Source organism: Equus caballus, chromosome 10 (genome assembly GCF_041296265.1).
Source record: "Equus caballus isolate H_3958 breed thoroughbred chromosome 10, TB-T2T, whole genome shotgun sequence".
Lineage (NCBI taxonomy): Eukaryota > Metazoa > Chordata > Mammalia > Perissodactyla > Equidae > Equus > Equus caballus.
The window spans coordinates 72837229-72981407 of record NC_091693.1 but is presented as its reverse complement, the minus strand read 5'-3'; the positions used below and the strand labels follow the sequence as shown (position 1 = coordinate 72981407).

The window sequence follows — 144179 nt, the reverse complement described above, 5'->3', positions numbered from 1 at the left end:
ATCTTTTGAATAACAGCTCAAATCTCAGATCAGTTCTTTTATTCTTATCTGGAGTCTATCCCATGCGTGTGTGATTCAAGGGTCACCTAGAGAATTGGGCAGAGTTTATAGACAGAATTTGGGGCACTCCCTCTCTGGATGTCTCCTTTATGGGGTTTCTTTCTCATTTTCGAGTGGCTGTGATGGCCCTGAACTTTGTCCTCTGGTTCCTTAGACTAAAAAGACTACGGTTTTTCTCTCGGAGTTTCAGCTACTCACAGAACATTAAATTTGGTCTATTTGTAGACTTCTTTCTTTTCTGCATTTTACATGCTCTGTCATTTATCTTTACTTGAACAACACTTTTTAGTATTCATTTAGAGAGGTTCTGTTGCTAATAAATTCTCTGTTTTTGTTTGTCTGAAATGTCTTTATTTCACTTTCACTTTTTTAAGGACAATTTTGCTTTATGATGGCAGGGTTTTTTCTTACAACAAACTGAGGACATTATCCCTTTTCTTCTGATTTCTGTTACTTCAGGAAAAAAGTTAATTGTGGTGGGTATTCTTTTTTGGGGAAGTGATTTTCTCTGTTTTTTGATATTGTGTTTTTCTTTGATTTTTCAGAGATTCTATTATAAAATGCCTAGATGTGACTTTCTTTGTGCTTTTCTTGCTGGAGGTTTATAAGTTTTCTGGAATTTATGACTTTTTCAGTTTTGGAAAATTCTTGGCCATAATGGCTTCAGATATTGTGTCTGTGCTATTCTCTATCTCCTCCTCTTCTGGGACCTCAACTACATGTATGTTTTTCCTTTTCTCTATGTCCCACATGTTTCTTACGATCTTTTCTGTATTTTCCATTCTTTTTCCCCCCATAATTTAGTCTGGGTATTTTCTATTGATCTATTTTCATGATCATAAATATTCTTCAGCTGCGTCCAATCTGCTGTTTTACTCACCTTTTGCTTTCTTAACTCAGTTTTGGCTTATTCAATTTAGAGTTTCCATTTGATGTTTTCCTCTGGACGCCAGTTCTTTAATGAAATTGTCCTTCTTCCTGTCTATTTTCTTGGAGATAGTCATAACAGACATAAAAATTTCTAATACTTGGATCATTTATCAGTCTGTTTCTATTGTCTTTTTTCCCTCTTCTCTTGCTCTTGTCTGTTGGTTTGCCTGGTAAATTTTTTATTAAACCTCAGACATTGTGCATGAAAAATCCTAGAATCTCTAAATGGTATTTAGGTTTTCCTCCATAACGGATTTTAAAATTTTCTGGCAGGCAGTTAGTGTAGGTACATGTTACCTTAATCTAATCAAAGATTGAGCCAATTTAAGACTGACTTCCAGTTTTGGTAAGGTCTTGTCTATCTTTCCTGTTACTGCTAGAGAGTAGTACTTTAGGGCTCCCAATTGAAAGCTTTGGGCGTTTACCAAGGCTCCCCTTCCTTGATAGGCCCTGAAGTCCAATTTTTATCTCCCCAACACTTGATATTTCCAGTAGCTGAGTATGGATTCTCAGCACCCTGAGAGTTGCTTTATGCTTTGCTTCTCAAACTCTCAGTCTGCATTGCTTTTGATTTCAATGAGTGCTTCAATGGATAAAGAGGCTCAGATTATTTGGTTTACTTGTCTCTTCTCCCCTTGTCTCTTGTATCTTGTATTCTCTCCAGATCCATCATTCCTAATGATTCCCTTTGAATTTTACCTTCCAGACAAACTTACTTCTTCCCATTGCCTAAACATGCCCCTCACATCTTTTTTTATTTGACTCTCATGGCTCTCCCTGCTGAGATAACTCCTATGCCAATATGTTAGCCTGATTGTTAAACATGTAGCACTTGATTTTTAAGGAGAGTAACTGGGGGGAGAATCTAACCCCAAATTGTTATCCTCTTTGAACTGTCCTTACACCCAGTACATATTTCTTTTATAGCAATTCATATTGATAGATAGATAGGTATATATAGATATAGAAATAGACATAGATATTCCTCTACCAGGGACTTTACTAATCTGCAAAGTCTTTGAGGAAAGGAATGTCTTCATCTTTTTATCCCCAGTACCTTAGTATATTGCATGGCTTATAATGGAAGATCAATAAATATTCTTTGAATAAATTAACAAATTTCCATTGATATTTTTATTCCAACTTAGTAAGTTGTTTCTGCTGATTTTCATAGCTCTGTGCTAGTCACTTGAGGATTTGTAGACTCAGAATGCTCCTTAACTAGATTTACTAATTCTGCTCAGTATAGTTAATCTAGATAACCCACCAAAATTCAAAAGCATCTTGCTTCTAAAAAACTAAGTCTAGACCCATAAATCTAGCACGCTATATGAGATACAGGAGGCTTTATACACAACTCTTTTGCTCTTGATAATTGTTGTGGCCTATTTCACCTAATTAGTAAGATTATTGGGAACAAGTTAAAATTTTTTGCAGTATTTGTCATGCAACACTACCTCCTTAGATAGGAGCCATGTGTTGGTTGAGTTTAATGGATTCACTTATTTTAGGGCTCCTTCAAAGCCCTTTTCCTAATATTTTTATAATAAATTAGTACAAATATGCTCTTGAGGAACAACTTCTGATCCTAGAACCTGAAAATCCAAGCCAGATATACTCAATTCCTCCAGTGCCTAAGAAGAGTAAAAATTATGTTTGCTATATTCCCTAGTGAGTTCCCAAAACTTTTAACAGAGCTTGGCACATAGTAAATTCACAATATACTTTTGTTGAATTAACAAATAAATCAATGATAAAGTATTGGATACAAGTCCTCTAGTCATTAACACAGTGGAGGTAAGAATCTTCCTCTAATCTGTCAGCATTACAGGATTATCAAGAGCCCTGAAGTGACAACTGAACATGATAAACAATTACTTTCAGAAACAAGATTTTAATATGAAGTATATGAAAATCCAAATCATTGTGTTAAGCAGATAAAATTTAGGATTTTTACCTACAATTTCAAGCAACTTTATTTAACATGCTATTTCATCTTTTAACCATATTCCTGTTCAAAATTAAGCTGTTTGCGGGAAGCTTACCAAAGTTTTCATAGTAGAGTTAGTTGATTGGTTACTTTAGCTATCAACGTTTTCCAGGCCAAGGTCAACCGTTCTATGCTTTCTGCTATATAACTTTGGGATTTCAACAGAATATTTGCTGAAATATTTGAGGAGCTCTCTAAAGAAATATTCCTTAGGAAATTTTTGACCCATTCTGTAACAAAGATATAAATGAAATTAGTTTATTTTCATAACAAAATTTCAACTTTTCCTCTTATTCATCTGGAATCTAAAATCTTTAGATATCTGTTTAGTGAATAGCAGAACACCTTTCTTGTAAGCACTTCACCATCTCAAACTGTCAAGGGCATGGCAAACCCTACTGATGGATGTCACGAGTGATCAGAAGCTGGGTGTCACACTCTTGCAGTATTATATCGATATAGATTCTCAAGCTTCATCTGCTGAGATTCTGATTAAGAATCCCACAAATTTTTATATATTTAAAGCACTTTTCTAAGACAGAGATTTATAAAATAATAAAATCAAAGTGCTGAAGAGGACTTCACTGAACTCTAACTCATCTCAATTTTCAAATAGAACAGCAACTAAGCCATGAGAGAGAGGTAAATCTCTTTCCCTTTTGTAAATCCTATAGAAACCCATTAACTAATTTCTCTTCACAGTATATCTTATGGTATATCGCCCACTTTAAGTTTAACATCTTATACTTGTATACTATATATTACATATTTTCAGATGAGGACAGAATATTTGAAATTAGAAGATAAAAAAATCTTTTTTTCTGATATATTTAGTCCATGTTTGTGGAAAGGGCAAGTTCTGACCATTTTAGAAGGTTTACCCAAGAATATCCTCAAACATGTATCAGCTGAGGAAGTACGGATTTGCAAAGAGCTTTTCCTCTGCTGTTACCAGTAGTTGTTATTGTCCAACACAAACCTGTGAAAGCATCTTCACTTTAGTTTATTTATCATGCATTCTCAGTGCCTGCAAACGCAAACAGACAGATTAGGAAAACAGGCAGCCATTCCTTTTAGCAGGGCTTGTAAGAACCACACAAATTGCACCGCAAATGCCTTCAGGTGTGGAAAGAACTGCATCTCCTTTTGTGTAATTGTGAGGCCAATAATCAGCTTCAAGCCAAAGGGGGACTAGCAAGACTTCCTCTCTGATCAGACAAAGAGATAAGAGTGAAACACTACCTGACAGTTTGTCGATGGCCCTCAGACAAAACGACAATTTTAATGGACTATGGTAAGCTCATTTACCTTAGAGGTGAAGAAAAATCCTTCACAATGAAACATTCCTAAGAACCAGGGAATTTAAAGCAAGTGTCAGAACACATATTTATTTCACCTGTTGAATGAAAGGGAAATGGGTAGATAAGGGCCAACGAGCCAGTACTGATACATAACAAAAAGGAATTATTTTTTCTATGTTTGAGACACAGAGAGAGAGGAAAGCCAGAATCTAGTTATGGTTGAACAGGGTACATTGGAAAAGGAGTGTGGAGGATGTACACAAACTGCATCTTCTGCCTTCCTTCACTGCAGCGTGTCTACAGGCAACATCTGAAACTTGCATTTGAGGAGAGGCTGTCTTGAAGCTTATGTCAGATACCTAAAAAGGCGGCTCAAATGGCCATCATCCCAGATTGCATTGGGGATGCCTTGTTGAAGCGCTATGTCACTAAAGAGTAGCTTGGCATCAATAGCTTTCTTGATCTCACACTCAAAAACCTACAGTGGAAATAGAATACCTCTGCTCTTTTACTGTGCAAGTGAAAGGAACAGAAGAATAGGAGCATTCTGATACTTTAAAAAGAGCTCCCAAGCACTTTACTGTCTTTTGAAAACCCTGTGAAGTTTCCTCCTGACACACATGTCTGAGTCGCATTCGCTGCTGTGCATTAACTCAGCGCTTGCTCTGAACTTCGCCAGCTGCCAGGTTGCAATGTCCACCTTTGCCAGTCCTTTACGCCAGGAGCCCCATTCTTCAGCCTGGCAGCAGCATGTCGATAGGGCCAACTGAAGCTGGCACTTACTGTGGATTGACAATAGATTGGTAGGCAGGTGGTCTTGGTTCTATTCCTTGCCTCTCCATAAATAGATTTTGTCCCAAGAAAGTCACTTTGCCTCCTTGGACCTCTGCTTCTATATCTGTAAATCAAGGATGTTGAACTGGTTGACTTTTAAGGTGCATTCCTTCTCTGTAATTTTAGATTTCTATATGGCAAAATAGTATCAGTAGGCAATATTTATATTTGAAACCCTCCCTTCTTCCTTTTGCCAGCCATTTTACATCACAAGAAGATGTTTCCATGTGTTATTTTATTTTTTTAAAAGACTCAAACAGATTCTCTTCATGTGTAATTTTAACATTGCGTTAACATTTTAATTGTGTACAACTTGGCCTTCACGTATTCCCAAGAATTTAGCAGCGACTTAGCAAAGCCTCCTCCAGCTCAAACCAGCTCTGAGTTGACTTCTGGCATTGTTCACACCGGTCAGAATACTTGGATCAAAAATGTAGATGACAGTTTTGAATAGAGATTTAAAGTATGTTTTTTGTCACCCACACCGTGAGAGACGGTGGCTGAGCTGTTTTCGGGAAGCAAATCTTTCCTGTATTCCTGCAAGGTGTTCTCCATTGTTTAGTCTGCTCTAGTGAGATTTAGATGGAGGGGAGATCAGCATTTCAGCTAAATCACCAGGCTGGCCAAGCACAGAGTGGAGGGATGGTGTGTTGAATAAAGGGTTCAATGCGGGTGACTGTTATCTTTTTACCTGAGCCAGTTCTCTGGATGGGTTCTTTAGCTTTTCATTTTATTTCAAATTTTTATTTTCATCAAAGTTATTTATATGATTAGTTTGAAAGATCCGATTGCCCTGGAAGACTTGCTACAATAAATTGTATAGCGGCTTCTGGTCTCCCTTCTCCTGCTGCTGACTCCAAGTCCGTAGGCCAGCTGCCTTCAACTCTGCTTATTCTCCTGCCTTCTACCTTCATATTGCCATCTCAGCTTTTATGGCTGTAACTAAAATTAGTTGGATCTGAAAACTCAGACATCTTTGGCTCCTCCTTCTCTCCAACTCTCCATGTCCAGAAATGAAGGTTCCTCTCTACCCTATCTTTTTTGCATTCGATGTCACCTTTCCATTTTCACTGCAACCTTTAAGTTTTGTTCAACCTCTTGTTACAGTTCAGCTGGATTTGTGAGCCCTAACACAAAAGCTAGAGTGATTTCATCTGTAGGAACTGAATGATGGACTGAAAGTGGCATTCTCTTAATTAAATTTGTATCTTCCTAATTTTATCTTCCTAAATTTTTCCTTTCCTAATTGAGAAAGAAGTTCAGAGGTAGGCAGTTGCTGGATCAGTTAGGAGCTCAATGACGTCATCAAGGACCCACAGGCTCTTGCTACCTTTGTGCTCTGCCATTCTCAGTATGTCAGTAATATCTCCCTAGTAGTCACAAAATGGCTGCTGCAGTGAATTTTCCCAGTCCTCTGGCTCCAATTTGACTTATCCCTGCTCTGTGTTCAGAGGACTAACTACATTCTTCCTTCTGTTACATTTTATAGTAGTCATAGTTACTCTTTAGGATCATGAGTTTCTTAATGGCAGCAACTTATACTTGTATGTACCCCTACAGTGTCTTGCTTATAGGAGGTGTTCAATAAATGTGCATTGAGTTAAATTAATTTCAGTTAAATTGTTAAACTCAAGGTCCTTGAAAAGAACGCTAACTCTAGACATTCCTTCAACCTTTAAAGTGTCCTAATGAACTTATCTCTCACTAAAATGAGCTAATCTCATTCTTCTTGGAGGGATTTTACTCTGTGAATGGTGTATTGCTGTTTGGTTGGAATGCAATTTACAGATTTGGAATTCCAAGAAGTTCAAAGTAAACAGAATACAACAATTGAAGCTATTGAAAACAAACAACATTCTAGACGTGCTCACATTCTGAACAAAGTCAAGTGCTGAGGGAACTCTTACGGAAGATGTTGATATCTTCTCATTCTTCTCATCCTTGGATAGCTTTAAAAGCTGAAAAATAAAGATTTTTCTTTTATGTTACCTTATTTTTATTACATCATTCAGTTAATTTAATCATTCATTCAAAGGTATGCACTAAGCACACACTAAGGAAAAACAATTTATAATTTTTAGTATAGTCACATGCAGACAAGTATAATAATAGCTATAACAAGTGCATCAGTAGCTATAACTTAAGTTTATTTCTCCAGCTACTTGAGAAGGGTAGGTATAAGGGAAAGCCAACGAAAGACAGCCGTGGAACGCTTCTTCAGTACGGGGGCTCTTGTGCCAGTAGCAAGATCTCAGTTTCCTCCTGAGCTGCCTCTATGCACAATGGATCTTCCTATATGAAAAAATTAAGCCCCACGCCTCCACAGGAGTTAGGTCTTTTTGTTTGGTTGTCGATATTTCCCACCACTGACTTTTGACTTTCCTGAGTTAAAGAAAAAACTGTTGTCTGCTTCCTTGAAGACCTCTTCATGGGATTTTAATAAGATTTCCCTGATCTACCATTGCTGATTGCATTCATTAGAAGTAATTGCTTAATTTGCAACCTCTGTCTAGTTATAAACACATCTACTCTATGAGATCATAAGCTTGTTTGTCTTAATTCCTAGCTACTGATCATTTACAACAATTATTTTCTGATTAAATGTTACTTAACAGGGAAGATCTTTTCATTCAATGTTCTTTTATTACAATGTTCTCTATGCCTCAGATTCCTCCCCTGTAAAATGGGAGTAATAACTGTGCTTAGCATAGGGTTATTGATAAATTAATATATGTGAACCATTAGGAAACTTCCCTACTGTAGATGGCACACACTCAATACAAGCTGGCTAGTACTAGCGATTTAAAATTATAACAAACATCTGTTTTTTTTACATACCTAATTGCCTATTAAAATTAAAGTTAAGCGTCACCGAACTAATGGAAGCTACTGCCTGAATTCTGTATCTCTGTCCCATTTGAAGATTTAGACTGACGTTATTAAAAACTTGGAAAATAAGTAGGCATTTCCAAAACTTTTTCCTCTCTAAAATTTTCAAGGTCCTTTTGGCCTTGCATCATGGAGGAAGCAAATATATGTTATTACTGTATTTTTTTTTAAAGATTTTATTTTTTTCCTTTTTCTCCCAAAGCCCCCCGGTACATAGTTGTATATTCTTCGTTGTGGGTCCTTCTAGTTGTGGCATGTGGGATGCTGCCTCAGCATGACTTGATGAGCAGTGCCATGTCCGTGCCCAGGACTCGAACCAACGAAACACTGGGCCGCCTGCAGCAGAGCCCGAGAACCTAACCACTTGGCCACGGAGCCAGCCCCTATTACTGTATTTTTAAAGCACTAATGGCATTTTCACTTTAAAAATAACTGTTAGCATTTTTTATGTAGAAGATCTTATGTCAATTGATATGTGTGCTACCAACAACGTAGTCAAATTTGGCTAACTTTGTTTAAACAATTAAATTTATTTTTCAAAAGAACACTAAACTTAGTTGTCAAAGATGTTAAATATGGATTTGGTTATTGTTAATAATTTTCATTTGATTCCTAGTATGACTACTACATAAACTATTGGAATTCTGTAGTCTGGATTTTTTACAATAATTTCCGTATTAGGAATTAACAGTAGACTTTTACATTGCAAGGGTCTCAAGTTTTGACATTTCTAATTTCACTCCTGAGCTCTCTGCATTTTGGGTTTTTGTCATTTTAACAGAAATTCTTATGACCGAAGAAAAATTATCAAGGTTGTTCATTAAAAAGGAAGATGTCAACTTGAAGTCAAACGGAAATCTTGAGAATGAATTTTGTTCACTTAAGGTAGAGAAGGGGTGTTTAGTCTTGAAAATTTGAAAGAACAGGATTATCTTTCTCGCTATTCGCATTCTTGTAAAATAGCCACTTTTGGAAACAGAAACATCAGGGTTGTTTGGTTTTCTGTGAAGCAGCATGCTTGGTAAACAAATGGAGAGAATGGGAACATTTTTCAGCTTCCTGCAAATCCTTTAGATGCATGACTGCACATCATCGCTCCAAACAGAAAATACAAATGAGAACGACAATGTAAAATCTGCACAAACACACACGTTTGTTTGAAACACAAAAATTACGGAAAAGATCTCCTGCTACTACGAATTATTATCACTCATTAGATTTTGAATTTATTTTAAAGGGTAGATTTTTTTTTTTAGCTGTTTTAGAGCTTATTCAGTGTACTAGCAAGAAAATTAAAGTTTAAAATTAATTTTTCTGATTTACAATTTAAGATGATGTCTGGGTGGCAGTCTCCCAACTTTTCAACAAAACACTATGAATATACAGAGAAAGATAAAAAAGCATATCAACACCGAAAATTAAGGTTGATAATCAACCAGAAGATGGTCAGAAATTTTACTTCCTTCCTTAAGGGGGAAGACACAGGATTAGGGAAAACGGTTGGCAGCTCACTCATGCTTCACCCGTTAAAAAGAGTCACCTGCAGATGAACGTAGGCATGGAGGCGTTCATAAAACTCCCAGACTATTGGGACCTGCACTAATACTGTAGGCACCAGCCACAGGCAATTATTGAGCACTTTTTTCTTTTTTCTTTTCTTTTTTTGGCAAGGAAGTTTGGCCCTGAGCTAACGTCTGTTGCCAATCTTCCTCTTTTTGCTTTGAAGAATATTATCCTTGAGTTAGCATCTGTGCCAATCTCCCACTGCCTTGTATGTGGGACCCTGCCACAGCATGGCTTGATGAACTGTGTGCACGTCTGGGCCCAGGATCTGAACCTGTGAATCCCAGGCTTCCAAAGTGGAGTGTATGAACACAACACAACCACTATTCCACTGGGCCAGCCCCTTGAGCACTTTTTAAACACGGCTACTAGAAAACTTAAAAATTACGTATGTGGCTTCCATTTGTGGCTCTCATTGTATATAGACAGGTGGGTCTATGGTAGACCCAGGATATCATGGTTCAGGTAGGCATGGACTGTACTGACTATAAAACTGGACAGCCATATTTTCACTTATTGGAGCTTCTGTTTGAAGTGGCTAGAGTAGTTTCCTTCCTCACTGCCTATCTTTATATCCATGTAGTGACTTGGTCACAGAAAACAAGGCAGAAATCGGAGGTGGAGTGGGGTTGGTGATTAACTGTTGATGGTTTACTACATCAGGAAGTTTGTGGAAAGGGATGATAAGGAAAATGTCTGATAGCAGTGAATATGTTGAAAATGGCAGTTTTTCATTTATAGCATCACTGCAGCATGTTAGAGAACAAGATAGGGTGATAGGATCAGAGAACACTGCTGTTCAATGGGAAGCGAAGCCAGAGCTATGCTTTTCAGCCTACCTTTTAACAGTAGACCTGAGAAGTGGGTTTATCAGCTCCCACATGAAGAGTAAGAACTAAGGACAATCCATGTACTCTGTTGGAAAATTCCAGGTCCAGATAGATTTCTCCTCATTCAAAATTCATTAAAGAGTAGAGAAAAGAGAAAAGAAAAGAAAGAAACCACTTGGACCAATAGAAAAAAAAAATAACTATAGAGCAAAGGAATAGAAACACCATACTGAAGGATGGGTGGAGGAGCATAATTTGGAAAAAAATTACAAGTTTTCAAATTCACTTAAAATACTTAAAATTGCACTGGAGAGCTTCAGGAAAAAATGGCTATGTAAGGACTTTAAATTTTGAGCTGAAAACGAGGTTAAAAAAAACTGGAAATTTTCTACATTGGCCATCAATAAGCCCATTCCTTCTTATAGCCACACAGCTGATGTTACTGTAAATCAAAGTCTGATCCTGAAGTTGATGAGTTACCTGGTTGATTGATGTTACAGCTTTGTCAGGTCTCGTGTAAAAATAAAGGCTTTCGTGGGAAAGAATGAAACACTGAGATTCAAAATGGCTAAATTTTAGAGGATTTGGATAGCTTGGAGTGCCTCAGATCCCCAAATCCCTCTGAGCTCCCTATACCAATAGAAGTAGTCTCTGTTGAGAGGCTGGTCTTGCCTTGCATGGGGACTCATAACTTCACCAAGGTGGGGAGTTTGGGAGAGGATGCCATGTTTCCACATGATTCAACTTTATTACCAGTATCTTCAGATCAATAGTTAGAGCTAGATAGCAGCATATTCCAATGGGTCAATTATAAACCAACTCAGGGGAAAAGGCTTACATTCTAAGAGAACTGTAATATTTTTCTAACTTATTTTGAATAAGACCTGGTGAGTATATATGAATGGCTTCTGAGGGTTCTGAGGATTCTAGACCAGATGGGTTAGAGCACAGTTTTAGAGTTTATTGACATAGTTGCAAGTATCAGAGATTTTAGACTTAAGGTTCTAGCTTGAGGAGCTTGAAATGATCTTAATTGCTTTCTCAGTTGGTAAACTAAAACTGGACTCAACAGTGGCTTAAGCGCAATAAACTTGAAATACCAGACATTATTTGCCTTAATGTAGAAGACAAAAATACAAATAATTAGGGATATAAGGATGGATATAAGGTGGATTTATCATGTATAACCAGTTCCCCCTCCAACCATGTCCCCTGAGAGGACTTAGAAGACACACCCTTCATTAAGACAAGCACACATACATTAGATGAGGGGAGTGCCTGTTCCCTAGGGAAGTGCTGTAGTCTTGCCCTTTGAGGTTGGAATGAAGGGAGGTACTGCCTTCAATACATTCCCTGATTTCGGTGGGAATAATGAGATCCTCGGGTGGCAGAAGCCAGGAAAATCAACACTTAACCTCAAGGTTAAGGATCAAATGGGTATGATTACCATAATAGGCAGCAGGCCTTAGATTTTTGTGGTGGCTAGTTGGTCACTAAGACTGAAATAGATGGATAGCCCTCCAAGGTCTAAATTAGTCCGCATAATCAAAAGAATTCTAGGTCTGATGAACCAAGGCCTGACTCGGGGCTCATATCTGTGGAAGTCAGTTCTGGAGAGAAAGGAGCTAGAGCTCAGGATTAGTTTCCTGCACTCCTCCTGGGGCTGGATTCAACTGTTCCTGGAGTTTGGCTGAATAATTTCTTGCTGTTTTAACATCTGCGAGTCCAGGTCTAGGATGGATTAAAGATTTAAATATAAAACATGGCACTTTCAGCACTCATAAAAGCAGGAGAATATATCGGAAAGTATTTAACTGATCTCAGAATTGGCAAGGAATTTAAAACCGTAAAAGCAACGCAAGAAACAAGAAAAGACATATTTGACTGCAGACATGTTTCATATTTCTAAACATCAAAAACAAACCTCAAAACAAAATTGAAAATTGGTATAATATATTAATTGCAAATAGGGCAGAAAAATGTCCTTTATAATAATAATGATCATATGGAATAAGAAAAACTTTATAGGGAAAAAAGGGAACTAAATCAATAATTAAATATTCCATCACAAGAAGATAGCTGCATGACAAATATATGTATTTTAAAGTAAATCTCACTCATAAGAAAAGAAATGTGATTAAGACATTCAGATTCTATTTTTAACTTATTAATTCAAGATGTAAAGTAATTCTCACTGCTGGCCAGGTTGCGGTGAAACAGACAATCTTTTTTGTGGTTGGCAGAAGTGTAAATTGGTTCAGTTTTTCTGGAAAGCAGCTAGTCAATGTGCTTCAAGAACCTTAAACCTAGATATTCGACCTAGTTATTTTATTTCTAGGAATCTAGCCCAAGGACATAATTATAAACATGGACAAATATTTGAGTACAAGGTTATCCACTGCAGAATTTTTACTGGGGAAATTCTAAACGACTCAAATAGTAAACTATAGGAAAATTGTTTAATAAATTACAATCTATGTGATACAAAAATATATGAGGCTACTAAAAACTTACATCTTAAATAACATCAGTGCATAGTTTGAATATGCTCAGAATAAAATGCTAAATAAAAAAATCAGTAAATATTCTATACATATACAATTTTGATTATGTAATATAGATATATATAAAGTTTGACATGAAACTACATTTATAAAAGTTAGCATCATTTATATTAGATGATGGTGTGCTGTGGGTAATTTAATTTTTCTTCTTTATATTTCTCACATTTTTTAACACAATAAACATACGTTATGGTTATTACCAGTAAACTACATGAATTTTGAAATCACATGGCCTGTTTTATTCATTGTTGTGATGTTCTTTATTCCTACCCTTTCCAATATTTTAGCCTAGTTTGGATAATAACTAAGGAATGAATGAATACAAAGTCCTTTGAAATGTCTTTGGAAAAATCATTGGTGATTTATCTGCTTTTGAAACTTTTTAAGTTTCAAAATAGTCATACTATTTTGGCCTTTGCAATCTTTCTATTATTTGGTATTTATTTTAAAAATGTGTAGCAGCTTCTTTCCTAAACTGATTTAAGAAAGTTTACAATACAGAATACGCACAGTAATATAAAAAGTAAAAGGAGATGCTGGCTAGTGGTGTAGTGGTTAAATTCGTGTGCTCTGCTTTGACAGGGTGGGGTTTGCTGGTTTGGATCCTGAGCGCAGACCTATGCACTGCTTGTCAAGCCATGCTGAGGCGGCATCCCATATAGAAGAACTAGAAGGATCTACAACTAGGATATACAGCTATGTACTGGGGCTTTGGGGAGAAAAAAAAAAAGAGCAAGATTAGCAAGAGATGTTAGCTCAGGGCCAATCTTCCTCACCGAAATACATATACACAAAAGTAAATGGAAAATCAAGGCTAGGAAAGAAAAGGAAGAAGCAAATAAGCTATTGATAGGGATTGCCATAAATTATGTGGTTGAGCATTAGACTTGACTTGCATGTCTGTGGCTAGCACAAAGGAAAATCATTGAATGTGTCATAGGTCTTATGATCAGGAAGTAAACGGCATGCCTCGGGAAGGGGCTAGGAGTGTAGGGGGAAAGGATTATTAGAATGTCTGGGGGGTGGAGCACATGTAGCTTGAAGTCCTCCTTCTGAAGATGATTGTGGTTAATACTCGTCTGCCAGATGTTCTCTCATAATTAACGTCTGACCGTTAGAAGTGGGTGTTGGGAAAAAAACTCTTTATGGGTCTCTGATGTTTCTGCATGTCCTCTGACTAGAGGTACTGATTACATTCATCTTTACAGGGATGTTTGTGTAGCAAACAGCCTTGGAAGATAGAGACAGTGTCTCTCTCCAGAGCAGAGAGCAGCTTTGCCTCACATCCAATGTGTTAAAGATAATTTCTCCCTTTGGAGCAAAAGTCACACAGGTTTGCTTACTGTTCATCATAAAAGATTAGGATTCTCTTACTTGGGGTTCTTCAGCTGTGATTCAAATTTGCTGTATGTGCAGCGTCCACCTGCATGTCACCTCTGTGGGCCTTGGGAGGCAAAGAAAACCTTGGCAAACAAGATGCTTCTGCTGCCTGCTGTGCCACCAGTAACTCCGGTCTTGAGCACTGACCTAGGACTTGTGTCTTCAGTTGCCATCCATGGAACTGTGGCCGGCTAACTTATTAGCTTGAAAATAGGGTAAAATTGCAGACTCTTTACAGTTTTTGACAATGGTTTGGAAGAGGGAACTTTTCTTGAAGGCTCAAGAGTTGCTAAGCTTGAGCAAGGCTGTGTCTTTGAATGGATGCATCAAGAGACAAATGAAAGTAAGAGAAAGGAGGAAATCACTGATAGCTGGTGAAACTCAACAATGGATTTATTTAAGGGAAACTAATTACAGTGACCAGTATATGAATTAATCAAATAGATAAAAAAGACAGGTAGTAACAAACCCTAGCAATTCCCGAAGATCACTTACTATTAGATATTAGTTAATTGCCGAGGCAGTGGCTCAAAAAATTAACTATTTTTCAATATCTTCTTTTTCATACTGAAGAAATCAAGCTAAAAAGATGTCTTCTCTTTGTATAACATTTGTACATAATGACATCAATGCAAGACATGCTTAAGTCTTCACACTTCAAAGAAATGACCTTTAAGCCACACTTAGGGAAAGTAAGCTAAAATCAGTGGGGCATTCCAGTTGCCAAGGACACTTGTAATCATTTCCTTAATTGTCCTTGACAATCTTATCATTAAAGATGTGGGACATTAATTAATGATGGAACATCTATTCCTGGAAAAATAGGCCTTGGAGGCACAATAGAGAGCTTATTCTCTGAACATTCTTTGTGAACGCTGTTTCTACAGTGTGGGTCATCCATGTTGCAAGCGTTGCCTGGATGGCATGTAAACATTTGGAGCACTCGATTGTATGAGAATTGGATTGAATAAAATCAATGCTGATAATGCTGAAAATATGTTCAAAACCAATGTTCCCTAAAGAAGCTTTTATGCCTAGATTAGTATCAGTGTTTAATTGACAGCCTCTTCACTTGGTTAATTACTTGGTCTATTGTGGCAGGGAGAGGGAGAACAGGACAAAAGCATTTGTGTTATGAATAGTTGCCAATAAGGGAATCAAATGAGAGAAAGCTCAACACCCTGCCACAGAATGCTATCTTACACAAAGTCTTCCTTGTACACCACATGATTTTTTTTGAATGACTGTCCTTAGAAAAATGGAAATTGTTGAAATAGAGCTTGTCTTTTAAAACACAAGTTAGAATGCTTGTGTTTTTAAGCTACCATGGAAGACAAACTCTGAGGTGAACTTATTGCCTTTGTAGACATTTTGTTGTAAATAAAAGGGTACAGAAACTAAGATGAGAAAACGCATATTGAGGATTTATTCTTTTTACCTTTGAACTTCAGTATAATTTAAACCTTTTCACAAAAGGAACCAGAAATTGGGATAATGTGAAAACACATGCACACACTTATTCTTTATGCCTTTGATTTATAACACTATCATTTATAACAGCTATTTCTTTTCTAGATTTTTCTGGAAGAATGTTATGGCAATCCCTATTTATTCTGCAATAGCACCATGATGTTCAAAGACATTTAAAATATAAATGGATTCAGAAAAGGAGTTAGTCTTTGGTCATCTCCTTTTCTGATAAATCCTCATCAGTCTGATCTCTATATTTTGTTGCTCCCAAGATTGAATCTAAGGTTCTGTCCTTGGTCCTCTGCTCTTTTCTTTCTGTATGTACTTTTTTGGTGATCTCATTCAGCCTCATAACTTTAAACGTCATCTATATGCTGATGACACCCATGATGGTATTTCCAGTCTGTACCTCTTACCTGAACACCACTTGGATGTCTACTGGGCATCTGAAACTTAACATGTTCAAAACTAAAGCCGTCTTGGTTCCCTTCTGTTCTCCTCCTCCCATAGTCCTCCTGTGTATTGCTCTATTTTCTCTCAACCACCCTGTCACTCCTTTAACTGAAGTATAGCCCAGAAACATGGTGGGTTTTTTTTTACTCTCTCACCACTGCTATTGTTACCTGTTTATTATTTCTTACCTGTACATAATTCTAGTCCCCTAAATGAGACCACTTCCCCATTCTCTTCTCCTATTTCATAGTATCTTTAGTTAACTTTCTTTAAAATCTAAACACTTTACATAGGTTACCTTATTTTAATCCTTATAAAAACATTCTGGCATGGGCATTATACCATTTTATATGTGAAGAACCTGAGCACCAGAGAGGTTAAGGCTTCTATAAGGACTAGAGCCAGACTTTAGGTCCAGCCTTTCTGATTCCTGAGCTTATTCTTTCTATTAAACCACAACATATACTATATTCAGGATTTTAAACACCTGTTAATTTAATGAAAACATTCATCAGATGAGTCATTTTGTCACCAAAGAGACTGATGGACTGAGTGCTTCATTTTCGAGCATTGATTTTATTAGAAACAAACTCTCATCTAGACTTCAGCAAGCCTTTATCTCTATGTGAGTTGGAAGCCAAGCAAGTCACTGTCCTTTGTGGGGAGAGCAACAGGAACATCCGAGAGTGAGCCAAGGAAAAGCAGAGGGAAAGAGTATGACTTGGCTCTACCATTCAAAACCTGATCTGTGCCATGGATACTCATTCAAATGAATTTATGGGGCTTTTTAAAAAGATCATCATTAGTGCCAAAAATCAAAGCCAAAGACTCATGCCATGTTGACTGATATGAGGGACACTATGAAACTAAACGGTCAGGCAAGTCCTACAGTTTTATTTCAATGTGCATCATAGTTAGATTAACATTATTTAGGCAAGACATAGATGTTTATCTTTTTATTTCAGTTGGGAAAAGGAATAGGTCTCACAAGTCATCTAATTTGTCCTCTTTAATTTAGGCCTAGATTGATATGTGTCTAAATGAATGAGTAACTTCTGTGTGGCTAAAGATTTCTAGACCAGAATTACCCGCATTGTCATATTCCACCTGAATGGCAGGGATCATTACCCTGACCATGTGCTGATTTTTGTACATAAATATGATGTGACCAGCCTACGAAAGTTGAGATTAGGAAACATCCACTGAGCACTTACTACACACAAAGTAGGCATTATTTTCTCAGTTTACAGATGAGAAAATTGAGACTCAGAACGGTTAAATGAGTTCCTAAAATCACGACACTAGTTAGTTGCAAACATTCTCTCTGGGCTCCACATCTGCAGCTTAGTGTTCTTTTCATCTGCGATTTATAAAAATGAAAATCTAACCCAACAACAAAAAAAGTGAACACCTTGCATTCTAATAATGATGTTTTATTAATATAGAAATCTAAAAATTCTACTTTTGTGAACACAGGACTTACACAGTTGACATCACATTGTAATGCTGCTTCTATGGAATCATGTCCGTGGCTTTATCCATAGATAAAATATGATTCAGATGAAATAATAATTGAAGATAATATGTTTAATTTATTTATTTTCTGTGTGTCCCACTCAGAACATTCTTTTTAATCCCTAAAAATGACTTTATTATTACTGAAAGTGGAGTTTCATATCCATCATGCTTAAAGTTCCGTTTAAGAATTTGAGCCACAAGCCAGTTTAATAATACGTACATAGCAGAATGTTAAAGAACTAGCTGATTGTCTAACGAAAATGTTGGTACCATAAGATACTTTCTTAAAACTGATAGATGCAAACAAAATTGTTTACCTAATTTGTTTATAACACCTGTGTAATATATTATAATTTGACTCTGGGATATACTTGGATTTAAGATTTACTATGCCAAGATTGCAGTGAGATTTCCTAGATACTTATTACCAATGAGAGAAATGCCTGTAATGTCTATCCCAGAAATTCCCATACAGAATTACAGTAACCTGTTGCTCATTACAGGTTAAGAGACATGTGCCTGTGGAATTCAATGCTTCAGTGATGGTCAAGACTGTAATTTGACAGACGTCACTGTGTTCCTGCCAGAGGCATAGGTCTCTACTTCAAAGCATGCAAAAATGAGAAAGTTAAAAAAAAAAAAAAGACGTAAGAAAGAATCAAATGAAAAATAATTGATAATGTTCATTGAGTAATGTTTGTTGGGGAACAAAACCAATCACACACCAGTTCTATAATTATTCCAAGTTGCAATTTAAGTTTCCTAGTGGGTATCAGATTAATTTGACTATAATTGTCTACATTACTCATTTTGGACCTTAATTACTTAAAATCTAGAATTTTATTTAATTCCTATGCACACACATATACATATAACAATTAAATTGACAAAATTCTAGACTTTAAGTCTTGAATTCTCACTTCCTATTCACTCTCCAATGCTTATAAATGAGCTTATTTTCCCATCTGACGAACAGAAACTGCTTATGTCAAGATCACCAATGTTGTCCTTGTTGACAAATCCAATTGACACGTCCTTGTCCTCATCTTTATTTATTAACAGCATTCAACATAGCTGACTATTCCTTCTTTTCTCAAACACTTTCTTCTGTTGACTCCTGTAAAACCATATGCTTCTGGTTCCAGAGATATTGTATGACAAGGCAATTTAACTTTGGTGCCAGGCTGCCTAGGTTTGAATCCCAGCTCATACACTTACAGACTCCATAACCCCGAACAAATTAGTTTTAATTTATCAATAACTCACATTCCTCATATGCAAAATGGGTTGATAACAGTGTCTATCTGATAGAGTTGTTATAAGGATTAAATAAGTGAATATTCATAAAACATTTAGAAAAGTGCCTGGCATATATTAAGCACTATAAAAACACTCATATTTATCCACGTCACTGTGTGTATCAAAAGTTTGTTATTTTATTGTGGAGAAGTATTTGTTGCATGGATATACCATAATTTGATTCTCCATTCACCTGTTGATGGGCATGTGTGTAGTTTCCAATTTTTGGCAAATAAATTTGCAATTTTTGACAAAGCTCCTATCTTCATACGGTCCTAAGTTTTCATTTCTCTTGGATAAATACCTAGGAGTGGAATGGTTGGTTTCTATGGTAGACGATTATTCAACTTTTAAAGAAACAGACAAACTTTTCCAAACATTCCTACTAGCGTGTGAGGTTTCTAGTTCTTCGACATCCTCACCAACACTTTTGATGATCAGTCTTTTTAATATTAGATGTTTTAATAAGTGTGCAGGAGCATCTCATGGCAATTTCAGTTGGCATTTTCTTTGAATCCATAGGTCTCTCTTCATATACTGCAGCTCTAAATAAAATAGTTCAGCTGGCAATTTAAAGCTACATGATAAAGGATAAATATGGAACTGCTTCAGTTGAACTAAGGGCTGGAAATAGAGTCTAGGGCAAATGGTTACAATTAAGTCATAAAAAATTGGTCACCCTGTCTGGTTATCTAATTCTTGAGATATTAGGGATTGTCTTGGAACTCTCTTCTTTCTCAGATATTCTGATATGAAAAATCACGATGAAGAAAAACTGGAAACTCCCTCTTTGCAGACACTGCTAACTTTGGCTTTAGCATATTGAAAAGATACATGGTGGGAAGGTTTTGAAAGTTGTCAGTGCATGTGAAATTGTTTACGACCTTTCTACAGTTTGTGTATCAAGCTTTGTCCTTCATACAATTAAGATATTGTCTAGGATGGGAAAGGACAAGTACGATGAATCTAAGCTTTGTGAAATTTCCTCAAGCTTTAGGATATGACACTAAGCGGCATCTTATTAGTGGAAATGAAGCCTTGCTGTTTCAAACAGCGAACACTTTTAAATCAACTCTTTCATTAACCTTTCACTCCTTTTAGTCCCTTCAAACTTCCCTCAAGGATAAACATTTTCACAGAGCCATAAAATATTAAATACATGTTCACATATTTACTTTGCATGGTGATTTATGACCAATGGGGTTGTAAATGTTCAATAAGCCTGCTCTATCATGAGTGTTTTTCCTTTATTTCTTGCAGATTTCGACTGATTTCACTTTCACTTACTCTAATAATAAATTATACAGTTCAAATATATAAATTTTGTGCTTGCTTTGTGCCAGACACTATGGTGAGCAATTGGAATGTACTTTTTAATCTTCACAAAAATCCTCTAAATAGATCTTATTATTTTAAAAATTATTTTTATTATTATTATAGAGGTTATTAGTACCAATATTAACAAAACGTTGAAGAAAAAACTACGTCCACCTTAAATCACCTTTATTAGTGGATATATATGCATATAACTCATTTTAATATTCTATGGTGCTTTTCCGTATTGTTTTCTCTTATCCTAGCTTCTAGGAATTTACTTTTACTTTCTCTCTTGATAATCTCATCTTTAGGATTATATCCTCCTATGTTCCACTGAAAATAGAAGTCTTTCAGGTTCAGACCTGTGCCTTTTCTATTTGCATTCATTTCTAGTGGTGTCTCCACACTCCATAATTCAATTTTTTAAATTCCTCAATGTCTTGGTTTTTCTGTATCAAATGAGAGACAATTTTACATGATCTGACCCTCAATTTCTGTGCTACAACCCACTCTCAAGTATGTCCTATTAGCTATCTTGAATGAACTTTTTCTACTCTAAGGTACAGAAATATTTCTCTTTGTCTTTCTTTCAAACTCTTTTTATCAGATTCACTACCTTTATTTTAATCTGGTTTTATGGGTCTTAAAGTTTATACAATTTGGGTGGAGGGGCTCTTTAAGAGAGTATGCAAACTTATGAATGTAAATTAGGCAAATATTCAGAATGAGAAAAGCAATCATAGCAAATTACAAATTTTAAAAAGCCGCTGAATACCATGAACACTACTAAAAATCAAGAAAAACAACCTCTTATTTTCTATTACTTTCCTTAATGTACCTCTACAATAGTGTTTCTCCCACTTTTTTGTCTGCCTACTTTTTGATCACCTAATTACGTGGTAAGAAATTTTTAAACATTTCTTATAGACAGAATAGAAAGGTAACTCACTCTTTCTTCTAACGTGAATGATAGAAATTTGTTTTTTATTACCGATAATTGGGAAACATAAAATATGTGAATTCACACACAGACATGCTCACTATCTGTCATTTTGACAAAAGCTTATGCCCTACCAATATAACAATTTTGGTAAATTCTATTTCATGAGATCCCTATTGAAAAGGAAAAAAATATGTGGTGAATTTGCAATACTCTGCACTGCCTCACTGAGCACATTCTCCAGGGGGATAACTTCTTTTTCAGGTAGGTATTGATGAAAACTGAAAACTTGGCTTATAATTTTACACATCAGATAAGAGGAAAAGTTTTCCATAAACGGGCTTCTACCTCCAAACAATTTGAATCTTATTTCTCCTCTACTACACATTCCTTGAGTACCGGTATTGTAGGACATAGTCACAGAATTGTCCCTGACAGCAGGGTATTTTGTTTGATATTTCCTCCATCCCTGGCCCTTTGTGTTGCAACACCAGGTGAATCGTCACAGCAGGCAGAAAGAGTATTCCTAAGACTTAGCCATACTCAAAAATGATTGCAAACCACACTACCGTATCTCACCAAACCAAAGCTAACTACTGTCTTCAATCCAACTTCCTGTTACCCAGATTCCAAGAAGGCTTACAGCTACACCACAATGCCACACTGTTCATGAAGGTGGGAGTGACTGAGGGAAAGTCAGAGTGGAAAAGGGTAATAGTCTTATCTATTGTTGTTACAATATCTTTCTTTTGATAATTTTACGAAAATAGATGACACACATACACATTGCTAAGGTCACTCCCAGGATCTTGAAGGCGGCCTGTGCATTGGAGGGACCCTGGAATTTAAGCTTACGTAGCTCGTTGTAAATCCACCTCTGGTCCTAACTCAAGAAGCTTTGTAATAATAACTGGCATTCACACATATAAACCATTCCATTGTCAAATGTTAGTACTCTTCAAACCATCACACAAAACTCTTCTCTTACTCCCACATTTGGCCAACCATATTTCCTGAGCACCTACTATATACTAAGTTCTGTATTCAGCCCTGGAAATACAATGATGTATAAGATATGCGTGGTGGTTCTCCTCACAGAGCCTAGAGTCAGGGCAATATCTACCCATCTCTGACTGGAACACCTCAGGTTTGCAGTCAGCTGTTGGCCTTCCTAGGTTCTGTCCCACGGTGACTAATTCTTTAGGCTATATTCAGCCTACACTTTGGCCTGGGTCACCACACCACAGCCTAGATCACAGAACCAGCATGGCTTCCCATTACACTGGGCTTCATGGGCAGGTTCCTCATTCCCAGTTAAAAGGCCCCTATTACACTCTGCTGAACACTTCAGTGGACTCATTTCAGTGTGTTCCCTATGCCACTACCCCCGTTCAGCTCATGAGAACTCCCTTCTGCTCTCTGCCCTTTCATCCAGTTCTCCGTCTTCTAGAACTTCATTCCCTCACCTGCAGAATTACCTCACTCTCTGCAGAGTGCTCCTCACACACAGTGTAACCACTCCTCTCACAGCTGCCCATCCTCCTTGGATCATGTAAGAGAGTTTATCTTCATCACTTACCACAGCGTTTGGGGTAAAAAAAATATAAATTTCATTTTCTACATAAAATCATATTACTAATATTCACTAGTCCTGTGCTGGAGCATGATGCTATAAATTGGATAACGCTTTTTTTTTTTCTTCTAATAACACAGTTGTAAGGTAATTCTTTTAATGTTAACTTTCAGTTAAGAAATCTTTACTTTTCTGATGGGAATTTTGGAAGAAAATGACTTACAAATGATGAAATCTCGTGGTCTTCAGGCACAACAACGTTTATTGTATAAGTCAGAGGTAGAGTGCGTTCAAGTGTTTGCTAGGCTTTGTTAGGCTCGCTTCTTGAATTAGCTTTGCTTTCTGATCCAGATGTAGATACGTGAAATGGTCATCAGCCAAATGCAGGAGGATACACCAGTTGGCTACAAGTCATGATGACCTATCTAGTGGAAGGATGAAACTTCACAGAGACTTGGAGATGGACTCAAACACCACCCTGAGATGCTTAAGAATCTGGTAAGAAGCACATTTAAACCATGAGGGGAAATGGTGAACTCGAAAATGTACTAGGGAAAGGTGCAAGAGGCTCAGCCCAACCTTCTTTGGAAAAGCAGTCTCTGTTCTCGAGGATTTCATAGAATAAATTTATTATTACTACTATGGCCTTGCTAATGATGGTCGGGGCTCACATGGACTAAGCGATAATCAATTCCACACAAATCGAATATTCCAAGGGTGTAAACAATCTCTGTGAACCCAGGAGATGCGTATGGCCCTGAGGATAGTGGGTAACAGGTGTATTATCGCTATTTTCTCAGAGCTGGTCACATGAAAGGAGAAAACAATGATGTGTGCAGCTGTATTTATATCCTGTATTCGATCATGGAAAGTGCAGCATTCAATTTCATTGTCCACCCATTGAAAGTAAGTCTGGAATCATTCTTTTAGGAATCTCACAAGTTATCTGGACACAGAATTCAGTCCTCAACTACAAGGCTCTTTCGAGGTTTAAAACGCAATTCTTGTTGGTAAATGTACTTTGAAATTCGTGAAGGCAAAGTAGTTAAGACACATACATTTTGTGAGTCTCTTAGAAATAGTGGCACCATCCCATCCGAGCAGGCACACTGCCTCTCTTAACAGATGGCTGGGAGAGGAGGCAGCCAAAAGACCATGTATGAACAACAAATGTCCTTGCTACGGGCGGGAGTCCAAGTGGCGAATGTCGAAATTGTTTTCCATCCTAAGCTTGCGGGCCTGTGGCAAAGGGAGTGGGGAGTCAGTTGACCGCTGTACGCTAAAGCGAGATGACCAAACAGCTCCCATGACTGTAGGAAAGGAAATTAGCAGATTGGGGAGTGGCAGAGAGTTCTGGAGCATTATGTATGCTCATTGTCCTTGTAGCCTTAGATGGAAGTCTCTTCTGCTATTTGTTAGCACCATACTTTATCTTGTTTTCATCTATACAAGTGAAAACTTGAGTGCCAAATGTACACAGACAGGCAATTTGGCATCTCTAGAGATGAGAAGTTTTCCACTAGAGGGATTGGGTGCACAGCTATGTTGCTCAAGAAGAGAGATATTATTTATGAGAAGGGAGCTGTCTTTGATGGCTGCTACTTCTTAAATTGTGCTTTAAACAACTTTCTACCAAATAAATGTGGGTATGACTAATTTGTAATCTTATATCCGTCTCTTTCAAGTGCTGTAAGGATGTAGCAAAACATCTTAAGTTTTGCCTGCATATGTCAGGACCTCTGGAGTAAAAACTGCAATATTTGTGAATTTTGAGGCTATGTTGTTGAATGCTAATTTTTACATTAATGAGTGTTTTTCAATATAGTCTATGGATGGAACTGAAATTTTAATAGAAACACCATATTACTGAAGTCCACTGTCAGTAGGTAAAGGGTGTGTGAGGTGGGTATGTGTATGTATGAGGATGGTTTCTATCTGCAAATTACTATATATGAACATGAGAAAGTGTTTATTAATATAGCTGTATTTAGCTATATTAATTTTTCAGACAACTAGGTTTACTCAGTACTCCCCTGAAATGGTAGCAAAATGTGACAAAGCAAAGAGCAATGAGGTAGGTAACACGTCTCGTTGTAAAATGAGGCCCTTGATTTTTAGATTTCTGTTGTAGGATGTTTTAGTTCTTAGAAGTGATCCTAAATTATTATATATTCACAATGAGTGGCAGTAAGAGGGAAATAAAGATCCATTTGGTACCATAAAATTTCTATAAGTATGCCTAAAACTACTTCTCAAACAGGACCCCATCAAGCTGATGTCCACACCCCTCGTCCCGAAGAAGATTTAGGGAATAATCATGTTCAACCTAATCTTTATCAGATTGACTACAGTCTCCATCATATTATTATTGGGCCCCACTCATATTAAATACAATGTGGAGGCAAAGGCATTTAAAACATATCATGTATTTTAAATAAATGAGAATCTCTGCATAAAATAGGGCTGGATGATTGGCTCAAGAATTCTCACACCTCCTTAATCTAAATAATGCAGCAAACAGTTACTGATTATTCTAAGACACTGATGAAGTTTTGTGAAATACATTCACAGAAATTCTTGCCAGATATTTTTGCCAGACTTTGTACTTTAAGCCTCTAGTATTGAAAATCAATCGTGCTGACGACTCGTTATTTAAAACTGTTTACACAATTTACCAAATCCAGAAATATTTTCCCTAACTTTCATCAAAACCTAAATGATATTATGATAACATTTTTGAGTTGTCCATCTATAGTTTAAAATAATTTGGGCTTAAAATAATGCAGTTTAAAATGACCTCTTGGTATTGTTGAAATTGTTGGATTATATTTAGAATCTATACCAGAAATTTGAATTTTTAATTAATTTAAATTTTATAGAATCATAAAATAGACTTAAAGCTTCATAGATGTGGAATCAAAATGACAGTTTTATGAAAGTAGAATATTTAATTTAAAATCTTGAAAAAGTCTGTTAGGCTGGTGTAATGGGACGCCAATGAGTTTGAATGATTTAATTATTGGGGCAGTGCTGCCCCCTACTGATAGTATTGGAGAACTTGCTTTATTTGATGATTATTCTCCTTACCTAGAACCAGGCCTGTTAATTTAGGCTCATGTTCTCAATCCTGGTTGCACCTTAGAATCACCTGGGTGATTTTAAACACCCTAGGGATTTTAAAACAATCCCTACTCCCAACACACAGTAAAGATTCTGATTTATTAACCTATGGCCAGGCATCAGTCGTTTTTATAAGCTCCTCTAGAGATTCAAATATGCATCATATTAAGAAATGCTAGTTAAGGCACAGAAATAAAGAATTCAGGGTAACCAAAAGTTGTACCCTTGTTCCTAGAGCATTTAGCATGCCAGTGATCACCAGTTTCTCTCATCTGTTCTGCACTGCTATTTTCAGAGGCATGGCTTCTGGTCCTAACATTTCCGTGGTTAACCACATACCAGGTCACCACATATGCACAGCAGTGTGTACAAACATGCATGCTGAAACACATACACGTTCACAATTACACAAGCCAGCTCTTCCTTCTGCTTCCTCTGCACCTCAGCTTCCTGCCAGTTTCCAACAAAACACAGCTTCGTTACTATAACTCAGAAGGCTCTAAAATTGATGCCAACCCTGTTGGGAAGAAAGGGGAAGAAAAATGGGAGGATGGCATTGAAACTGAAAACAGGAGAGGAGATTATTTTATCTTGAGGGGTGTGTGTGTGTGTGTGTGTGTGTGTGTCTGTGTGAGCCTGTGTGTGTCTTTGTGTATGTTTGTGTGTATGTCTGTGTTTCCTGTCTTCCCTACCAGAATGTAATTCTAAGAAGAAAGGGATTTTTATCTGTTTTAGAACAAAGGTTGGCACATAGCTGGCACGCAATAGACATTGTTTAATAGAAAGACAAATGAACAAATGCATGAATAAGTAGGCTTACATGTAAGACTGGGTGAGAGAGAGAATCTGGTTAAAAATAAATGTTCACGGTTGTGAAAGAAAGAACAAGTAAACTCAAGTTGAATGAAAGAAGAGACCTATACAATTGAAAGATTGGAAATATATATCTCTGTTAAATAAATGATAGAATGAGAATAACGAAAAAAGCAAATCTATAACTAATTGGTAGAAATCTGTAAGTTATGTCAAAACCCAACCATTCCAAGACTGGCCGAAGAGGTTATTTAAGAACACGTGGTGGGAAACAAAACTAATTGATCACTTAGGAGGATTCTGGGGAACCAATTCATTATTTTGATAACTGGGAAATAAAGAGAAATAGTCTGTCATTTATCTTGCCTTTCCTATCTAAACGATATCACTGGGTAACCAAATATTAGTATGCTTCTTTAGAATTATTCCAGTTAATAAGTGAATAAGAAATTATAGAATTAGCATATCATTAGTTTTCAACCCACAATGAATCAATGGTTTAGGCATGGAACTTCAACAGCTACTAACTAGACAAAAGGAGTGACAACCATATATTAGATGCCTCTGGATGGAAGAAAATAACACCACCTATGAAGTAGTCTTGCTAAAATTTGAAGATAAATCTGGCAAGTCTCTAAGTAAAAATGCCAATACACAGAAATACAGAGGACAAAAAACACCCCCAAACTTATTAAAACCATACCACAGAGATGCAATCCTCAAAATCTGGAATGGAGGAAATTGTATAGAGCAAACAACCTGGTTTCATCAAAAATAAATTGCAAGAAGAAAGAGAGTCAAAGGAAGAATCTATAGATTAAATGGCTTAAACGATGGATCAACCAAGCACAATGTGTGCACCTTATTCGGAACTTAACTCAAACAAACCATAAAAAATTAATAACATTTATGGGCTATTAGAATTTGAACACTTACTGAATGTTCAATTTTAAGGATTTGTTAATTTTTAGGTGTAATAATGATATTATAGTTATGTTAGAAAATAGCCCTTATCTTTTAGAATAAATACTGAAATATTTCTGGATGAAATAATATGTGTGAAATTTATTTGAAAATAGCACAACAGAAGGAAGTTAACGGGGGTGTAGACACTTTGAGTTGGCCCTCTGTTGATAATTGTTGAAGCTGCATGGTGAGTGTATGGAGGGGGGTGCTATTTTTTTTACTTTTGTATAGGTTTGAAATTATCCATGATAAATGTTGTTTTTTTTTTTTTTTAATTATCTCATGGCAAAAATGCTTCCTTGCTAAAATGGGGGAGATTGGGGAGGGATGTTCATCACAAACTATTTTAAAAACGGAGAATAAAGAAAGAAAAAGGGTAAAAAGAAGGAAATGTTTTTAATAGATTATGTTGTGTCCATGGTAAGATTTTCATTCTTACTGTTTTTCTGTGAAAGTCCTTTTACATAATGTGATATTACCATCAAAGCCAGCAGGCCAAAAGCATTTCTATTTGCAACAAAGAAGAAGGGAGCCCTTACTATCTTTGCTGTGGGGCTTGTGGGAAAGCAAAGACGAGGGAAATTGCGTAAGGGTTGCTTCTCTATGACATGGAGAATATTTATTCATTCCTTCTAGGAATATATATATTTCTTTCTGCTAAAGAACATTAGCTCTGAGCTCACATCTGTGCCAATCTTCCTCTATTTTATATGTGGGTTGCCACCACAGCATGGCTGACAAGTGGTGTAGGTTTGTGCCCGGTATCTGAACGCCTGAACCTGGGCCTCCAAAGTGGAGGGCGCTGAACTTAACCCCCAGGCCAAGGGGCTAGCCCCTTTAGGAATATTTTTGTATCATTGCTCTTTAGAATGTGTGTCTCCACCTGGGGTCCTTTGCTTATATTTTCCTTTCTTATGGAAAATCAGTTATGCTATTTCTTTTTCATCCAGTAACATAAACTGTCAGGAAAATGTAAGTTACCTTGCTCTCCCCATTCCATCAAAATGTCCTTCTGTACTTCAGAGCTGGGGCTTGGTTCATAGAGGACAGATTGAATGAATGGCTGATTTGGAGTTTACAAATCTGGTGATCTACCCGGTAGATCCAGCAGAGGGAGCAGTGAGCACGGATTTGCAGACAAAAGAGGCGAGGCTACTTCAATCAGATGGATAGTATTTAGACACGCTGTTCCTTTAAGCACCTGTTTTCTACTCCAGCTTTATTGTCTGGATGACCCTGGAGCTCCAGGTCGATAAGTGAGTATCCATAAGCAGATCCTATTTAGTCCTTATCCCACAGCCCTGCAAGATTCCAAGATTCTTGTGGTAACGTGGAGCCATCGGGCATGAATCCAAGATTCTCCTTTTTTCTCATTTTAATTCTTCTTCAGAACTAGAAACTTCCTTTGAATTCTCTACCCTTATTTAATTCTCCCATACCCTTTTCCTCTTCTCTGTTTCCATTTCCTCAAAGCCTGGTCAATAGTGAGGTAGGAGCCACTACATTTTTGTGCTGCCCGCTTTAGGTTAAAGATAGAGGCTCAGGTATGAAAACAGCCTCTGCTGTTCCCAACCAGGTGTCCTTTTACACGCCCCTGTGATAAAGATTGGTGGTATAAACCTTTCCGGACAAGTAGGGCATTCAGTCAGCAAAGACAAGGCCATAATGGGTGCTTTTGGGGCAAAGCTGAGGGTCAGTTAGGTCCGGGGGACAGGTTGGGGCACTAGGTGTCTTTTCAACTCACTGCCTTTGAAAATGAACCAAGCCACAGAAAGAAAAGCTTAAAGAGACCACGGTAACAGCTGATCCACTTTGGCTTCGCTGGTAACACTCTAAGAACACACCAGCCCAGCTCTATCAAATCCTCGTTCTATAAAAAGCAAGGGAGGCCGGCTCCAGCTTAGCTGGCTGGGTGAGAATGAATGTGGGTTAGCCCCTCCTGGGCAGCAGCTGCCTCCTCCACTGACCGTTCTGCCCACAGAACGCGAAGAAAACTCCAGACAATGTGCTCCATTCAAATCAGTTTGTAGTTGTTATATAGAGCAATGTAAATTAGTCCTTGTAGTCTCTCTTGTAGAAAGAACCCTCCCTCTTGCATCAGAAAATCTGTATTCTAGATTAGTGCTTCTGAGACTTCAGTGAACGTAAGAATCACTTGGAGAACTTGTTGAACTGGGGTTCTGGAGGAGGGCCAGAGATTTTGAAAAGGTCCAAGCTAGGTTCTCAAAGTGTGATCCAGGGACTGGCCCCACTGGCATCACCTAGAAATGCAAAAGTGAAGTAGTGCTACCATTTTTTTCCTCTCTAGTCAAAGATCCCTAATGCTGGGATGATGATGATGATGAAGATGATTTAAAAATACCATTCACTGAGTGCATATTGCCTACTAACAACTATATGCATGTCAACTCGAATGCAAATAGCATTCTCCTTATTTTACTCATAAAAAACTGAAGCTCAAACAGGATAAGTAACTTGTCTAAAGTCACATACCTGGTAAGTGCCCATTCAAATCTAATTTCAAAGCCCGGACCCTCTTTGCCACTCCACACTACAATAACTGAGATCCTCATCCTACCACTGGCCCTACAAGATTCCCTGACTGCTTCCCCAGCCTCATCCATTGCTTGCTCTTCCCACCGATATTTTTTTTTCATTACACTTGCTTTGTCTGCAACGTCTGTGGACAAACATCTGCACAGACAACCTCTGTGACCTTGTGCAACACAGCTGATGGGAGCAGTCATTCATTCTGGGGGCAGTTTCTCTGTACTTGGCTCAATTGGGAGAGATCATTGTGTCTTCTTGTGGAGTTTACCAACTGTCTAATCTTTATTTTAGAGGAAACAAGTTTCTTTCTCTAGTGTTTCATTAAAGCATTTAATTTGATTTTATTCACACTCTGATTAATTTCCTATGTTTGTATTCTCCTTTATAAAAGGAAATTCTCATCTTGCAATATCAGATTCAAGGCAGTTTTCCTGGGGCTGGCCCCGTGGCCGAGTGGTTAAGTTCGCACACTCCGCTGCAGGTGGCCCAGTGTTTTGTTGGTTCTAATCCTGGGCGCCGACATGGCACTGCTCATCAAACCACGCTGAGGCAGCGTCCCACATACCACAACTAGAAGGACCCACAACAAAGAATATACAACTATATACCAGGGGGCTTTGGGGAGAAAAAGGAAAAAATAAAATCTATAAAAAAAAAAAAAAGACAATTTTCCTGTAAGCCATTTGTTGAGGAGGTGTTTTGATTTTCTTGTAAAAATAGACCAATAAATCGCTTGACAGAAGACTTATAGATTCTTATGAGTTAGCTACATCACTTTTCCGTGATCTCCTGTGAAATGCCTACATACATTTATCCAATAAATATTTGTTGAGCACATACTATATGCCAGACATTGTGCTAGGTCTGAGAATATTGTACTAGTAAAATATATGTAGTCCTTGCCTCCATGGAGCTTTATTCAGTTATGATGTCACAGTAAGCTGGCTTCTATTCTGTTGGCCTTTGGGTATGACAGCAGAATCTCAGGTGGAAAGCCTGAAAAAGAAAGTAGATTTTAGGTTTATATGGAATATGGTATAGTAAAAAGAGTACATTGGGAGTTTAGAGACCTGACATCTCTCTTTCCTTCCTTCCTTCTTTCCTTCCTTTCTTCCTTCCTCCCTCCCTCCTTTTCTCCCTTTCTTTCTCCCTTCCTTCTTTCCTCCCTTCCTCCCCTCTTTCCTGCCTTCCTTCCCTCCTTCTCTCCTCCCTCCTTCCTTCTATCTCATCTTCTGCCCTTCCCTTACCTGTCCTCTCTTTCTCATTAAATACATACCCAACATTGTGGTTACAGCAGGAATCAGGCACAAGAAATCCCTGTCTTCACAGAGCTCTGAGTCTGGTGGGGAAGCAGACATTGATCGTTTCAATTGCTCTGAGTTCGATGAGGAAGTGCAAGGCGCCACAGGCACAGGTCTTAAGCAGGCCTGTTTAGCCTGGGTCTGAGATATAGAAAAGATAGGTCCTGATTAAGCTACCAGAAAGTTGTGTGGCAAGTCATTCAATTTCTCTAGGCCTTGTTTGGTTTTTTTAATCTGTAAAAAAAAAAAAAAATAGGCATGCGTGTGCATGTGTGTGATGGATTTGAATTTAACAGTCCTTTTAACTCTTAAAGTTCTAATATTCTATACAAGAGCTTCAACACAAAAATGGATATAGATTGTTCATTATAAAGAAAAATTACAATGTTTTTCATTCATATATAAAATGCAATTAACATATAACATAAAGAGAAATATGCGTGCCAGTAGTATAAAACTCTTCAGAATTGAGAAAAGCCACTATGAAACTAGATACTCTCTCCTTCAAATTCAGAATGTTTTGATACTACAAATCTCTAAATAACCCCGCTTTCCCCCACCGACCCCTCGATTACGTGACTGGAATATAATCATTGTCTCAGAAAGGGTGGCAGTCAAACAACTCGAACAATAGAGTTGCATTTCTTAAAATTGAATTAAGACTAAAAGTTGTTCTTAAGGACTCCCCTCCAGTGTATACTTAAAATCAATTTTATATATAATAATGTTACCTGTGTATGTAAACCCACAAAATTATATATAAATCTTATTAAACAAAACAAAATTCCAAATTATATATAAACAAATCTCCCAAACCAACACTGTTCATATTAACTTTTAATTTCATGTGACAGATGGTTTTGTTTTGCTGGCACAGAGTGAATTTGAAACATCGCGATGCTGACTGCTGGGGGGTGGGTTCTTGCGCTGGGCGTGCCTCACTGCTGAGCGCAACGTGGAGACGCAGTTTCCCATCACTTCCTGTTTTTTGATCTGCTGTGATACTGTCATTCATACAGTACGCACAACATCATTTGGCCTTTACTTGGCATGAATGGATCATTTAGGTCTGCTTTTGCTCTTTTCTCATTAAGACATAAACTGTGGAATCATGTAGTAAACGCAGTCATAGGCACCAATGACAATTAGGTTAGACAACCTTGATTAGAAAGTGAACATCCAGATGATTCAGAATAATTTTCTATTATATTTGAAAGAGATTTAAAAAATCATGTAATTTTAATTGTATATAATATATAATTATGACACCTATATAAAAATTGTATATATGTATAATTACATATATTTGCATGCAATTATACGTATGATTATGACTTTTGTATATATAATTATATTTATGTATATGTATAGTTTATGTATATATAATCAGATGTATGGTTTTATATACATAAATATGTATATTTATAATTATATATATATGCATATGTGTAGATTGTATAGGAATAATTTATATTTTATGTATATAGAATTATATTTATGTATATGTATAATGTATCTATATATTGTTATATATATGATTTTATATATACATAAATACATACATAAATTTTGCGTTTATACATATATATAAAACAGAGAGATCACTGATACTTGAAACCATGTCTGAAATTGCCAGTTTGAAAAAAAGCAGGAATAGAAAGTACTGGAAGATATTCACCAGTCAGTAATTCATAAAAGTCAGTGTAAAGAGTGAGATCAAACTTACAAATTTTATTTGTTTTTAGAGAAATTAGAAAAGCAAAGAGTGTTAAGATAGATTTCTGTTGAAACGATTCGCTATCCTTTCTTGACAGGGAAGACCTTTTCTTCTGGGATCATTTTCTTCCTAAAGTTTTTGGAATTTGACATATCCTTTCAGCTGTAAGATGGGAGAACAGTCCAGTTGTTTTAATGAAGCATCATGACTGCTTCAAGAGTTTTAGGCTCACTCTGACTTGTTCCATAGCAGCCTTACAGTTTGGTCCTACCTTGTTGAGGTTAGATAAGCCAGATGACCCGCAGGATTTGTGCCAGATCTAGCACTGCATCCTGTGCTGCACGGCCACACCTGAATTGCTTCCTCTCCCTGGACCTGTTTCCTTATGGGTAAAGTGGAGGCACGGTTTCCTACTTCATCAGATTGCTGTAGGATTCAATGAGAGCATGTCTGTTAATCTCTTAGCACCGAGCAGCAACTCCAAGAGTTTGGGCAGCCCTCCTCCACACTGTTGGTCAGCTTCTGCAGGAGAAACACCACTGAGACAAAATTTCAATCCAGAATTCCTTTACTTCAAACTTGAGACAAGGTCAACCAACTAGTCCCAGCATAGACAAGAGGATATTTTCACTTTCTTTCAGTTGTCCCCAAAAAGAATCTCAAAGTGTTGGCAAGTCTGTTTTCTCAAGATGGAAGCAGGATTCATAGGAGCACTATTACTTATATTTGCTCTGTGACCAATGGTGTGTAGTGAGAAAGTGGCAAATACAGCCGTCTCTACCCCTGAGGACACTACCCAGGTGGAGAAGTACTATGGTCAGGATTTCCTTTACACATCATCTCTGGTCTTGGATTCAATGAAGCAGAAGGCAACAGCAAGAACATAAGCTCCAGATCTTGGATGTGGACACGAACAGCCCTGCTCTTGCCTCTTAGTGACTTTCTGATCCTCTGTCTGACTTAAGCTTCCTTCACTGTGTCCCAGCTAGGCCTGTGCCCCTCCACATGATGACTTTTTCCTCTTTGTCTACCATGATGATTTTCTCTTCCACCCCTTAGCAAGTGAAACCACCAATCCTATAAATGCTGTTGTAATTCCCTAATACATAGGGACATTATTCCTAGCTAGGCTGAGCCTCTGCTCAACTTCCTTGAGGTTTCAGAGAGCAGCCAGGTCCTCTGATCTGTTCCGATACAGCCTTCCAGTCAAACTTGGGCTGTTTAGTTACTTTTACCAGTGTCATCTCTAGTTAATGCTTCAAGGACAGTCTTGAGTTCTTGCTCCCAGCTCAGCTTAATTTGTGTCTTCTAATTAGGTCCTCTGGGCTGGGACCAAGTTTTCCTGTTGACACCTTGGCTCCATCTGTTGAACAGGTAGCATGGAACAGTGAACAGAACATCCAGTGAGAAGCCCTAAGTCCAAGGTTGTCGCCCCAGCTCTGTCACTCACCAGCCTGGCAATCCGGACAAAGGGACCATACTGGGCCCCATTTCTCATCTGTCAAATGAGTAGAACTAGGACAGGCCTAGGTCAGGGGTTCTCCTATGTCAGCATGTATAAAACCATGCCTAGGATTGGTAACAACCGCCAAGCTCCAGATCCAGATCTAGCTGTTTTTAAGTATGCACAAAAAAATTGGTTAGAATTGGGCATTGAATCTCACCTTGACAAATCCTGGATCTATAAGGTTACTTCTGTGACTGTACTGGGACTCCCACCTTTTGACCCAGTTCAAGTATTTTCAAGTTCTCCATCTGAACACCTCATTGCTTCCCCCTCTTCCCGCCACCTAGGGACAATCTTCCCACCTGCATTCTGAAATGCGCTTAATCTTTTCAATTCTGGTGATTTTCTTAGTGTAGTTGATCTAAGTCAAGGATTGTATTAGGAAGGTCGTGTGGTGATACTGATTCACAGGTGTGAATGGCCACTCCACATTACTTAACCTAGTGCTCGACAGAGTAGATTTTCAATGTATTTTTGTTAAATAAATTAGCAGTTTAATGAATTGAACCATGATGGGAGGGAGAGGTGCTTAAAAAAAGAAGGATGCATTTTAATCAATTTTGATGTCTATCTGGGGGAAGTCCGGGTATTAAAACTAAATGAAACTCTTAAGACAAAAGTGAGTGAAATAATTTGGGATTGAGGATCCTTTCATGGTCTTTACCAAGAAGTAGGAAATAATACCACCTGAGTCATCTCGGGCTACCCGGAGCATTTCACTCAGTTTTCTGCACAGTCAGCCACTTCTTATTCTTCATACGTTGGATCATGAAGTCTTCACATGGTTTTATATACAAATTCCTTTACCCTTGCAGCAAACCCAGCCTTTTCTGGATTGTTATTCTTCACAAATCTCATTATAAGCTGCCAGCTCAGAATGTCTTGGTGGCTCTTGATTGGCCTTGTGATGAAGTCTGAATTCCATGTGGTATACAAGGCCCTTCAACATATAGCTTCTGCCCACCTTCTAGCCGTATTGTCTTCTCCCACACCCTTCCTGCACAAACGGACATCCCAGTGTTCCAGTCATATGGAATGACTGGCAAGGATTTTGTGACTTTGTGACTGCTTTTTCTCATTACCTGGCTATTCTTCTCACTTTTCTTGCCTTGCAAACTCCTAATTAATCTGAAAGACTTAGATTAGGCATCTCCTCTATGGTAGGCAGAATAACGTCCTCTCAAAGACGTCCATACCCTACTCCTTGGAGCCCTCAAATATATTAAGTTACTTGCCAACAGTGACTTTACAGATGTAATTTACATTACAGACTGCAAAATAAGTAGATTATCCTGGATTATCCAGATGGGCCCACAGTAATCACACGGACTCTTAAAGGTAGAGAACTTTCTCTGAGTGGAGGGAGCAGAGAGATGCAGCAGAAGGGAACGTTGTAGAGAATCAAAGTCTGCGAGAGACTTGACTCATCATTGCTGGGTGCAGGCTCCATGGAAAGCTTGAGAAGAAACATGAGTAATCTCTAAGAACAAAGACTAGTCCCGGGCTGACAGCCAACAAAGAAATGCAGTCCCCAGTCCTACCATGCAAGAAAATGAATTTAGCCAACAATCTGAATGAACTTAAAAGTCATTTATCCCCATGGCCTCCAGAAAAGAACACTGCCCTGCTGACACCTTGATTTTGGCCTGTGAGACTCTAAGCTGAGAGCCAGCTGAGCCCAGCGGGACTATTGACCTACAGAACTGTGAAATAAGTGGATGTTCTTTAAAGCAGACGCTAAATTTGTAGTAATTTGTTATGGCAGCAGTAAAAACCTATTATAGCCTCTTTCAGAGAGTTTTTTCTCAAACCTCTTGCAGCCACCCAAACCTGTGTTTCATGTCTCACCTAGATGGTGCTGTGGCTCCTGTGTCTTCCTCATCAAGGACTTAGCCCACTATCCTGTATTTTTCTGTTTACTTCTGTTTACCATTACATTTTGAGTGGTCTAAAAGCAGGAGCCATGTTTTATCACATTTGTATCATCAGCACATACACGGGCCTGTACATGGATGGTGCTCAACAATTGTTTACTAAATGAATAAGGTAGATGTTCAATTCATTCAACAGATATTTGTTGAGCATCTACAATGGGCCAGGCATTGCTTTAAATGCTGGAGTTACAACAGAGAACAAGAAAAAGTCATTGATTCAAAGAGGGGTTGGAAGAGGCAACCACTAAATATGAAAATAAATAAATGAATAATTCTGACAGTGAAAATTTCTAATAAGAATATAAAATGAAATAAAGGGATAGAGGGTTATAGGATGGATGGCAAACCTACCTTAACTAGAATGGTCAGAGAAAGTCTCTCTGGGGGGCATTGAGCTGAATGAGGAGGAGGCACTTGGCAATGATCTGAGGGAAGAGTGTCCCAGGAAGCTAATGGTGAAAGAGCCCTGTAGGACTGGAGTGTTTGAGGAAGAAAGCACAGGAGATGAGCCGGAAAACTTAGGTAGAGTTCAGAGCCTTGCAGACTATGAAGGAAAAGTTTAGATTGTATTCTAATCCAAAGGGAAGCCTTCAGAGAAGTTTAATTTACATGATCAGACTTAGGCTTTCTTACAGTTTACTTTAACACCAGTGTGAAGAGACTGTGGGGAAAGGTTGGAAGCTAGAAAACCACTCCATCCAAGTGAAAGGTGATGAAGGCTTGAACTAGCACTGTAGCAGTGGGGACGGAGGGAAGGAGTCAGACGTGAGATATGATTTGCAGGTAGAGGTAACCGGCCTTGCTGAAGGGTTAGATGTAGGATAGGAAGGGTTAAGAGGAACGAATGATGACCCCGAGATTTTTGGCCTAATCAACTTAGGGTGGGGGGATTGGAGTACTAGCCAGATTTTGGAAGGAATGGAAGCGACAAAAAATTTTGCACTGCATGTGTTAAATTTGAGATGACAATTGGTCATCCAAATGGAAATTTCAAAGACAAATGGATATATTCATCTGGAATTCAGAGGAGCACTTTGAGCTGGAGATATAGATGTGAGATTGGTGGCATACCAATGGTACTTAATGTTATCAGACAGGATGATATCATCTCGAGAGAGTAGAGAGGGTAAAAGGTTAAGTATAGATGTCTGGGATTTCTGGCATTTAAAAGCGAACAGATGAAAGCAAGACAGAAAAGACAGTAAAGAGGAAGGAAAAGGAGAATGTGGGCTCCCAGAAACCTACAGGAAAAAGTGCTTCACAAAGGAAAGTGATCAGCCACAACATACGCTGTCAAGAGGTCCTAACTATAAAGACTAAAATAATTGGCCCCCAAATTTGGCAAGGATCAATAATTGTATTTTGTTCTTAATATAATAATGTTCTTAGCCAGGTCTCTTCACTGGCCTCATCCACTTTATTCAATTCAATTCAATTCAGGAAACTTTAGTTTTCCAAGATATTGTGCTAGGTATGTGGGGAATGAAAAGGTAACGAAAATAGGACTTCTTCCCTTGAAGAACTTACAACCTAATTGAAGAGACAGACTTATCAGAAGTCGAGAGTATAATATAAACGTAGTAAACTAGTCAGCCATTAATTCTGAAAGAGAGGAACTAGGAGACCTGAGAAGTCTCTAGGGAGAAAAAGGTCCTAGAGTTGAGTCTTGAAGAATTAGTAGTATTTCAGCCAGCAGAAAGAAAGGAGAGAGGGTTATTTTTGGTTTTTGGTTTTTTTTCAAATTGACAAAATAGAGATAATGTAGTTTAGGTATAAAAAGTTTCTACAAGAGAATGGTGACATTGGGAATGGGAAGGAGGGGAAAAAGTGAGTGATGATGCTATCAATAACTGTTGTTTATTTCCATGCTTCACAATACATTTTTTTTCATTTTACATCTACAATTCATGAGACATATAACCCAGGCCTCATTTTCCTCGTTTTACAGAGAAGGAAACTAAAGCACAAGTTACCTAATAAAAACAGTATTGAAATGAATACAATAACCAGACTGAATTGTCAAAGAACGCCGAAGACTTAAACATCACCACAACACACACCATCAATTCGCAGTGAGAATGGAAAGGCATAAATGCCTTTGATATGATTGCAACTGGGAAAAATCAGTCCAACTACATCAAACGTAGGTCCAAGACAGATCTTTGAGTCATAATATTGGAGAGATATCTGACCATGGCATTCTACAGTATCTAATGGAGAATACAGAGGATGTACACAGGGGATAGATAAAGGGCATTTCTTTTTGGAGTTGAGAAGAACAATTTCAAGGAATGTTGCATCCTATAGGATGTAGAATTACAGAAGTAGTTGCCCAGAACAATGTAGCATGAGTGAAGATGACCAAGCACGTCTCTTTTAAAACTCAAGTACATCATTACAGCCATTCATTCCATAAATGTTAATAGACTGAAGCCTCAAATCTCAAATGGCCACTCTGGAGCAGAGACATTTCATAGAGGAGCTTGAAAATGAAATTCCAGTCCCTTAGTCCCCTTGAAGCACCTCTGCAAACATCGCAAATCTCTTTAGCAGAGTTTGTTTGTATACAAAGAAAACGGTAATATAGAAGAAGCTGAGATACTAGCAAACAAGAAAGCTGCATGTTTAGTCTCAGAGTCAGGAAGAATGCTTTTGTAGCTTGCAGACCATGTTTTATAGAAGACCAGGGACAAGTGGGCTATAAATTAGAAATGTCAGTCATCTTTTCAGTAGAGAATTTTTTATGCATTTATTTGGACTCTAAATCTGATGAGAACAAACCCTTGTTTGCATGCTTTTCCCAAAAAGGAACAGTCAGTTTAGGGTTAACATTCAGGGAAGATGGAGACTTTTTTTGAGATCCTGTTTTATTTAGCTCCCTGTGCATGATAAATCTTATGTTGCACTTGAAAAAAATCTATAGAAGTGACAGAGGAAGGAGCTGAAATTCTCTCACCTGAATAACATGATTATACAAACTCTAGCTGTCTTCACCTCCATTTGCTGTTTTAAGGACTTCCTCTCACACAGACAGTAACACAGCCAACTTGAGATGCTAAGTGATGTTTAACCCTTGGCATTTTCTAATTGGCATTTGATTTTTGCCATAAGTAGTTCTTTTTTCTCTCAATGAGAATTGGTTGACACTTATGTTCCACCTAATGCAGTAGTAAAATATTTAATAGAAGTGGAACACGATTGCTACAGTATATTTTCAGGTACTAAAGTTCGAGCAAAATGGAATAAGGGCCAGGTGGCGGTATCTACAAACTGTGCTAATAGCTCCATCAACAGATGTTTAATGTACCTAGAGTTATTCTCCACATCCTACTGTTGCTAATACATTTCCTCCCATACCTCCTCTCAACACAAAAATTTTGAGAGGAAAGGAAACATTAATAACCCCAAAGTGTTTAATTTTAAAGGATATTTAAATCTTAATAATGGTCATAAGGTGACCTATTTGACCACTGGATAGCTTATTGCAGGCTCCAATAATTTTGTTGCCATCATTAGTAAAAGTCGTTATCCAAGAGAAGGCTTAAAAATGTATAGGTCTTCTCCTTTATTTGCCCATGGATTGCACACTGCTTTGAAGTTATTTTTCAAAGGATCAAAAATACAGAGGTGCCATATAGCAGTGTTTTAGCCTTGGGTGCAGGCGAGGTTGGCTGGCTGCCTCCCTGTGTGTGAGAAGCGTGCTGGTCAGCCAGGGAGAACCCCTATTTTCTGCCCATAGTTCTCAGTTTCACGGTCGGTCTATCAAGTCAGGCAACTAAGATGAAGGAGACAATTTTAGAGAGTCACAAGCCAACATCATAGTGTTTTTTTTCAACGGTGGGAAAAAAGGATGAAGAGGTGACTCCCACCTGGTGCAGCACCTTCAGTGAACATGTTGGGAGGTTTATTTATATGCTTATTCAGCCTCCAGGTTGCTAGATACGAAGAGGGGCCTGAGGGGATGAGCTGCAGGACAGAAAGGGCTTTGTGAGAGAGAAAGGTAAGCCGGCAGGATAGTTTGGGAGCATGGTGGTTGTGGTCTTCTAAGAGCTCCCCAAAGCAATTCCAAGGGGATGTGGCAAGGGAGGATGTGAATAAATGTGGGGCAGCCCATAAAGGAGCCTCCCATCCAGGCAGCTACATGGACAGATCATTGTTGTCATGTCCCTCATGCTTGTTTCCCCATCTCATCTCCTTTATCTCTTTTCTCCATCCTATCAAATTGTCAAGCTTTTCAATTTTCAATATTTTTACATGGAGAAGGGGGCCCACAAAAAATGCCTCAGGCTCATGAAACTCATGATGCAGCCCTGCTTGTGCATTCTCATTCAACAAATTTTCATCTGTTTTATAATTTAAAGTCTTCTCAATGTGGGTTAGATATAATAATTCGGTCAATTGACAAATAAGAAGAGGAAGTCATCTTAAAACAAAATTTCAGGATGTGGATTTTCTGTAACACTTGTTTTAAGTTAGATGTCGACAGCAACAATAGAAAAACTTCATCTCTAAAATTAGACTGAAATGGAAGCACCATACGGTGATTGACAGAGTTTTGGAAAGGAAGTCAAGATGCTATCTCCACTTTAACCCTGGTGAGGCCTTATCCAGTTCTGAAAGGTTATGAAGGTTACTCATCCTTTGAGATGACCACTGGAATAAGATGATGGCTACTATCCTTTCTAAACTGTAAAAAGTTCTCTGATCCTAAGCATTGGGTTTTGTTCCTGCTTAAGAGAATGCCTACTGACATTTCTGTTTGTAGCCAAGAACAAAAGACAGGTTAAACAGAAGCAAAATCGAGAAACAAGAATCTTTGCTCTAATGCAGATTAAAATTGTAGAAGGGCTCTGTCCTATGTGAGATCCTATTTCTATTTAGTAACATTAACAATTATAATTTACAATATTCTCAATGTGAGTTCGATGTAATGATTGAGTTAGTTAAGAAACGAACTTGAGAAAAGAAAAGATATCTTAAAATGAAACTATTGGATGTAGATTTTCCATAACAATAATCTACAACATGAAAAATAACAACCGTTAGCTTTGGGAAGGAGAGGGCTGCTCCTGTGAGAAGAGAGGGATGTGCTGACTTACAGTGAGCCTTTCTAATGAAGAAAAATGGAGAATAGAAGAGACCAAACAGAGAGGAAAGACAAAGATATTAAAACAAGGTAGTATTTGAGAAGATGACCATGATAACATAGCATAAACTGCAAATAATGGTTATGAAAATAATGATGTGAAATATAATGGGAAAATAAATGATCAAGATATAAAAAGTAAGAATGTTTTCTAACACTTATTAACTCATGTAAAGACAGTCCTGGTAGGCTATATATTTTCTTTCTTTTACTTACCTTTTCCTGGTTGTAATATCCTTGGGAAATACAGAAAATAGAAAGAAAAAAAGCACCCTAAATCCTATACCACAGTAAACACTATTTGTATCTGGTATATTTCCTTTCAGATATACACATTTAAAAATAAAATTTGTATGATATTTTATAAACAGTTTTATGTCTTTATTTTCCCAATATTGATTTTCATAAATATTTTCCCTCAGAATCAAATAGTACTTAAAGACTTGGTTTTAAGTGGGCCTATAGTATTTGTTGTCTGGATGAAATGATTCCCCTGTTGTTATAAAAATGTCATTATCCATCATGTGTTAACGTGCAGTTAGAAGTAACAGATTCAGTGTTCACATAGCAGCATACGTGGATCTTAAATCCACAATCCTGAGTGGGAAAAAAGTAGGATACAGAACAAGTCATATAACGTAAAGCCATTCATATAAATAAAAACACGTGTGTGCAAAACAATCCACAATGTACAAGAACAGAGCTCAGCACAAACACTTTGTAGCATAGCTTTGGCCATATCATCTAAAGATGAATGTATTATATATACTGTGACTTATAATTCCACTCCTAGGCATAGACCTGATAGAAATATGGAGATGTATTCACCAAAAGATGAACCAGAAAGTTCTTAGCAATCCTAATAGCAAGAGCAATATTGGAACTTACCCAAATGCCCATTAACATTAGAATGGAAATGAAAAATGATATAGTCACAAAGTGGGATATTATACAGCAGTGAGAATGAACGATCTTCAACTGCACGCAAAACCATAGACGAATCTTAAAAATACAATGTTGAGCTGCTGAAGCCAGACACATATGAGTGCAAATGGTGTGATTCTGCTTATGCAATGTGCAAAACCAGCAAAATTGATCTCTTCTGCTAAAAGTCAGGATGGCGGTTCCCCTGAACTGATAGCGACTCGAAGGAAGCAAAAGAAAAGCTTGTGGGTGCTAGCATTGTCTGCTTCTTGATCTTGGGGCTGATTGCACAAGTGTGTTCACTATGTGAAAATTCACCGAGCTGTACACTTAAGATAAGTGGAATTGTCTAAGTCTCTATCATATTGCAGTACAAAGCTTTTTTTTTAAGCTATACATTAAATACTTTAGAATTTGCATGTCAAGAGGGAAATGAAAGAGAGTCAATGAATTTCAAATGAATGGTTTGCAAGAACTTATCACTGAGAAAGACCAAAGAATTTCTTAATTTTATTATGAATTTCAGAAGAGTAAAATGTTCACCTTTTGCTTCAGGGCTTTTAGAGAACTTGCGGCATAGAATGAAATTAGGTAAGCAACTACGCATAAGTCTTGTTACTAAGAGTTTAGATAATTAAATTTTGATACGTTTCCAAAAGTGAAATTAATGTGTGGTAATTATGATTCAGAAGGTACTTACTTTGCCTTCAAGTAATCTTTTAAAAATTGCACCTTTTCAGCCACTTTTATTTTTAGAATATAGTCTTTATTAACTTTACTTTTTCTTTTTTCCAGATTTTAACCTCAGCACCAACCTTTCCAAATATTGTTGACTGTAATCCCAGCCACTTCCTGCTGGAATGAGGCATTTTTCCTTCCAGAGCAACCTAAACAGACTAGAAATCACAAAATGTTTCTGATTTTAATTCCCTGCAAGAGTTGCTAGAAGAGTTGTTTTAGGTTATCCTGGTGACATTTATTAAGATTAGAAGGTGCAGAGATAAGACCATCAGAAATGTTTATTTTACTTAACTGTTTAGACCCTCCCACGCCTGCTTAACTCAGTGACCCTAACTATCCTCTAATTGCCTATATTAAATGTTTAGTGGATATGAGGCAAGAATACACCAGCTTAAGGAAAATGTGTGTGGTTTTCTTTTACATCAGTTTTAACGGATGGTTCCCATTCCATTTAATGAATAAAATGAAAAGAATTTCACTGAGTCATTTGTTACATGAGTGTATTGCTAGACATATAGGAAAGCTTTCACTAGGTATTTTAATTTTATTTTTCAGTATTATAAGTTGAATTAGCATCAGGATTTAATCCACAAATAATTTTTTATATCCTCCAATCCTTTCTGTTTTGGAAAAAAGATGATAATTTTTGTGAAGAAAACAAACTTAAATTTTGCCCACTTGTGTGATGAAAAAAACCCCCAACTTTACAAACATCTAGCAATTGAATCATATCTTAGTATGTCATCACTTTTCCTTTGAGTTTTAAGCCAAAACTGAAAATTTAATGTTTGGAAACACAACTTACTAATATATCATTTCAGAATGATAGTTTTTAATGAACTACAAACTCACTCCTGTGACGAACTCCTTCATGTAGCCTTAACTTTTCCTAATTGCTCATTTTTGCTGAAGGTGAACCCTGTCTCATAATATTGGGCTCCAGTAGACCTCATCAGGCTTGTTTGCGTACGTACATATATTGCATGGTGAAATAGATACTCACGTATATAACTCTTAGTCCTCTGAGGACATTCAATGAATAGAAACCCAGAATCATGTGCTCTGTAGTTTACTAAAGCCCCATGGAAAACCCTACAGCAGTAGCTATGCAAAGTTCTGGTTAAACATTGTCCTAGCGTTTGCACTGCTCCGTCTGTTGTTTTTACGCTACAGACTCAGCCCAGGTTGGAGGCAGTATTGACTTTGTAATTAAACCATTTTACCTTCAGAATTTTGTAATCACTGCATTTAAAACCATCTGTTGTGGTGAGAGGGTAAACTCTTTTTCCTTTCAATGTAAAGAAAGAAGTCTACAGTGGCCTTATTTATTTTTTATACTTTCAGAGTCCTGATTTTAGGGCCTTGATTTGCTAGCATATCAAATCAAGAAAAAGAAGAGGAAATTCTCTCTGAGTGCTGGAAAAGGAGGCCTGTCATAGAATTCAAAGTAAATTCAGATGAAAGCACCTTCTTACCTGCTGCGCTTTTTCAAAAGTATATTGTTTCCTTTTGTACATGCAGAGTTCTTATTAATTTATTAGAGGATGAATGGGGTGATATCAAAAATGGGTTTTATATGTTTTATAGTATTGGAAACTTCTCTCGCTAACTTGCTGTGATATTGTCTGGACTCTAAGCATAAGCGTTTGCCATGGGTAGTGTGGCGCTTATTACAGTGAGTATAGAGGACTCAAGAACACAAGCAGAATGTTCAGGGAAGGGGGAAAGATTTTTAAAATAACTAATAACAAATGGTTTATGAAATGGATTGGTTTTGTAGTGATATAGAGTCTGTAGGCCTGCCTTTCTGTTCCCCAAAATAGACAAAAGAATGGCCTAATTCGTAGCTCTGTTAAAGCATTTTAAAGGGCATGAAATCAATCTAATCCCTCACCCCCACGCCGTGGACATAAATAAGGTCTGAACTACCATGAATCACACCTTTGCATTTGCAAAATGTAGCAAAAAGAGTTTGAAAATATGAACTTTGGAGTCAGACCAGGACCCAAGTCATGGCCCTGTCCCTTTTTAGCTCATGGGCTTGGGGACGTTGCTTAACCTCCCTAAACCGAGGTCCCTTCATCTATCAAATAGTCAAAATAAGAGTACTTCTGTCATAGGGTTGTTGTGGGTCTTTATGAGATAATGTGGTAAAGTACCTGGTACGGTGCCTGACATGTTGGAAACATAAAGAAAATTATATCTCTGTCTCCATCAACTCATCTACCTGGAAACAAATTCTTGAGGCATTCCACCTTTAAGTTTCAGTGTAGTTCATCAATAAAAATACCTGGATATGTGGTTCAATAGTGGATTGTAAGGCAATTTCATATTTATCTCTGGCTGACATTCTATTTTATATGTCATTTGGGAAGAGAAACAAAATAGGGAAATAACTGCCAACTGTCATAAAAGGCATCATTAATTGAAAACTTTTTGCAAATAATTTGGAGGCTTTTGAGGACCAATTCAGAGATTCCTTCAAACAGCTCATGGCAAGCCAATGACAGCTGGCTATAACAGGGAACGCGGGTGTGACGGGGGTGAGAAGAAGGGAGGGTGGGTGGGAGCAGAGCACAGTGTCAATCCTAGGCAGAATTGTAATATCTCAGAATTTAAGCTTTAACCTCAGAGTGCCTAGCTTTAACTCTTAGCTCTGTTGCTTACTAGATGTGCAACTTTGGGGAACCCACCTAACATCTCCAGTATACTATTTACTCATCTGTAAAATGGAGATAACAATAGCACCTAACTCACAAGGCTGATGTGGAGAATTATGAGGTAATGCACGTAACCCACTTAGCACAGTGCCTGGCACACACCAGTCACTCAGTAGATTTATTTTTTATTGCAAGAGCACCGTAATTATGTGATGGCTAGCTATCGAACACTGGAATTCAACTTAAGAGAGCTGCCACTGACATCATGAAGATTCAGAAATAGTTAAGAGCATATAGTTTCTCTTATCAGTTTACTCATCCTCTGCCAAACTCAAGGATTATTTATCTTTTAAGGTGTTATTGTGACCATATTAATAGAAGCTGTTATTAAAACCATGTTTATGCCAGATAACCAATAGATAAATGATCCTTTTTACCCTGAAATGGAAGATAAAGAATAATATACCTTTAGCAGCACACTGTGCTAGGCACATAAAAATTACTTCAGGAGTGTGCATTCAGGTCAGTTATATGAATGACGTAATTGATCCAATGTTTATACAGTGGTTCTGATTAAAAATTATATCAAAGGGCAAGCAAAACTCATAAAATTTTGTCCTGCTTATGTTTAGAAAGACAAGATATGTAAATTTTATTTTTAATTTGTTATGATGAACTTGTAATAAGTATTTATGATAATAATTTCAAAAAGTTCTGATACCTATAAAAATATTGCGTAAACTCATAATCCAGGGGCACATTAGGTTGTGTGACTGTTCTAATTGGTAGAACATGTACAGAAAATCTATGAAAAAAATCTAAACGCATGTAGGCTTGAAAAGAAACTAAAGCTAACATCAGGAAAAGAATTTCAAAGAAATGGAAATTACTTGACAGCTACAGGGATTTCTAACTACTTGGATATTCTGAAGAATAAAAAAATCCTATTTCACATTCCATAATCAGTTCAGGAAGCAAAACTTTCTAGAACCCTGAATATTACAGAGAAATATCTTTCTTAAAACTTAATCTGACTTACAATCCTCGTGGGGTAGGAAATTCCTCTTGGTTGAGAAATAGATGGTTTTATGAACCAGCATCTAGCCTTCTACCATAGCTTAGCAATGATCAACGGTGCCTCCTTGAGCTATGGACAAGCTCTTTCTCCTTGAGCATGGGAGGTGGGGAGAAGCAGAATAGAAAGTCTTAAAATCCTCTTGGAGGGAAAACTGTGTGGCCAACACAAATCACAGCTAAACGATCCATACTGCTTGGGAGTTACAAGTATTCCTTTGGATTTTTATGTGAATATATTAATAATATGCTATCATTATCCTTTGTCCAATTCAGATACTTTTCTTGTTCTTATCGGCATAGATAAAATGAGGTAAACCAGATGTGAGAGAAAGCACGGGAACCATCAGCTGTGCATCAGCCACCCAATTGTTCTTCTGTGTCTGTGCTCAAACTTGCCAGTCAACCAGTCACAAAGGCCTCTGCTTTGATCTCAATCTGACTCTATTTGACAAAGCCAGTTGCAGATGCTCTTCATGGAGACAGCAGATTACAGACAATACCATGCTAAAGAAATGCTATCTTCTAGCCATGGATACACTAAAAGCTATCTCTGTATTCTGGGATGTGCTCGTTCCAAGGAGTTCCAGAAATGAGGCAACTGTGGAATGGAAAGCATCTGTTTACCTGAGTTACAAAATCTCCCTGCGAAAGGCCAAATTCAGCAGCAAGAACTAAGTAACAATTGTATATGCCGCAAAATCACATAGATTCATTTTCAAGGAATAGTTAGACAGACTGATGGTGCACTCAGGCAGCTAAATGTGCTCCACATTTTCCCAGAACACGTCAACCTTGAACTGTTGAAAGTGAGCACAATAACAGAATCACATGATTGAGAGTTAACTTGCAAGCAGGTGATACAAATCTTAAAAATCCATTTTGACCTTTGCTATCTCCATGACTTAGGAAGGAGACTCTGATTCCACTTTGGCCAATAACTATGGAAGGAAAAATACCATTTTAACAACTTAGTTCAAAGTAACCTTTACTACAAGACATATGTGGCTTCTAGTTGTCATAAAGTACAAAGCCCTTTTCTTTGTAATTTGAAATTATACCATCAGAATTGAGCAAATGACTTTGTTGATGTCAAAAGAATGGATTTTGAGTTTTATTCTCGTGTTTGGGTCAGTGCATTGCACAGTGGTCAAGTTCTCCCTGTCTCAGCAGCCTGAGACACATCACATAAAATGACATTGCTTTCCAATCACATTTCTTTTGTGCTAGACTAGAAAATTTTAGTCTTTAATCTTTTAAAGTTAATGAACAAAACTGAAGCCCTTTCTCAGCTTTGCTTCCCTTTAAAAATTGAAAGAAGATATGCTTATCTTTAAGACACAGTCTCATACCCAGAGTCATGTCACTCTGGCGCTGGCTTGATGCTTCTCATCCCCTCTCATTTCCAGCCACTCCTCTTGTCATTCAAATTTGAGAGCTTCTCATAATCTAAGTCTGTTTATTTAGCTCCACTAAACACATTCTCCAAAAAACTTTTTCTTGTCCAAATTAAACAACTATTGTTTTTGTTGTGGTTTTAGTTGGAGCGGTGCAAATGGTCTGCTAGATTTTGGTTTTACCTTGCCTTGGGAAACTGCAACAATGTTTCTAATCTATGTGCATATCTGTCATCAGCCAATAGAATGCCTACCATTTCCCCTCGATCTGGGCCAGTAAAACGGAATAATGCAAAGAGAGTCCTTAAACATAAGACAAGTATTCAGAGCTGGATCTGTCCACGAATCTGGTTCATCAAGTTCAAAGTCCTGCTTGGTAGCAGAATTCTCAAGAAAACGTACATTAGCCCCTGGTCACTAGCGAAATATTCAATGCTTTAATTGCCAACTCCTAAATCTTAATAATGTGCATTATAATACAAGATCTTTTTTCTAATTACAATAGTAATCAACAAAATTTAATTATTGTAGGAAATCATTAAACAGAAAGTCCTGTGTAATTTTCTCCACCCTAGAAGATCACTGTCGACAATTTGAGACCTAAAACCCAGCCCCAATATTTTCTTATTTATATTTATACCAAAAGATGTATGTATTAAAAAATATGTGGTATCATGTACACTAACTTGTAATCTTCTTACCCACCCTCTACTACATGGAAATGTTTCCATGTTTCCATGTGTTTCAGAACAGCACTAGGTTTTAAAACTCATTTTGGGGATGAGCCCTGTGGCCTAGTGGTTAAGTTTGGCATGCTCTACTTTGGTGGCCCAGGTTCACAGGCTCAGATCCTGGGCACAGACCTACACCACTCATCAGCCAGGCTGTGGTGGTGACGCACATATAAAATAGAGGAAGATTGGCACAGATGTTAGCTCAGGGCTAATCTTCTTCAGCAAGAAAAAAATAATAAGAAAAGAAAAACTCATTTTGTAGAGTGTTTGCTTTCAGAAATATCTAATATAAATCCAAACATACACCAAATGTGGTAAGCTCAAATGGAAAATGAGAAGATTGTCTTGTTCAGCGAGTATCTAATCTTTCTTAAATGATAGCATTTCCAAAGTCTCAAAGAAAGTGGAGAAAACCATGAATTCTCTTATCATTGTACAAATGGGCAGACTGCAGAGGCAGTTGTATGGATCCCTACATATCTGTATCCCCCAAGGATTCAGTATGAAGTCATGAGGAGTAATTGTTCTCTGGCTCTCTTTCCATATGTCTCTTTTCCACCTCTCACCTTTTTCTTAACTTCTAACCCAGCATCTAGATTTTTTTCTATGTACATAGCATTTCTAACTTTAAAAGTTTGAATTTGTTGCAGGAGATTATTGTTTCCATTACAGCAAGAGAAAATGACTTATTGAGAGTCATTTTCATCCCATTTAAATGTTGTTTAAAAAAAATGAAGAATTTGAACACAAGGAACATGCTTATATTCAGGTGATGTGCAAATTTATACAAGAATATCTATCTTGTCTTGAGTCTTCTTTCTGCTTCTCTCCTTTCTTTCTCTCACTGTGGTAACCAGGGCATAAGGGCAGCTGGAACATGTGGCTTTTTATTTGATCAAAGGTAATGATCAACCAAACCCAGAGCAAGGTAGGTCAGCTTTCCTAGTTCACCTGCAAAATAGAATCTTTTTACGTGCTCTCCAATTGTGAGTCCATCTGTGCCACCATTAAGAAGGAAACATCTACAGACCTAAAGGTGCTGAACACAATAGGAACTGAATATTTAAAGTTGATTTGAGTATGCATACATGGGGATTGCTACTCTATGAATGCAAATATGTCCTTTTCTCATTGCTGTGAATCAAAAGGACCATACATTGGTTGCTTCTGTTGTCTGTTTGCGTATTTTTATTTTCTTCTCCTGCGTCATGATTTTTTCTTTTTTAGATTTTAAGCAGAGGAAACAATTCTCAGGATTGTACCAAGAAACACTGAAATATGCATATGTACTCTGCAATCTATGTTAGGTAATCATAGTTTCCAGAACAAATGGTCTTTGTTTGTGAAGAATGACAAAGGGGAGGAATTCTTTCCAGGCTCCCTAGGTATTTGCTACACTAATATGTTTCTTCCAGCACTTGAGGAAAATTTATAGTATCTTGGAGTTTCTATGAATCCTGACTATTTTTCCGATACAAGTTATGTACATGATGTTAGCATCAGACTTCCCAAGTTTCTAATCTAATAACTTAATAAACACCATTGGGCTCCCAGGCCACTCTAATGCTATCAGCACCTTTCTTGCCCATGTCTGATTCTTTGTGCTGCTTAGGAATTATATTTTAATTATTAGTAGTGCTCTCTGTACAGACAAAAACCAGAAAATAAAATAAGGTGTATCTGCCAATGGCTGTTGGCTCTGGAAAGCTTATCTTACCACCCTTCAAGATAATAGTCCCTGGTGCTTAATAATATTTGTTGGTTGATATATTGACTGATTACTTCAGAAAAGGCTTCTAGAACTGCTGTTGGAAGGTAGTGATAGTTAGCAGTGGGCCAATGGAAGTGGATAAAGAATTGTCATACGAGCTGTGAACTTCAGAAGGGAAAGATGACAAAAGAGAAACAGGAGATGGTCATGGATAGAAAGTGAGCTGTTAGGAATGAAGAGAAGACAGAACAAAGGAATCTAAGGAAGTCGCATGTCCTTCTGACAAGGCTGTTTTAATGATGCTATTTTCACATTGTGACCGTTTTACATTTTATATACACTTATGAAATTAAAAAGACAAAGTATAAAATTACAGCTGTAAAACCTACCACGTAATAAGCATGACAGGACACTTTCACATTTTCTAACCCTCATCCTGTCATCCAGGTCACACATAAGGATGAAGGAGTGAGTGTGAGGGGTGGGCTGGGGGTCAGGAATGGAGTAGGGATGTCTACTGTGCATCTTACCAGGAATTAAAAAGCTGAAAGTTTAACATCTACCTTTAGAGTAGCATAAAAGTCTCTATGGCATGTTATTGCTATATCAGAACTTCTTGCTTTGCCTAAGGACCAGGAGAATAATATATCTTGGTGTGTTATCCGTACATGTGCGTGTAATGCAGTGGTTTAGAGCCTGCCCTAACTCAATTCAAGCAGTCAGGGAATTCCATGAGACGTGCCCATTAACTTGGATTTTGCAGAAATGTCCACCTTATCATGAAGGTTTTGTGGCTGTGATGCCATAATAATGGATCTCGTCTTGAGTGAGGACCACCAAATCATAAGGTCATTTTCTTGCTGATGTAGCAATTAAGAAAGAAGTGTACAACCAAGTAGAGAAATCGTTCTGGTTGGATTCTGCTTTCACTCACCAATCACCAGGTCTCTTCCAGTTTTCTTCTACCAGTTTTGCATATCCTACTAATGTATGTCATAGATAATGAATGGCGCATGAATAGAGAGTGTCATGATAAAGCAGTGAGAAGAAAACAATAACAGGTCCCACTGAGCAGCTAGGAGGATTAACATCTGGGATGTCTCTCCATCCATTATCTCCATTTCCCCCGTACCTTTTATGCCTTTCTCTCTGCCAATTGTTTCTCTGCATCCATAAGCATGCTTAAAGTTTTCCTAGTCAAAAAGAAGAAGAAAAACAAACAGTGCTCTTTTAACATTATAGACCCTTTTTCCAATGCAGGGAGTCCAGGAAACATTTTTAAAGAATGTTCCATATTCATTGTCTTCCTTTTCTCATTCCCATTTTCAGCTCACTCCAAACCCATGCAAGCTGGTGGTGGCAGAATACTCCACTCAAACTGCACTCACAAAGCCCACCAATCTCCATATTGCCAAACCCAATAGATATTTTCCAAACCTTTTCTTACAGAACATCTACACTATATTTACCACTATTAGCCACTGCATATCTTGAAATGCTCCACTTCCTGACCATTAGTCTCCGTCATGAATGCCTTCTCTTTAAACACAGGATTTTCTTTTGGTGCTTTGCTTTGCCCAGTCTATGAACTCTCCCTGAGCAATAACTTTGACACTTATTAGTTATCTAATACTTTATCTTAATGACCATCAAGTGCATATTTTCAGCCTTTATAGTTCCCCCGAGTTTTAGATCAGAAATAGGCCAATCTAGGTATACCTCAGAAGCACCTCAAAATTAATTTACTTCAATGGATTATGTTTTTGTCACTTTTCACCCGTATATCCCTCACAGAAACAATACACCTCCTCCTATATTTCTTAATCAGTTATTGGCATCACCACATACCAAGTCTCCCAGATCAGTCTTTTTCTCTCCCATCTTTTATCACCATCTCCATCTCCCACATCCAGTTAATCAAGTCTTGTCTTTTCTTCTTTTTAACCTATCAAATTTATCACAAGAGTTGAGGCCTTAAACCAGCTTTAACCTAGAACATTGCAGTATCTTCCTCACTGTTTATACAGATTGTAGTAACCCACAGAATTCCAGGCACAGCTTTTCTGTGACACGTGGGGCTTCCTCCCTTGAATTACTTGCACTGCAGCAGAAGCATGAATATACAGACCTGCTCGGAAAAAGCAGTCCAACCAGGAGTTTGTCTCCTTAATATAACTTAGAAAAGTTCTTCATTGTCGGACATTGTTTCTTGCATTGACCTTGGGTGGAAAATTAGATTTTATTCCTTCACAGGGATGTGTGGAAGATGTGTCTGAATCACTCCTTTTATCTAAGGGAATGTGTGATACATCTAGCCTTGAAAGCAGAAGGCAGATGAGTTGCTAGGCTATTGAGAGGTGTGTTTGCATGGAGAAATAATTTCAAGGGAGGAAGCCATGTGTTTATAAGCTCATCAATATTAACTGAACTTGAAATAATGAATTGTGACACTGACATTGATAGTGGATCAAATCATGACCTCCATAGTGTCTCAATTTCATGAAGTGTGGTTCCCTAATGGTATTTACCCTCACTGCAATTCTACTTGCTTGTATTCACTGTTGTCCATTGTGTTCATCATCTCTTACCTAAACTATTGTGATACTCTCATGGATATGTGAACGTGGATGTTCATGTTTCAGAAGGTCTTTTTTTGGCATTTAGGCCAATAAGGCTATTTCGTGATAGTCTATCCTAAAGGAATCGTACAGAAGTTTCTCCTAATCGTCAGCATGAATGTTAATGTAATATATTACATAGGATTGTTGTGAGGATTAAAAGAACACATCCAGTAGTCAGTATTATTAATATTTTGGGAAGAATTTCCATTTAAGAATATTTAAACAATTTAGTCATCCCCAAAGAATTTTATTTTGAAAATTTTTAGTGTGACATCCGTTTCCTTCACTTCCAAAGTAGGCAGGTAAAAATTGTTGTGGGGAACAACATGGATAGACCTTGAGGGTATTATGTTGAGTGAAATAAGCCAGACAGAGAAAGACGAACTCTGTATGACTCCACTCATAGGTGGTAGTTAACATATGGACAAAGAGAACGGATCGGTGGTTACCAGGGGAAAGGGGGGGTGGGGGGAGGGCACTAGGGGTGAAGTGGTGCACCTACAACATGACTAATAATGATGTACAACTGTAATTTCACAAGGTTGTTAACTATCATAACCTTAATAAAAAAAAAATTGTTGTGGGGATATATTCACAGCCTAAGGATGCCAACTTCTGGGCATGCTAATAGCTGACCAGGACATTGCAGTGGTTTTGTCTCCCAGAAGTCAGACATGCTGAAAGTACCTGGGAAATTTAGTCCATCATCTGGATGATTCCTTATGTTAAACAAAATCAAGTGTATGTGTTTTCATGTTGGAGTTCAATAAAAACAATGCTAGGACTGGAAAATATTCCAGGCCATATTATGTCCAGCAAACCAGGAAATCATTATCTTTTTCCACTTTTTTTTTTTTAAATCTAGAAACCACTTAAACATCCAGCAGTAGGGAATTGGTTAAATAAGTTATAGCATGTCCATGTGAAGAAGGTCTGCACAGCTACTAAAAATCTTCTGTCCAAAGAAACCAACATAAAAAAAGAAGTTCAGGGGCTGGCCCAGTGGCGCAGCAGTTAAGTTCCCGCATTCTGCTTCAGCAGCCCAGGGTTCGCCGGTTCGGATCCTGGGTGCGGACATGGCACTGCTCGGCACGCCATGCTGTCCCACAAATAAAGTAGAGGAAGATGGGCACAGATGTTAGCTCAGGGCCAGTCTTCCTTAAAAAAAAAATTCATCATATAATGCTGAGTGTGAACCAGTATGCACAGAGAGATGTTCCTAAACCATATATGCCTGTAGTCATGTGTGCACGTATGTAAAAATTATGTTTATAGATTTTACTTATGAGAGGTGGGATCATATGTCACTCTTGCCCTTGATTTTGTATTTCTGAGCATCTTTTCCTTTCGTAATTAGGAAAAATATTTAAATGTTTTCAAAGGAAGGGCATTCTTCTCCATCTTATCTAACAAAACCATTTATCACTGCCTAACTGCCCTCCTTAGGGATATGAACATTTGCTAATAAGACTTAAGTAACCTTTTAACTCTCAATAATATATATTTTGTTCTACTCACTGATGCCTTGTTGAACTAACATCTCTGGACAAAGTTTTAACTTTTAAAACTGAATAGGATCTCCCCTCTTCCGATTTATTTTTCTCTATTTAATTCATGATTATGAAACATTCAACTCTACCCTAAAGCATACAGAATACTATAACAGACATCAAGGTGCTCATCACTACACCTTAACAAATGATGAATATCTCGCCACATTTGTTTCACATGTTTTTAAGGAACAAAGTGTTTAAGATATAATTGAAACTGCATGCAGTCCCCTACCTCTGCCTCCTTCTCCCACAGTAGTCATCATGCTGAAGGTAAGATATACACCTCCCAACCACGTATTTACACTTTTACCGCATATGTATATCCGTAAATAGTTTTGTTTTATGGTTTTTAAATTTACATAAATATTAGACTTTACTTGCTCTTTTGAACTTACTTTTTTTCACTTAACGTTATCTTTTCATGATTTATTCCTGTTAATATGTATAAATTTAATGCATTAATTTTGCCCAAAGTGTAGTATTCCATTGCATGAATTCTTTTTTTATCTTTCCATCTGTTGATGGTCATTTAAGTTGATTCCAGTTTTTTTTTTCTATTACAAATAACTCTGTAATGAGCATCCTACCATTTGTCTCCTTGAGGAAAAGTGCAAGCATTTATTTAAGATGTATACCTGGATCCCATGGCTTATAAAAGCTTCTTCCAGGCATCCCCAATCAACCAATCAGTGCACTAATATTTGCTGAGGACCTAGTCTACCAAAATAAATAACTAGATCTTAGTTCTTAGACTCCCCTTGGGTTTCGACCTCGTCTCTGATTCAAAATATAATCAACTCTAGAGACCAATAAAAGTAGCACAACGTTCTTCTCTAAGGAATGCTTCAGACTTGTGACTCTGTCAGGACAAGCTCAGCCTCAGTAAATTTTCATGCTTTGTGCAGTTCTGGGCCCCTGTTAGGGGACAGTGATGGTTGGTTCTGGCCTCGTTATGTTATTTGGAACACAGAATCTTGAGCAATGGACCCAAAGGTGATTATTCGCTGAGTTTAAAGGTTTTCCTTACGTGCAATTTTAATTAAACATGTTTTTATTGTGGGAATACATCAATAAACCTAACAACCACCTCAACCACCCCAGAGCTTATAGTCTAGTTCAGGAGACAGAAAAACAACACAGTAAGTGTCATACTGGAGAAGCACAGGACCCAAAAGGAGCATACTGGAGGGACACTAACCTGGACTTTGGGGTTTCAGGAGAGACTTCCTAGGGAATGCAACATCCATACTGGAAGGTTGAGTAAGAATCAGCCAAGCACAGGACATGCAGAAGGAAGAGGAAGAGGGTTTATTGAATGCCTGTGTGTTAACTCTCGCTTTTTATCTCAACGTTAGCCTCAGTTCTTTCGAGGTCTTTTTACTCAGGCTTTCAATATCACTTTTTCACACATTAGAAAGACTGAGAATTGAGCCCAAAGTTTCCATCAAATAAGGTTTCTTTCAATGTTGTTTGTGGCAAATGCTAATGTCTTGAAACATTTTAGAGCCATTAAAGCCATTGATTTTTACAAGCATTTAATTTCTATTGACCATTTATCATTCATATTCCTATACTTTCTACTCTGACCACAAAATATAAAGGAAATCACAGTACTCACACAGTGATTACTTTTGACATCTAAAAATTCTTATGAACCTTCCAATTGCAGACAAAGTTCCAAAGAGGATATCCATTATATTGATTAATATTAGGTCCACGCAGGAAAAGCACAAAAGCCTTAGACCCATCCTGACAAGTTTGGGCCTTGTTCTAAGGTCAAAGAGGAGTCCAGAGAAGGATACTGAATAGAAGTGTAGTTTGTGTTTAAGGAAGATTCCTCTGGAAGTGACAGAAGCTGATTGAGTTAGGGCTAATACCGTAATCCTGATAAGAGATGAGAATGCACTGGGGCATTGTACGTGAGGCTGAGGAGGATGAGACGGGAGCTCAGAAAGAGAATTAGAAGGAATAGAGTGACTGGGAGAGGGAGCAGTGAGGGAGATGTTGGGATGACGTCCAGCTTTCTGACTGCATAGCACTATATTGACAAGAGGGAAAACATAGTGAGGACACATCTGAGAACAGAGCGAATGGCTCCAGGTCTGTACGTGCTGAACTTCAGGTGCCTGCAGAACATCTTGGAGGAGATGTTCAAAAAGCAACAGGTTGGCTGTTCAGCTTAGGAGCTTGGGAGAATGCTTAGGGTAAAGGTTTTCCTTACAGTAGTAATGAGGAAAGGAGAAAGCACCTTGTTCCTTGCCTTGCAGAAGGCAGTAGAAATGTCCAACACATTAATAATTTCTGATGATAAAGGTAACCATTTTTATTTTTAAAAATACTAGTTTAACTGACTTTTGAGGGGGAATAAAATTAATTGATGAAAAATATTTTCTGCCTAATGAAATTCTTCATAGAAAACCTCATATTTTTATGGCTATTTACTACAGGTCTGTGAAAACAAAGACAATCAGACTGAAATGAACAGTGACAACTCCCTCCCAGAACTATTGACTAATAGTGAAAGAATTTGCATCATTGTATGAAACCGTGAAATACGTATGAACACAAATTATTTTAAAATATTGCTTGGAGTCATGTTTTCATATCTAACAATCAACCCATATTGTATCCTGAGTGTCACGTCTATGAAACCATACTGGAGTAGTTAATGATTTACTACACTTTGCTTTTTTCCTTTGCTTTTACATAATAAATTCTTATTTAATTATGCCAGCTTAGATTATCTTGCTAGCCCACTCTAGCTATAGAGCAGTCTACATTACATCTACAGGCACACAGAACAGTTTGCATTGCTTTCAATAATACTACTGATTCCACGGGATTTGAATAATAATGATAATTAATGACAGTTACCATTTATCGAGCCTGTGCAATGTGCCAGAACCTATCATGCTAAATATTTTACAAGCATTAGCTCAGTTAATCCTCACAAAAACCTTTTGTGGTAGATACTACTGTTAAGCCCATTTTACAGGTGAGAAAAATGAGTCTTGGAGAAGTTATTTAACTTGTCACACAGTTAATGTGGTTTCAAACGCAGATTCGTCTGACTGTAGCAAACATTTTCAATTGCTACATATTTTGTCTTTGCTTTGAAATCATATTTTATATTAATCTAATCTTCATATTTTACAAGAAACTTGAATGACCACTTCAATGGTGTTATATAAAGGTGCGTCTGTGTTCTTAGGGCAGTACCTTTCCTAGGAGAACTCAAGACTAGCCCACATCATCCTGATACGTCTTAGTCCCTGCTTCACCCTGTCTGAATCTTTAGTGGTCTCCTGTTCTCAAATGCAGGGAGCCCAGGAAAAGTTATACAGGAGTTTCGCTGGGGCCAGTCACTTAGCACTGGAGCATGTGTCAAAGACAAGCTATTTATTCTTTTCGGTTTCCAAGATTCAGTTGTCAGTTCTTGGCCAGTTTTCCCTTACGTTCCTTGGGAAGCATCAGGACAAGAGAGAACCACTGATACGCCAAGGGGTTATCTTTTGCTGAAAGCTTAATGTACTCTCAGAGGGCTGTCTCTGCTAGTTTGTCGTCCAAGTGCCTCTAACCCTCCAGGCAAGTGAATACTCAGCTTCCTGTGAAAACAAAACAGGTACCATCTTCAGGCGCATTTTCTAGGTGAAGTTTTTGTGAGGAGCAGCGACTTGAAATGAATATTATAAATTGTAGAGGTATCTAGACATTGAGTAATGAGTGAAAAACAGTATGTGCGTGAGGAGAAGGAATAGCAAATAGTACAAATATATTACCCCTCAAATTTAAGGCAAGAAATCTTGCCACTTTGAAATATAAAATATGGAAATGGCTTTATTTGCCATAGAGGTCACGTGTAAAGCATTAATAAGCTAAAGTACACAAAGTTAAATGACAAAACTTGATTAACAAACTGCCCATGAAGCTCATATTTGTCTCCGTATGTTTAAAGATGTTGAAGGCTGTCAATCTCTGACTCTCATTCTAACTATTGATTGGAAAGAACATGACCCTTGTTTTTAACTAATAAAAACAATGGTTTCTCTTTACTTTAGAGCAGGTATCATATTGAGTAGTTAATTTTTCACTTTCGTGAATGTGGTCCTCACCCAATTCTTACTTGGAGATTCAACGACAACTATTTTAAGAAAAGAGGTAAGGTCACCGCATCGCACTGAGAAATCTTGGTTCTGAACTTCTCTTCACCTTTCACCTTCCCTTCAACTTTAGGGTTAAAGTTAATCACCTCAACATTACAGAAAAATGCCTCTGAAAAGCCTTAACATATTTTTAATTTTCCTGATATTTAACTGCCTTTTTCAGGGGAGGAAGCATGGGATCAAACTTGTGGGAAAAGAATAGAGAATTCCGTAAAAATATGTTATATTGGCTGAAGCCATAATTCTTTTAGAGACTCAAAATAAGACCCTCATGAAGAAAACCATGAGATTAATTTTCTTAATTATGTGTTGACATAGAACACAGAAAAGAGGCTTCAAGGCTATTTTTAATAGTAGATTCTAGAAGAGTAGTGCTGTTATCATCAAGTAAATATTTCAGAGTTTATATAAATCTCAGCTTGGCATTCTTACCAACCCCCTTCTAATATTTTGTAGTTCTTCATAATCATCCGAGTTTTCGTGTTTTATCAATAAATTACTACAATCATCATTAAAGTTTGAAAGCCTCAGGAGTATCTTTCTAGACTCATTCTGGCCACTCTTCCAACCTCTCCTTTCTCTGCCACATCTTTTCATCTTTTACTTCCAGTCATATGTTCCTTACATGGTGGATTCCTGTCCTGAGCTCTTGTCCTGCCTGCTTACTCCTCCCACCAACTTCCTTCCCCAACATGACCTACTTCCCACTTATTCTTCCTGCTTCAGTATCTCACCTCTTCCAAGAAGTTTCCCTGACCAGCTTTCCCCATTCCATCCCTGCTCTGTATGCATCTCCATGAGCTCAACTCTTGTAATTTCTATTAGTAGGCTTCACTTCTTTTCACAGTTTCAATTAATTATTTCTTAATTGTAACCAACCATGTAAATGTTTAGCTTAATGTATGCCCTACCTCATAAACTGTAAGCCCCCTGAGGGGAAGGAGCTTGTCTCTTGTTTTCACCAGTGTGTGCTGATATATTTGTTAAGATGTAAAATAAAAGGAAGCATCTCTTGGAACTTTCAACACATTAACTCCTTAACAAAACTTAACCAAGTCTACGAACACTAACTACCAAGACATTTCATTAAGAGTACTCAAGCAATTAATAAATTTTAAGTCTTACGATTAACTATTTGTAAAAAGCGAGATCAAGTTTTTAATAGGAACAGGATTCCAGAGGTATTCTACAGGTATAATTATATATGCTAAGGCTTCCCATGCTATTGAATGGACACAGAGGGTTTTACTAGAACCTTCTAATATGACAAGTAAAAGGGTCAAACTAGTGAGAGGTCAATTTCATCTCATAGGCATCTACATGAATATGATTGAAATTATAGACATTAGAAGAGAAATTTGGGGCAAAAATCAGAGATCTTTCCAGCTGGATTAGATGCTGCAATAAACTAAATAAAGTAAATTATTTTGGTCATTCTAGAAAACAGATTATTTTTATAACAGGAAACATTACCATAGCATTATGTATCAAAGGTCAATAAAAAATTAAGTACTCTTTATAGGATTTTGATATTAGAAAACTAATAGAAAAACTTTTTACCCATCCAAACAGAGATAAAACCTTATTTTGTAATCAAATATCTCAAAATTAGTGACTAATTATGCGTTGGAGTCCACTTACAACTACCAATTTTTTTCCAGCCATTCCTAATGCCAATAATCAAGAAGTAACTGAAATTTATTTTCCTTTCATTTAACCAGTATGCTTTTGGAACAGACATGTGATCTTGGCCATTTACAAACTTGAGGATTTAATTTAGAATTCAATAATTGAATGAGATAGTACAATAACCTTTTATATAAATTCATCATTTCTTATCTTCCCCAAAGCACAAAATGTCCTGTATGCCGTAATCACCACTGTTTACTTTTCTGGAAGGTTTTTGTTTAAATTTCTATAACTCACTCCAGATTGTAAATCTGCCTTCAAAATATAGTACGAACAGTTTACTACTCCAGGCCTTATAAGAGCTCATAGCTGATATTGTGAGCCTTGTATGACCATTAATTTCACTCCTTGTGATACAGAAATCTGAGTACTTGCAATATCCCACTCCAGGGAGTTTAGACATATCACTCTCATTTGCCTCTTGCCTTTTTAAAAAGTTGGAACTTTGTGATGGAGGTTCAGAATTCATTTATCTCAAAGATTTTTTTCTTTCCTTTTTTTAGGAGGAGGTCAATGCACTATCTGGCCTGACTTTCAATAAGCGGCAATTTCTTTGTCCTATTTTTGTGAACTGCATTTGTATGAGCGTAGATTCAGTAGTTCAAGAACATGATCACTGAATCTCTAATTTCCTGTTTGTCAAGATTTTCTGAAGAAGAAAAAAACACTTGCTGTTGTGGACTTGGTGGTGTAGTCAAAGCAGCCGTACTCTGAGTGGCTAAACGGAGACTGCGTCCATCAAGGGCTCCAAGGGTGAATTCACGTGGGCAGAGAATTGGGCATTGTTCCTCACTGGTCAGGATGGCACAGACATGGCTGTGGTGTTCTGCAACAGGTCTGGGGACCTGTCGTCTCAGTGTCCCATTAGAGAGGCCCACCTATCGCTGCCAGTTCGACCCCTCCCACAACTCAGCTTCTCTCTCACTCTCCTTCTCACTCTTTCTCTCTGCTTCTAGCCCTGCTCCTCTGCTTGTTTGTTTCTCTAGGCTGTGTATGTGAGTTTCACAGTCACAGTTCCTGAAGAGATGATCTGATTGGATTAGTTAGATATTATTTAATATAGAATGCCACTGTTGGGCAAAGTTTTGGGACAATCACCTCACAGCCTACTAGTTTACTTCCATTTTTCTGTAGAAGTTTTATTGGCTTTTGAAGTGGGACAATTCTTCACTGTGCAAATCTATCCCACACATTGGAGGATATTTACATCCCTGGTCCTGACACTAAATGCCAGTGCACCTGCTCCCTTTAGGCATCATGGCATTGAAAAATGTCCCCCTTCCCGTTACCAAAATGGGCTCCTGACATGGGTGACCTTAAGAGTCTCAGGGACTCTTCTCTCTCAAAGCAGAAGCAAAGAGAAAGATTTTTACATCACAACTGTAATTGGAATTTAGCTTAAATGAAAAGAAATCCTTTGTGACACGAAAGTCTACTTAGGAACATACAGCTGAGGAGACTTTCACTTTTCCTAGTACAACACTACCTGGAGAGAGGAAAATAAACCAGATCACTTTTGATCTGTGATTCTATGTTAATGATGTAGCTGAGTTTTAGTTTTTCTTTAAGTTGTTACAAAATAGGCTCTTGGTCTCTGAATTGTATTAAGAATCCACTGGATTAATTGAAACCTTCATTTTTCATTATGTCTTTTATCTGTAGTAACCGACATAACTTTTGAAAGATAGAACCCTAAGAATTGAGTTATAAACCTAGTATTTTTTATGTTCATAGAAATATCCTTAATACAACTGTTCTTAAATGCATGCATTACAGAATGGAAATCATGTCCATTCACTGAAATAACACTGTGCTGATGTAGTTTGCAATTAACTTGTTAGAACATCTTTATTACAAGCTAAACCTACCATTTTTTATTTCTATCCTTAATTTTGCATTTCACAGAGGCATTAACTTGCACAGGTCACATCTTTATAACGATAATCCATAACTTCTAAAAATTACTTGAAAAATGGTTTATTTACTTTTAAAAACAGAAACAATAAAAAAAATCTAGGCAAGATCCTTTAACTATATTAAAATTAACCTAAAGAATAATAGAAAATGCCTTGAGCATCCAGTCTTTAGATCCATGAAGGAAACAATTCTTAAAAGATGAGTGTAGCTGAAGGGCAGGGAGATATTAAGTGTCTCATGCTCCTTCTAGGTAAAATCAAATATCCAGTCACCTTTAATTTGTGCAGGAGTGGCACTGCCTCTCCAAGGGCATTTGGAAATGTGGTAGATGTTTTGGGTTGTCACAAGGCCGGGGGGTGGAGGGGCGGTGCTTTGGCATTCAGTGTTTGAGGGCCAGGAATACTAAATCTTGTGCAATATGCAGAATAGTCCTGCAAAACAAAGAACTGTCCTGCTACAGTGCCACTAGCACCTGCACTGAGAAACATTGTTATACATCTAATTGAGATAAACTCAAGTCCCACTGCCAGGGGAAAAGACCAAGTTAGTCTTCTTGATGTCAAAATTTACCACCTGGTCATCAGTCAGATGCACATGAAACCCAGAGACACTGCTCACTTGTTTTCTGAACATTTCCCCTGCTCCAGATCGTTTCCCCTCATCTACAAAGTGAGTATCAACATTGGGTCAACTATTTGCACTGTAATGCTTTGCAAATAGGGTTAAGGATAACTTTAGAGCCACTGTTGACATATTCCATTTTTTATTCCCTATATCTGCTCAGTTACCAATCCTTCAATGTATTCTTTGAAATGGTGTTACTTTGAAATGATGCTTGTGCTTCTTTCTCTCTCCCCTTCCTCATTCACTCTGCTTCCATGGAGTCTCGCACTCATCTGCTGGACATCTGGATGAGAGAACCAGCCTCCCAAATGGCCCACTCTCAGGCTGATTCCTCTCCTATCCAGTCCACCTCCTCCCTCCAACTGCCGCTACACGTTCCCTAAACGTCACTTTCCTTACATTGCTTTTTACTCAAAATTCTTCAGTGAGTTTCTACTTCCCATCACATCACCCCTTCATGACTGCATCAAAACTTATTAAAGGTATTGGTAGTGTCTTTTTCAGCTTTGTATTTTCATTTTCATCTCTTTCATCTTTGTCTTTTCCAATGTGTCTGACACAAAATAGATGCTGAATATACACTTAATTACTATGCAATAGAAATTTGGTTCTTAATTTTCAAGACTTATGTCTAAACACTTATTTAAGCTGTTTTGTTTTCTACTTCAGTCCCAGCCCTTATTAATTTCACTCTGTGCTCTTGCAAGATTACCACAGCAAAGAATAGAACATTCAGTTTGCTAATTCTCATGATTTATTACTGTTGCAAAATTTTTCTGCTCAATTAATTAGCTCATAAGCTGCATACAACTGAGCACAGTACTGAGCAAATGGGAGCAACACTCCAACAAGTCCACAATAATTGTTTATTGCTTGCTGAAAATAATTCCACAGTTTGACTTGACCAAATTACATCAGGATGCATAATGGGTATTTGGGGCTTACAGCATAACCCAATCCTTAATACAAACATTATAAGGCCTGTCATGAAACTATAGGAGAAGCCTGTAAAGTTAATGGAAGTTTCCCATTATAGGCCATGAGTCTTATAACAGACATTACAGCTAAGACATATGAAAAAGAAAAAGAAATGGAATCAGATAGATGGTGTATCAAATTGTACTAATTTATAATGAATTTGAAATGAATCCTTCACTTTTGAATTTGTGTTTGCATCCAGATAATCCCTGAACACTCATTCACTCTCAGAGCAAAGTACTCAATTAAAGACTGGTTCTCAATCTGGAAAAGCTCAAACAGCCTACAAGTCACAATTTCCTTATATTTATATGCATGGATTTGATATGAAAATATTCTTGAATTATGGTGTTTTAACCAACCGCTCTTACTCTTTAATTCAATATTCAAAGGAGCTATGCCTGTAAATCCCCAGCATTCTTCAGAAACAGTATCAGCCCTGAGAGCAACCAAGCCTTTAAAAATATTTCCATATTTTATTTCCTTTATTTCTATCTTTTTTAAATAAAGAGAGAAAGCATTTATAATCTCCATTCAGTTACATAGAATTGGAATACTGCTATGTAACAGAAATCATCAACTAATGCACAGGAATTGAAAGTCAAGCAACTTTGGTCTAGGCTGAATTGAATTAAGTCTTGACCTTGTAAACATTTCCATAGGAGGTAGAACATATACATTTGACTTTTTGTCAAATAAGGGATAGTAAACAATGATTCTGAGATCCTAATAAATTAAAGGTATTTTAGAGGCATTAAATAAACTTTTCTCTTTTTTAGAAACCAAAGATGAAACAGCATACAGATTTTCAATAAATTAGAAAGTGAAATATTAGATCTTCATAGTTGAAATGTTTGCATCTTTAAAGCTCCACCGATTCCATTTGATAATGTTTGAAACTATGATTAACAATGAGATCACGTTTTAAACAATTTGTGTGCAAGGAAAACTCTGCAAGTATCTTCGTTCACTTTGGAGTTGTCCACAGCTTCATACCAGTAACTTGAAAAACAATGTCCTGCCACTGTGTATTCCATTTTCTTTACTCTGATGGCAATCTGAGTTAATAATATTTGAGCAGTAGAGATTTTAAAAGTTTCAACCCCCACTCAACATTGTCGATTTAAGTGCCTCCAGCTGCTGCTCCCATGAACACAGTGTTGATGGGTGGTAAAGAGGACACCATTTCTCTACCATTTGCTCCATGGGAATCCAGGCTTTCTTGAGCTGAGTATTGATTGGAAGTTCCATACATACATTGGGATGACGAGGAAGGAATTGGAGTTTGCAAGCTGGAGGCTGTAAGGGAAAATATAATCAGTAATTGAAAATTTACAGTTTCTTGTTTCTGCAAGCGCCAATTACTTTAAGCCTCGTATTTATTTTTGCATTTAGCACACTTATCTGTACTAAATTTGGGTGTGTATGGTTCCTTAGAATAATTTTTATCTTTTCTTCCAGTTCCCCCTTACTGTTCTCACAGAAATTCTTCTACACATTTCACAAAGAAAACTCAATTTCAAACTTAAATGCAGACAACTTTATCACTAAAATATACCCCCAATCCACCTCCTCTTTCCATCTGCGTCTCTACAATTGTAGTTCAAACGACCATCTTCTCTTACCTGGACCAACACAGCAGCCTCCTAACTAGTCTCATGACCCTCACCTTTGCTCCACCCCCTCACTCTGCAGAAAGGAGTCATTCCTGCTGAAGTATACATCAAATTGTCACTCTTCTTCTCAAATGCTACAATGACATCCCATTACTTTTAGAACAAAATCCAAGTTCCTTGCCCTGATTCATATCACCCTTTGTGAATTGGTCTCCGCCTTCTGACTTATTTTTCTCTGCCCTCTTCTTCATTCACCACGCTCAAAACACACTGGCCTTCTTTCTGCTCGTTGAATTTTCCAAACTTGTTTCCATTTCAGAGACCGTGCACTTGCTATTTCTTCTGCCTGGAACTCCACCATCAGACCTTTACGTCATTGCCTCCTTCTTACCACTCAGCTTTCAACTCCAATGTTTCTGCCTCAGTATTCCTTTCCCAACTACCTCACCTAAAGTAGCTCCTCCATTACTATCTGTCATTTTACCCTATTTAACTGACTTCACAGTATCTGCATTTTGTGTGTGTGTGTGAGGAAGATTCGTCCTGAGCTAACATTTGTTGCCAATCCTCCTCTTTTTTTGCTTGAGGCAGATTAGCCCTGAGCTAACATTTGTGCCAACCCTCCTCCATTTTGTAGGTGGGATGCTTCCAGAGCATGGTTGATGAGTGGAGTAGGTCGACACCTGAGATGGAACCCATGAACCTGAGCTATCGAAGTGGAGTGTGTGGTACTTTAAACACTCAGGCACAGGGCTGGCCCCTGAAATTATCTTTTTAATTCATTTGTTTACATATTCACTGCCTTATCTCTCCCTTCTAGAATATAAACTTCATACAGGCAGGGACTGTGGCCCAGTCACCACCATAACCTCACACCTAGAATGAAGTTTGGCACACAGTAGGTTCTCAAAAAATTTGACTAACTGACTTACTAACCTACACTTTCGGCATTTATGGTTGCTGTGTTCTCATTGATAATTTCTAACTACCATCTTCCCTGTCACTAAAAACTGGGCTTTATAACTAAGGAAACATATAGTGGATCCTAACTCCCCCTATACTATTTACTGACTTATTCTGTCCCCTTTTTCACCCTGACGCCATCTTTGCAATTTACTTGTAAGCCAGCCCTGACAACTAAAGCTTAGAATCCATCCTACACCCAAGCTATGTTCCATCATAGCTTCCACTATCTCTACAAGTAAACAGAACTAATAGTACCAATAGCAACGTGGTACATTTTAGTCTCACAGGGAGGAAACTTCCTGAAGTGGAATTTTCTGCTTCATTAGAGTAACCTAGAAGCAATGACCATCTGCAGATAGCACAAGACGAGCTGCTGGACTCCGCTCAGGGAGCATCTGTGATGGTCACAGGAAGGGAAGAAGTGCTTCCTATTGAATTATTGGAAAAGCACACTGAGTGGGGAGAGATGGAATTTATCTTACTTTCCCTTATGCTCTGGTTGGGTGACAATGCCCTTTTACTTATTGCTAGTCTAAAATCAATTCCATTGGAAGATTCCAACCATCTCTTACAAGCATTAACACTCTGCTTGATACTTTCATGGATATATACTTGCTCTGTAATGCCTTCTTTGAAACAAATTTGTTTCTAAAATATATTTTTGCCTCTTTTTTCAACTCACTGATTTATTGAATTACTACTGTGTGGCAGACACTTTGCTGGGTGCTGCTGATGCATCTAGTACAAGTTGCAGAATTTTCTTAGGGGCAGTAACGTGGTTGGAAGAAGATGCCAGGGGACTTCAGGGCAAACACACCATTTTGCTGACTTTTGCTTAGACTGGAGGTTATAGAAGAATTAAAATAGCAACGTTTCCTACAGAGATGTCCAATCACATTTTACATACAATTGAGAAAATGATGGTAACCTCCATCACAAGTCACTATTTTTTAAACTTAGAGTGGTTTTAGGGTACTGATGGAGATTATGGGGCCCAAAGACACCTCTTGGCACTGCCCCTGGGTCCAACAGCGCACAAGACAGAGTGAGAAAAAGACATCATCACGGCTATCATAAAACTGCCAGTCTTCTAGCCTGCATTTGACAGGCTATATTAATTTTTTGCATACATTATAGATGCCAACTATTCTTTTTGGAAAGAATAACAGATCTAGCAGTAGGCTGCACAGCGACATACATACTGAGAAACCGTAAGACTATTTCTAACAGATACAAAAATATAACTTCAGATCCAAAGTGACAAATCATCTGTAGGAACAAGAGTGCTCAGCTCACCTCAATAGTTAGCCTCCAAAATAATACTGCCCACCTGAGGTTAAGAATTTTTAAAACGTTTTCAAGAACGACCGAAATAATTTACCTACTACTGGAGTTTGACATGCAACTGAAGGTGATGTGTCTGCATAAAACGAGCTCGTCTGCTTTCTGCTACTGTCATCTAAAATGTTAAGTGGATCATGGATGTCGCTGTAGGGAGGCAAGGAGCGAACACTGCTGATGACAGAAACGTGTTGATTCACCATGGAGCCAAGTCGATGCGACTCTGGGTAGTTTATATTGCTTCCATAGTATCCTATAACAGAAAGTGTTGAGAGTGTACTATTAACTTATTACAAAGAACATTCCAAGTATGAAAAAAGGGACAAGGTAGGGCAGAGCCCTAAAGATATCACAGTGTAAATATGATATTCACATCCACATTTATTTCCACATTTACTATAGAGTTGGATTTGTGCTTATCTATGGATATGGTTCACTATGCTGTTTTTGTTTTTTTAAAAATACGTAGGAGTTATTCTATTATTAATTTTAAGATATAAGCCTACACCTCTCTCCTCTTTCCCTTATCTGAATTAACAAGATCTGCCAATGAAGAAAAGAAAGCGCTTCTGGCCTCTCACAAAGATTACACTACTTGTCAAATACCAATTCTATTTACAGATTCTTGTTTCTGGGAGAAGCACTGGCTTACCCTTGGGAGAGAGGCATCAGAGCAGCATACACACAGAGCATATTTTGGTGCTTGGAGAAGGCCACAATCTTTCCAACTCCCTAACTTCAAGAGTTTTATCAACTTGACAAGGGGCACTATTTTGGTCCTAATCTTTAAGATCTGCTGCTAGCTTTTTGGAAGAAATATTATTCACTAAAATTATTTTCAAAGGACAGAACACTCTTCTTTGGGGCTATTAAGGTTGGTCTCAAACATATGCTTTGACATAATATTTTTTTCATCAAGTCTGGCATTTAGAAGGGCAACTTTAAGAAAGCCACAAGAAGTAGGGATATGTTTGTATGTGGCAGAAATTAACTCCAAATGTCTAAGATTCCATGATCTTCAGAAGCTTTACATGGGATGACATGGCACTCAGCAGAGGTGGGACTCAATGTTTGATCCTGTCTTATTGCCATCTCAAAAGCCAGGAAAAATTCTTTAAACATTTCAATACCATTAGGTGAATTAGGAGGCAATGTTGCTCCTTGGCAGCTGGCAGCCCCTGTGTTGCTCAGGAAACTGAAGCTTCCTGTGTTTAAAAACTGCATACTGTGCGAATCTTGGCCATGTGGCGATGGTCCATAGCTGGAAGGTGGCCGAGAATTATATGGAGACCCAGCACAGCTGCCACTGAAGAAGTCTCTAGAAAGCTGCTGTTCACTCCAGGCCGTGCATCGACCATGCTCAGGGCGATGAGGATAGAGTCCTGATGGGGGGTGGGGCTGTGCCCTAAACACAGTCTGATAGTTAGAGTTGGTCCCATAAAAGTCGTGGTTGGCTTGAGGGAGAGTAGGATAAATGGGCTCTGGGTATGTTGAGCAGTGTGAAGGGGCTGACAGTACTGGACCCACACTTGGGGGTCTTCCTGCCATTGGCCCCTGGTTAATGACACTTCCTCGGTTCACCATGGCTGGAGAAATGGGTGGTGTCATCAGATGACCAGTGTTCTGGGACAGTTCCATTTGACCTGGAAAAAAATTACCAGAGCATTCACTGGTGGCATATTAACATATCTTTTTCCAACTTAGTTCATTCCTACCCTCCAAAAATAACAGAACTGGGGAGCATCAAAAATATAAGTTTAAAAAACACCATCACGATACATGTATATTTCACAGCATTGGAGAGTTTTGGAGTTAGCGGCTATAGAAGAAAGCCTGGGATGGCTTCATGCTTTCACGGTACGAGGATGGTTAGAATTCAAGCTTGGGAAGAGCGAGGAGGTCTGCTGTTCACATTTCTGCATAATTAAAAAACAAGCTGAATGTTAAATGGTTTGATTTTTAGGGTAAGAGAAAAAGGCAATAATGTCAACATGACCATAGCTTCGAAGCAGCCAATTCAAAACATCGTGCAAATACCATTGATGAGCAATGAGTTATGAATGCCACGAACTCCCTGGGTCTCCGATTTTCCATTGGTGGAATTAGGTCCCTGAACTATAACGCCCTTCCAGGTTTAAAATTCTGTGTGTCCAATGAATTAATGTATATAAAAGAATTTTTAAAAAGATATAAGGCTATAGGCAGACTTAAAGCATTATCTAGGAGTTAGTTCAAGCCACTAATCCTTCAGATTGACACAAAGGGGACCCTAGACCAAAGAGGGAAATTATTGTCAGAGTTATCCTAAAATGGCCAAATCCATTTTTTAGTGAAGGAAAAATAAAGTCTCCTCAAAAGCCAAAAATAATTAAGCAGCCCAATCTTTTGACTCTCAAAGCATCTTAAGGATTTTATTACATCCAATCTAATTTTTTCTTCCACTAAATGAAGATAACTGATTATTTGTACTTCTGATATAACTAAGAGAGTGCGTCAAAGTGTGATACCTATGTTAATAACGGTATTGATAAAAATGTGAATGACGAATGCTGAAAAATCACAAAAATATTACAAAGCTTTATGATGTCAGTTAAGATAAGCTTTTTTAATTCTTGGAATGCCTGTAGGTTACCAGTTTTAAGAAAACAAAGGAATAGGCCCCTGTGAGATGTAATGAAGCCAAAGTGGTTTTCTTGGTTGTTTCACGGCATACCTGTGAGCGGCAGGTTGTCTGTATTCCCAGCAGGGAATGGGGGCAGAGCAGCAGAGAAGTCTCCAGGTTGACTGGATGACAGAGGAAGATAGGTCGTTTCCACATGGCTTTCATTCTTCACAGTGTCACTGGAAACTGTGCTCCCTTTATTACGGTTGGCCAGAAAACACGAACTTGGAGAAGCCGTGAAGGCAGCTTTACTTGCATCTGGAAAGATTTTTTTAAACGGAAAAGCTAACATCATTCTCCTAGTAGATAAACCCTAGTAAAAGAAACTGAAAATGTTTTACAGTTGTGTCATAAATCTGGAAACTCCTGAGAAATGTCCACGGGAAACGAGGCTGGCAGATCTTTAGTCTTGGCAGTGGTGCTGGTTTTTGTGAAGTGTATATTTGTGGGTGTAGGTGTGTTCTGAGGGGCACCAAATAAACCACTCTGGAGTGAACAGTCCTCAAAATGCAAGCCGTCACATCCCAATTAGATGTGTCCCCTTCCTTCTCTAAACCCCTATAGAACTTATTTCTATACCATTTATAATGTGGTATACGACAATTGTTGTCTTGAATTACAGTTATTTTTTGTATTATAGTCGCCTCTCCAATTTTCTCTAAATTCTCCAGAAGTTAAGAAGATAGATTTGTATCCTTCAGAGTTTCCAGTGAAGTACTTTGACTACTCTATATCTTAATGGAGGAAAGTAAAAATAGTGCTTGAATAGTGCTAGTATACTGTCACCGTAGTGACATGTTTGGGGAAAAACTCTGAGACTGTTATAAACCCACTTAACACGTGTGCTTATAAATTCTTAAACAAAGCAATATGCAAAACACAATATATATTTTAAATTACCTGAATTCTTCATATATTTGTCCAATAAATTCTGTAACTCCTGCTCTTTGTCATTATTAAACTGGGTCTCCATGGCCAGGAGAATGTATTCATCGAGAAGCATTCGGATCAAATGGAAAGAACCTTGCGTATGGATGGGGAATGGGCAGAAGACATTGTGAGAAGAAATAAGGGAGAGAAAGAGAAGGAAAGAGAAAGAGAGAGAAGTCAAGTTATCTTTGTGACCATCTCGCAACACTTTACAAGGAGCAACCGAAATAAACAAATACTTGTTGGACTTTAAATGACCTGCTAAGACCAACATGCTTAACTTGGGTCTCTAATCTTTCTGGGTCCCGCCTGCCCAGCTCACTGTGTGTACTGTCCTGCCAGCTCTTTGGCCACTAATTACATCAAAGGAAAATACGGATGAAAGTGAGACACGCTTTATGCTTTAAGAGGGCACACACTGCAGGGTGATAAGCTTTAACCCGGGGAGAATGAGCTCTACTCTGCTCTATTTCTGTTTACTTTGTACTAAATAATTAGACAACGGCCAACATAGTCTGAAAAGGTATCAGGTTAGAAGATGTCTTTCTAACCTGGAACAAAATGCTCTTTGATTTGATAAAAGCAAAAGAGTAATTTTCACGTGGAGGATGTCCTGGAAAACCTTAAACATCTTTTAACTATTCAACAGATTTCCCCACACAAGTCTTTTTTCACAATAAAGTCAGGCTTCAATGTTGTATAGTTTAAGAAACCTTAAATATGAGCAAGATATTTCAAATAATAGACAATACATTTTGTTGAGCCCTCAATACAAGCTCACTGATTTTACCTAACTCCATTGAAAATTACATAAAAACAATTTAATTGATTGCAACCTATTTTATCTTCTGAAGATTTCTTGAAATGCAACTACTAAATCCAGAAGTACTGTCCATGAAATAGCATTATAACTACAAACTGAGAATCCCAGAAATTTGAGGAAAAAGAAAGTATTGGATTTTTGAAAAAGCTGAGGACTCAATTTTTTTTCATAAGTCAGATAGATTATGAAAGATGGTTCAGAAACATGAGAGCAGGTCTTTTGCTCTTTGATTCTTGGAGTGAAGCTACATGGGTTCCCTGAAAAGACACCAAAATTTGCCATATTGCAACGAATAGTGCCTTTGGAAAATAATGTATTAATTATTGTTTATTTGCTTGTTGACAAAGAAAATTTATCCAAGCACTGATGGAATGTAATGATAATAGCTGCTATTCCTTAAGTGTTTACCAGGTGCCAGGCAATGCACTTTATATACATCATCTCATTAGAGGCCTACACAACCCAATGAAAGGAATATTCTCTCCCTTCTATGGTGAGCACCTAGCTTGGGTAAAGCCCACACCAGACAGAAGCAGTGTGAGGATTTAACTGCACGTGATCTGACTCCCAAATCCAAGCTCATAACTACCGTTTTACTGGCTCGATATTCAGATACGGTTTGAGAAGTGATGGTGCCACATGTCTAAAAACTGATAGGAAATATGACTAGGGAATGAATGATGTAATTCATTTAAGAAGAGTTTTATAAAGCACATAGGATACCAAAACTGGATGCATTGTTCAAGGTGAGATTATGCATTACTCGAGCACCAAAAAAGCTCCACTTCAGCAGAAAGTCTTGAGCCCTCTTCTTTAATGATCTTCCATTTTGTTTGCTGGTCTAAAAGTAAAGGAACAAAATGAAACTGTAAAATCTGTCATCTCCTTACTACGTGCACCCTACATAAAATCAAGAGATAGATAAACTGTTTGACAAATGGACAGATGGCTGACACGTCATTTATTTCATCAAATAAAGTGATCTATCCATGGATTTTAATTTGAGTCCATCTTTGCTGTCATTCTTCGGGTTAACAGATCTTTATTCTGTATGGTTTGTTACCTAATAAAATTGTACCACAAAATGGAATAATTTACAATATTTTATCTGTTGATTTTCCTTTGACAGAACTTTAAAAAGAACAGAAGGTGAAGTGTGAAGGAAGGGTTATATATTTCTGTGAATGATTAACTGACTCTTCGGTCTTGAATGATAATCTGTTTTCCTTCCAGGAGAAAAAAAGTCCCTACACTAGAACTGGTTTCCTTGATATGGCATGGCTAACACCAGCTAGTGATGGATATATTTGTTCTTATTGCCTTGTTTCATGATGGATGACTTCAAGGTTAACTGAAAGAGTTGAAGAAACCACATACAAAACGCAAAATACTGAGCTCCTGGAATTCACAATGTGAATACTTAAAACCGTATTTTCTTTCAGCACTTGTGATGGCTTGCTTTTTAGAAAAGGGCCAGAATCTTTCCAGTTTTCAAGTTTATCTTTCACAGTCGCTCTGCTGTAACTTTATTGATGACGGGAGGCAGAGTGTCTTGCAGTCCTTCATCAAGAAAAGATAAATAGAATGTAATATACGCCCAACGCTCTCAAGTCTGACAAAGTCCTAGTTTTGATATTTGGGCTGCCTTCTTTGTAGGGCTTCAAAAGCTTTTCAGATCATTTTCATACACAGCCTGTCACCCCCCCTACCACCATCATACAAGAAGTTACAGCCAGTTTAGCATTTATTTATTTTTTGAATTTGTTATTGAAAAGTACCTTAATAACTCTCTGCTCTACCACGGTATCCAGCCATTCAATAAAAGCCTCCACAGTGGCATTCTTCTTAAGGAGATCTTTCAGTTCTTGGAACACCGTGATAGAGTCGTCTACCATGTAAAAGAGAAAGAAAAAAGAAAGCAGAATATTACACTCTACTTTGAATCAAAGAAAAAAATCTTAAACTAGAAATTATTAATGATTTTATAGCATAAAAGGGAAAGATAGGTAGATTAAGTGTGTTAAAGGAATTAATTTCATATCCCGGGAACAATAACAAAAAATCCTTAGTACTTAACTCTTCAAAATTTTAATCGTAAGCACATGTATCTTGGTATATCCCGAAATATAGGTTTATATACTGGGGAAGAGTAGGTTGTCTATATAGTTGATTATTCATTTTGAATCTAACGCTTTCATTAAGTGCAACAGAGTAGCTGAAAGCTAATGAGTGAAGTGAGCTAAATTTTTTGATTTCCTGCTTTCTGAGATATCCTTTATCTTTAGCAAAAATTAAATTCGGCACTGCAGAACTGAGTCACATGAATGACCTTTTATCATCTTATTATGTAAAATTTAAAGGGGCGGTTTAGGACTATCATTTTATTAAAGAGTTTGAGGTTTATGGTATCTCAAAGAGTAATATAATTTTATGTCAGGAAACAGAAAGAAGGTCTGAGGTTGGACTGTCGCCAGAGAACAGTCTGTCATTTGTGCTATGGCTTATAGGTGGCTGCATTTTTTTTAATTTTAATTTTTTGTCCTTTGGGAGAGAAAGGGAGGGAGAAATAGTGGGCTGCTAGCCCTCGGAAATTGTGCCTGGTTGTCTAGTCACGTGTTTTGGCCTGGTAAGTTCTGTCAGATGGTCCAGTCTGAGCAGGGGGTCTCTGCTTGGAAAAACAGTATCATGTTGAGATATCATTTTGATATGCATCATATACCATATGATGCCAAGAGCATAAAGCACATGGAAATTTGTAGACATGTAATATAAAACTGAAAAAAAACATAAAATTTAAAAACCATTTTGATAATTTTCAGGTTATTTCTACTTTAGTTATTTCTAGGCAATAAGTTTATGGAGGACTTTTATTTTCCTCTTAATATTTTCCATAATTAGTAAGTACAACTGTTTTTAAATAGAGAACAAATTATTTTTATTAAAAATGTTTCTCAAACAGATGTGCGTCCGAGTAACGTAATGGAAACATTACATTAATGTTACATAATGTAATGGTAATGTCTGGAAACATTTTTGGTTGTCACACCTATGGGGAGGCTGCTACTGGAATCTAGTGGGTAGAGGCCAGGGATGTTGCTAAATATCCTACAAGGCATAGGACAGCCTCTCCCACTATCAAAGAATTATCCAGCCCAAGATGTCAATAGCACCCACGTTAGGAAACCCTGCTCTAAACAAAGGGAGAAGACTCACGTTCTGTGTAGATATCAGATTCAGTGTCTGTGCTGCCCGAAATAGTGAGAAGGGCCTGAGATCCAATACTATTCAAGTCAACCTTTTCAATATCAGATACCATAGAATTCACGACATGCTGGTCAAAGAGAGCTGGTCTGGCAATCTGCATAAAGAAAGTAAAAAAGACACTAAACTATATCAGTGATGGTCTATCTAAAGGAAACTTTTAGCTTCTAGAGAAATAGTTTCTTGAAGGAAAAGTATCATAAATAACTGTTTTCTTATTTTTAAAGTAATAGCTAATGGTCATGATCATTTCTGTTAAAGCTTTGAAAACTACTTTTGGACTTAGAAGATGACTTTTTTTTAATCTATCATCATAAATAAGGATTTCACAATGTTATGTTTCTTATCTGGAACTATCCTCAGCTAGTCCTTAAAAATTTAGGGGGCTAGAAACCTTCATAAAACAAGCAATCATTTGAGGAGAGGGGGAGTATATTTTAACAATATACAAACATGTATTCCTAATTTAAAAATCACTTTTTTTCTCCCTACGTAAGAGAACCAAATAGTAGGTAGTTTAAAATGTCTTGGGTTTGTGGGTTTCGCAATATCAAATATCACATAGGTTCATTTGCTACAACCTTAATTTTTATTAATTGGATTCATGTGATAAATAAGAGTTTTACATTTTACATTGCATTCAGAAGGGATTTTCTTTTTACTTCTTATTTGGAAAAATTTTAAATTTACAAAAAATTGCAAAGATAGTGTGAAGCATCGCCATATGCTCTCTATCCAGCTTCTCCTAACGCTATCATCTTCTCTAAGCTTATATATTACCAAAATCAAGAAATTAACATTAGTACAACACTAGTAATTAAACTGCAGGCATAATTCGAATTTCATCAATTTTTACACTAATATCCTTTTTCTGTTCTAGCGTTCACTCTAGGATCTCACATTCCATTTAATTGTTGTCTACTTAGTGTCCAGTCTCTGAAAGTTCCTCAGTCTTTGCTGTCAGATGATTCATTTTCGATTCAGAGACTCAAACACTCGCGCCTTACCAACATACCTGAGCAAGATGTAAGAAAGATGTTTGTCGTTTCAGAGAAGACACAAATCTTCGCACAATAGGTATTTTCTTGTCAGTTAGAGCTTCTGGCAAGTTTTCCAAGGATGAAACAACCCACTGTTCCCAATTTTTAGCAAAATTTCTTATGTCAGCCAGTAAGCTACAAGAAAAACCAACAACGACTATGTATTCAATGCTAAGTTGTTCAACACGTATTAAATAAATGTAGTTTAATGGAGGTATACTGTCTTCTACGATTCCAAGAACATGACTTTGAAGTCAGATAGACCTAGCCTATGTCTGCCATTTATCATCTTGGTCAAAATATTCAATCTCCTCAAGCTCCAGTTTCCTCATCTGTTAAATGGGAATAAGAATAGCAGGGTCCAGCCTCATGGCATAGTGGTTCAGTTCAGTGCACTCCACTTCAGCTGCCCAGGTTCACGGGTTTAGATCCCAGGCATGGACCTACACCACTGTCAGCCATGTTGTGGTGGCAACCCACATATAAATTGGAGGAAGATTGACACAGACATTAGCTCAACGCTAATCTTCCTCAAGGGGAAAAAAAACAGGAAGATTAGCAACAGATGTTAGCTCAGGGCTAATCTTCCTCAGCACAAAAAAGAGAGAGAGAGAATAGTATCTGTGTCATAGGATTATTATGAGGATTATATGACATAATTCTTGGAAAGCGCTCAGGTTAAAGCCTGGCATGTAGAGAGTGCTCAATAAGTAATACTTTATTATTAATATTAAACTCATAATTCAATCATTTTCTATAAAATATTTCTGGAAAAATGTAAGTGTGCACTTGATTTCGCATATATTGGCTTCTTGAGAGACATCACATTGGGACCATATGACATCATTTCAGGTATTTAATATCAGTTTCTAGTAACATAGTCTTGTAATCAAAATATAACTGTGGGATAAATTATCAAATGTTTATTAATTATAGGACCCTACTTAGAAAAGTACAAATATTGGTTGTATATATATTATGAAAACATACTAAAATTTAAAAATCAGTCAACAATCTACATATCATATCTCAAACACAGATCCAAATATAATTGGAATAGTGTATATGTTGGGAACAGTGATGTGGTACAGAAAAAGAATAGGCAGAGTTTGGAGTTAAACATACTTCAATTAAAATCTAGGTTCTGCTTCTGACTAATTAGCTGACTCTGGGCAAATTAACTTCTTTCTGCTCCCAGATTCCTCATTTGTGAATTTGGGATCACAATAGCTAGTTTGGAAAGTCTGACAAGTTGTGTTTACAAAACTCCAATTGTTCAATGACAAGGAATTGCTTAAATAAACTAAGTATTTTTCAGACGCTAGAAATCTATGCAATCGTTTAGAACGATAGTGTTGATCTATATTTGTTGACATGGAAAGACTTTCATAGTATTCTACCATAGCAATATATTCTAGTTCCTATATGAGTATACTCTAGTTTCATTTTTGAAATATGTGTATTTATAGATTTTCCTACAAAAAAGTCTGTGAGATAATAACCTAAGACATTAATAGTGCAATGAGATTGAGTGAGTTTGTAAATGTACTTATGCATGCTTTTCATTCCCTACAGTGATCATAAACTACTTTCATACCTAAGAGATAAATACATAAATAGTCCCTTTCAGGCTGGTTGTAGGAATTAAGTGAAATAATTTATGTAAAGTCTCAAAGCCAATATTGTGTTTAATAAAGATCAGGTACTAATACTCTTAGTCATGTGGCTGGATGCCTGCCACTAAATAAGCACAGCCATTCTGCTGTGACATAAAAGTGTTAAGTGTATCTAATTCAGAGCTCAGATTAATGCTTAAAGACTACATATGGATAATTAAAAGAAATCATTGAGCAGGCCAATGCCAACCATTATATAAGTAAATAAAACAACCTGGAGGAAAAAATAAATCAAAAATAAAATTGGTTTTATCAATCATCATGTATTTATTGAGCACCAACTATGTCCACCCTACATGTATTTGGGCCCCAAGGTACTAAAATAAATTTCATTATTTCATTAGACTTTGTTTTAAAAAAAAAATCTGGGGGGCTGGCCCCGTGGCCGAGTGGTTAAGTTCTCACACTCCGCTGCAGGCGGCCCACTGTTTCATTGATTCGAATCCTGGGCGCAGACATGGCACTGCTCGTTAAACCACGCTGAGGAAGCGTCCCACATGCCACAACTAGAAGGACCCACAACAAAGAATATACAACTATGTACTGGGGGGCTTTGGGGAGAAAAAGGAAAAAATAAAATCTTTAAAAAAGAAAAAACAATCTGGCTTTTTTTCCCCCAAGTCTCTATTGTTCTCCCATCAGAAAAGACTGTGAAGAACCTTCAGGAATCGTTTCAATTTGAGATCTTATTCCTTTGTTAAAAGAAAGTGGGAATTCCATTATGCTTCTTTCTGATTTTGCAATTAAGACCAATGTTAATAATAAAGATAAAATAATTTTCCTTATAGTTTTTATTATTGTGATTATTTTCCATCAATTATCCCCATTTATCTTCCTTTAGCCAGTTTCCACTGAAGAACTTTCTCAGTACCTTGAAGGTCAACTACACTAAAATATTTATTTTTCACTTGGGCAGCTCTCAAATTAAAAGGATTTCAGGATCGTTCCATTGGTTTTGTTCATTGAGGTTTGAAAATAAGGATTGAGGCACATATCTTCCGGCTAATACGAAGGGAAAGGAGCAAGAGAATAATCTTGGTAAATGAATGAATTTCTGTATAATGTTTTCCCTTAGTATAATGTATAAAGTTAAACCCTATACTAAGAAATTATCATATTTTATTGACTGAACCTACCTTTCAGGCATTTCTTGCATTGTTGCAGGAATTAGTACATCTGTAAGAACCTGAATCACAGCAAAAGAGAGTTAACATAAATCCTTACTTAGTATTTCTATAGAAAGACACATTATTTATCAATTACTTTTTATTCCTAGCTTTCTAGAGAATAACATGTTAACTCATTTCTTAAAGTTATATTTTTATCTGTGAAATGAATGTACGTGTGAGTTGTGTGTGTTTGTGAGTGTGTGCATAAAAGACAAGGGGAGAGGGAGATCTGAGAACATGCAATACTAGATTAAGCAGGTGACACTCATGTACTGAGTACAGAGAGTTAATGGTTATAAAAGAAGGAATACTGAAAACAGAGGGCTAGACTGTGCCCTAAATGTGGGTGAGATGGGTAGGACCTTAATGAGGACCAGCAGAAAGAAGAAATTCGATAGTGCTGGCTGATCCCAGCTCAGGAAAAACTATGATAAATGAAGGAGGTGGGGAGCGGACAGGATAGGAGCCGTGCTCATCCACTAGGCTGGCTAATAAACCGAGTGGGCCAGCCTGGGGAAGAGGACAAAGGGGTCTAGAGGAGAAGATATTTCAAAATGTGGGTAGACACTAATTTATAAAGGCCTGTGTAGCCTACCAGCAAAGCATACATGTATTCCTTGTGTATGAGACGGTAAAACAGGAGACAGCATTGTATACGCCCAGTATGTTGGTTACCAATGAACTGGCCTTGGGAATCATGCTCTGTTTTATGGACTAAAAGCTAACCACTCTCTAGAGATGGGCTGAAAATCTTGCAGAAGCTCATTTTACACTGCTCTATTTACAGTGCTCACTGTGCCTCCCTGGGTCTATGGCGAGAAGGGAAAATTTGATTTATTTAAAGGTACTTAAACTCAGGAGTTTTGCGTGTTGGACTCAAAAAAATAGACCATTTGGAAAAAAAAATGCTTTAAGGATATTTCTTGGAGGTGGTGAGTGACAGTCCAGACAGTGTTACCCTGATGGTGGTAAATGTGTGTGCATGACCCCCAGGTCTTTTCTTATACCCTCTCTTGGAGTCACCTTCTTTCTCCCTTCTGGTTATTTCCTTGAGGCTTAGACATTGCAGACAATCAGTTAGTACAAACCAACACTTTCTCTTTAAATAACAACATTCTTATTCAACCCAGAAAAATGAGACAACCCTCTCTCTCTGTTGTCATTCTTCAACTTTCACTTTAAAGGTAAAGAATATACGTACTTAGGCCTCCATTCTCTTATCCCGTGGTGAGGGAGAACTCATCACAGAGGATGAACACATGGGCGCCCCCCTTCTGGTTCAAGCCTACCTACAAGTTCTTGGTGTGCAAAGTTGCTTCTGGACTGAGTATATCTAGTTTCTGCCTCACTTCTCTGCAAACCTAAGAACCTAATCATAGTAACTAACTTAGAAGGATTTATTTCCTAAATGCTTAACAGGGTTCCAGCTTGGGTTTTCCTGCTAATTCAGATTATGTTTTAAAAGGAAAGCTTTTGTTTCTGCTTATGACAATATAACAAGTAAATGTGGTGAACTCACTTTAAAATACCCAGATTGCAATACAGTTTTCTCCCTCAGCTTGCGCCTTGTTGCTCTTCTAACTAGGAAGCAGGTCAGGGAATTAACTTCTCTTCCTGCCCAGCTAAATGCTTGGCTAGAAGGCTAACCAGCTCATCTTTGTTCAGGAAGTCTTCATGATCCTTCTATAGACACTTGAAGAATTTTATTCAGTTTGAGAACAGAATTAGACATTAATGCATTAAAGCTAGAGATTTCCAATATCTTAAAATTATTAATCCTGTAAGAGTGCTTAATTCTGCTTTTCCCCAAAACACTGATATTGTGAAAAAGCCATTGTGTTATTTACTCTGAAAACACCTTAAAAACAGTCAATAAAAATTAACTAAGTTTTCATGTATGAGTATGTCACATTAGAATCATTCTTAGCTGTAAACAGAAGTTGATTCTGTTTTACTTAATGTAAACTTATCTTAAAATACATACACTATTAAACTGCTTGATTTCTCATCAGAAAAAAAAATTAGTAGTGTATCTCCACCCAGAAACAACAAATTTATTGAAAAATAATGCAAAAATTTAGATAGAATGCTCTTTAAATAAATATATGGTTCATGTTTAAGATATCCCAAAGAGCTTACCTTATAAAGAATTGAGTCACAAACACAGAAGATGTCAATGATAACAGGATTTTCAAGCAGGGGAAGAAGATGATCAGGCATTCCTTGCCAAAAGTGTAATAAGAAATGCTGGATCTAGTTGCAGAGCAAAGAGTACGTACATTAAGATTTTTTCCTTAACATGAACTCATATAAAGAACAAGACAAGAAAGCACATATACATATATATATATATATATATATATATATAGTCAGCAAAGAATTCTTTGTCACCCTTACCTCTTCAAAGTTTCCATTAATTGCATTGTCCAGGATGCACTGGCAGTGAGTTTTATACATCATTATGAGGGTATCAACCTATTTCAAGGAAGAAAAAGATTAACCAAAGCATCCTTTCAACAGTGCCTTCATTTGTTCATGCCTTCATTTGTTCATTCATTCAGCACTCGTTTATAAAGCTCTTGTTATGTACCAGGCATTGTGCTCAATGCTATGGGATCAAAAATAAAGGCATAATTCTTATTTCAAGGAGCTTACTGCCTTGGGAAGAAGAAAGGCAAGCAAATGAACAATTACAGTATAATAAGAACAATGAGAAAGGTGACTGTACAGGGAGCTATGGGCCAAAGCTGTATAATTTTCTGCCTAATAAGAAAATTACCTTTGATTGGAGAAATAAATGTAAAATGGTAAAAAAAAAAAAATGGTAAAACATAGCAACTCTTCACACAGTCTTATTAAGTGAGTGCTTGGGCAGTGTGGCATGGTGGTCCTCAGTTTTGGTTCTGGAGTCAAATAAAACTGAGTGCCCAGCTCCACTGCACTGCCTTGCATGTGTTGCCTTGTCTCTGAACCCTCGGCTTATTATCTTTAAGTAGGATGGTAATAACATATTATGCATATGGTGTTAAGAAGATTAAATAAAATAAAACGTGTTGCACATAGAACAGTGCCTGGTGCACAGTAAGACCTTACTAATTCTCACCTAAGATTAGTAATGATATCAAATGACTCATTTACCCAAAAAAGATTTGAACACTGAATGTCTATTATGAAAAGTTTCTATTTGCAAGTTACCACAGATATTTGCATTGCATAGTTAAAAAATGTTAAACATATTCTAAAATTTGCAATAAATTAGAACTAAATAATATTGTAGCAAATTAACAGTACTTAAATTCAAAACTCTTTCTTTCATATGCTAGAAATCTCCCTACTTGTTACTAATTGTGTGGCCCACGTGAATAGGAGCACGGCTTACAGGTTAAAGGCGTGAGCTTTACCCTGAAACTACCTGGACTCAAATGCCAGCTCTAATTCCACTTACTAGCTATGCAATGTCGGCCAAGCTACTTAACATTTGTGTGTTTTAATTTCCTCATCTGTAAAATGCAGATGATAATAACAGTAAATATTGAACGGGGTTGTTATGAGGACTAAATGAATTAACAAATGCAAAGTGGTTGGAGTAATCCATAATGCATGTTAAGAAATTGACTGATGTTAGTTCTTTTTATAGCAATAGTATGGGATAAAATAGGGTGGTGATGGTGATGGGGGCATTCTACCCTAACCCTTTGTTCTCCAACTTTTACTCCTGCAGCCCTATGACAGCACATATCTTTGTGGTTTAACTCAAAACTATGTAATGATGACATGCAAATTACCTATCTACCTCCAAGCAAGTATGTCGACTATAAGACATCTGTAGCAGGATATGTCACCATTTAATACAATTTAGACGTGTTCTATACTTTAAGCAACGATATTATATTTTTAGATGGGTTGCCAAGATGTATATTTTTAAAATGAGGATAAGGACAGCGTGAAAGATAGAAAAGAATTAGAAAAGAATTCATAACTGTTGTCAAAAATTAACCCTTTGAGCCCTCAAACCTACTAAAGAACAAGTAAGCTTTTATGTTCACAAGTATTTCCACTTATTTGTGTCAAAATTTATACAGAAATCATCCAAATTTTTAAACCTACCACTGGTACTTCATTTGTTTATTCAATATTTGCATAGTCTTAGGACAATACATTTTCACTGTAGTACACCTAGCATTCTTTAGAAACATAATTTTGCTCAATTTTCTGAGAAGAGACATCACATTATAGAGGGCAGGAGCAGAGGCAAGGCTTATTTCCAGTAAAGTCAGTGAGCATGTGGTTGGAGGTGACAAGTGCCTTGAGTGACACACTATGATGAGGCAGAAAGCAGGCCCCTCAGCCTCAGTGAACACCCCTCACTGGGGTCAACTTCTCACTGGGCAGCCTCCATCCTTTCTATCTCAAGAAAGCACATGCTTATAGTGCTTAGTTTCAGCCCAACACCTCTTTCTAGAAACTGACAAGCTATCTAGGGAACTTGGCTACTGGCTAAGAAGGTGAAAGGCAGGGCCCAGTTGTCCTTAAGGGACAAAAAGGGATGTTAGTGTTGGTGCTCACGAAGGGGACCACTAGAATAAACTTAGAAACCAGGGGTTATTTAAGCCTGTTGATTCCTGAATGACAAATGACCTACAGACCAGTTTTTCAAGTTGACAGGTAAGGAATTCCTTGGAGGCTAGCAGAGAAACTGAAATAAACTATTGGAACATGTTCCTCCCCTCTCTTTTTTTCTTTCTTGCCCTCTTCATCTCCCTCTCTCTCACCACGTATATTTACACAGTAAACATCTTCATGATATGTTTGCATGTAAGCAATCCTCTCCACAAAAGTGATCCAACAATACCCTCCCCAGAAGAACTGTGTTCCCCGAGGTCCCACTGATTTCCAAGGTTTCTCCATGAAATGTCTCACATGTTAACATTTACCAGAAGTGTTTCAAATTTGAAGTCATAAGATCACACATTATATTTATAAGGTTAAAAAATGATGTGATAACCCTGAGAAATGCGATGGGAGAGGAGAATAGTAGGAAGTGCACATATTTCAGGAGACTTGCTTGGAATCGGCATCTGAGAATTATCTTCAACACTCTGCCTATTCTTAACTGGGAGAGTAAGTCTATCATCAGAATGAACTATGCATCTATTTTTCTATCAATAGACCTTTTTATCAATGTGTTATTTTTATTTCCAGTTTTTACAGAAAGCTCACTACTAAAGTAATACAGCTGGACATTAGTCAATCATATTCCTCTGTCTTTGCACCTCAAAAATATGAACTGACAGTATTCTATGAAACGTGTCCTCCTCAAATGATAATAAAAAGTGAACTTTAGTTGAAAGAATGTAGAAATCATTATGCCCTGATTTAATAATGGATCCTGCTATTAGTCAGCCAGTAGGTACCCAGCAAATGACTCTAGAAGTTCAGAAATAGAGGAGGATTTAAACTCAGACTTTATTACATAAGCATTGAAGAGCCATATGGAGAATTATTTATAAACTGAATCCTATGAAAATGTTTCCTCCTTAACTTTCAAAAAAATTGCAAGTGTAAGAGAGCACAGAATTTTAGAATTGAGAGGAAATTTGTGCTCATCTAGTGTAGTCTTTGCATTCATCTAGGTATCTCTCCCTCAGCGATGGGAACAAGTTCTGTCCTAGAGCGGTGCTTGATGACTATTTACTGAAATTAAATAGAGCTAATCCAAAACAAAGCAGGCAATTAAAGAAACTGCGTGTGAGAGACACATTCTTATATTTTCTTCCTTGATAATGAGTTTTAAATAAAAAATAATCTTCAGTCTTTTGAGGTTTATCTGACAACCTTCTGATTACATACTATCATGAAGATGGTAAATAATTAATTGGAAAGTGTTTAATCGATGTTAGTAAACGTTTGTCCCTCCTATAAATCAGTCAATTAGGTTTGATTATGCAGATTTCTGACTGCTTCCTGCAAGTACCATGAGATTTCCAGCAAACTGAGATATGGAACCAATATATCAGAGAATCAATACAGAAGTATCTTTAATCGATACCTTGTCTTTGGAAATGCATCCTTGGTACACAAGGTGTTGAGCACTGGGGAATTCTGGAAGAAGCGTTCCAGTTTTTGAGCTAAGCGAATATTTACGAGTGAAGCCGCCCTATGATTTAGAAAAATGAAAAGAAGCAAATCATTATCAACATATGGTTCCAAAATAAAATTCTAGTAAATAGAAACCCATCAAATTTCATTCTTCTTAATCTTGCAAATCATGAGGAATTAAGGAGATTGGATAAAGTGTTGAGATGGTATAACTGAAATAAACTAGACATGTCAGCAAAATTATTATTTCCAAACTATAAATAGTTTCATCGTCGGGATATTGTCCCTATTACGTTGAATTTTAGTTTTGAACATGTGTCCATTTTCACAACTTTTAGAGATTTAATTTTAGTTCACCTTTGTTACTGGCATAGTTTTGAAAGATGTACTTTTAGAACTATTGAAATTATTTTAACTATAAGAAGCTCAGGAATTGACAAATCCACCCCCCCCCCCCCATGGATTAAGTAAATGAAGTGATAAGAAGTTAATTAATTTTTTCAGTCTCAGAGATAATTAGTGATAGAATTGTGATTAGAATCTAACTCTTCTGATTCCCAGACTAGGACTCTGGACTTTCCCACCTCAACTTTCCCCGACTCTAAGTTCAGATATTTGCTGTTCTTTTGAATCCTTTGGGGAAAGTACACCTCCAGCAGTTTTCAGAAAATTAGAAAAAGTGACAAATAGCAAATAATATATAATGCTGGAGTGCTGATTCACCTGCACAAAACCCCCCCAGAAAGAGAGAATGTGTATTCATGGCAGAACCAGAGCCTCAGCAAATCAGCCTTTCAGGTCATAGCTGTTTGTTCCCGCACAACAAACAAAATTTTAACAAATTAGATTGTCATCAAAAGTTTGGGCAAAGAATGAAATTGTGAGTATGGTATAAAGGAAATAAAGTATTCCTGGCAGGGACCAAATTTCATTCTTTTCCATAGTTTTCCCATGTGCATTTCTAGATACTCGTTTCTTTGTCTTTGTCATATTGAAGATGTTTGCTAGACAAAAGCTTTATTACTGACATAGGTAGGTTGGGATCCCACCCTGTCTTATCATTCCCAACCTTTGTAGATTTATCATGAAGGATTGAGAAGTTAGGAGGACTTTTGAGTCCTTAAACACCAGATACTTTAGAAACACTGATTTCTTATTGATTGATTTGATATATGCTTTCAAAAAAATTTCATACTAAGAGTGCCATGGAAATCTATTTCTTTCAGATTCTGTTTTAAGCTTTAACCTTGTTAACCTTTATTTTCAAATATAGATAAAGAATAATTATTCTGATTAGCTATTTTTAAGAAATTAATAAATAATTACTATATAAATTTACTATCATAAAGTGATATAAAAGCATAGTTAATCCAAATCCACTCTATTTAATCAGTCTTAATAATTCAGGATACGCTTCAAAGACTTTCAGTGTTTTGGGTTTGTCATTTATAAACAATAATTATCATTGCACTGTCAAAAAATGATAATGTCAATAAGTAGGGAAAATAAGAGAATGCAAGAAAATAAAATGCTTAATCTTGAAGGAAAAAGTTTGGCAAAATATGAAGCTAACATTTGACAGATAAACATAACAAAAATGTACCTAAATTCTAATTTTGGGAAAGTTTATACTTTTTCTTTTACCTATTCTCTCAGGTGGAAAATCATGTTTATTTACCCAAGATGTAATTTGGTGAGATGAGAAATATAAACCAAAAAATGACAACACATAGTGATGCACCAGCCCTGGTGGCCTAGTGATTCAGTGTGGCATGCTCTGCTCTGGCAGCCCAGGTTTGGTTCCCAGGCATGGACCTACACCACTCATCTATCGGTGGCCATGCTGCGCTGGTGGCTCACATACAAATTAGAGGAAAACTGACAACAGATGTTAGCTCAGGGAGAATTTTCCTCAAGAAAAAAAATGACAATGCAATGCGTTGTGTTAAATTTAAGTTAGGAATATGAGAACAGTCTCATTTCCACGAAACAAATATTACCAATCAAAAATCTTTCCATAGGGGCTGGCCCCGTGGCCGAGTGGCTAAGTTCACTTGCTCTGCTGCAGGTGGCCCAGTGTTTTGTTGGTTCAAATCCTGGGCGCAGAAATGGCACTGCTCATCAAACCATGCTGAAGCAGCGTCCCACATGCCACAACTAGAAGGACCCACAATGAAGAATACACAACTATGTACCAGGGGGCTTTGGGGAGAAAAAGGAAAAAATAAAATCTTTAAAAAAAAATCTTTCCATAAAGGAAAAGAAAAACAGGCTCAGAAGATTTAACAGGTGAGTTTTATCAAGCAGTCAGGAAACAGATAATTTCACACTTAAAAGAATTTTTCAGACAATGGAAAAGAAGGATCTTTTTCATTTGAAAACGTTTATGTTTGAACTAGATAAGGATAGAGAAAGAAAGAAAAATTGTGGGCCAATCTTGATTATTATCATACTTGAAATAGTACTAAACAAAATACTAGAAAACCAAATCTAGCAGTGTATAAGAATGACTATAGCCAAATTAGTTTTAAATTCACCACACTAACAGAAAAAAAAGAGAATGCTATATATTATATGATGATGTCAACTGATGCACAAAAAGCATTTGTTTAAAGTTCAACTACCAGTCATTTCTTTCCCTCTGTCTCCCTTTCTCTCTCTCCCTCTCTCTCTCTAAGTTAGAAATAGAGGAAAACTTCATTAATCATTCAATAAAGAACATCTTTCAAAAGTCCACAGCAAATATCATACTCAATGGTAAAATACTATAAACACAAATCACAAATAAGATAAAGTTGTCTACTCTCATTTCTTTTATTCAACATCATATTAGAGTTAATAGCCAGAGCAGTAAGAACAGAAAAAGTAATGAAAGATTAAATATCAAAAAGGAGGGAAAAAACTAGCCTTATTTGCAACTGATATGGTTGACTACATTGAAAAACTACAACAACCTGCACAAAAATTGTTACAATTAACAAGAGAGACTTTTAATAAAGTTGCTAGATACAAGATCAATGTAAAACTCAACTGAATTTCTAAAATCAAGGAACAAACATTAAGAACAAGCAATAAAAAAGATTCTGCATAAAATAACAACAAATATTAGAAGATACCTAAGAATAAGTTTAACAAAGAAGTGCCAAAACATTTATAAGAAAATGATTAAACTTTATTAAAAAGTATTAAAGAAATTATGAATAAGAAGTTTCAATGTTGTGAAAACATCAGTTCAACACAAATTAATCTATTTCCTCAATGCAATTCCAATCAAATTCGACCAGGTTTTTGTGAAATTTAACAAGCTGATTTTAAAATGCATGTGGAGATGCAAAAGACCAAGAATAGACACAACACTCCTGATGAAAAAGAATCTGGCAAGAAGATTTGCATTACCAGATATCAAGATGTCTTATAAAGCTTTAGTAAATAAAACTGATATTGGCATAGGGATAGGCTAAAAGAACACTGGAATGAGATAGCCCAGAAATGGCCCTCGTGTACATGATAAAATTAGTATTGCAGATTACCAGAGATAAAAATGGCTTCCTATCTCATATCACACTCAAAAATCAATTATGGGGGAAGATTATGGAAAGATGGTGGAGTAGGAACTACCAGGAGTCTATCTCCCCATTAAGACAACAATTGCACTGGCAGGATCTGTCTGATGTAACTATTTTGAAACTCTGGAGTCTATTGAAGACTTCAAGAGGAAGGCTTGGATGGTAAACTGCCGTTAGTTTTGGCCAATTTCAGCTCTAGCCCAGTAACAGCTACTATCCCCCTCCTGCAGCCCATAGTAGGCAGTGTGCAAGTTGCACTAGCAGTTTGCTCATAGCTCGTGGGAGCCAGGGTGGGTAACAAGGATCTTGAGCTCCAAATATTGAGGGCCTGTGACTGATCACTGATTGCTGATTCTGATCATGGAGGTGCAGACACAGAGGCAGGGAATCACTTTTGCATCCCCACCTCCAGCTACTGCAAGGTCCTCCATCTCTGGCTGACATGACTTCTAGGGGATTTAAAAGATTGGCATCTTTTGCTCTCTTTCATTTTCTTTTCTTTTTTTCCCTCTTTTGAAAACTAGACATTCAAGACTAGGACATACAAAGGCAACTGCCTATATGAGAGAAATTAGAATATTGCTGAGCACACCCAGGGAAAGGTGCAGGCTCAGAAAAGAGCTGAGAAGACCTTAAGTTTACACCTCAGGCTGATCTTGGCATGGAAAAAGCCTAAAACAATAAAAAATAAAACAAAACAAAAAGCAAAACCTTGGGAATGGGGGGAATCAGATTTCCAGAGTTAGAACATTATTAGATTCAAATGTTGTTTTAAATAAAAAAATCACAAGGCATACAAAGAAACAGGAAAATATAGCCAATTCTAAGGGAAAAAATAAACCAATGGAAATTATCACTGAGAAGGATTAGATGGCAGACCTACAGACAAAGATCTTAAAACAACTGTCTTAAAGATGTTCAAAGAACTAAAATAAGACATGGACAAAGTCAAGAAAATGATATATGAACAAAATGTAAATATCAATAAAGAGAGAGAAAACCTAAAAAGAAACCAAAAGGAAATTCTACAGCTGAAAAGTACAATAACTGAAACGAAAAATTTATTAGAGGGATTCAAAGGCAGATTTGAGCAGACAGAAGAAAGTATCAGAGAACTTGAAGAAAGAACAATTGGAATGATCAAATCTTAGGGACAGAAACAAAAAAAAATTGAGAAACGTAAACAGAATCCAAGCACCCTGTAAGACATTATCAAGAAGACCAACATACACATTGTGAGAGTCCCAGAAGGAAAAGGAGGGGAGGTGGAGGGGAAATTATTTGAAGAAATAATGGCTGAAAACTTCCCAAGTTTGATGAAAGACATGAATATAAACATTCAAGAAGCTCAACAAACTGCAGGTACAATGAACTCAAAGAGACATACACTGAGACACATTATAATCAAACTTTGAAAAGAAAAAGACAAAGAGAGAATCTTGAAAGAAGCAAAAGAGAAGCAACTTATTACATACACGGGAGCCTCCATGAAATTATCAGCAGATCTCTCAGCAGAAACTTTGGCGACCAGGCTAATATATTCCAAGGGCTAAGAGATATAAACTGCCAATCAAAAATCCTATATCCAGCAAAACTTTCTTTAAAAAGTGAGAAACTAAGATATGCACAGATAAACAAAAGCTGAGTGAGTTTGTTACTACTTGATCTGACCTGCAAAAAATGCTAAAGGAAATGAAACAGGGTAAAAAGAAAGGACACAAGACAGTAACTCAAAGTCACAGGAAGAAATAAAAATCCCAGTAAAGGTAAATACATAGACAATTATAAAAGCTACTATTATTGTAAAAACAGTGGTAACTCCACTTTCTATTTTGCTGGAAGAGACTAATACATTTTTTAAAAAAACAATCATTAGTCTAAAAGCTCAGATTATTGTAACTTTGGTTTGTAACTCCACATTTTGTTTTCTACATAATTTAAGAGACTGATGCATTATAAAAAAACTATTAGTGTATTTTTGGATACACAATTTATAAAGATGCAATTTGGTGACATCAATAACTGAAAGGGGTAAGGATAAAGCTGCAAAGGAGTAGAGTTTTGTACATTATTGAAGTTTAATTGAAATAAACTCAAATTAGAGTGTTATAACTTTAGGATATTAAAAGTAATCCCCATGGTAACCAAAAATAAAATAGTTATATAATATACACCAAACCAAATGAGAAGGGAATTAAACTGTTTCACTACAAAAAATCAACTAAAGACAAAAGAAGACAGTAATGTAGGAAATGAAGGACAGAAATGCAATAAGGCATATAGAAAACAAATAATAAAATGACAGAAAGAAGTCACCCCTTATCAATAATTACTTTAAATGTAAACTGATTAAATTATCCAATCAAAAAACAGACATTGGCAGAAGGGATAAAACAACATGATTCCAAGGGCTGGCCAGCAGTGTAGTGATTAAGTTCATGCACTCTGCTTTGGTGGCCTGGGGTACACCAGTTCTGATCCTGGGTGTGGACCTACACACTCTTCATCAAGCCATACTGTGGTGGCATCCCATATAGAAGAACTCTAAGGACTTACAACTAGGATATACAACTATGTACTAGGGCTTTGTGGGAAAAATAAAGGAAGACTGGCAACAGATGTTAGTTCGGGGCCAATCTTCCTCACCAAAAAACATAATAAAGCATACCTTAAAAAAAACATGATCCAATTATATGTTGTCTATATGGGACTCTCTTTAGATCCAAAGACACAAATAGGTTGGAAGTGAACGGATGGAAAAAGATATTCCATGCAAACAGTAACCCAAAGAAAACAGAGGGGGATACATTAATATCAGATAAAATAGACTTTAAATCACAAAATTTTATAGGAGAAAGGACATTATATATAATTAAAAGTTCAATAAAGCAACTATAACAATTATAAACGTTTACATATTTAATAACAGACCATCAAAATATATAAAGCAAAAATTGACAGAATTAAAGGAACAGTTGTACAATAACAGTTGGAGATGTAAATACTCCACTCTCAATAATAGATAGAACAAACAGACAGAAGATAAGTAAGGAAACAGAAGTCTTGAACACTACAATAAACCAATTAGATATAATAGACATATACAGAACACTCTGCTCAACAACAACAGAATATGTATTCCTCACAAGTGCACATAGGCCATTTTCCAAGATAGACCATATGTTAGGCCACAAATTAAGTCTCAACATATTTAAAAAGATATATATCATATAAATTATCTTCTTTGACCACAATGGGATGAAGTTAGAAATCAATAACAGAAGGGAAACTGAAAAAATTCACAAATTTGTGAAAACTAACCAATATACTCTACACAACCAATAGATCAAAAAAGACATCATAAGAGAAATTAGAAAATACTTAGAGATGGAAAAAAATGGAAATATAACACACCAAAACTTACAGAACACAGCAAAAGTAGTGCTAAGGGGAAAATTTATACCCATAAATGCTTGCATTAAAAAATAAGAACGACCTCAAATCAATAACCTAAATTTACAATTTAACGATCTAGAAAAATGAGAACAAACTAAACCAAAAGTGCACAGAAGGAAGGAAATTATAAAGATTAGAGCAGAAATAAATGAAACAGAGAATAAAAAATTGATAAATAAAATCCACAAAACCAAAAGTTGGTTCTTCAAAAAGATAAAATTCACAAACCCATAGCTAGATACACTGAAAAAAGAAAAGAGAAGACTCAAATTACTAAAATCAGAAATGAAAGACTACAGAGTACTGAAAAAAAAAAAGATTCTAAGAGAGTACTATGAACAGTTGTACACCAACAAATTGCATAATCTAGATGAATCCAATAAATTCCTAGAAACACAAATTCTACCAAGACTGAATCACAAAAAAATAGAATATCTGAATCAGTCTATAACTAGTAAGGAAATTCAATCAGTAATCAAAAATCTCCTGGCAAATGGAGGCTCTGGTCCTGATGGCTTCACTGGTGAATTGTATCAAACATATAAAGAACTAAAACCAATCCCTTCTTAAAGTTTCCCAAAAAACTGAAGAGTAAGGAACATCTTCTAACTCATTCTATGAGGCCACAATTGCCATGATACCAAAGTCAAACAAAGACACTACAAGAAAATAATGCTACAGACCAATATACCTTTTGAACATTGGTGCAAAAATCCTCAACAAAATACCAGCAAACTGAATTCAACAGCATATTAAAGGATTATACAACCTGACCAAGTGAGATTTACTCCTACAATGGAAGGATGGTTCAACACAAGGAAATCAATCAATGTAATACACCACATTAAATGAATGAAGGGGAAAAAAAACATTATCTCAATTCAAGCATTTGACAGTCTTTCATAATAAAAACACTCAGCAAACTAGGAACAGAAGAAAACTACCTGAACATAATAAAAGCCATATGAGAAACCCACAGCAAACATCATGTTCAGTGGTGAAGGACTGAAAGCTTTTCCTTTAAGACCAGGAACAAGGCAAGGATGTTGGCTTGAATCACTTTTATCCAATACAGTACTGGAAGACCTAGCCAGAACAATTAGGTAAGAAAAAGAAGTCAAAGGCATCCACACTGGAAAACAAGAAGCAAAATTACCTCTGTTCACAGATGTTATGAGTTTATATGTAGGAAGTCCTAAAGATGCCATCAAAAAAACGTGTTAGAACTAGTAAATAAAATCAGCCAAGCAGCAGAATACAAAGTCAACATGCAAAAACCAGTTGCAGTTCTGTAATATAAAAATGAACAATCTGAAAAGTAAATTAAGAAAATAATTCCATTTAAAATAGCATCAAAATGAATAAAATCCATAGGAAGTAATTTAACCAAGGAAGTTAGTGAAGAACTTGTACAATGAAAACTACAAACATTGCTCAAAGAAATTAAAGAAAACATAAACAGGAAGACATCCCATGTTCATGAATTGGAAAACTTAACATTGTTAAGATACCAATACTACCCAAAGCAATCTACAGATTCAATGCAAAATCCCAGTGATGTATTTTGCAGAAACAGAAAAATCCATCTTAAAATTCATATGGTAGCTCAAGGACCTCAAATAGTCAAAACAACCTTGAGAAAGAAGAAAAAAGTTGGAAGATTCACATTTCCTGATTTTAAAACTTACTACAAAATTACAATAATCAAAACAGTGTATTGCTGACATAAAGACAGACATATAGATCAATAGAAGAGAATAGAGAATTCAGAAATAAACCCTCTTATAAATGATCCAATGATTTTTGACAAGGGTGCCAAGGAGGAAAGGGCAGTCTTTTCCACAAATGGTGCTGGAAAAACTGGATATCCACAAGTAAAAGAATGAAGATAGGCCTTTCCCTAATACCACATACAAAAATTAACTCAAAATGGATCAAAGACTTAAATATAAGACCTAAAACTCCAAAACTCTTAGAAGAAAATATAGGGCAGAAGTTTCACAATACTGGATTTGGCAATGATTTCTTGGATATGACACCAAAGGCATAGGCAATGAAAGCAAAAATAGACAAATTGGACTTCACAAAAATTTAAAGCTTTTGTGCATCGAAAGACACTATCAATGGAGTGAAAACACAATCTATGGAATGGGAGATTATATTTGCACATCATATTTGTGATAAGGGATTAATATCTAGAACATGTAGAGAACACCTAAAATTCAACAATAGAAAAAGACAAAGGACTTGAATAGACATTTCTTCAAAGATGATATAGCAATAGTTAACAAGCACATGAGAAGATGTTCAACATTACTAATCAGTAGGGAAATGCAAATCAAAACCACAATAAGATACCACTTCACACTCACTAGGATGGCTAGTGTTAAAAAAAAAAAACAAAATAAAACAGAAAATAGCAAGTGTTGGTGAGGATATGGAGAAATTGGAAGCCTTGCGCACTTGGTGGAAATGTAAAATGGTACAGTCACTGCGTAAAACAGTATGGCAGTTCCCCCAAAAATTAAAACTAGAATTAGCATATGATGCAGTAATACCTCTTCCGGGTATATACCCCCAAAAATTGAAAGCAGAGTCTCAAAAAGATATCTGTACACCCATGTTCATTGTAGCATTATTCACAATAGCTAAACTGTGGAAGCAACTGAAGTGTCCATTGACAGATGAATGGAGAGGCAAAATGCGGTATATTCATATAACGGAATATTATTCAGCCTTAAAAAGGAAGGAAATTCTGGCATATGCTACAACATGGATGAACCTTGAGGACATTATGCTCAGTGAAATAAGCCAGTCACGAAAAGACGAATACTGTATGATTCCACTTACATGAGGTGCTTAGAGTAGCTGCAATCATAGAGACAGAAAGTAAAATGGCAGTTTCCAGGGACTAAGGGTAAGGGAAGATGGGAACTTATTGTTTGAGTATAGTGTTTCAGTTTTGCAAGATGAAGAGTTCTGGAGATGAATAGTGGTGACAGTTGCACAACAATATGAATGTACTTAATACCACTAAAGTGTATACACTTAAAAATGATTAAGATAGTAAATTTTGTTGTACTTTTTACTACAATAAAAAAAATTGAAAAAATCAACTACAGATAAAGTAAGGACTTAAGTGTTCAGAGTAACTTTATACTTTTCGAAGAATATATACAAAAAATATTTTTATGATCTGAAATATACACAGATTTTAGAAAACAAGATAAGAAAACACTAACCATAAAATTAAAAATTATCTTCATCAAAAGATACTATAGAATGTTAAGCCATGCCACCAACAGGGAGAAGTTACTTTCAATACCTAACCTATAGGATATTAGTATCCAGAATATACAAAGAACTCCTAATAATCGAACTTTAAAAACAGCAAAATTACGTGATCTGAACAAATATGTCATAGAAGAGAACTGGTCAGTAAAAATCCAAAAAGATATTCAAGTTCATATTTTTGATATAGCCATCAGAAACAATTTTCAAATGAAAACCACACATAACATTTTACACCCATTGGATTGGAAAAACTAAAATGTCATTCAGGGCCAACTGTTCACAAGAACATGGAGCAAAAAGAATGCTCACACACAGCTGGAGAGACATAAGTTGACACACAACCATTTTGAAAAATAACTTGACCTTAGCTAGTAAAGTTAAATACGAGCGTATCTTGGGACCCTGATTACCACTCTTGCATGAGTGCACGTGGAGAATGTTCACAGCAATGTTGTTTTTCAAGCAAAAAATAAATTCTATCAACAATGGAACGAATAAATGCATTGCGGTATTTTCATGCAATGGAATACTATACAGCAATAGAAATAAAGGTATTAGAACTACACATATTAGCATTGATGAATCACAAAACCTAATATTGAATGAAACCAGTAAGTCACAAAAAAATGAACCCACTTCTATGTAGGGCAAATAATAAACAATACATTGGCAATAATAAACAACACATGAAACTGACTCTCTTACTCAGTTTTAAGTCTACAGTTCGGCAGTATTAAGTATATTCATATTGTGCAGCCATCACCACATTGTTGGGTATATATTCATAGTGATAAACCTTAAGAAAAACAAAGGAGTGATTAACACCAAATTTTGGATAGCAGTAACTTTTGCTAGGGAGGGAGGGAGACGTGATTGGGTTGGAGTACACAGAGGACTTCTCTCTTTTAAGGTGTGAGGTAGGTCTTGAGTTTTATCTTCTGGTTATTTTTAAAACTCTGTGTGTCTGTGTTGCAAGTAATACATTTCCCAATAAAAAATGTTAAGGGTGCTAAGGAAACACATATTAAGGAACAAAGTATATGTCTTTTATTTTAATACTTCTTTGAAACTCCCATGTTGATAAATAATAGTTCTGTGTAATGGAAGCCAGCAACATGTGTGAAGCATCAACAGGAGGCAAGAGGGCCCAGGGAAAAATTTTTTTAATTAAATTTGTTTGGATATGTTAACAGTTGGGTACAAAGTTGGTATAAATCAAATAATAATATGCTATCCAGAACGTGTAACTCAAAAAGAAAGGACAAAAATGATAAGCTGGGTAAAAAGTAAAATATGACCATTTTAATTCCATTAATATCTTTGCTATGTTAATTGCAGAGGTGCCAGATCATAGGCCAGCTACAGAAGTCTGTTGTGTTTTGTTTTTTTTTCTCAACTGATTAACTTCAGTATTCTTGGGTGAACTATTAAGGATCTTATTTCCAAAAGAAAACAAGAAGGAACCTACAGAAAAGAAACAATATGACTAAAAGGCAAGAGGGTCTGATTTATGAGGAAAGATTAAAGGATTTAAGCTGCACAGTTGGGCTAAGTGATGACTAAAAGAGAGCGTGATAACAGTCTACAAATATTTGAAAAGCGTATACCAAGGAGAGAGGATTTGCTATTTATCTTGGTACGAAGTTGTTAAACTGGCCATGAATGGTGATGGTAAGGAGAAGGAAACTCAGGCTATCAGGCAAGCTTCCTGGTTGAAACGTATGAAACCCAGGAACACACTCTCTAAGAAATAATGGCAACTTCATTACTAGAGAAAGGTAAAATAAAAGGCGGCCCACATTAGATTCACAGGAAAAGAAAGGCTTTCTTTGAACAGGACAAAGTATTGAAACTAGGTCTTGATTGGTTGGTTGTTTGTTTTATTCCTGGGAATTAAAGATTCTGAGACATTCTCTAAGACATTTCTGAAATCTGAAGCACCACATTTATCAACAAAAAGTTAAAGCAATCAAAATTCATACCACTGACTGATAATCACTCTTACCATGCTTTTTCTATCTATTCGTTTTGCTTTTGTTGCTGTTGATTTTGTTTGCTTTTATATTATAAACTATTTTAAACTTAAAAAAAAGATATCAATAAAAAGTAATAAATACCCATGTACTTAGCATCCTGATTAAGACATTCGACATTTGAAATATTAAAGCAGCCTCTGTAGCCCTCCCTAATCTCATTCCCTACCTTTCCCGCAACAAATAATTAATGTTCTGAATTTGGTTAATATCATCTCTATTCAAACCTCTAAAAACTTACCTCATATGCAAATATTCTTAAGCAATATATACTATTGTTTTAAAATTGGTGCCATACAGTATGTATTCTATATTCAACGAGCTTTTTCCGCTCAACTTTAGGTTTTTGAGATGAATCCAATTTGATCCTTATAGCTGTAGTTCACTCATTTCCAAGCAGTATAGTATTCCCTTGTATAAATACATAAAAATATATTCTCTCACTGTATCATAATGACATTTATTTTCCAGTATTCTGAGATTATAAACAATACTACACTGAACATCCTCATACATGCTTCCTTGTGCATGGTGTGAGGGTTTCTCTAGGAATGCAGTCATAGGTAACTTTACCTTCAACTGTCCTTCCCACTCTTTATGAGAGTTCCTTTGCTCCACATTCCTAACATCGCTATATTTTCAGATTTTTTAATTGCTGTTATTCCAATAATAGAGAAATAATTAGTATGGTCTTAGTTTGCATTTCTCTGATTAAAATGAAAATTTCCCTGATTAGATTGACCACTTTTCATATGTTCACTGGCAGAAATAGTATTCAAAACGTTTATTGACTGTATATTATGGAATCTGGTCAATCAGAATGGGCGCCATGAGCACCAACACTATTTATTAGCCATTCTTTTTTATCTTGTGTGAACTGCCTGTTCATATACTATGCTATATTTCTATTGGGCTGTCATTTCTATTATTGAGATGAATATTTTACGTATTCTAAGAACACCGTCCAGTAGAACTTTCTATGATGATGAAAATATTCTATATCTGCACTATCCAATACCACATATGGCTATTGCACTTGAACTGTAGCTAATGTGACAGAGAAACTAAACATTTTATTTTATGTAATTAATAGCCACGTGTGGCTAGTGGTATCATACTGCACAGCATAGTTTTAGATATTAATCCTTTGTCACTTATATTGATATACAAATATTCACTTTTACTTTACATATTTTATATATTTGAAGCCATATATACATATACTTACCTTTGTGTCCAGTTTTTGTTCCTAATTAACATTTCTCCATGTCATTAAAAAAGCCTTTTAATAAATGACACAGTATTCAGTCCCATAAATTACGTAACCAATTTCTTCCTTTTTAGTCATTTAGGTTGATACAGTTTTTCACTGTAGTCAATAAAAATTTTGTGCATAATGTTTTGTCCGCTTTTACTAGTATTTCTTTATGTGAGATTCATACAAAAGTGAAATTAGTGGGAGAAACAGTATGAACCCTTTGAGAACTTGATACAGATCTTGCAACTATGTTCCAGAAAGTTTGTTCTGTCTTCACTAGCAGGATATGAAAGAGCTTATCTCACCATACCTTCACCAGCTTCACAATAATTTCTTAATATCTGATAATTTTATAACTTAAAAAGATGTTTTAATTTTTATTTATTTGGTAGTCTTTTTCATGCATTTATTGGCCTTTCCTTGTTATGTATACTGTCTATTCATGTCTTTTACTATTTGTTGTGGTCTTCATATTTTTCTTATAAATTCATAGGATTTCCTCATCTAGTAAAGATATTATTCCATTGTCACATTTGCTGAAAATATTTTCCCCAGTCTTTCCTTTGACTTCAAATTTTGTATATGATGCTTTTGATACAAAACATTTTCCATTTCCATTTTTATTTCTTCCTTTGAAATTTCTTAAATTGTTTTCATGCTTCAAAAGTCATTCCCTATCCGGAAATGAGGTAGATACATGTGTTTCCTTCTAATTGTTCTTTTTATATTTAACAATTTATATGAAATTCATAAAGGTATGAAGTACAGAAACTTTTTTCCAAAATAGTCCATTTTTCTAACATTATGCCCTGAAGAATTTTATTTATTTATTTGGTACTTCATCTTCTTCCAGAAAGAGCTTAAGACAATTCATTGAAAAATATTTTCTGCCATCGTTGGTTGTAATGTCTCCTTGATCATATGCTAAATTCTTATATACGTATTGGGGTTTTTCCCGGGTATCTAATCTCCACTGCAGACTTGTTCTGCCTGCAGTTGAGGCAGTATCACAGTCTAATATTTTGATATCTGCCAGACAAGTCTCTTTTTGACTATTTTTGCTTACATTTCTCTTAATTATTACTTCCTGATTATTCTTCAAGATCAAGTGTATAGCCATTTTAATCATTTCCAAAAATTAATTACCCACTCAAACTTTTATTAGAGTATTAAATGTCTAAATTAATTTAGGAAGAATTGGCACATTTATAATATCTAGCATTCCTATCCAGGCATGTGGTATGTCTTTTCATTTAAAATTTTCTTTTATATCTGTATTTTGTTTTCAAACAGTAGTATGCATCTCATTATAATTGCTCTTAAATATTTTGCATTTCTACTGGTTCCTGCAATTTAAACTTTATAATGTCCTACTTATCCTGTCTTCCACAGAGACTGTTCCCACCTCTTTCAACAGTGGATCTGTGAGAAAATTAAGTCCTATAGAACAGGATTTGAGTGACCATTTTCTCAGTTTTCCCAAGGATGGCACTTAGCTAGTACCATTCTAGATACATAAAAGAGCTCATTCCTTACATACAACGGGTGCCTTAGGGCATCAGGAATACACTTTCTTTGGGAACCCTGATTGACAATTGCTGGCACTTTCTTTAAACCCTTCAAACTCCCGTCCCCCTCCCCGCCCTCAATGATTTTCACTCTCAGTAGATGACCTAAGTGACTACTGACTAATATCTCAGAAAGAAATCCAAAACCACCAAACTACATCAATGTCCTGTCGCAAAATCTACAAATCTATTCGCATCTGGATTTACCCTTTCTTCTTTCCAGTTTTAATGAAAGAAGTGTTTCTTCTCTCCAGGGCACCTTCTCCACTCTGAAGCTCTTCCCTACCCACCTCTTCAGTGATCTTGTGCTCTCAACTTTCCCCTCTCCTTCACATCTTCAGTCTCTGCTCTTTATTGGATCTGTTTTACCAGCATTAGAAGGTTGGTCTAACCATCCTTCCAAACTAAATTTCCAGTCCTCCTCTGACTGTCCCCCTCAGCTTGACTAAATTTTCTACATTCAGTGCCCCTTCCCACTTATTTCACAAACCAATCGAACCTCAGCTCTCCACAGAAAATGCTTTCCCTCAAGTCATTCATTATCTCCACTTAACTAATTTCATAGACCTTTTCCAGTCCTTATCTTGATGACCTTTTAGAGCTGTTTGATAGTAGTAATCTTTCCCTTCTGTTGGAAGCATTCTTTTCTCTTAGCTTCTGTGCCACTATATTCTCTTCTTTTTCTTCTTACTTCTCTAAATTCTCCTGTTACCTTACTGACGTTTTTCTTCTTTCCCACTTTTCACAACTCTTTTCTTACAACATCTTCTCTTCTCATTCATTTTTTTCTCTAGACATTTTTATCCATTACCATGGCTTCGATCACCATCAAAATAAATATCTAAGCTCCCTTGTCCAGTCACATATGTCCAATATATCCAACTGCCGACTTCAAGTCTATATTAGATGTTTCACAAACACATCAAATATGACAAGTCCCAAACTGAACCCATTATCTTTCTACTCTTTCTGTTTCTCCTCCAGTGTTTCCTAGCTCAAGTCAGTTACTTTTCTCCATCCCTAGGGCTGTTATCCTAGTCCAGATGTTCTCTCATTCAGACTTTCCATATATCTATAACATCATGCTCCTCTTGCTTGCCTTCCCATTTGCAAGTGGTTGACATCTGGCAATGTCAGAGACATTTTTGTTTGTCAGAAGGGTGGAGGAGTGCTACTGGAATCCAGTGAGTAGAAGCCAGGGATACTGCAATGTTGCTAAACTTCCTTCAATGCACAGGACCCCACCCTCACCCCCCGCCACAACATAGAATTATTTGGCCCCAAATGTCAACCATATCGATGTTGAGAAATCCTGACCTATGCTGTTCCATCTGTCTGGACCACTCTTCCTCTCTCTTCACCTACTCCACTCCTCCTCCAAACTCTCACTTATTCTCAGTTCTTTCCTTAAATGTCATTCCTGTGGGAAATGTTCGTAACCACTTAAACTAGGTTAATCTCCATGACATCCTTTAAAATTACTTATAGTCACTTGTTTAAGATATATTTTCCTGCTAAAAGATCAAATATAAAACTGTAAAAATCAAACTGTAAAAGATCAAATCTAACCATTCACTATTTAGTCCCTTAGTACCTGTAACTCCGTATATCTATTGATTAATACCTTGACCATGGGTTTTAAAAAGTAGAACTTTATTCAGAATTTTTTAAGAAAGCAAATACATCTCTCAGCCTTAGTTTCCTTAGCTATAAACGAGCAGTGTTAACACCTGTTTTCTCCACCTGACAGTTGTTAATGTTCAAATGACCTGAAGTATTTAGGGGTTTACACTAAAAGTCTCGCATCCTGAGCAAACTATGATGGTTGGTCACTCTAAATACGAAATAACTTTTTGAAAATTTCAACTTTATTAAACAAATATTTTAGTACCATCGTTAAAAGTATTTAGAATAGTTTTGAGCCTTTAGAAAGCCCTTACTTGTGTTAATTTCTATAATCATCAATAATAATGATACTCTATTATTGCTTCAGGCATATATTTTGCTTTAGAAAAACAGGCTGTATAGCCTAACCAAAATATTTTATTTTAACTTTATTAACAAAATCTACACTTGAATTTGTAGTGCACTCTACTAAGGACTTGAGAAACATTTTTCTTTAAACATTTTTCTTTTATTCTATAAAGCAAGGTTTGCCATACACATGTGGCATCAGCTGACGGCTCCCTATTACCACGAGCCTCATCAAAGTGGCAGAAAGAACACCCGAGAGAAATTACTTACATTCCTTATTGACACAAACTTCAGTCAACTGAAGTGTATTTCTAAGTCAATATTTTTGCACTTTCGCAATTGTTTATCTAATAAAGAGCTATTATTTCATTGATAAAAAGAGCAATCTAGTGGATTTTATTATGTAATTAGCCATTAACTGTATTAAAAGCACTGGTGGGAAGAAATTGGTCATTTCAGAGGGTTGGGGGCTTTATATTATTTCTTAAGATAATATGCTTGCATCATTTCACCAAACTAATGGAGTTACAATTTACCTCAGGGCCAGATTTACCACACAACACATTGCCATGTGCCCTTAGTTCTGTGGCACCTCTTTTTAATGATTAGTTAACTACAGGATAATGAAGGCCTTATCATGTGCCTAATTAGCCATGCAGTCCCTAATGGTAGTCTAACTCATTTAGATAAAGTCAGTTTGCTGATCTGTTCTTTGGTTGGAGGTGGGGAAGGGGAGGGAAATTTAGGGGGAAAATGTGTGTGTGAGATGTACCCTTTCTCCCTAGCTCCCACCTCCACCATCCCACTCCCCTACTGCAGAGGACATCAGCAAACTGACAACTATGCGCACACACACATACACACACACAAAGTGTTTAAGACAAATCATAGGCTTCTCGATAACTATCCAAGGTTTTGTCTAAATGGATATACTCCAACTACAAATTCTTTCCATATCCTCAATCTTAAGCTTTTTGTTCACATTTAGATGGAAATTTCTTGGCTCAATAATGGTCTTTTCTTGCAATCTCTTAAGTATCTGATATTAGGTAAGGCTAACTGAAAAATTACCCCTCCTAGGGTAATTGGAAGTTGTTCAGTAGGTCCACATAAAGAATCATTAGTTGCCCCAAACCTAACTTAGCTCTGTCTGAAGCCCTCAGTCATTCGAGGGACTCCTAATAAACAACATGTATTTCTATATTTGCCAGTGAGGATGATTAACACATCATTCAGCTCGTAATACAGATTATAGAAGATGTAAAATAGAAATGAAAATAATTCTTACCTCATTCTTCAGCTTGCTTCCAGAAAACCTTAAAAATCAGCACAGTTTCCATTACTTTAAAATATATATATATATACACACACAGTTAGAGCAATCAAGGAAATACAGAGGACATACAAAAGTAGTAACTTCATACAATGATTAGTGAAATAAACCTGGAGAAATTTGCTCGATTTTTCAAAGGAACCCAAGTATATTTCTCAGCTTACTAAAAAAAATTCCTTTAAGAGAAAGTAAAATGAAGAATATCCAGGATGTCAGGTAAGATTTAAGGCAAGGAAAGAACACGATTTTAAGTATTTGTGTGTATTCTGGCCTGTATTTTCACTTTACAGTGAGTTATGGCTAGTAAGATGCCATTATGTTCTTTATAATATCTGTGTTCATCTTAGTATGACTCACGTGACTAAAATTTTTTTTTTCAAATTACTCAACTTTTTAAAATATTCCTTCCTTTGAGAGCTAAGAGCAGTTCTTGATAAATCATGCAACAAGGCAATCTCAGATGCAGGTTCAATTATTCATAGCTACAGTATTTAAAAATAGTAATTGTATATTATCATTGGTTTCATCAGATGTCACCTCACTTGTCAATGACCTCCTCCTGGTAGTTAACAGCAGATTTGAGAAATGTGTTCTTTATATTCCTTTGTGTTTTTCCTTTCACAGAGACTCAAACAGGTCAGTAGCTTTATCTTAGTAAAACATATTCAAAGTACAGATGATTAGAGATGATTATAATAAACTTTCCATCTTTGCAAGTTACTAGTCAAGCCCATAGATCTTTAAAACAGATTATCTCTTAGAAAAAAAATTTTACATTTTCTGCTTTTATTTTATTAAATCCAGCCTGAAAACAGACTCACTCAGCCTTATGAGTAAATACTGACTTAAAAGCAATTCTGTTTCCCTGATTTCTCCTTTTCATCTCTCTGGGACACCTGGTTCCCCATGAATTTCTCACTAAAGATTGCAAATTATATAAACTGCCAAGTAATCTAGACCCCATCATTATAAATGTCCATACAAAGTTGAAATTAAGGTCTGATGCTTAAAAGGAAACATTTCAATAAGCAAAATTAGCAAGTCATTTTATTCAACAGATATTATGGATATTTAAAGAAATGCAGAAAACTTGTCTTGAAGATAGCAGAACTCTACCTCGTCAGGCCTTTTCCAGAATAAACGGAGTGGTAATATGCACTGCTCTCTTTGATGCCAATCCCATAATAATGATACCTAGAGCAAGGACAGGAACCAGCTCTGAGTTAATGAAGGGATTTTTTGAAGGGGAAAAAGAGACTGAAGTATAATTGAAGTTAATCCCAAGTATGAACTGCAACCCCTTAATCATTTTCCTTTCTTTCCTGATTTTTTCAAGTAACATCTTAATGTGTTAAATCTCTCTTCCATGGTCACTAATCCTACTTATCATCACATTTCTGACTCTAGACTTGAAAAAGTTAGGAGAATCACCCACTGCCAATCCCCTTCTCACTCCTAAAATATTAAGTTTCAAAACCCAGAAAGTATGTAAACATAGGCATTTAAATGTAGGCATTGGCTCTAAGTATATCAAGTGTATCTGTTTGTAAATTGCTTGTTCAATTTAAATTTAGTCAACTGAATCAGAAAATGATCGGTTTTCTTTGCAATATATCTGCTGGATGAAGAAAAGTGTATGACGTGATGTATGAAGAAGATATTAATGTCATGCATAGGAATACGTCTGAAGCATGTGATCTTTTAAAACATTTTCAGAAAACAGATTCACTGTCATTTTCAGTTCAAACTTCTGTGCAACAATGGGGGAGAAACTATGTTATAAATCAATGAAAATATGAAATACGGAATGTAACGTGCTACAAACAATTTGTTATAAATTTGTCTAGGGATCCTGAGCCACAGGCAAGTATCCATCTCACCCATTCTCAAGTTGTAACTCATTCTCCTTTGCTGCAAACTCCTGACATATTATACACGCAAGTACAACTGCTACAAATGTTATACAAAAGCTAGTCAAACAGTGGGTATTTAGCGAGGGTGGCCAAAGCCTGCTAACTTCCGCTTTCACTCTCCTTGCCCCCATCCCTTCCATGAGGTGCCGCTACCTACTTGGTTACCTACCATTTCAATTTGCATTTATCTAAGATCAGGTAAGGAATGAAACAAAAGAGGGTAGGTGGTTTCCATTAGACTTCAGTGTAACTATATTTAAAATTTCATTACTTAACATCTCATCATCTGAATTTAAAGTGGACAGGACAATGAAGGATCTAGGTTTCAAGGCCCCTTGTCTGACCTCAGCAATAAAGAAAGGACTGGGCAGAGCAATTCCACCCCTAAAGATTTTCAAGGTCCAGGCCAAGAGTACAAATAGAGAGCCACATACCATATATCTAAATATTTAAAATATATAAATCAAGCTAGCAAACTGCTAAATAAAACATCCCTATCCTTGTATCTTGTCAATTTACCTCCACAATGATCTGGTAGGCAGGTTTGAATTTAGAATTCTTAGATCTTGGTGTTCCACGTGGAAATACGGTGGTGAGAGAAGAGCAACCCCGTTTCTTCCCAGCCCCTTCTCTGTTTACTGTGCAGGGTCTCTTGTGAACATGCAGCCTCCAGTTCCAAGATCCATCCACACCCCCCTCCATCAAAGAGCTGCCCCCTGGCACCCTTCAAGTCTGTGTACGCTGGTAGAACCGAGCACCCTCCTGAGGCTAAATGGAGGAAGAGCCCCACACAGGCACAGGAGGCAGGACTGGGGCTGTTTGGACAAGGAATTTCAGGGCCCCAGAGACCTGGGATGCGGTCTTGACAGGGGATGTGGTCTCTGGGTGGACACATTCACTCAAACAATGGACCCCTGGTCTCCTGGGAAGGGGAACAACTGGAGGAGGGCCAGAACAGAGCCCTCAAAAGTGTGAGGCCAGAGATGGGTCCTCGCCCGTTCGGTTCTAAGGGCAGCACTAGGCAGAGAAGTTGCATCTAAAAATCCCTGGGCCATTTGAGATGGAGAGCAAAGTTTCTTTTAAATATGAAGAAAAAATATTACATATATTATAAAAAGAAATGTTCCCAGAAAGAGCTGCTACATTTGAGAAACAGTAATGGGGACGATCAAGGTAAATGAAGATATTTTATGATTATGCCAGACTGGGAACAAATTTTCCAAGTCCTCGATTTCGGCAGAAGGACAATAGTGTTCTGTTAACCCAAACAGAGGAAGCGCACAACTGCTCCGTTTTTACCGTACAGAAATTAACCCTATGGTAGATGAGGAGAAAAGAACCTCTGAGGTATATTGGAACAAAGGGAGAAGCGAAGGAAATATGAAACTTATGAAAACTAAAAATATTGAACTGATTCTATCTCTAACTAGAATTGAAAAGAAGGAAGCTTATTTAAGTCATAAAGACCTGACCAAAAGCAGCTATACTAATAGAAATAGATAAGGAAATACCTAAAAACCATGAACAAATGTGCAGATTTAGATGATATTCAGCCAAGCATATTAGAATTAGTTTATAAAACTATGAGTGTGAAATAAGTATATTTCCTTTATTAGATTTTAGAACTAAGATAATCAAGGAAATATTTTTATGTTAGAAGAAAGCAAGTGATATCTGAGAACAAAGGGATCTGTTACAATGGAAATATATTGTAATTTCATATTCTTTTGCAAAGCTTGCTGTTTGCTCTGTGGACACTATAGTTTAAATAACTATATTTTAGCCGCTTGCTGAAGCAATATATGTTAAGCATTGCTTTAAAAGTCGACAATATTCTTTCATTATAATTTTGATCTTCTTGCTTCTCATCTATAATCCTTTTTTCATCATGTAAATATTATTATACTGTGGTAAAGTGGTTTGCCATGCAGACTGAGAAGAAAATACATTGCCTTCACAGGCAGTAGACAAAAATCCTAAGATAAGTCGAAAGCATGACCATGAATTCAACAAATATTGGAGTACATAGTGTGTCCTGACCACTGTGCTAGATGTCAATGCAATGATGAAGAAACAGACACGGAAACTCAGGCAGGAACATATGTGATTCTGAATTCCGCCCCACTCTATGGCTTCCTGAGCTGGCCCACCTGCCAGTCCTGGAACAGTGAGCACAGTGACCAGCACTGAGGCACAATTTACTTCCATTTTTTAAAATTGCCTGATGATCACATTTTTTAAAAATTGCAACATCCTTTAGGACCCAAAAAGTACTGACTAATATGGATATGTTATTTTTTTTCTTACTTAGGTCTTTTGAGGAAAAGATATTTTCATCGCACAATCCATTTCTTCCTTATTTTTATAAAATGAATGCATTATTTTGCCCCCCCCTTCCAATCATTAGGGCAGGATATCTTTAAAAATAGAAGTATTTAACCTGTCTAATTACCTTCAGAGTCAAGATTTTGTACCTACCAAAAAAAGGTCCTTTTAAAGTAATGTATGCATTTTATTCATAGGTCAAATGTAAACGATACTGTGAATCCAGACACACACTAACATGCGAGGAAGGTGACTTGGTCAGCTACATGCTGCTCTACAAATGAGAAACAGCATGTCCTTTTCTCATCAGCAATGCCTCATAATTGAGATATGTTGATACAGCTGAATGTTTTCCAGCAATACAATGTAGTAAATGTGCTGGCTGATAGAGAACCAGTGAAAGAGTGGACTCTCTTTTCTTCAAACACATATTCAGTGCTTACTGTGTGCTAGGTGCTGAGGATTCAGAGAGGCAGAAGGGGAGGAGTTGACAGTCTTGTGAGGGACAAAGGCATGCAAAGAAAGAATTGCAGTACTAAATTAATATGTGCTAAAATTAAAGCAGGTGATAGGTAATAATAGAAATAATTGCCATTTATTAAGCACCTATTACATGCAAAGAGCTTTATTTATGCTTCATCTCAAGTTTCCACAGCAGCCTGCACATAAAGTGTTCTCCCCATTTCAAAGAAGAGGTTCAAAAAGATTACGTGATTTGTTTGAAAAGGTTATGTGAGAAGGTTATGGATTTGAAGACAAAATTCAAATCCATAGCTCCATAGAACACTCTTTGCTTCAAAAGCCCATGTTGCCTCCATACTCAAGATGTAAAAGATATATATATATAATTTTATACCTCAATTTTATTTATAATTGGAAATTCTTAAGTGAAACATAGTTCGAATACGCTTGCACTCAGCATACACACGCCCTCTTCTAGATCAACATGAATCATATTAAGCGTTGATAACTAACAAGAATCATTAAGACCTACACTATTGATCTGGATGTTTCATATTTGACGTTCCATATATAAGCAAAGACTCCTTCTAGAATGTAAGCTTCCTATAGGAGGAAATCAATACACATCTGTTGAATAAATTAATAACATGAAAAAAGTTAAAAATAACAATGTGTCATAACGAAAAAACTTTACAAACAGGAATTTATCAATAAAGGTCATGCATATAGTATCATATACTTAAATATATCAGCACAATTTTAACCTTGGTAGAGAGTAAAGAATCTCTTGTCTAATATGGCATAATGAAGTCCACTAACTCCTTCAGCCCTACCACAAGTACCGCATAAACCTAGCTATTATCATCAGAATTACTTCCTCTCCGTAAATAACTTGTGCTTTCCCGTTTTGGTGCCTTTACTTTGTTGACCTGCCCATTGGGAATGCTCTCCTTCCTTCGTGGCCTCATTTCTTACCCATACTTTGAAGCATAGCTTTAACACGTGAAGCTTTGCCTGGTCTCTCAGGCAAAACTAATCTCTTTGTCCTTTGAACACCCTCTTGGTCATTTATCCCATGTAGCTTTATACATTGTACCATCGGTATGGGTATACATGGCTTACTTCCTCTGCTAAACTATAAGATTTAGAGGAAGGGAAATGTATCATTTCCTTCATTGCAGTCCCGCTTAGAAATTACGGCAAAGAAAAATCCTCACCTATTGGATGAGTCAATGCATCCTGCTAGGAATTTGGAAACTGATAAAACACAAATTCTCTTAAAGTCAATAGTTTTCAATAACTGTCACCTAGCACTGTGCATTTCCAGGTTACCAGTAAAATCTTGGGGTTGAACAAAAGCTGTTTACCTAAACAATGTACATAAAGGGCATAAAATCAGTGTATTTAGGTAGAAAGACTGTTGCCAGGAATATACATCTCAAGATTTTGTAATGACTACTGTGATGCTTTAGCACATTTCATATCCAGTTTCTTCTGGAACCAATACAATAATCTTTCCCCTCTAATCTTCCTTTTAGCCTGACTAGGTACATGTTATCATCTGAGGGATAATCTAGTGTCTTTGAGAACACAGAAGAGATAGTAAACGAGCAGCTCTCTTCCTAACAGCTAAAGATAAACCTCATAAAACTGGAGAGAGTAATTTCATGCAAAGTATACATGGATTTTTCACTTGCAATATTTTATAGCATTGTTTCGTTGTTAATATATTTACCTAAAATAAGTCTTGCTAGGAAATATTTGCCAGAAACAATCAAACATAACAAGAACATATGCTGGTGCATGTTGTAGAAAAAGGGAGATTTGCTTCACTGTGGGATAACTAGTTGTTTTAACTTATATACCACTGCCTGATGCCTATCCTGTAGGTTACTCTGAATAAAGATTCCCAAACACTTCACAGTTCTTTCTCCCTTTATGATTTTTATTTAAAAAGATATATGATAAATGCTTAAAAATTCTGGGTATGCTTAGCTAATTTCTCTAAGAAAATATTTGCATGATATCACAATCTTTGTGATTATTGAACAAACTTGTGTTCATTCATTAGCATCACTGTCCTTCGACTTATATCAAGTGACAGATATCATTTGCATTTGTGGAATAAACAATTATTAGTTAATGTTTATGTCCACATTTTAAAGTGAACATGGTATAAAATATAAGACATTTTTAATAGGATGAATGAAATTATTGCCTCTTTTTTTTACTACTAAAATATTTACACTTGTGTCTAATATTTACTACTTTTCTTCATTTGCTGATCAATTTATACCTGCATTTATATTTCTTCTTTTCCATTTCAGTCTTTATATAGAATTCCTGAAACATATGTTCCCACTGAGCTAGTAGCCCTGAGGTTAGTTTACACTACCCAAATGATAAGTGATAAGGAAATGATGGGATTAAGCTGTTCAGGGACTTGCAATAACTTACTATGATAAGAGCAGCTGCCATATCAGTTTTATTAACTCACTAAATCACTACTAATAAATAAGATAATAGCTTTTGTCCATCATGTCTGAAAACCAAGATTCAACTGATCAAAGTCTACAAGAAATTAAAATGTAACTCCAAATTAAACAGTTTACCATGTGCATAAAATCTACGGGGTGGGCTCAACTGTGTTCTCCCTTACCATGCTAAGCTATCCTGAGCAATGGTGGGATACAGGCTCTTTTTGCTCACCATTGTATCCATGGGGTCTAGTCAGCACCAGGACGCTCAGCAAAATGCTTATTAAATAAATGAATATTAATAGTGAAAGTATTTTGATAGCACGTACTCTTGCTATTCTTTGCATCTCAAAAACTCTTTAGCACCATGCTTCATGCATCAATATATATATGAGTGGATTGATTATTCCTGATATAATACATTCATAATATAAAATATGCAAGAATTACTTTTCATTAGATACTCTTTGTACCTATAGAATTTTGTTTCATTTTTATTTATTCAAAATCGAAATTTAAAAGTATTTCACAGGAAAAAGAATCAGGTGTATATATTTGGCACTGGTGGTTAATCAAAGAGAAGGAAAAAAACCACAAAAGTGAAGACAGTCTTTGTGTTGGTATTGAGAAGGTGCAGAATTTGCCATTGGGGTTGTTGGTTTTCTTGGCAGGGAGGGGATGGTAAGAGTGAGGGAAGGGATGGAGAGCTGAGCTGCTAATGCCCCTGCGAATTGACTGGCTTTGTCCCAAAAGACGCTTAGGTTAGATGCTCTTGGGTGAGAATCTCTGACTGACCCCAAGTGTTAATCTTTAAAGATCTTTTTCTATAACTATCGACAGCAATGGCTCCCTCTGTAGAACACCGGACGTCCCACTGGAAACAAATTATTCCATTTTTAATTGTTTCTAATTTTGACAATGGGTGATATCTGGCCCTACGCAGTGATTCTGTCCATTTGATTTTTGTTGTTGCTGTTGTTTTTAATGGACTGTATCTGTTTGTTTTAAATATTTTCTCTCTCCCTTTTAGTTGAATAAATTTTTGGCTCATTTTATGATATTTTTATTATGAAAGTTAAGCTTTTTTCATCTTTCACTTTTTGATGAGGGAAAGAAGTAACAGCTGCACAAAGGTGAGTTGAGAGGACTGCCCATTTATTACCCAATTATGGCAGGACTTAGAGAAACAGAACTTGAAAATAGATACAGAATTCACTCCTATTTTTTAGACTCTACTCACTGTCTCTTTGTCACATAGGTCGCTGTTTCCCAGACTTTTGTATTTCATACATGGAACAGTAAAATTTGAAGAGTGACGTTGTTCCATGAACCCCAAAGGCATCTAAGGGCAGTTCTAGAAACAGTTGTGCTGTCTTGTGCCCAGAAAGCAGAAGAATCTTTTGAGTTAATCTTGATTTAAAACAAATTCCATCTGAAAGACCCAAATGAAATGATTGGACATAGTCTAGCTATTCTATGAGAATTTGGCAAAAATTGAGAACTTCTTTTGTTTAAATAACCATCATCAGTTTCATAATATTAATATACTTTAATATGCAATCCATAGAAATTGAAATAAATTAACACAAAATTTATTTATTTTTATTTTTATTTTGCTGAGGAAGATTTGCCCTGAGCTAACATCTGTGCCATTCTTCCTCTATTTTGTATGTGGGTTGCCACCAAAGCATGGTCAATAAATAGTGGCATAGGTCTGCATCTGGGAACTGAACCCAGGCCACTGAAGTAGAGCATGCTGAATTTAACCATTAGGCCATGGCCAGCCCCTATTTATATTTTTGAAATAATTCAATCAGTATTTAGTGATAGTACATTTAGGGCACTATACTAAACACTGTGACAATAAAATAAGTTTTGCAAAATTCTAGTAAAATTGAGAGAAATTATGAATTCCTGTTTCTCCAAAATATGCTTACTTCTTCATTTATATTTCTATGTTTCATCAATTGTTCATATTTCTGTAGACATAAAAATATTCTTCATAAAATATGAACTTTTGAAACATTAAACAGCCATTAGATATGTTGATTGTGAAGATAATATACCAACATAGAGAAATGTTTAGGGCAAAAATTAAAAACAGAAACCAAAATTGTGTTTGTGCGACAAATTTGCTTTTATACAAAACATAAGGGGCCAGCCCCGTGTCCGACTGGTTAAGTTCGCACGTTCTGCTTTGGCAGCCCAGTGTTTTGCCCGTTCAGATCCTGGCCGCGGACATGGCATTGCTTGTCAGGCCACACTGAGGCGGCATCCCACATGCCACAACTAGAAGGGCCCACAACTAGAATATACAACTACGTACTGGGGGAATTTGGGGAGAAAAGCAGAAAAAAAAAAAAAGAAGACTGGCAACAGTTGTTAGCTCAGGTGCCAATCTTTAAAAAAAAAAAACATAAACATATCTAAATAAATATAAAGTAATTGGAGATGCCTTATGATGAAGGCTTGAGAAAATGTTGTTAGCTCTTTGAAGAAGAATCTAATATATTAATAAATTTTTAAACTTTTACAACAGAAAAAAATTTATATTTCAAAAAATCAAACATTCAATTAAGCAATTGTTTTGTTGATATGACTGAAAGAAGTAGGCTTTACTGGTTGACAAAACACAAACTTCAGAGCCAGATGAACCTTGATTTAAATGTCAATATTGTTATTTTATGGTGTCTGTGTGGACTGGGTCCAGTCAATAATCTTTGAACTGCAGCTTCCTCATTTTTAGAACAGTCATTCCAATCTTGTCTAGTCATTGTAAGGATTAAAGAGTGCGTGTGTGCGTGATCAATAAATAATAACTTTTAATTGCATTGCTGATTTTTGGATGCATTGAGTGATTAATTTCACATTATTAAGGATAATGAAATTGAAAGCATATTAATTTATCCATCCATTCCTATACTTTATTTCATTTAATTTTCACAACAAACTTGTGAGAGATATCGTATACCCATTTTACTGATGAAAAGCTGAATAATTCACCTACTGTCATTCAGCTATATATGGAAGTATGGCATTAGACTTTAGATTGTCCGACTTTAAACTTCATGCTCCTAACCACTAGGCAATGCTGCCTTTTGATATTCTATGTTCCAAGATGAAAATCTAAGGATATTTTTTGGAAGTAAAGACAGGAAAACTACCTGGCTAAGAATAATTGCATCAAAATATTACTAATTACAAGATACACAAATTCTACATTTTGCCATATCTTTCAACATACTTAGTTTACGTATGGGAAATTTGTTTTTCCTCATGATATCAAAATACCTAAAATATAATAGGCAAGTTATAAAAAGCAAATGGTGTATCAGTAAGGTAGAAAAACATTCACACTGTTAGCACTTTGCTTTTGGGCACATCTGCTTTTAGATATCAAACAGATTGCCTAAAGTCGCCACATATTGCTACATAAAGCTAAACACTGGAGCCTCACTGTGTCACAAAGGACAGGGTTAATGATTCATCCCTAAGCCTAAAGGCTCCTTCTAGGATTAATTGACTTTCTCTGCAGCCTGTCTGCCTGCCCTCTTGTAGATCCTGTGAAAGGCATTTCTCTGCATTGCTTTGCCTCTTTTTCTACTATCTACCTACTTCAAACACTATCTGATCTTTCCTCTCCCTACACAGTTCGGTAGGAATCAAATTCAACAGAAATCAGCCAGTTAAACTGAGTCAACTTTGAAAAAACAGCTGACTTGGTTCAAAGGAAAGGGCCAGTTTTGTCTTTTGCAATCTGGCATTTCATTTCTTCTTCCTCAGGCCACAACACTGTTAACATTAATTGGAATCAATTAAATAAATACTAATTGATAATTTATTATGTATCGGACAACAGAAAGGATATGAATATGAATGAGACAGTCTCTATCCTCAAAATAGTCACTATCTGTGGAGGGGAGGAGACAAGCTAATTGCCCATTAAGATAGGTACCAACAACTTGCTGTGTGGGTGCAAAGAGCCTACGATTAGAAGGCTAAGAAAAGATTCAGAAGAAGAAGAAGTGCGTGGGACATTCTTTGAAATGGATAAGATTTCAACAGACCTCTAGAGGAAAAGTCATTTTCAATGGAGGAAGACAGCATAAACAAGAGTGACAGTTGAAGGCAAAGCAGTGGATACTGGGCAACAATTTCCTGACAGCATAGGCTACATGCTGAGAAGTGAGAAGTAGATGATAAGACAGGAAAATGGGTTTGGACTAAGTCATAATGGACCTTGAATGCCAAGGTGAGAAAAGTTTGTCTCTAATAGCAGAAATTATGAGCCAGTGAAAGTTTCTGAGCATGTGAGAGGTATGATTGAATCTCAACTTTAGTTAGGTCGATTTGGAAAAAACTGTATTGAAAAACTGGAAGACAGACTCAAGGCCGGGTTATGAATGTGAGAATGCAGAGAGACAGATTCAAAAGAATTCCAAAAGTGGGACCTATTTTCTGGTAAGTGACTAACAGACACTAGACAATAGGGCTGCCATTAGTCACATGTGACTATTGACCACTTGAAAAGTGACTAGTCTTAAGTTGAGATGTTTTGTAAGTGTAAAATGCAGACTAGCTCTCACAAACTTATTAGGAAAAAAAGAACGTAAAATATCTCATTAACAATTTTTATTTTGATTACATGGTAAGCTATGTTTTGGATATTTTGGGTTAAATAAAAAATATTAAAATCAATTTCACCTGTTCCTTTTAACTTTTTTAATGTGGCTTCTAGAAATTTTTTAACTAAATATATGGTTGCATTATATTTCACTGGACCGTGCTGAACTCGTTGCTAGGGCATGAGGGGACACTGGACAAGCTAGAAAATGAGCTATACAAGAGAGAAAGGGACCTGGCAGTGCTGTGACAGAGAAGCCACAGGGGAAGTTTTATGTATTTATTTATTTTAAGAGGACATCATCAGCAGGTTCAAAAGTGAAATAGGTGCCAAGAAAGATGAGTAAGAGTAAAAATGAACCATTGAGTTTTTGCCCAGGTGAAAAAATGGACCAGGACAGAGGCATGTGATCAGCAGCTACTCCTTCAAGAAATAGCAGAGAAGGAAAGTAAGAGAGCAATCTTGAAGAGTAGAGCAGTTTTGAGATGATTTTATTTTTATCAACATAAAAGAGATCTCCATATGTTTGTAGGCAGAAGGAAAGGAAAAACTGGAAACGTAGTGGACAGAGGAAATAATGGATGAACAAGAATCTGTACCTGGGGTTTCTACAGAGATCGCCACAAGAGAAAAGAAAAGCTAAAGTTACCAAGAGAGGGAATACGTGACAGCTTAGTTTACGTTTATATTTACATTTAGAGATGACTAAAGAGGTCATTTGTGTATGTCATTTGTCTTGAAGGGAAAAGAAGAGGATATTAAGGAATTATTATCAGAGAAAGGAAACCAGAGGAAGAATCAGAACCTTGCTTCCACCCCTGGCTTTGGCTTTGCCCTTTGGGAGTGTTGTGAATTCCATGTAGTCACATATTTAGCCATGTACATTTCATTTCATGACACTAGTGCCGTTAGCAGTGGCTTTAAGACTATTAAAATGATTATTTGAAATTATTTCATCAGGAAAAATAATGTACTATGATTTTTCTGTGTAAACTTCGCTTTTTAAACATTATTCTAAAATCCACTTATTTTTCTTTTTAGTGCTTACAGTTGGCAACAGTCGGCTTCACCAAGAAGAGAATACTCAGTTCTACCCTATTCACTGATAAAGCAGTACTTATTTTGCATTGTGTCAATCCTCATGTACAAGGTATCTTGTGTACAGATCTGATATGTGCCCATCGAAGTGTCTTACTTTGAATGGCCTCTTGTTCCAAGCCGCCGTGTCGTTAAGAGGGGAAATTTCTGGCGAATTGTCTAAAAAGAAAGGCAATTACTTTAGTCTTTAGAAAGTGTGTGTTTCTACTGCAAGCCATGCATAACTAATTAATTCTAGAAAGTAAATGCTGAACTTCGAGTAAATATTTAGTCTCGGAAAAGTAATACCATACACATCTTGATAAGCAATAATACATCAGCAGAGGCGGAGAGGTACCTTTTAGATGAGATTTTTCTACTATCCTTGTTTCAATTTGCAAAGCAGATCATGCCAATACCTGTTTTTGCTTGGTGTGACTAACAAAGCAATTATACTTCATGTACTTAGTTGCAAGATTTGAGTTTCGTTATACTAATTCTATCCAGAGATTTTCTCATAATTAAATATCTGTCTTCACCCCGAAAGGGCACATGAAACTTCCCCTGCCTCGGTGGATCTCCACAGCAGTGTTTTAAAACTTTTCTATGTTTCTTTCTCTAAATTTGCTAAAAGTAGCATCTGATTAAAGATCAACAACATCTTCTACGTGAAACAGGGGTTTTAAGTTGGATCATAGGAGATTCATAGGTGATCTCCTATGGGCTCCACGGCAAACTTCACATATGTGTTAATTTCTTAGGGACTGGTTTTGTAGTTTTCTCCCTTTTTTCGGTGAGGAAGATTGTCCCTGAGCTAACATCTGTGCCAACCTTCCTCTATTTTGTACGTGGGACGCTGCCACAGCATGGCTTGATAAGTGGTGTTTAGGTCTGTGCCCAGGATCCAAACTGGCGAACCCCAGGCCACCAAAGCAGAGTGTGTGAACCTAACCACTATGCCACTGGGCTGGCCCCTGGTTCTGTAGTTTTTTTATCACATTCTCAAGGTGTTTCATGACTCCCCAAACAGTTAAGAATTACTGCCATAAGGTAGACATAAAGTAGCAATGCTAAAATGGACATCAGAAGTTGTCTTATCCAACCTCCTCATTTTATAGAACGAGTGAACTGAGTTTTGAAAGAGGTTAAGTGCTTTTCAGAAGGTCTCACAACAAATCAGCCACAGTCTAGGCTGGAACCTAAACCACCGGATTACCGTGCACCAATCACACTGTCTCCTGTAAACAGATAGGTTTTCAAAATAAATTAATATATTGTTTTATTTCAAAAAACTGAGAAGCTGGACCATAGTATTCACTATTTTCTGGACAATGAGTCCCTCTACAGGTTAGAATTTGGATTTCAGTTTACATGAGATGCAATGTTTGAGACCCAAGCTTCCTGCAGTTTTTCTGGGATATCCCAAGTTCTTAGACAATAAAGCATGACAAGAATCTCAAAGAACAAGACTGTCCCAAGAGACTGATATTGTTTCCTGATTCTCAAAATGAGATCAACGTATGCAAATATAGTGATGTCAGTTCTTTAGAGTCCCATCCTAACCACACAGGTTGGGTAGAAAGGAATGTTTTTCAATGAGACAAATTTAACCAATCCCCTCACAATGTCTTGGTGTTTCGGTTGTAAACACACTGAGCGAAATGGAGAATTAGGAGAACGATTCAGATAATAGAATAAAAATCTATTAGAAACTCATATACTTGGACTAGTTAAATAATAAACATAATCACCAATTGCATTAACCAAATACTTGTCATCTGCACTTAATTTTCCTTCTCAAAACAGGTCATACCATACTCTATGTATCCCTCTTTGCAGGGAAATGTCACTGCTTGAATGGAGCTTCCCTGAAGGTCACATTAGCTCTTCTGATAGCTGGGGTTCTAATATTCAACACATACAGTAGGTCAAGGTAAAACATAAGGTAATTCCAAATACAGCCCTTAAGAGATTCATTTATGCTCACGAAACAAACTTCTTACTATTCTGTGAGAAAACTCAGATGCATTTCTCAGATGAATTTGTTTCCATACTGTCTACCTGACTTGACTTCAGTTGTAAGGTAGCATAGCCACTATGTGTCATTTACCTTCCCAAAGGTGGCTGCGCAGGCTGGCTCCAATTTCTCTTTCCTGCAGAAATCTAAATAATGTGCATACAGGATGCACCGGGGTAAGCAAACTCCTTCACATACAATGTAATTCTCTTCAAGCCTAAGAAAAAAGGCAAAAAACTAGATTAAATCTTTTGTTTATTTCTCCTTTCCTTTCCTCTTTCACATTGACTTAATGCCCATTTTGAATATAGACTCTATACAAATGAATTCATGAGCAGATGCGAGTAGATTTCCTTTATTTTGGATATTACTAAAAATCAGATCACGAGGATTAATGTTAGAAGAGCAAGAATCCCAATGAACACCTGCTAGTGCAGTTAAAATACTGTGGCTAACCTAAAACCACTCCTGCCTGGTCCGCATCCCAAAGAATAGGTATTACTTCTAGGTAGATCCTCACTGTTCATCGCCGTTTGCCCTGTGATATACAAATATGAATGGTGAAATTGCAGATGAAGGATTTTTTAAAAATTTGTGTGTGTGAGGAAGATCGGCCCTGAGCTAACATCTGTCGCCAATCTTCCTCTTTTTGATTGAGTTAGACTGTCACTGAGCTAATATCTGTGCCCATCTTCCTCTACTTTAGATGGGACGCCACTAGAGCTGGCTTGAAGAGCGGGGCCAAGTCCGCAGCCCGGATCTGAACCTGGGAACCCGGGGCCGCGCAGAAGCGGAGCGCGGGAACTTAACCACTACGTCAGCGGGCTGAACCGAAGATGATGTTTTTTTAGAAGAACATTCTCAACGCTAAAGTGCTTCCAGGCCTCGGGTTGACAAATGTCGACAATCTCTCACTTTCATTCACAAACTAGTTCTGAACCCTGAATAGTCAGGGAAGCAAGGTAATGCATTTACTTGCAAAATACATACGAGTAAACTCTCTTCATTTAAGTCTGAAATGGTCCTGATCTTTTTCTATCCCTACACTTTTTCGCTGTGATTAGTACTACTATAATTACCTACAACATCCTGTACCCTTGAAACATAATGTGATTCTCTATAGATGCCTCCAAACATGACATATATAAATTCAACTGTATATTATAAATATAATTCCATAAACTTTGACATTTTAGAGATAATTCTACTTAATTGGATGTCTACAATTGCAATCAAACATAATTTATATAAATGTAATAATATATAATTAAATCTTACAAATATCTGAACAGCAATCAAAAAGTAACTTGTAGATCGCACTCACAGTTTTTCTAACAATTCAGTAGGTGATTTTGGCTAAAATTTACTTATACCCACTGTATGTATAGTAAAATCATAATTATTACTATACAGGAACAATGCAAGATAGAGTATGCATTCAGATTAAAATTGGATGAAACGCTTCAATATCTCTGATTTAACATACCCCAAGTGCACGAGATAAAAACTAAAGATGTTCCCTAAGCAGGTAAAGCATCAAGCATCCACTTTTCTATGAAGAAGGAAAAAAAGAACCAAAACCCAGTAAGATTTGCACGCATAAAACCAAACACCTAACTGATAGTGAAAACTGGAGTTACTTAGCCAGATTTTTCACTTTAATTTTCATTAGCTAATTTTTATCATCCCCAATATGATCTATAACCTTAAGGAAAAATTCTCAAAATACATATAACTCACTTAGGTTTTTTTAAAAACATATACATATAATATACTCTTTTAGGAGAGAGTATGAAAAATTCAAACAAAAATGACAGTGTTCTATAGTTTCAAAAAATATGAAAATCCCTGAGAAACATTCAATGATTTAAAAATTATAGTGTAATGACATGCATATAATGTCCACTTTCACTTGGCTATTTTGATGTTCTTATAGGCATTGTCTTTGTCTCCAAAATACTGAATAATCCTAGACATAAGTACAACATCCATTTGGGGTATGACTTTTTTTGTTTAATTGTAATGCATTCATATTTATAAAATGAAACCCAAGTTTGTTTCCAGTCACTCAATTTGAATTGAAAAAAATGGAAGTGCTCATTCAAAAGACCTCCATAATATATCTGGAATCAAAATGCTTCTGCTCCAATTACCTTAATAAAAATAGTTGTATCCTAAAAATTCCAGATAATTAGCTCAAGTATTTACTACCAGTAAATGTGACACCAACTTCAATAGCTAAGCCATAACTTTAGAAGAATATTTGGTTTCAATTTCAAATATTTGAAAGAGTACAAGTATACAATCACAAAAATTTAGTATTTGCAAATTATAATTCAATGTTTAAATAAGTAAAAATAAAATTTATTAGTTTCTTATATACTATTTTTTCTATTGTATTTTTCTAAGGTTTAGATCATACTTGGCATATAAACAGATTATGTAAGTAATCAATAAATAGATAGACCTTTTTACTTATTTGCTTATTATTTGGAATTTGGGAGGAAAGTTATATTCCTATTTCTTCACACTATGTGGGGAAGTTTAATATTATATTTTTACTTTAGATCAATATTACAAAATGGTCTGTTTATGTAGAGTGCCTACTGATAAAATCTTGGGTTTAAAAGATTTCCCACAAAATCCAATTCATGAGATTTCACTATAATAAATCATATACGACAGGTGCTATAAAAATAGTTGAACATTTATTCAAGTTAATAGCTATATCTTAACTGATTTTTCTAGTCTGCTAGTTCAAACGCATTTCATCTTATGGCCAATAAACGATTTTTAATTTGCCCTTTTAAAGATAAAGGCAATGTTAACATCCTTCCTCCTTTTAAACTGTTTTTAAGAATCATGTTTTATAAACACAAAACTACCAAATGACAAATATATAAGGACCGAACTGATTGCACGTTAAGTAAATAAGTCATAAAACATTCATTATTGCTTATGGAGAAATTACAGTTTTAGTCAATAGTGAACAAAGTGATGTGGTTTTTATTTGTATGGCAGATGATTTTTCATCAGTACCAGAACATGTCTTTATACTAATTTCAGTAAAAAATAATTTGGATAAATTTCTAATTGGTCTTTTAAAATTCCCCCAGAAGTCTGAGGAAGAAGCAAATTGTGAAAAGCAAAGATTCTGAAGATACTGAGTTTCAAAACTCAACAGGTGCTGAGGGTACCCCGGTGGGCGAGTCTTACCACTGCAGAGTGAGCTGAGTCTGCTTCTTTTTATCCTTCATTATCTGCGTGATGGTCTTCTTCTGAGAGAGGTGGGGATCTGCTGCTTTGGTTTTGCTGTCGTGACTGTCCGCATCGTCTTCTTCGGAGGAAAAGTTATCGTTGCTTAAATGCATTTCTGATTGCAAACGGAAAAGAGATAAAGAAAATCAGAACATAAAATCGATTAAGTAACCTCTAAATGGAACTGGGCGTCAAGGGGGTGGCCTATGGGAGTTTGGGAGGAGAGCAATGCAAAATCCCTTAGAGTTAATTTCTGGTTGACAAACTCCTTCCCGGGGGAAATACAAAGATCTGGACAGAATTTATATATATGTTTGCAGTGTGTGTGTACTATTATTGGATGCCCTTCTTAGAATTCATCCGTGTCCCAATCACATCCGCGGAGCCGGCAGAGCTCTCACCTGATTTCACTCCCACCGGCAGCTCCGGGTCTTCCCCTTTCTCCCCGCTGCCCAGCGCGCCCCCGGGCTGCGCTTCAGCCTCCAGGTACACCCTTTCCTCCGGGTAAACGAGCAAGCCCTTGCCCAGAAGCTGCACACAACACTCCTCCTGGACCTCAGGGGAAACCTGGGGAGAAGGCTGCGCCTGCAAGAAGGCGTCTTCCAGCGCCGGGACCTTGGCCATCCTCCTGGCCGCCGGAGACTTGGGCATCCGCCGCTAGGCCGGCTCCCAGCGGAGCCCCGAGCCCGGGGCGGGGCGGCGCTGGGCGGGGCTGGGGACCTGGGACTGCCGGGGCGGGGGCGGAGGCGGCCTGCCTCGGAGCCCCTGGCGTCGCGGAGAAGGGGGGCCGTGCACCGGGACAGCCCAGACCGCCCTGCAAACGGCACTGCCTTTCTCCATCTGTCTGTTGTCCCGGCAGATACTCAACTTGGAACTCACTTCCTCACCTGCGCCGATCTCGCCCCGGGCAATGGAGTCCCATTCCCCACGTCTCCTTTCCCCTCTCCTCCCTTTCTCTTATCTTGAGCTGGATCTGAGAACTTCTCACACCCAAAGGTCCCAGAAACATCCGAGAAAGCTCCACTCTCATCTCCCGGGGAAGAGCAGCTGCAACCGTCCCCATCCTTCCTCTCATTAGACACGGCGGGCAGCCTTGAATCTGCATGCCCGGGCCCGGGAGAGGAGGACCCCAGAGCACAGCTCAGTCTTTGCACAACTTGGGCCAGGTTTATTTATTCTCAGAGTAATCCTAGGGGTTGGTGAGGGCTCTTCTCAGTGAGGTAGGGACAGACGCCATCGCATCACATACCTGCCCAGACTGCGCTGCTCACAGGTAGGGCTCACAACCCGGACCTCGCTGCCTTCGAGGATCTAGCCCTGAGCTTGGAGAAAAAGATGCGTTCGCTCCCTGCGGTATTTTGTGACTTAAACGAGTCCCTGATGCTTCCTTATTTCTTACACCTAGGGATAATGCAACGAATGTTTGTTGAAATGGAAAACGAAATCGCCGTGTTTTATTTCCAATCCAAAATGGCAGGTGAAAAATGAGACCGTGTGCTCTCTTTTAGGAAGAAGTCAGGAGGGACTTGGGGTCGGTGTTGCCTGACTGCCACATAATCTTTAATTCCGTCCAGCTTATGTTCTTTTGACAAAAATGTCCTGTGCTTACTATAAAGCCTACCACTCCCCAGAGAAAGCAAGGATCCTGCTTTGGTTCACATTGCCTCACCAAAACCTACAACCTGTCATGTTCTTGTGGAGCATTAGAAGAGAAATCACCCCTGAACTTGAATTTAATATTAAAATACATTACATCAAAATTTAACTTAGAAAAAACGAAATGGGACCCCAGTTTGGGGAAGGCAGAAGGATGAGTTATGAGGAGGAGCCTAGGAGCATTATCTTACCTAGGCAGCCAAGATTACCATGTATTTTAACCTTCCCCATTTTTTAGCACCACTTCTTGAGAAAGGCATGATCTCTCTGTCAAAGCTTTTCTCCCTACCTGGTACCTCCAGCAGCTGGGGCCAGCCAGCCACTCATCCATGCACCCAGAGCTCTGAGGTACACTCCTCCCAGGGACAACTTTGCATATCAATCTCCGCTATACTCTACCCCCCAAACCTCAGAGCTTTCTCAGTCCATGGAGCCTGGCGCTACAGTACTAAAGTTGGAATGCTTCCCCTTTACTGAGGCACCCTCAGACTCATTCTGCAAAGGGAGTTCTAGTGATTAACCAGGTGTATACAAAAAGGCTCTGCCAGCTTATAGCACATATTCAGAAGGAAAACAGTCAGGAAAATGACTGGGAATTCTTGTTGAATTTTTTAAAATAGTGAACACGATATTCCAGGTTGATTGTGTGTGTGTGTAAGTCATACAGACACTAAGTAAATATCTGGCATTTATCCAATTGAATTGATCAATGAAACACAAACCAAGGTCATTTAAGGCCTAAGTGAACTTTTTGCCTGAGTTTTAAGTAAACCGTCTGCCTAACAAAAGAACATGTAAGTTCACTGTGCTTCTAGTCACAAATAGAAATTAAATAGACCTAAAACAAGTAAAGAAATTGAATGCGTAATAAAAAAAAATTCCAATATAAAAAAGCCCAGGATAAGAGGCTTCACTGGTGAATTATACCAAATATTTAAAGAAGAGTTAATGCTAATCCTTCTCAGACTTTTGGGGAGCAGTGCAAGCTGTGCTCCCAAGGGGGAGAAAAGCTGTCATCATCCTAAGTTGCTGTTTGTGATTATTATAATTAATTTGAGCTCATGATACCAATGTTTTAGAGACATAATAGTAATTTAGTCATAAGATCCTAGGCTGGAAAATAGGTCAATATAGAGGGTGATCTTTCAAAATAGTGATTTTTAACATTTTGGTTTTTATACTCACTATAAGAAATCTATGTAAGCCATCGACTCTCTCCCCAGGGAGATAAAAACACATGAATACACTCACCTACGTACATACAAAATTCTACATACAATTTGGCACATCCCAAGTAAAGAATATCTTAAAAAGTTTATTCTCTTTTAAGAAAAAGGCACAATGATACTTGAAAGAGAGATTCTTACAAGTTCCCACATGACAGTATCTTCATGACCAGGGGCACCACATTAAAGGAGAAAGGAAAAGGAATTTGGAGTTAGAGGCATTTGCACTCACTCTCTTTGTGATTCTGGTCACTTAACCTTTCTGTTTCCTTCTTTCTAAACTGGAAAAAATAGTGCCTATCTGTAGCAGACTTCGTGGGTGCTCTGCCCAGGTCCTTTGGATCCCTCTCACATTTTCTGAGCACCCTTTCCCCAGCTTCTGCCTCCTTTTGTTTCCAGTAACCAGCTCCACCACCACCACCACTTGAGAGCACCTGAGACTCTCCTTTGCAGGAACTGCCCTTGGCCACCAGACCACCATCACCCATAGGCAGAGAGAACCTAAGTGCCTAAGTGTTATATATCCCCTGGGTAGCTCTTAGCCAATGACTGATGATTAGGGCGGATAAAATCCTACCTCCTTGACCTCATGATGGATTAACCTGAGGTGCAATTTACAATCCAGAGCTCCTCTGTGGGATCAGGCTGAAGCATCCTCTGCTGGACAATTCCTGAAATCCCATCCTTGTTTGGCTGCTTGTCCTTCTCTGTCCTGCTACCCCTACTCCCTACCTGTTTCTCCTAGAAACATTTCCTTAAAAATCACTTTTGTAGATGACTTCTTGACTCAAGGTCTACTGCCATGAGACACCACATTATAGGGTTGCTGTAAGAATTAAATGAAACGTGATAAAAAAGAACCTAATACAGTGCCTGGAACAGCAAGCTCTCAATAAAAGGAATCTAATATTCTGAAACTTTAGCTCCCTTTTAGTGTTCATGTGCAAGGAAAGAAATTTTCTCTTTTTCATTGCAGAAAGATTCTGAGGAACATCTTGCTCTTTGCCTAGACTGTTTCTGGGCTTGCTATGATCTGGATTGATTGTATGCTATGCAACTTTCTTCTGTGAAAGCTCACATCTCATCTTATTTTTTCTGTTCACCAAGATTACTTTTTAAACATGAAAAGTAATTCTTATTCTGCCTTCAGGTAATAAATTTCATGTTGTTGCTGCTCCTTTCAAGTAAAAGTATGGTCAGTTATAACCTAATAACAGAGCCCCAAAATATATGAAGCAAACACTGATTTTGACAAAAGACCATCAATGGAGAAAGAATAGCTTTTTCCTTTTTTTTTAAAGATTTTATTTTTTCCTTTTTCTCCCCAAAGCCCCCCAGTACATAGCTGTATATTCTTCATTGTGGGTCCCTCTAGTTGTGGCATGTGGGACGCTGCCCCAGCGTGGCCTGATGAGCAGTGCTGTGTCCGCGCCCATGCCCAGGACTCGAACTAACGAATCACCAGGCTGCCTGCAGCGGAGCGCGGGAACTTAACCACTCGGACACAGGGCCAGCCCCCAAGAATAGCCTTTTCAACAAATGTTGCTGAAACAATTGGATATTCACATGCAAAAGAAATCCTTTTCCACATGAATTTGAAACTTTCCTTTACACTATATACAAAAATTAACTTGAAATTCATCAAAGACCTGAATATAAGAGCTAAAACTATGCAACTCTTAGAAGGAAACTTAGGTGTAAATCTTCATGACCTTGTATTCCACAAATATTTCTTAAATACAACACGAAAAGCACAAACAACAAACAAAAAATAGATAAATTGAACTCCATTAAAATGTGTGCATCAAAAGACACTATCAAGAACGTGAAAAGACAACACACAGAATGGCAGAACATTTGAACATCATCTTTTTGATATGGGTCTAGTACCCAGAATATATAAAGAATTCTTATAATTCAACAATCAAAAGATAATAGTCCAATTTGAAAATAGGCCAAAGATTTGAATAGACATTTCTCCAAAGAAGACAAACAAATGGTCAATAACCACATGAAAAGGTGCTCAACACCATTTGCATTAGGGAAATGTAAATCAAAACCTCAATGAGATAGCACTTTGCTCCCACTAGGATGGCTACAATTTTTAAAAAGGAAAAAGAAAATAAGATGTGGGGAAATTGGAAGCCTCATACATTGCTGGTCAGGAATGTAAGATGGTGCAGCCACTATGGAAAATTGTGCCTCAGTTCTTCCAAAAGTGAAACCTAGAGCTATGATATGGCCCAGTAATTCCATTCCTAGGTACATCCCCAAGAGAATTGAAAATATATGTTCACACAAAGCCAAATATAAAAGGCCACATATTGTATGATTCCATTTATTGACGTCTCCGGAAAAATCAAATCCGTGTAGACAGAAAGTAGGTTAGTGATTGTCAGAGGCTGGAGGTAGGGGGTTCTGGGATGACTGCTTAATGAATATGAGGTTTCATTTTTGGGTAATGAGAATGTTCTGGAATTAATGGTGATGGTTGCACAACATTGTGAATATGTTAAAAACTACTGAATTGTGTACTTCATATTGGAAATCACCATCTATCTCAATAAAGAAATTTTTTTTTTAAGTAGGCAAAGTCAGGTTATAAAGAAACAACTTAAAAATCTGTTCCATTCTTACCAGATTAAGAAATACTGCTTAGTCCAAGACTCTGATATGAAGGAAATTTACAAAGTTTGGACAAACTTCCCAGACTTATTCTTAAAATATGAGCTATTAGTTTTGCTATTGTCCTGTAAATTTCAACTACTTATGTCTCCATTCCTTATTCAAATCTAATTTCTTCCTACTTCAACTTTAGTTGTGCCACGTTAATTTTTTCTTTCTTTTTTTAGTCCTTATTGCATGTAGGATGAGAGAGAAGTAATGCAAAACAGAGAACAAAGAAGATAGAAAGAAAGAATAAGAAGAGCCAAGAAATGGCTCAGAGGACTGAGGGAGCCAATTAAAAAAGAGAGAGAGAAAGATAAAATATTGCCACTTGGTTAGAACTTAGGAGACCAAGTTGATGGCTCAAGTCTCCACGGAGGCAGAACTTTTCTTTTTTTTTCATAACTGCAAATCAATGTAAAAGGTCAATCAATTTGGGGAAAATTCAGGAAAGGGGTTTTCTAAGAAGCTACAGGCCGATTCCATCTGGACAGTGATCAGGCCCTGGAATGGGAGTGTGCGCTTGGAAATGGGGTGAGCGCCAGGTACTAATGTTATTTAAAGGAAGAATCACCGCTGTCTGGTGACTTATGGACAGGTCTTCATGGAAAAAAAAGAGTTATTTCCCTGATTGCACTCTTTAGGAACTCTCAAGGAAAATAAGAAGTACTTTCTAGGTAAATTAATTGCTCAGCTCATTGCTGGACACTGCATCAGAACTCACTTGTAGTCAATGCCAAACACAGTTACCAGACAATTTAATGAACAAGAGCTATCTCTTCTACCACCATCATTCCAAAGATAGGCAGAGACAAGCTTGAACTGGTCCCCAGAGCTAAAAACTCAGCCTTGAACCAGGAGTGTCTCTAATGCTGCTGAAACCCATTCAGGTGTCTAGACATTTCGTTAGATTTTCCTTAGGGTTGTGATGAGATACTCTTCTTGCCTTGTAACTCTCCATACTATAAACCCTACTGAGTGACTGATGCTAATATTTTCATTTCTTATTCGATATGTTGTTTAGAAATGCCAGGATAGAGGGTACATGGGTGCTCATTACATTACTCTCTTTACTCCTTTCTAGATTAAAATTGTTTCAAAATAAAGTTTAAAAAGCAAAGTTATTTGTCTTTACTAAAGGTTGACCTATGGTGGTTTGTAAATAGAAGATATTTGCCTAATTCTAGGGTCGTATATGTACACAGAAAATACATTAAAGCTTGAGAATATGGTTTTTTTTATTACATTACTTTTAAAAATGGAGGCATCGGTACATTTAAAATATTTCAATATTCACTTCTTTAGTTAAGTTAAAGTAAAAGTCAATCTACTTTTTGTTGAAAGTTACTTTGTTCAACCTTAATATCCAGTGCCTCTAGTAACCTTTGTCCTTCACATATAAGTAACCACCTACCTCTCTTTCAATTTCTAATAAAAGATAGTCTAATGGGTTTTTTTAGATTAATATAAAATTAATTGTATGTTTGCAATGGTGAAGAAAGAAAATAGATTAGGTTTGTACAGAAGTAAATAATGTTCTGCTTTATGTGTATTTGAGAACTGCTTCCTATATAATGTTGCAATAAACACGTACAGTAAATAGCAAAAATATAACTTGCAAATCAAATTAAATATTAGATGCATATGTTAAACCACAGCTGGTACATAGTAGATACCTGCTAAATATTTGTTACAAAAATGAATGGAAAGTGGTGGCAGACGTCCATCCTCTCCTGCATTCAACCAGAAATAATTTATCATGACCTGGGGATTCAAAAATAAATAAGACATGATTTCTCTCCTTTCAGTACTCTAAGTGAAGTGGAGGAAGCAGATATATTAGAATACAACATGATTAAAATCTGTAATAGTGACAGGCACAAAGTGCTCTTGAAGCACAAAGGCAAGAGTGAGCAGCTCAGGCAAGGGCAGCTTTGGTCCAAAGGAGGGCAGACAGAAGGCTTCAGAGAGAATGTAACATTTTAATAAGTCTTGAAGGATTGGCATGCATTCACAGGTGGAAAACAGAACAGATCGTGCAGAGGCACACAGGCAAGAAAGAGCATGACTGGTCATAGCAGTCAGTAGTTGGGTGTAGTTGGAGGATAAGAAGCATCATGGAACATGGAGGATAATGACTTGAGGTCAGATCTTGAGGGGTCTTGTTCAAGCTAAGAAATGTAGGGAAGTTAGGAAGACCAGGTGATAAAACAAAGGCTTAGACTTTGGAGCAATGGTTCTGAAAACAGAAAAGAAAGAAGTGATTTAAGAACATATTGAGGATGCATATATGGTGCTTGCAATAGATTTTTGCAGCCTTGGCCCCTAGTGATTCATGCATCTTTCATCCATGCCTTTGGGTAATCCCTTCCTAGGTTGACTCTGAACTTGGGCATCAGCAGACATGCAAGCAAACGTTTGAAAAGCACTTATGCATTGGGGTTTCACTTCTCTTGCTGATGGTGGAAACCCTGAGACCACCACCATGTAGCCAAGCCCAGCCTAGCTTGCTGGAGATATAGCAAACCCATCATCCCAGCTGATAGCCAGAATTAAGTAATAGCTAGAACCGACTGCCAGACATATGAGTGATGTAAATGAATCCACTCTAAAATAACCAGCCTCCAGCTGACTTGCCAGCTGAGTACAGCTTCATGAGTGAGTCTTGGTGAAGCCCAGCCCAGCTGAGTTCAGCCAAATTGCTGACCCAAAGAACTGTGCACTAATAAATTACTGTGGTTTTAAGCCACTAAAGTTTGGGGTGGTTGTTACACAGCAAAAACTAACTGATACAGTAACGTGATAGCCTTACATATCACAAAAAGTTGGTTGAACTTTTAGAGATATCAAAATAGCAGTAAGCAGTGGGAAAAGCAGTTTGAAAAGTGAGTTGGAGCAATTTTTTATTTTTGTTTTTGATGGGTTTTTTGGTTTGTTTTTGTTTTTTTAGGTGAGGAGGAATAGAACTCAAAGGTGACAGAGATTTTGGATAAAACTTACTTCAAAGGGTTAACATAATGATCACACAAAACATATATACACAAAAACAACAAACTAAAAATAATTGTTACCTTATAAATCCATATATGTGTAGACTAATTTACTTTATTTTCTGTTTGACTTTTTAAGGAATTCACACAAGTGGGTATACACATAGAGAGAGACGCATGCATCCCATTTTAAGGAGAAACAACTTGGGGTACCCCAATACACTCTAAAACAGCTCCCTAAAGTTCCCAGCTACATGTGGGATGTAATTTTCACAGGCATATCTCTGCTTCTACCCCCATACCCAGAGAATTCTGCAGTTGCTTCTTCCAAAGGAAGTGTCCACACAGAGACACACTCAATGGGTATAAACAGAATAAGATATTCCAGGTGTGAACCCTAAACCCTCCAAATGAATTAAGCATGTTTGAGGGCTAAACAAACTCTTCATTTTCTAACTTTTTATTTACAATATTATATCTACACATATTTTCCCAGTGGCCTTGGGGCTGAGGTACCTATCATTTCAGATAACAAGCTATAGAACAAGATATGCTATTAATTTCAAAACATAATGTGTAATGTACAAGATGAAGACAATAAATTTTTCATGTCATATCAGTGTTTATTTGGCAGAAATAGGCAAAATTCAGAATGCTTTTTAGTCCTAATATTCCTATCATAACAAGGCGAATAATTGAAATTAAATGACGTATTTTAAGCATGAATTTTTAGTCTTGTTTTATCTACTGACATGGACAATATAGAATAAATAAATTAGATCATCTAAAATTTAAGGCAGCATGCATGATTTATCATAGATTTACCCTTATATGTTTGTAATCAATCGCTGGCTCCAAACCTGTTTTTCTTCTCAGTGTGCTTCTGTATTTTATTGCTCAGTTGCGAAATATACTCTAAATAGTTTCTTTGCTTAGAATTCTTATTCCCTGAATATCGAAGATTGTAGCCTTTTTTTCCTCAGCCTTCCAATTTTTTGTGTTTTGTAAAATTGACATTTGAATATGCTGATTGTAATCACTTTGCTGCATATAATAATTTAACTAATAATCATTGATAATTTTGACTAATACATTGCCTTTAAAATATAATATTGAAATCGATAATAACCTTTTTCAGAACTCATGTAATTTTCTCCAGTTAAACAAGATTAGTTTTGCTTAAATCACTAGTTTTGTAACTTGTCACTGAGGGTAATGGATAACTATGCCTACTAACTCCGGTCTGTGGTTCTAAGACTGTGTGTACAATACATTTGTTTCTCATCCCTCACTCTGTTTGAAAGCTTTTAAGCCCAATATATCATCTTTACTGAACAATTTATCAATTGGAGGAGCTGAGTAAATGCTACTCTTTCCATAGCATATTGCTCTTGGGTGCCAGTAAAGGACAAATAAGGACAGAATAGCGTAATAAGTAAGTAAACATTAGGTCAAGAGAAGAGGTAGTTGGCTATATCTAATGCAAGGATTAAATGGTGCTTCTTGAAGTTGTACCATCTGCATCAGAATTACCCAAAGTACATGTGAAATAAGCAGATACTCACCTCAGAACCAGAAAATCACTGAATGAAATGGATTTTATCAATATAGTGTCATATATTATAAATTTCTCACATCAAGACAAGGAAAATTGCCTTTTAGAAGACATGAGAGAGGATAATGTGTGCCAGCCTAAGCCATAGTCTAAAATCTTAGAAATTTTTCAGCTGGATTATGATTCAGCCTTGGCTCATTCAGAAAGGCAGTGTGGAAGAGAGAGTTAAAGGAAAGAGGGGAGGCAGCTTATGGAGACAGGCTGAGGAATGAGAAGGTGATCACTGTCTCTTAGTAGTCTCAGCAGCGCTTTCCTGGTTTTTTGATTATGACACAGGTAGAAAATGATGGTGTTATATCCAGCTGACAGGTGTAAGCAGATGAGGCTGGTCACAGAGACTCTGAACACCCCCAAAGAGACAGGGGATCAATGCCATCCCCTTGGGGACACCCTGTTGGGAAAATGCTCCAAGAAACATCCATCACTCTCTGTTAGTGTGTTCATCATTACATGCTTTTAACAATGCCCAGGCACTGGTTTTGTCTTCTCTACTTTGAAGAACAAGGAGGCAATACCAGGAACTTGCTGGGCCATTCTCTAGCTCTTTGTAAAGAAGGACATAGGATAGTTTCTTCATTTCCACAGTTAATTAGTGGACATTATTAAGTGGATGAAGCATTACATGTACGATATTTTTCTTCATTACTGTATGCTATTTACGTTTGAATGATTAAATAATTTAATAATTGTATTAGAAAGCATGTAAAATTTATATATCTTGTCTTTCTGTTAGCCATTTGTGATAATGTGAAGTGAAATTTCAAAAGGATTTTTATTAATCCACATAAAATAAGAAAATATAATATGAATACAAAATGTAGAAAAAGAAAATGCAAAATATATAGAAAGGTGATAGAACCCATTTTTATCCTTAGTTGAAAACTGTTTGCTGATCATGTTGGCATCTTTTTAAAAAATCAGGCATTCCAGGTCAAAAAAATAAGTAAAGCTGGGGAGGAGGACTCAATAAGAGATAGAGAAGTCAAAAAGTGGCTTTGATATTAACTTTTATAAACCAAAAATAGCTAAAACCACCAAATTAATATTTTAAATAAAATTGTTTATTGATCATTTTTATAAATTCTGTGGTACAAAAATGTGTTTCCACATATACAAAATTCAAACTATGTTGAATTTTAATTCACCAAAATAAATCAGAAAATATAACTTTGAAAATAATACAACTTAAAAAAATTAAATGGCACAGAGTACCAAAAGTAAACAACACTAACATTTACACTAACATTTACACTGCAGAAAGCAAATAATAGCATATGATTACACATTTTGGGTTGATCTGTTTGTAATTTCTGTTTGCTCACACCTCCAGAAACTTAACTCATTGACAAGTAAGGCAACATAAAATCAGATGTGAAACCAGAGAGTATATTAAGCCTATTCACAAACTTACAGTAAATGTGAAATAAGCTTCAATTTTATGAACTGAATAAATAGCCACTTCATCCTCACAGCATAGCTATTATAACTACTAATTTATAACTTAAATCACATCAAAAAGGTGGTTGATTATCTGTTTCTAACTATGAGTTAATTTTGAAGGGAGACAGGAGAGACATAAAAGTTAATTGGTCTCTCCCGAGATAGTAGGTCAGTTTTCAAGGTCATTTTATGACTTGCTGCTGGACCATAGAAGGAAAATTAAACTAATGGAAGATTCCCCTATGACAAGTTTCCAATAAATAAGCCATGGATTGCCAGCTGCCTTCAGCATTCACTTAGTGTTAGAAATAAGAGGGTTGAGGAAGACTATAAAAGATGGAAATTGCAATAGTTGAGACAGGAAGTGATTAAGGTACAAAGAAGGATTTTAGTATAGTTAGGGTCATGGTAAGGATGATTTCTGCTCTGACCCTGTTCCGGTGTGTTGATAATTACAAGCCTATGGAGAAACAAAGTAATTCCATCGTGCCAACAATAGGCATATGTTAGACTTCCAATTATTTCAGCATCCACTTTGATGTGAATGAATCCAAATTTTAAGCTGGAAAAATTGGTACTCATGAAAATTTGTGGAAATATGAATGCATGTCATAGATAATGAAATTATGAGTTTAACTTAAAAGTTAAGATTGTAAAGAGATTTTTTTTCAAATTCATGACCACCTAATGTTTTATTAAGCTTCGTTGAACAAGAGAATGGAAGGATATGATGTCTTCACTGCTTCATTCAGTGAGCAGTACGCATGACGTGCTCTCTGTATGGGAAGCTTTGTGGAAAACTCTGTAGGAAGCATAACTCCTTCCCTGTCAGGGATGCACTTTAACTCTTTTAGTCAGAGGATACATCCAGACTTGCTGAGGAACCAGGCTGCCTAGCCTCACCCAACAAAGCCATCTATGTAGAAGAGACTGATGACATCCAAAGAGATCTAAAACTCACATTCAGCTGTGCGCAGTCCAGAGGTCCAGCAGAAAATAAGAAATGCTGATGAAAACGTGAAGAATGAAAGAAAAGTTAATGGAAAGAAACCCAAAAGCTAAGTGTTTGGTATATTTGAATGCAAATTCAAGACCCAGAGGAAATAACCAAGAAAAACTGAAAGTAGTAGAATTTTGCATAATTGGGAAAAACACATGGTAGAATAGTAGCACATTTGAATTCTATGAGCTAGAATGGAGGTACGAGTTCCTCAGGAATGAAAGCATAAATATAAAAGATTTACCAATATTTATACTGTTAATAGTATATAACACTTTGCTCATAATTGGTGCTCAATATTCATTATAGGAGTCAATGAATTTATCAGGTTTTAATAAAAACACATCATATAGCAAACACCAATTGTGTACTGGGTACTACGTTAAGTATTTGATATGTCATTTTATCCTCACTGATTCTATGAAGTAGGTGCAAATATGACTTTTTTACAGGTAAAGAAACTGAGACTCAGAAAATGTAAGTGACTTGCCCAAGGTCTGGTTGTTAGTAAATGAGGAAAGAGGATTGAACCCAGCCCTGCTTGATTCAAAGGTTCATGGTCTTAAACAGCACAATGTCAAGCTTGTTAGACCACCCACCAGCACAGAGGCCAGGTCTGTCTCTCACAGGCTCGGACCAGTGGTTCTCAGCCCTATCCACCCACATCCCCACACCTCCTTTCCATAACAAATATTTTGTAACATTCTCTTTACTCCACTAAAAAGAAATTCATAAATAACTACACACATATATTTAATCAATGTAATACACTGACTCTATTATAATATAAATACATTTAATATTTATATTAATATAATATATAATATAATTAATATAAAAATATTTAAATATAATAAATAAATATAAAGAATAAACTGATATAACATATAGAGTATAAGTATATTATATATTTAATATAAGTATAACATAAAGAGTAATGTATAAAGAGTAAATTAAGGAAAGATAATAATAATATGCATTTCAGTAGATACATGCTCAGGCATGACTACACTAAAATACTTTATTAAGAAATCTGATGTTTGCGTCTAAACATAGAATCACCATGAATGGAACAGTTATACAGAATAATATTGGTGTGGGGTTTTTTGCTTACTGAAATACATGAGAGGTATTGCCACTGATGATGCACTTTGCTGAAATGGTAAGTGACTCTTGTTACATATCAATTTCTTCATATTGATAAAAAGATCAATTCTTTAAGACTTTAATATGTATGCATCTAAAAACAAAGCTTCCAAATTCATGAAGCAAAAACTGAGAGAACTAAAGGAAGAAACAGAAGGTCCACGATCATAGTTAGAGATTTTGACATTCTTTTCTTAGTAATTGGTAGAATAAGACGTCAAAAAATTAGTAAGGATGTAGGAGATCTGAACAAAACCATCAGGCCACATGATCTAACTGTTACTTGCACACCACTGTACCCAGCAACTACATATGCATTCTTTTCAAGTGTCTGTGGAACATTTACCGAATATACCATGCTATTAAGAAGCAAATCTCAGTATATTTCAAAAGGTTGAAATCTTACAGAGCATGTTTTCTGAATGGAATTCAATTAGAAATTACGACAGTAAGATATCTAGAATACGTAGAAATTAAATATCACACTCCTAAGTAACACACGGGTCAAAGGAAAAAAAATCACAAGGGAAAAAATATTTTGAACTGAATGATAATTGAAACTTTATCAAAATTTGATTTTGATCAAAACTGGTGAGGTTCAGCCACAAGTACTTACAAGAAAATTTATAGCTTTAAGTGACTATACTAGTAAAGAAAAAGGTTTGAAATCAGTGATCTAAGTTTCCATCTTAGGAAGTTAGCAAAAGAAAAACAAATTAAAACCAAGGAAGTAGAAGGAAAAGCATAATAAAGATTTGAGGAAAAAATTACTTCAGTGAAAAACAAACATTGAAGAATATTCAAAAGGTGATTATTTGAAAAATTAGTAAAATTTATAATCCCCCAGCAAGAATAACAACAACAAATAGGAGTGAGACAACACACAAATGACCAATATCAAGTATAAAACATGGGATATCACTATAGACCCCAGAAATAGGAAAAGGATAATAAGGAAATATTTATGAAAAAAACTTTTGGCCAATAAATTTAAAAACTTAGACAAAATGGACAAATTTCTTCCAAAACACAACTCATCAACACTGATTCAACAAGAAATAGAAAATCAGAATACCCTATTCTATTTTTAAAAATTGAAATCACAACAAAAATCTTTTCCATAAAGAAAACTTCAGATCTGAATGGTTTCATTAATGATTTCTATTAAGTATTTAGGAATAAATAGTATCAACATCACTCTTACATAAATTTTCAGAAAAACAGAGGAGAAAGGAATACATTCCAACTCATTTCACAAGGGCAGCATAACCCTGCTACCAAAAGCAGACAAAGACATTACAAGAAAAGAAATTACAGCCTATGCTTTACAGGCATCGACACAAAAGTTCTCAACAAAACTGAATCCAACAATATACTAAAAGGATGATACATTATGACAAAGAGTTTTATCCCAGGAATGCAAGGATACTGTGACATTCTAAAATCAATCAATATAGGGGGCTGGCTCCGTGCAGTGGTTAAGTTCACACGTTCTGCTTCAGAGGCCGGGATTTTGCCAGTTCGGATCCCAGGTGTGGACCTATGCACTGCTTATCAAGCCACGCTGTGGCAGGCGTCCCACATATAAAGTAGAGGAAGATGGGCACTGATGTTAGCTCAGGGCCACTCTTCCTCAACAAAAAGAAGAAGATTGATGGCAGATGTTAGCTCAGGGCTAATCTTCCTCAAAAAAAAAAAACAAACAAATAAAATCAATCAATATAGCTCACTACATTAAAAAAATAAAGAAAAACAAACATCTCAATAAGCACAGAAAAGGCATTTGGCATGATTCAGCACCCATTCTTGTAAAAGCTCTCACAAACTAGGAAAAGATGGAATTTAATTGGGCTCAAAAAAGAAAACTATTAGAGAAATAATGAATGAAAATAATTGAGATAATCCTTTGCCTAGTGTCTCACAAAAGGAATTGCAATGATAAACTCGCTTTTCAGTTTGGATTTGCAGGAAGTCACACAGATGATAACGATGATGATGACGATGATCACGACGACCAGGATGCTGATTACATTCTATTTGTGTCGTTCCCTTATGGCACTAAGCTCAGCTACTGTCCAGCATCTCACTATCTAGACCATTTCCCTTCTCAGTCTCCCACTTTCCCCAACCTGTGAGATGCTTATCTCATCACAGTGGGAAATCTGCTGTGATATCATCACATATGTTCTCAAATCAACTTTATAAGGCAAATTACTTCCTGCTCTGTTGCCTTCTGGGCTTCATCTCTGCATCCTTTTCTCCCACAAGTTCAACTCTATCAACTGAAAGTCTTGACTTTAAGACTTTTGTCTCTGCTATTAAATTGTTAAAATCTTTTTTTAAAGTCTATTCAGAAACTTATTTCCTTTCTTCGTTTTTAATCACTGTTAGAAAATTAATGTCACAGTGCAGAATGGACCGGCTTGGGGAGAAACTAGAGGCAGAGAGGCCACTTAGGAGGCCGTTGCAATCCTCTAGACATAAGATAATGAGGTCCTAAGATCCTGCTTTGTGTTGAGTCAATGCTTTGTTCTCTTGCTCAGTGAAAATGCTGAAAATTATTTCTTCCTTAGATTATACTGACTCAGTCCAAAGCATAGTTTATTATTCTGTGATTTACCATATCATAAAGCTCTTAAAAAGGTCTCTAACACCTAGTAAGTGCCCACTATACATTAATCATTATCATTAGTAGTAGTACTTTATATCTTTAAAACTTTCAGTTCTTTCACTAATTGAATAATATTGTTTAAAGTTACCAGTAGGTGGGGATGTTGAACAACATTTTTCTAGGTCTTCACCAGCCTTGTTCCTGACTTAAAAAAAAAAATAATAAGCAGGCCTGTGAATAAACACCTGCCCTATTATAGTATATAATCTCTTTTTAATGGAATTTTCAAAAATTGTAAATAACTTTTTAAAGGTTTCAAAATAACTATAAAAATGATTGGATTCAGCCTAGAACGTGAACTCTGGAGAAGGGCCCTCTCACCGCACAGGGTCAACGTTTCAGCCTCTTGTCTCTGGGCTGCTTAGTGGACTCTAAACCAATATCTCATCTCAATTTTGGACTCAGTGTTTTGAGAGTGGATTACAAAATATAGATGATGAATAAGTGCCTGCGCCTGACCCCTGCTGAAAATACTAGGATGGAGCCTGCCTCTTCTTATTCTCCTTGTATTTTATTTTGTTTATTTTTTTTAAGATTGGCACCTGAGCTAACATCTGTTGCCAATCTTTTTTTCTTCTTCTTCTCCCCAAAGGCCCCCAGTACATAGTTGTATATTCTAGTTGTGAGTGCCTCTGGTTGTGCTGTGTGGGACACTGCCTCAGCATGGCTTGATGAGTGGTGTATTGGCACCCAGGATCCAAATCCACGAAACCCTGGGCCACCAAAGCTGAGCACAGGAACTTATCCACTCCGCCACGGGGTGGCCCCCTTTTATTAATAACAGCTATTAAGTAGCTACTGGTGACAGGTGCTAAATTACGTGCTTTCCATAGTTGGTATTATTGAATCCTCATAGCAGCTGTAGGAGGTCAGTATTATTAGCCCTATTTTACAGATAAGGGAACTGAGAAATTAGTTACTTGGTTAGGTTCATTCAACTACTAAGCAGTGGGGACAGAATTTAAACCAGGCTTGGCTGACTCTCACATCTGCCGAATAAGAAATAAAAATTCATTTACTGACTTTTAAAAGAGAAATGAACTTAAACATGTGCCCTGTTGGTCACACCTCAACTTAAGGCATCTAATTGATGGCCTGCCTGTGTTTTGTCCTAGAAGTCAATACTGACTAAAAGCCTAGAGATTAAGTGAAACAGAAAATCATATCTCCCTTAGTGTCAAAACTACAGCAGTCAATGCACCGCTTTGAAAACGTGACTTCAACCTTCCAACTATGGAAGCTGCCAGTTTATCAAAAACAACAACAACAAAAAAAACCAATGTTTTTCTGACTTATCCACAAAGTCCTGTCCTTGGGCTAGTCATTCTGACCTGAATGGGAACTGTTTTTCTCTGATACTTTAGGAAATATCGATGGACAGGAGTTTGAGAAGAGAAGATACAGAGTGATAGACAATATTTTTAAATCAAATGTCTAGCTGAATTTGTAAAGAACTCCTTAAAATCAATAAGAAAAAGAGAAAAACCCCATTTTTAAATGGGCAAAACTCTTAGAACACGCACTTCATGAAAGATAGCTCCATAGGGCTATGCAGACGGTCCCCAGCTTACGATGGTTCAGCTGAGGATTTTTTGACATCACGATGGCGCGAAAGTTACAGGCATTCGGTAGAAACCTTACCTTGCATTTTGAATCGTGCTCTTTTCCTGGGCTGGCGATATGCGGTGGGTTCCTCTCTCGTGATACTGGGCAGCGGCAGCCCCTGCAGCTCCCAGTCAGCCATATAATGGCAGGGTAAACAACTGAGGCGCTTAGAACCATTCTGCACCCATACAACCATTCCCTTTTTCACTTTTAGTACAGCATTCAATAAATTACAAGAGATGTTCAACACTTTATTATAAAATAGGCTTTGTATTAGATGATTTTCACCAACCGTTGGCTAATGTAAATGTTCTGAGCACTAGGCTAAGCTATGATGTTGGGTCGGTTAGATGCATTAAATCCATTTTCGACTTCTGATGTTTTCGACTTATGATGGACATAACCCCATGTAAATCAAGGAAGATCTATATCTCTAGGCTGAATAGAGGCTGAGAAGTGAGACCCCTGGGGGTGGGTAAAAAAAATAATCTAGCTACTTAATTTAACCCAGCGTTTCCCATTTTATTTATATTAAAAAGATCCTTTTATCAAAGGACAACTATTAACATCTTAAGGAAGATTGGGAAACACTGACCCAGAGATATTCTTTTTCTCTTCTTCTAGTAACTCACATAAAATTCTTAGATTTTCCTGGCACCCAAACTAGCAAGTCATTAGACACCTTTCTCTTGTCAGTGTTATATCAATCACAAAATTTTAACTCATCAATGTTTTGTTTTTCTTGTATCTCCTGGGAGATTTTTTCTTAAGTGGAGTCAAGTTTTTTGTTTACTTCATAATCACAAGAAAATGCTTTCATCATCTCTTGTTTATTAAAGCAAATTATAGAAGTTTTAAACTAATCATGAAAGTGAAATGTGAAAAGACACTAAGAGATAGTAACAGCATTCAAATGTTGAAAAAATCAACTCTTTTTCTTTTCCTGTTTTCCCTTTACTGTCTTTGAAGACAAATGGAGGAAATTCTTTGATCTTTTGCATTTTCCAAGATGGATATATTCTGTTATTGTTAGGTAAACACAAAGATAGAACCATGACGGTCAAATTGTTTCAGCCACCCTTCATTAAAAATAATATTTACTACACACTTAGTAAGAGAAAAGACAGTTTGCATTTTATTTTTTTATCTCATTTTATCTGAATAGCCTAAGATAAATATAATAATAGTACAAAAATATTGAGAAATATTATATAGTTTTCTTGAACTATTATCTACTTCAAATCATAGTTTCTATAGCCAAGTAATTTGACTTCCTGAACATGCCCCAGCATCCTTAGTGTATCTGTGGATGGAAACTGAGAAAGGAAAAATATATGAGTTTTAGAGCTGGCAATTTTTCTAAGTAATTATCCAAGCAAATTCTGTTGGCTCTACTTTTTAAAACATATGCAGAATTTGACTACTTCTCGCTTTCTCCACTGCTACCAGACCCATCAGAGCCAGCACCAACTTGCCTAGATTATTGCAAGAGCTGCCAGCTAACCTCCAATCTAGTCTCAACACAGAGACAAAATGATCCTTTAAAAATGTGAATCAGAATATATCACTCTGCCACTGAAAACTTCCCAATAACTTCCCATCTCAGAGCGAAAACCAAAGTCCTGACCATGACTTGCAAAGACCTCATGACACGATCCCTTGTGGTTCTCTAATTCATGTCTCACTATTACACCTGCTTTCTCCCTTAACTCCAAATACACTGGCCTCCTTGCTATTCTGGCATGCTCTCTCTTCAGACCTTTGCACTGGCCTCTACCAGGATCACTCTTCCCTCCCAGATCCACGAGGCTTCCCCACCCCACCCTCTTTAAGTCTTTGTTCAAATGTCATCTCAGCAAGACCTTGACTGACCAACTTGCCTGATCAAAATTCCAACCCCGCTCTGGAAATTTCCATGCCCTTTCACTGATTTATTATTCTTCATAACCTTCTTAATACCTTCTAACACATTATAAAACATGTATTTTGTATAATTGTCTGTCTCCCTGGTTAGAATGTAAGCTTCATGAGGGATGGGTTTTTTCCCCTATTTTATTCACTTCTGTTTCTCCAGTATCTAGACCAGTGCCAGACACATAGTAGACACTCAATAAATATTTATTGAATATGAATAAACTGTAGGCATGGTTTAATATACCTCTTTCCCAAGAAAGGAAAGGATTCACAGGCAAATGAAGAATCTGATCAGTTGTCAGGTAGTTGCCTGAGGCTAGATGAAGCAAGCCTAAGAAGAGAGCTGCAAGTATAAATGATCCAGGTTCTCTCTGCACTTCCCCAAAGCATTGAATTGCTACATAATCAGTTTACCTTTGATAGCACTTCAGGAAATTTGATAATCATCTATCAGCACAAATACATTTATGATTCAACCTCATTTCTTGTTTCCAGTTCTCATCTTTCTATTCTATAGATTTAAAAGATTATATACATTTATTTTTACAGTATTTGAGGACAAATTGATGGATTCAAAGACCTAAATGAAACTACTAGTCAACTGAATCTAACCAAGTAGGATTCTATATAGCAGTCATAAGTAGAATTATCTTTTTAAATTGGTTATCTGTTGCACTGTCTTTTTTAATCAGAATATAGACATTTTCTACCTATTTATTTTCAGTAGCTCTACTGTCTCTTTCTTCAACTGAGCCTTGAAAAAACTTTCACTGATTGCTCGCCAACGGAAGCGGCAGATCCGCAATAATTCACCAACTGGTCTACCCAAAGCTGTCTGCCTTTGTTTGAGGGATTAAGCCTGTTTGCCTGGAATCTTAAGGGAGAACATCTGATCTTGTCCTTACACAATGTCCTATTTCCCACTCAGAATCACCAACCCCTTATTTTTGCTTATATTGATGCAAAACCTACAAAAGCAAATACTCCTCTTCCCGAGCAATGTTGCGGTCTTTTCACTGATAACCTGTTCTTATGACAGAGTTTCTGAGTTTGTTGTCTCATTACTCATCATTTACTTTGGCCTGTTCCTTGCTGCTGAATTGAACCAAAGAGGTGCAAATGTAGCACATATAAGAAGTTATTTATCCTTAAAACACAGACATGTGACACTTACCACATGAGCTGTGAACCTGATGGAGTATGCTGAAAACAAATAAGTCAGTAGTAAGCAGTCTGTTGGGTCTACAATCAGCCAGGTGCTTCTGTACTGCCTCATTAGG

The 144179-nt window shown here is 36.8% G+C and overlaps 1 protein-coding gene across 1 annotated transcript; it reads right to left on the bottom strand.

Annotated features, from left to right (window-relative positions):
- Positions 1-64627: 64627 nt before the first annotated feature.
- Positions 64628-123815, bottom strand: RFX6 (regulatory factor X6). The gene is made up of 19 exons (XM_023651571.2): positions 123371-123815; positions 122928-123084; positions 119805-119928; positions 117813-117874; positions 105933-106010; positions 104772-104799; positions 86285-86392; positions 82633-82710; positions 82375-82488; positions 80203-80252; positions 77366-77525; positions 76303-76447; positions 74868-74977; positions 73813-73930; positions 72237-72359; positions 71388-71594; positions 69805-70317; positions 68715-68927; positions 64628-66050 (listed from the first exon to the last, which is right to left on the bottom strand). The coding sequence occupies exons 1-19, from the start codon at positions 123618-123620 to the stop codon at positions 65875-65877; spliced, it is 2814 nt and encodes a 937-aa protein (XP_023507339.2). The 5' UTR covers positions 123621-123815; the 3' UTR covers positions 64628-65874.
- Between the last annotated feature and the right edge of the window lie 20364 nt (positions 123816-144179).

Coding starts and splice junctions, on each gene's coding strand:
- RFX6 (XM_023651571.2), bottom strand. CDS start 123,620: ATGCCCAAGTCTCCGGCGGCCAGGAGGATGGCCAAGGTCCCGGCGCTG. Junction 106,011..117,812: donor GGAACAAGAGGCCATTCAAA/GTAAGACACTTC, acceptor TCCTTGCTCTAG/GTATCATTATTATGGGATTG. Junction 71,595..72,236: donor CAAATATATGAAGAATTCAG/GTAATTTAAAAT, acceptor AAATCTTTCCAG/ATGCAAGTAAAGCTGCCTTC.